Here is a 144,179-nt window from a genome sequence, read left to right as displayed (position 1 = left end):
CAGGACTGGAAAAGGTCAGTTTTCATTCCAATCCCAAAGAAAGGCAATGCCAAAGAATGCTCAAACTACTGCACAATTGCACTCATCTCACATGCCAGTAAAGTAATGCTCAAAATTCTCCAAGCCAGGCTTCAGCAATATGTGAACTGTGAACTTCCTGATGTTCAAGCTGGTTTTAGAAAAGGCAGAGGAACCAGAGATCAAATTGCCAACATATACTGGATCATCAAAAAAAGCAAGAGAGTTCCAGAAAAACATCTATTTCTGCTTTATTGACTATGCCAAAGCCTTTGACTGTGTGGATCACAATAAACTGGGAAATTCTTCGAGAGATGGGAATACCAGACCACCTGATCTGCCTCTTGAGAAATTTGTATGCAGGTCAGGAAGCAACAGTTAGAACTGGACATGGAACAACAGACTGGTTCCAAATAGGAAAAGGAGTTGGTCAAGGCTGTATATTGTCACCCTGTTTATTTAACTTCTATGCAGAGTACATCATGAGAAACGCTGGACTGGAAGAAACACAAGCGGGAATCAAGATTGCCGGGAGAAATATCAATAACCTCAGATATGCAGATGACACCACCCTTATGGCAGAAAGTGAAGAGGAACTCAAAAGCCTCTTGATGAAAGCGAAAGTGGAGAGTGAAAAAGTTGGCTTAAAGCTCAACATTCAGAAAACGAAGATCATGGCATCCGGTCCCACCACTTCATGGGAAATAGATGGGGAAACAGTGGGAACAGTGTCAGACTTTATTTTTCTGGGCTCTAAAATCACTACAGATGGTGGCCGCAGCCATGAAATTAAAAGACTCTTACTCCTTGGAAGGAAAGTTATGACCAACCTAGATAGCATGTTCAAAAGCAGAGACATTACTTTGCCAACAAAGGTTCGTCTAGTCAAGGCTATGGTTTTTCCTGTGGTCATGTATGGATGTGAGAGTTGGACTGTGAAGAAGGCTGAGTGCCGAAGAATTGATGCTTTTGAACTGTGGTGTTGGAGAAGACTCTTGAGAGTCCCTTGGACTGCAAGGAGATCCAACCAGTCCATTCTGAAGGAGATCAGCCCTGGGGTTTCTTTGGAAGGACTGATGCTAAAGCTGAAACTCCAGTACTTTGGCCACCTCATGCGAAGAGTTGACTTACTGGAAAAGACTCTGATGCTGGGAGGGATTGGGGGCAGGAGGAGAAGGGCACGACAGAGGATGAGATGGCTGGATGGCATCACTGACTCAATGGACGTGAGTCTGGGTGAACTCCGGGAGTTGGTGATGGACAGGGAGGCCTGGCGTGCTGCGATTCATGGGGTCGCAAAGAGTCGGACACGACTGAGTGACTGATCTGATCTGATCTGATCTCGTCAGTGCATGTGTGCTATGTGCTAAGTCACTTCAACTGTGTCCAGTTCTTTGCAACCCTTATGGACCACAACCCACCAGGCTCCTCTGTCCAAGGGATTGTCCAGGCATTAATAGGTTGCCCCACCCTCCTGCATGGGGTCTTCTGGATTCAGAGATGGAACCCACATATCTCACATCTCCTGCATTGTCCAGCGGGTTCTTTACCACTAGTGCCACCTAGAAAGCCCACTCAAGTCAGTACTGGGGATAAAATGGTCATGTTTCCTCTCTGCAATTACTTAAAGACTAGGGAGGATTTGAAGCAATTAAACAAGCAGTTAGAATTCAATGTAAAATCTTTTTGTTTTAAATTGAAATACAGTTAACACTATTAGTTTCAGGTGTATAACATAGTGATTCAATATTTCTGTAAACAGTACTCCATATAGTATAAAGTGTTGACTATACTCCCTGTGCTGTACATTACATGCTTATATTTTATTTATTTTATACTCATAGTTTGTAATTCTTCATCCTTTTCACCTATCTTGTCCCTCTCCTGTCTCCCTTCCCACTGATAACTAGTTTATTCTCTGTATCTGTAAGTTGTTTTATTTGATTTTTGTTTGCTTTATATCTTAGATTGCACAAATTAGTTAAAAAATTCAGTATTTGTCTTTCTCTGACTTACTTCACTGAACATAATATCCTCCAGGTCCATCCACATTGTTGCAAATGGTAATATTCCTTTTATGGCTGCTTCTGCTGCTGCTAAGTCGCTTCAGTAGTGTCTGACTCTGTGCGACCCCAGAGACGGCAGCCCACCAGGCTCCCCTGTCTCTGAGATTCTCCAGGCAAGAACACTGGAGTGGGTTGCCATTTCCTTCTCCAATGCATGAAAGTGAAAAGTGAAAGGGAAGTCGCTCAGTCGTGTCTGACTCTTAGCGGCCCCATGGACTGCAGCCTACCAGGCTCCTCTATATATTAATTAAAAATAGAACAACCATATGATTCACAGAATATCTTTTTCTATTGCCTCTCTTTCAATCTATGTTTTTAGCTGAGTCTCTTGTGCGCAACATTTAGATCTGTCTTGTTTTCTTATCGAACCACCTACCCTATGTCTTTTGTTTGGGAAGTTTAGTTCTTTGACGTGTAAAGTGATTATTGATCATTACATACTCACTGACATTTTGTTACTTGTTTTGTGCGTATTTTTGTAGTCTTTTTTTTGTTTGTTTGTTTGTCTCTTGTTATGGTTAGATGATTTTCTTTAGTTTTATGTTTGGATTCCTTTCTTTCCAATTTTTGTGTATCTCTTGTAGATTTTGGATTTGTGGTACCATGAAGTTCATATTTGTTTATCTATATCTATGTGTTTTAAACTGATAGTCATTTAAGTTCAAACACATTCTAAAAGGTTTACATTTTTAACTCATCTCTCCCCCATGTTTTTTTGGGTTTGATGCCATACTTTACATCTTCATGTCTGTCTCTTAACTGTTAATTGTAGATACAGCTGACTTTACAATTTTTAACATTTATCCTCCATGCTAGCTTATTTAAGTGATTGATCCACTGCCTTTACTATATATTTTCTCTATACATAATCATATGTCTTCTCACCTCCTACTAGACTTCATTTGATTCTTTCTTTACAGTCTTATTTATAGAAGAGTGCTTCTGCTAGTTCAGGTGATTCTCAGTGAGAGTTTCTCAGTATTTAGTTGTAGTTTTGATGTGTTCAAAGGAGAATATGAGCTCAGAGTCTTCCTAGTCTACCATCTTGACTCTGCCTCCTCTCAAAAGAATCACATTTTTAAGCTCGTTATTTTTTCAGCACTATTGCATGTACTAGAAAAAGCTATACGTCAGAGAAGGAAGCAGCCAAAACCTTTGCCTTACCCTTCTATGAAAGAGAAGAGGAGGAAGAGAGAGAGATTGATGGAGATAAAGAGAAGTAAAATATAAATGAATACATATTCATAAATAATTCATGTGCTACCACAAAATGATAAATGCATGAAAAGAATAAATTTGGACAAAGAGAACAGAGTACCTAGACCTGAACAACAAACTTGGCTCTTTTGGAAGTCCTTTCTGAGGTGATGAATTGGAACAAAGAAGCAAATGGAAAAGAGATAAGCCATAGAAGGATCTGAGAGACCATTCTAGTCAGAGGATACCGCAAATGCCATGACCACAAGATGCAAAGGGTTTGACAGTAAGATAAACACCAGAACCAGTATCATGGGAATGGAGCAAAAGACGGGGAGAGAGATGAATAGAAGATGAGGTGTGAAGAAACCAGGTCAGATTAAGAAAGTATTATAGGTCATGGAAGGAGTTTTGATTTCTTTCTGTGTGTGTTGGGAAACCATTTCAAAATAGTGTGCTGCTGCTGCTGCTGCTGTCACTTCAGTCGTGTCCAACTCTATGCAACCCCATAGATGGCAGCCCACCAGGCTCCCCCATCCCTGGGATTCTCCAGGCAAGAACACTGGGGTGGGTTGCCATTTCCTTCTCCAATGCATGAAAGTGAAAAGTCAAAGTGAAGTCACCCAGTCGTGTCCGACTCTTTGCAACCCCATGGACTGCAGCCTACCAGGCTCCTCCATCCATGGGATATTCCAGGCAAGAGTACTGGAGTGGGGTGCCATCGCCTCCTCCACAAAATAGTGTAATGTAGATCAAAAGAGTGAAAACAATGGAACCAGTTAGAAGACTACGGCAGGAGGCTAGAGGTAGAGAAGTTACAGAGGGTAGTATAGGTATTGATGTCAAGAAAAGACTGGATAAATATACATTAGTAGTAAAGCATATTTGCCAATGAATTGACTGGATGTTGAATATGGAGAAACAGGAAAAATCATGGTGAATCCTGGATGTTTGCTTTTGAAGGAATATCAAACTCAGCTGTGGATAATAAGTAAACATTTCTGAAGAAAGTAATATTCTGCCAGTTTTATTAGGTCAGATTATGCATATATTCCCCAAATACACAACTAAGTATTCCCCAAATACATTAACTAAAAAGATCATTGCTGAACCTAATCTTCAATAAGAATTAAAATAAAAGGCTTATAAGTTCTTTCCTTTTTATTAATAATTGGAGAACCTTGGGCGAATAATTGCTAACCTTGGGAGAAATGTGATCATTTTTGAAGACTGATAAATGTTTCTATGAGATCTTTTAAATTTCATGTGCCATCATGAACATAGTGGGCATACAAAGAGAAAGCAGTATGTGTAGATTATGTTTTACTGAAACAGATTAAGCCAGCATAATTCAGTAGAAAGGAAGGTACAGATTTGTAGGGAAAATAAAATCAATATAAGGATAAAATATTCAAGTTGAAAAGAACTTAGAAGTCATCTTATTCATCCACATTATTTTCCAGATGGGAAATTAAGTATCAGAAATATTAGGTAACTCAAAATAATTTCGCAAAAATCCCTGTCTTTCTTGTTTCCATGAGAGTATGTATCATTTAGCGTTCTTCTAGCTCCCTCTTGATTTCTTCATATATGTGATTTTAAATTGAACAAGCTGTCTATTCTTACAATATGATAAACTAAGCTCATATTGTTTACTTCCTTCCCTCCAAAACTCCACTCAAATAATAGTAAACACATAATAAATGCATAAACCTGATGAAACTACCTGGAGGAGAAACTTCAGAGTACAGGAGATTCCAACACATTTCTGGAAAAGGCTAAAGGGATTTAAAAAAAAATTTACTGAAAGGTGAAGTAAAAACGAGGAAGTCATTGCCTAAAATACACACAGAAATGGCTGTAGAGGAGTGTCCAGATGATCTTCATCTCATCAATAGAAAATATTTCAAAGTAATGATTCAAAAAAGAGTGATCTAACTATAGTGTTTAGAAACTGGGAGGTATTAAGAAGATCTGCTGCTGCTGCTAAGTCGCTTCAGTCGTGTCCGACTCTGTGCGACCCCGTAGACGGAAGCCCACCAGGCTCCCCGGTCCCTGGGATTCTCCAGGCAAGAACACTGGAGTGGGTTGCCATTTCCTTCTCCAATGCATGAAGGTGAAAAGTGAAAGTGAAGTTGCTCAGTTGTGTCCGACTCCTAGCAACCCCATGGACTGCAGCCCACCAGGCCCCTCCGTCCATGGGACTTTCCAGGCAAGAGTACTGGAGTGGGGTGCCATTATATTACATGGCAAATACTATTCTAAAATATTTTAATGTATTACAATCTATAAAGTTGATACTTCCATCTCTATTTTACAGAGTTACAAAAGGTTAATAAGCCAAAGGTCATTAAGCTAATAAGAAGTGAAGCCGGGATTTGAACGCAGACTCCACACTTTAGCCACCTCATTATGCTAAGTGCACATACATTTGTGGAAGAACTATAAGAACTAAAAATAGAAAAGGCAAAAGAAATGGGACAGAGATTGTACTTTTTCTTTTTGGAGGTTCTGTATTTTTAAAATTTTGCAAATATTACTAATAAGTAAACAAACAAAATTGTTTAAAAAAAAATAAGCAAAACCAGTTGTGCTAAAAGCATGAAATGATATTGAGTAATGTGAATATCTTCAGATTGGCCTAACACAGAGTGCATACAGAGCTTTCTTTGTTTTTCAGTTTCCATGCTAGGATCCTAAGATTAACAACAACTTTGTATGTTAAGAGACTCACATTTTCAAACTTCAAACAGTTCTATGACCATCCTGTAATATTTAAAAGTGTACAAGGAAGGAAAATCCTAAGCCTAAAGAACGATACCTTTAAAATCACAGACTTGATATAATCCAAATCCTCTGTAAGATTTATTTCTTTTCCCATATGAACTTAGATTCTAAGAATGAAATTGAGAAAGAAGTCCATTTCATAAATAACCAGCACCAGAAACTGATGATCTTACTGTTTGAAGGCCACCGAGTTCTAGAAAAAGAGACTATAGTTATATAATAATAAGAATTAGTTAATTGAGATTTATATTATTTTCTTAGGCCCTAGGCTATCATCTTAACATGTATCTCATGAGTATGAGTGAAGCAAGAAAATATTATCAAAATAGAACTTTGAAAGTGATGGTTTAAGACAAAGAGAAACAATTAACTCTAATAGTTTTCAACCTAATAGAATAAGAATCAGCTAAGGAGTTTGCTGGAAGTTCAGATGACTAGACTAATGCTTGGAAATTCTGTTTACTTGGGTAAATGGACAGCAGAGATACTAAAAAAAAAAAAGTGTCCACAGTCAGATTTTAAAAGCCCTGAGCTACATAATAGAATACGTATGTTTAGGACAGATTATTTCCATTTTAAATAATCTTGTGATTCAGCCGGAAACAATGTATCCTAAATATAGAAAAAATGGATTACCCAGACAAAAAAGCTAAGGATAATCAGGGCCATGAATTCCCTTATTTTTGTTGTTCCCGTCACTTCTAAGAGAAATAAAGCACCAAGAGGACAAATGTATAAGCATTAAAGAGTGTCTTTGGAATATTTCCTCAAACAGAACAAAAATATGTAGTTAACGTGGTCTTTTTCTATCATACATGATAGGCCTATTTTGTAAAAACTATATGGAGGACGATGGAATACCATAGACTCAACAAAGTGACTCCATTTACAGCTGTAACGTAGATGTGTTATTTTCACTCAAACACGTCAACACAACATAAAACACAGAGATCTACTGATCTCTCAAACATATGTTTGCCATCCCTACAAATAAATATAATTTTAAAAATAAGTCTGCCTTTACATGGCAATCAAAAAGCATTCACATTCATGGTCCAAGGCTTTGTTAACTGCTTGCTCTCTGTCATAATATAGTATACAGGATGCTTCATATTCTGCACACTGTCACTCTGGTTCTATGTAGAGAGAATTTGAAATACAAATTGGAACCAATAAGTATAAAGCACAAGTACTCTGGATGGCCTCACCAGACACTTTTAAACTAGAGGGTGGAAGATAAACCTCCCAACATTTATAGGCCAGATCATCAGAGAGGGTCTTAAGAGCCAGTGATTTTTAGGATATCCCAGTTAAGGTAAAGAGCAGGTTATTATATCTGGTATATGCTGCCGCTAAGAAAGGAGTGCAACAGTTTGGTTAGTCTGTTTCAATTTTGGAAGCAGCATATGTGACACTTGAGAATACTGCTGCAACAAACTTATCAGGTGACTCAGAAGACGGGCAGCATTGAGTCTAGGACTTAAGAGAACTCTGGAGAATGTCCAGGCTAACAGCTGAGAAATCTGCTAAGAGGATGCAGACTAAAGACTTACACAGAGGCAAAACTATGATTTCAAACCAATAAAAAGAGTAGAGGCAAAAAATAATTCCAATTTCATAATTTATATAATAATACATTGTGTTCTCTATATTAGATTGGTGCAAAAGCAGTTGTAGTTTTGCATTGTTGAACTTCACCATTTGATACTGACATACATTCTTAAATAAATGCGGTATGTTATTCATCAATTTAAGGCACATTTCTTGCCTTTTTTTTTTTTGCTAATGATTTATTATATGCTGTTTATTTTATATTTCTCATTCAAGTTAAAAATGGATCATAAGCCAGTGGAGACAACTCAGAACATCAACAACACATTTGGCCCAGGAACTGCTAATGAATGTACAGTGCAGTGATGATTCAAGAAGTTTTGCAAAGGAGACGAAAGCCTTGAAGATGAGGAGTGAAATGGTTGGTCATTGAAAGTTGACAACCAATTGAGAGCAATCATCAAAACTGACCCTCTTAAAATTACATGAGAAGTTGCCGAACAACTCAACATCAACCATTCTACAGTCATTCAGCATTTGGAGCAAACTGGAAAGATGAAAACCTCAATGAGAGGGTGCTTCATGAGCTCATCGAAATAAAAAAAAAAAAAAATCATTGCTTTAAAGTGACGTATTCTCTTATTCTACTCAAAAACAGCAAATCACTTCTTGAATGGATTGTGACATGCAACAAAAAGTGGATTTTATAAAACCACCAGCAATGGCCAGCTCAATGGTTGGACTGAGAAGAAGCTCCAAAGAACTTGTCCAAACTAAACTTGCACCAAAAAGAAGTCATGGTCCTGTCTAGGTGGTCTGCTACCCATTTGATCCACTACAGTTTTCTGAATCCTGGCAAAACCATTACATTTGAGAAGTATGCTCAGCAAATTGATAGATGCACCAAAAACTGCAATGCCTACAGCCAGCATTGGTCAACAGAAAGGCCCCAATTCTTCTGCAGGACAATGCCTGACTGCACATCGCACAACCAGTGCTTCAAAAGTGGAATGATTGAGTTTTGCCTCATCCGTCATATTCATCTTACCTCTTGTCAACTGACTATCACCAGTTCAAGCATCTCAACAACTTTTTGCAGTGAAAATGCTTGCACAACAGCAGGAGGTAGAAAATGCTTTCCAAGAGTGTGTTGAATCCTGATGCTCAGATTTTTACACTACAGAAATAAACAACAAACATTTCTTACTGGCAAAAATTTGTTGATTTTAATGGTTCCTATTTTGATTAATAAAAGATGTGTTTGAGCCTAGTTATAATGATTTAAAATTCAACGTCCAAAACTGCAATTATGTTTGCACCAACCTAATAATTTTCTGTTTTGTGCTTGTATAGATGTAGGTAATGAATACCACTAGGAATCAGATTTCTGTTTTACTGAGCAAGAGAGCAAGTAATAATATAGTTTACTGTGAACACACAGTTAGGTCGTTTCATTGGTGCACTTGATCATTTTTGTATATTATATTAAAAACAAGATAATGATCCCACTGGGATAGCATTTTCTTTATTCTGTGCATGTGTATGTGACTGCATACAAAAGTGAAGAGATTGTTAAGCATTTTATTAGCAAATTATACTTTGGTTCATGAAAAAGAGTCTGTAGAAACATACAATCCACAGATTGGGAGATAATATTTGCAAATGATATGACCGACAAGGAATCAGTCTCCAAAATTTACAAACAGTTCTTGAAGCTTAATATCATCACAACAAACAACACAGTTAAAAAATGGGCAGAAAACCCAAATAGACATTTCTCCAAAGACATACAGATGGCCAAGAGGCACACGAAAAGATGTAGAACATCGCTAATTATGAGAGAAATGTAAATCAAAACTACAATGAAATATCATTTCATACCAGTCAAAAAATCTATCATTGAAAAATCCATCCACAAATGATAAATCCTGGAGAGGGTGTGGAGAGTAGGAAACCCTCCTACACCCATGTTGGGAATGTAAATTGGTACAACCACCATGGAGAGCAGCATGGAAGTTCCTTAAAAATCTAAAAATAGAGCTGCCGTATGACTCTATAATCCACTCCTGGGCATACATCTGGAGAAAAACATGCTCTGAAAGTATACATGCACCCCAAAGGATACATGACATCCCTTATATGTGGAATCTAAGAAGAAATAATACAAACAAACTTATTTGCAAATCATAAAAAGACTCAGAGACTTAGAGAATGAACTTGTTGTTGCCAAGGGGAAGGATAGGGAAAGGGATAGTCAGGGAGGTTGGAGTGGATAAACACACTGCTATTTTTTAAATGAATAACCAGTAAGGACCTACTGTATAGCACATGGAACTCTGCTCACTGTTATGTGGCAGCCTGGATGAGAGGGGAATCTGGGGGAAACGGGTACATGTATATGTATAGCTGGGTCCCTTTGCTGTTCACCTACAACTATCACAGCATTGTTAATTGGCTATACCTCAATACAAAATTAAAAGTTTTAAAAAATTTTAACATGTTAACTATGACTATCATTACTGTTTTTATCTTATATATACATATAAATACATGTTTTATATACCATCATATTTGCATACATATGACATATAAATGTATACATACCTCCATTATCTCTTTACATATAGTTGTAATAAACACCGAAACCTTTTTATATTACAACCATTATGTAACACAGATAACAGTCTGAATGCTACCTCCAAGTCCACCAAGTGCCACATTCAAAGGAATATACTCCAGTAATTCAAATAAATAAAGCTATATCTTCAACTGCATCTCCCAAAACATCAAGGTAGATCCAATCCATAATTCCCAGGACTGAGGTGCCATTCCTTAATAACTCATTGCCCTTCCTGTTTTTGTGCTTTAACTCTTCTTCCTTACACCAAAATTCTCCCTGAATTCCAGATTACATAGACCATTCTTCAATTATTTATCTTATATTATACACATCCGGAGAAGGCAATGGCACCCCACTCCAGTACTGTTGCCTGGAAAATCCCATGGATGGAGGAGCCTGGTAGGCTGCAGTCCATGGGGTTGCTAAGAGACAGGCACGACTGAGCGACTTCACTTTCACTTTTCACCTTCATGCATTGGAGAAGGAAATGGCAACCCACTCCAGTGTTCTTGCCTGGAGAATCCCAGGGACGGCGGAGCCTGGTGGGCCGCCGTCTATGGGGTCGCACAGAGTCGGACACGACTGAAGCGACTTAGCAGCAGCAGCATACACATCAGTTATTAGGGAAGTAATTTGAAACAAGCCAAAGCCCCACAAGGACTATATAGATACTTAACAATGCATTCTGAAGAGACACATATGCTCTTAAGGTTCCCAGGTTGTCTTGAAACCAAACATGGTCATGAGATAACCAAAGAAGATGCTCCATATAAAACTCATGACTGATTCTAGAAACATTTTTTTCATTGAAGTTTTTCCAAATATTATCATATTTATCCATTTATTGGTAACAGTATATACTTGATAATAATTATATCAACAATTCTAATATTAGCATCTTTAGCTCAAAATGCTGCCACTAAAATGTGATATACCATCATAAATTTATATGAAGAGTTTACCAGAATTCAACTAAGAATCTGAATTAACTGACAATATATGTTATGAACAGAGGAGGACACAGCAACCTACTCCAGGATTCTTGCCTGGAAAATCCCGTGGACAGAGGAGCTTGGCGAGCTACAGTCTATGGGGTCACACTGAGTTGGATATGACTGAAGCAACTTAGCATGCATGCATGCATCCATGTATTACGAACATCAAATGTTCACATTACTTCTGTATTACCAAGATACTCTCTGGGCTTCCCTGGTGGCTCAGTAGTAAAGAATCCACCCACCAATGTGTGAGAAGTGAGTTAGTCCCTGCTTTGCGAAGGTCCCCTGGAGAAGGAAATGGCAACCCACTCCAGTATTCTTTCCTGGAAAATACCATAGACTGAGGAGCCTGGCAGGCTACAGTCCATGGGACTGAAAAAAACTTGGAGTCAATGTAACAACTAAATAACAATAGCTAATATACAGCAAAGGTGAGATTTACCCCTAAATCATATCTGACTTCTAAGTTCATTCCTGCTACACAAAATGTTTTCACAGAAGAAGGGAATATTAATATTATGAAATAATATTATGAATATAAGAAGTCACAATAATATTATGAAAATAAGAAGTCAACTTATATAACATGGTGAATGAGAATAACATATAAAGAAATCTATCTAACAGCACACATATGCTAGTAAGGTTATGCTCAAAAAGCTAGGCTTCAGCAGTATATGAACTGAGAACTTCCAGATGTACAAGCTGGATTTAGAAAAGACAGAGGAGCCAGAGATTAAATTGCTAACATTCATTGGGTCATAGAAAATATAGAAAAAATCTGCTTCACTGACTACACTAAAGCCTATGATTGTGTGGATCACAACAAACAATGGAAAATTCTTAAAGAGATGGGAATACCAGACCACCTTACCTGTGGTGGGTCTGATAAACCTGTTAGTGAGTCAAGAAGCAACAGTTAGAACCAGACATGGAAAACATGACTGTTTCAAAAGTTGGAAAGGAGTATGACAAGGCTGTACATTGTCACCCTGCTTATTTTACTTATATGCAGAGTTCACAATGCAAAATATCAGGATGGATGAATCACAAGCTGGAATCAAGAATGCTGGGAGAAATATCAACAACTTCAGATATGCAGATGATACCACTCTAATGGCAGAAAGTGAAGAGGAACATGAAGAGGAAATAAAGAGCCTCTTGATGAGGGTCAAAGAGGAGAGTGAAAAAGTTGGGTTAAAATTAAGCATTAAAAAAAGAAAGAAAGAAAACTAAGATCATGGCATCCAGTCTCATAACTTTATGGCAAATAGAACAGGAAAAAGTGGAAGCACTGATAGATTTTCTTTTCTTGGGCTCCAAGATCACTGCAGACAGTGACTGAGACCATGAAGTTAAAAGAAGTCTTCCTTCCTTGGAAGGAGAGCCATGACAAGCCTAGACAGTGTATTAAAAAGCAGAGACTTCACTTTGCTGACAAAGGTCTATATAGTCAAAGCTATGGTTTTTCCAGTAGTCATGTATAAATGTGAGAGTTGGACCATAAAGAGGGCTGAGTGCCAAAGAATTGATGCTTCTGAACTGTGGTGCTGGAGAAAACTTTTAAGAGTTTTGAGAGTCTCCCTTGGAGAGCAAGGAGATCAAACAAGTCAGTCCTAAAGGAAATCAACCCTGAATATTCATTGGAAGGACTGATGCTGAAGCTGAAGCTTCAGTACTTTGGCTACTTGATGCAAAGAACTGACTCATTGGAAAAGAAACTGATGCTGGGAAAGACTAAATTCAGAAGAAGAAGGGAAGCAGAGGATAAGATACTTAGATAGTATCACTGACTCAATGGACATGAATTTGAGCAAACTGGGAGATAATGAAGTACAGGGGAACCTGGCATGCTGCAAGCCATGGGGTCCCAAAGAGTTGGACAGGACTTAGCCACTGAGCAAAAACCACAACAGCATATACAAAAATAAAATCAAAGTGGATTAAAGACCTAAAGGTAAGACTGGACACTATACAACTCAGAGGAAAACATAGGAAAAACACTCTTTGACATAAACCAAAGCAAGATTTTTTCTCATCTACCTCCTAGAATAATGAAAATAAAAACAAAATAAACAGAATTTAATATTACAAGCTTTTGCACTGCAAAGGGAAACAGAAGGAAGACAAAATGACAACCCTCTGAATGGCAAAAAATATTTGCAAATGAAGCAATGGGAAAAGGATGAATCTCCCAAATATATGAACAGCTTATGGAGCTCACAAAGCTTAATAACCTGGATAACCATGATGGTATGGGCACTTACCTATAGAGACATCCTGGAGTGTGAATTCAACTGGGCTTTTGGAAGCATTACTACAAACAAAGCTAGGGGAAGTGACGGAATTCCATCTGAGCTATTTAAAATCCTAAAAGATGATGCTGTTAAAGTGCTGTACTCAGTATGTCAGCAAGTTTGGAAAACTCAGCAGTGGCCACAGTACTGGAAAAGATTAGTTTTCATTTCAATCCGAAAGAAGGAAATGCCAAAGAATGTTCAAACTACCACCCAATCATGCTCTTTTCACATGCTAGTAGAATGTCAGTCACTCAGTGTGAGTCAGCTCTTTGTGACCCCACGGACTACAGCCCATGCAGCTCCTCTATCTGTGTAACTCTCCAGGGAAGAATACTGGAGCGGGTATCCATTCCCTTCTCCAGGGGATCTTCCCAACCCAGGGATCAAACCCAGGTCTCTGGCACTGAATGAAGGTTCTTTACCATCTGATCCACCAGGGAAGCCACATGCTTGTAAGGTTATGCTCAAAATCCTTCAAGTTAGGCTACAGCAGTATGTGAACCCACAGATTCCAGATGCACAAGCTGGGTTTTAGATAAGGCAAAGGAACCAGAGATCAAATTCCCAACATCTGTGGGATCATGGAGAAAGCAAGGGAATTTCAGAAAAATATCTATTTGTGCTTCACTGACTATGCTAAAGCCTTTGACTGTGTGGATCACAATTGGAAAAATACTTAAAGAGATGGGAGTACCAGACCACCATACCTGTCTCCTGAGAAACCTGTATGTGGGTCAAGAAACAACATTTAGAACCAGACATGGAACTATAAACTGGTTCAAAATTGAAAAGGGGGTATGAGAAAGCTATATATTGCCACTTTGCTTATTTAACTTATATGCAGAGTACATCTTTGAAATGTTGGGCTTGATGAATTCAAGTTGGAATCAAGACTTCCAGGAGAAATAACAACCTCAGATATGCAAATGATACCACTGTAATGGCAGAAAGTGAAGAGGAACTAAAGAACCTCTGGATGATGGATCATGATGGACCAAACTCTGGATGGTCAAAGAGAGTGAAAAAGCTGTCTTGAAACTCAACATGCTAAAACTAAGATCATGGCATCTGGTCCCATCACTTCATGGGAAATAGAAAGGAAAAAAGTGGAAGCACTGACAGATTTTATTTTCTTGGGCTCCAAAATCACTGCAGAGGGTGACCACAGCCATGAAATTAAATGACACTTGCTCCTTGGAAGGAAAGCTATTAAAAAAAAAAAACAAACAAATGAACAAACAAACAAAAAAACCCTAAACAGCATATTAAAAAAGCAGAGACACTTTGCTGACAAAAGTCTATTTGGTCAAAGCTATGGTTTAACCAGTAGTCATGTACAGATGTGAGAGTTGGACCATAAAAAGGCTGCACACCAAGGAATTGATGCTTTTGAATTGTGGTGCTGGAGAAGACTCTTTAGAGTCCCTTTGACTGCAAAGAAATCAAATCAGTCAATCCTAAAGGAAATCAACCCTGAATATTCATTGGAAGGACTGATGTTGAAGCTGAAACTCCAATACTTTGGCCACTTGATGTAAAGCACTGACTTATTGAGACCCTGATGCTGGGAAAGGTTGAAGACAGAAGGAGAAGGAGGTAGCAGAGGATTTGATAGATAGCATCACCGATTCAATGGACATGAATTTTAGCAAACTCCAAGAGACAGTAAGGACAGGGAAACCTGGTGTGTTACAGTCCATGAGATCCGAAAGAGTTGAACAGGACTTAGCAACTGAACAACAACACGGAGCTCAATATCAAAAAAACAAATAACCCACACCAAAAATTGGTGGAAGACTTCAACAGACATCTCTCCAAAGTAGACATGCAGGTGCCCAACAGGCACATGAAAAAAATGCTCAACATCACTAATTATTAGAGAAATGCAAGTCAAAACTACAATGAGGTATCACCTCACATTGGTCAGAATGGCCATTGTCAAAAAATCTACAGACAACAAATGCTGGAGATAGTGTAGAGATAGGGAACCCCTCTTGCACTGTTGGTAGGAATACAAATTGATACAGCCACTGTGGAGAACAATATGGAGTTTCCTTACAAAATGAAAAACAGAACTACCATGACCCGCCAATCCCTCTCCTGTGTGTGTGTGTGTGTGTTTGTGTGTGTGTGTATTAGTCTCTCAGTTGTGTCCAACTCTTTGTGATCCCATATACAGTAGCCTGCCAAGCTCCTCTGTCCTTGGAATCCTCCAAGCAAGAACACTGGAGTGGGTTGCTATGCCCATCTCCAGGAGATCTTCCTGACCCAGGGACTGAATCCGGGTCTCCTTATTGCAGGTGAATTATTTACCACCTAAGCTACTGGTGAAACAATTATACTTAAAAAAAAAAAAAAGTATAGACATTTATACACTGAAGGTACTTATTACTTTAGCAAAGTAAGAAAAAAAAGAAGGAGGCAATGTAAGAGAAATAAAAATCAGTATGTTTGTATTTGGTAGGACAATTATGGTTTTTACATGGGAAAAAATTCTAGAGTAATCATAATTCAGACAAGTTTATTCTCTCATTTTTGCAGTGGCAGGGATCCAGGCTACTTCTATCTCATTATTGTTTGGTTTGTTCCGGTCTCATGATGCAAACCATAAATCTTTCAGCATTCCAGCTGAAGCTTCAGCCATGGCCCCTCCTTCCATCTATCAGGGTGAAGGGGTGGAAGAGGAGCACGAGTTTATTCCTTAATGACATTTCTTGGAAATGGAACTTAGCATTTCACCTACTTCTTACTGGTCAGAATTTTGTCACATTTCAGTACCCATTTGCAAAAGAAGCTGGAAACTATTGTTTATTCTGGTTACAACCAGAATTGTTTACAACAAGGTAACCAGATAAAACTGGAAGAAAACTGTAGAAGAGAACAGGCATGGCAGCCAGAGTTTCTGCTTCAGCATCCAAACCAAACTCATTATCATTCGCCATGGTTAGTTTTTCCTCTTGTCATTTTTAATAGCATAATCCCTTTCTCCTTCACTAAAACTCAAATTCTCCTTGTAAATGCATTTTAGGGAGGCAGTGTAGAAAAATGAGAGCCTGTAGAATCAAACTACAGGTCTGGACTTCCAAGATAGTCTTCTACTTACAAATTCTTTTTATCCATAAAAGTGTTCTAATTTCTTTCTGCCTCAACTTCTTCTTTTTAAGAATAGGAAAACCAATGGCATTTGACTTTGAAAGTCACATGAAAAATAACTTAACTATTTAGCATTGTGTTTGACACAGAGTAAGTTTTCACTGAATACTAGCTTATTATTATTATCCCTTTTCATTTTCCCTCCTCCTTCCCTTCATGATCCACACAGTCAGTTGCCATATCTTTGAAAGTTAACTAAAATTGTATTGGCAGATGTGCTCCTTGTCGTTTGCTCAGCTTTATTCCATTAGCACTCATGTAGCTGTCATACCTAGTCCACTAAACTGACCTCCATGATTTCATTCTATCTTCCCTGAAATCCATTCAACCCAGCATGCTAGGAATTCTTTCTAAACAGCACCTCTGAAGAGGGGAAAAAAAAAAAAACAAACAAAAAAAACACACCTATTATCTATAGAAAAACTTCAGAACATCTTATATGAGATAATACAGATGCAAACACACAACATAATGCATTATACACAAAAAAGTGTCCTTCTAGCCCCATCATCTCTTTACATAGATGTGTTCTTGAGCTTGATGTTCATATGATCCAGACATGTTATATGACAATCTTGGTTTCTCTTTTGTCTCCTATCCTCTTATGCCTTGTCCTAAGCCATCTCTGAATGCCTTCACTCCAGAGCCTTCCTTTACTGTTTCTTTTAAATGAAATATCTATCTTGACTTTCCAACATCAAACTAATTTTTAAAAGCAAATATGGCAAAATGTTAATAATAGTTGAATCTACAGGATTGGGTATTTAGGTTTTATTATGCTATTCTTTCTTAATTCCATATTTTTGAAATTTTGATAATAAATACTGAAAATTTGTTAAAGAAATCTAGCTTGTTCCTTAATGGTAAAACAATTCCTCAAGATGGAAATATTATTTCTTTTTATTTTCTTCTTTATATGGCAGATGGGATGTGACTCTCATGCTGTCTCTTAATTTTCAGCTTCTATCACAGCAGCTGGTGTATGTATTGCAATTTCTGCTCCAGATTGTAAGCTCCATGTGGGCCTAGTGCACACCTTACTCATCTGTACATACAACATAAACAACTCAAAAAAGAACATTCAGATGATAAACTCTAATATCTTAGTTGATAATTCTATAAAAAATACCATAAACTGAGTGGATAAAACAACAGTTATTTCTCATGGTTCTGGGAGGCTGGAAGTCAAGACCAGCATGGTTGGGCTCTTGGTGAAGACTCCCTTCCTGTTTATAGAAGCTCCCTTCTTACAGAGAAACAAGCTCTGGTTCCTCTACCTTCTTATAAGTGTATTAATCCCATCTTGGGGCTCTGCCCAGATGACCTCTTCTAAACCTAATTACCCCATTGCTAAATACCATCACAGTGGGAATTAATGCTTCAACATATTGAATTTGGGGAGGACACATTCCATCCATAGCACCTAATATCTGGCATACTTTAATTGACTTAAGAGAGATACCCATCTAGTACATGTATGTGGTGAGTAGAATTGGCTTCCTAAAATTTAGTGAAGAAAAATAAAATAAATAGACAACAACAAAAGCAAACAGAAAGCATTGTATTTTCAACATGATAAACTAGTGAAAAATTTGGAAAAGAAAATTAAAATTCCCCATAAATTATTGACAATGTTGTAGATGTTTGAAAGAATTCTGATTATTAGGATCATTCCCTACCAGATCATTTTTTATGTCCAAGAGGTATCTATTAAGACTTGAACCTGAGTTTCACCTGAGTAAAACCAATATTTATCTATCCTCACACTCCATATCCACACATATGACACATTTAAACTTGTGTATGTCATAAGATGCTGAGTCATAAGAAAAGAATTAAAGGTCATAACATATGATAAACTGAGCAAAATAGGAAATGTTTATTATAGATGTGGAAATTGGCTAAATAGAAGAGACACTGATTCATCAGAAAATGAGTGAATTACTAAGTGTATAAGAATATATTTAGTCTCATAGACAAATGTTATCATTGAGAGATAAGCATTTGAAAGTTGTTAGAAAGTTTCAGTTTCTCAGTATGCATGTAAAGCATTCCTAAGTTAGTTCTCAAATATCTTAATTCACACTAAATGTTTGGTCATTGTCAATAGATAATGTGACTGTCAGTTATTCTCAAGTTAGATATGCTGCGTAAGCTACTTTCATTTACGATTTATGGCGCAGAGATAGTAAAAGCAAGAAAAACAGAATCCTTACTTTATTATGGAGCAGTGTGAATTTCTGAAAGTGTTATAAATTATAAATATAAGCTCTATGTCCTGATAAATTACTTAGCATCATTAAAGCATAAACCCATAAGTAACCATTTTAGAGTACTATCTCGAGAAACGTCTTTATCAGTAGCCTCAATTTCCACAGAAACTCTGCAGGAGACATTAAAATTGATTTATTCTTGCTGGAAAAACTTGTTATTACGAAGAGTTACTTCTGGGTCATTAGGATGAAGGCTATCACAGAGACAGGAACAGTAGCGGAAGCTCTGCCTATATTCCTGACTGAAAGGCAGGAAGTCAAAGGGTGACTTTTCCTCTTGATTTTTATCCCAGTAATAACATGTTTATAAGACACTAATTAAAGAAGCACAACAGGCTTCTGACCTACATAAGCAGGTGTATGTATAATAGCAAAGGTGAAAATGAAATCTCGAGGTAGTTTTTCTCCCAATTTCTTCCTGATTTATGCATTTTGCCTAAAACATCTATTTCTTTCCATCTGGTTTTACTTTTACAGAGCTCATGTAATACATTAAGAAGTGAAATGAAATTCTTTTATGTCAGCCACAGTGGGGGAAGGAGAGAGTGGTATGAATGGATAAAAAAGCATCAACATATATACACTATCATGTGTAAAACAGATGGCTGGTGAGAAGTCACTATATAATACAGGGAGCCAAGCCTGTCACTCTGTGATGACCTAGAGGGGAGGGATGGAGGGGAGAGGAAGGCTTAGGAGAGAAGGGATATAATTATGGCTGATTTGCATTGTTGTACAGCAGAAACCAACAACATTATAAAGCAGTTTTCCTCCAATTAAAAAATAAATTGAAAAAAAAAAAAAGAAGTGAAATGAAATTCTTTTCTGCCACCCCTGCCCCCCACCTTTTTTTTTACAGAGAGAAAAGATTTCCTCCCTCAACAGCAAACACATTGTTTGATTCTAGCGCCATGTTCACCAAAAAAATGCACTGGTGTTTCACTTTTTCAACACAAATTCACACAGTCGCTTAAGAGAGCCTCTCTTAACCATTTAAGAGCCATTTGAAGTACTTCTGCTGCTGATGCTGCTGCAGCTAAGTCACTTCAGTGTGTCTGACTCTGTGCGACCCCATAGACGGCAGCCCACCAGGCTCCCCTGTCCCTGGAATTCTCCAGGCAAGAACACTGGAGTGGGTTGCCATTTCCTTCTCCGATTGAAGTACTTCTAGCCAGCCTTAAAAACTGCAAACTGAAATTAAGAAAGTCTCTTGGGACTTAATTAAATTGACAGGTGGTGTGCCACGCCTACTGACTACTGAGACGCTGCAGGGGAAAAACTTTCTAATTTGCACTAGGAAAGATTGGATGGCTTTACTTTAAACCAGAGTAAACTTCCCCCTCTTAGCATGGAGATGAAAGATGGAACCATAGAGAGAATGGGTAGGAGAGCCAGAAAGCAACAAACCTAAGACAATAATAGGACTTGCAACAAGGAGTAGCAGCCAGGAAAGGCAAAATGGAATGAAAGATCCCATACATAGAGCATAATTCAGGCAAGTGCTTCTTCTGTCAGCACGATAGTCATCCTATAACTGCACATGTGTGCTAAGGCCCAGCCTTCCCTCATTCATATCCTATACAGTGGAAGACTCCGTGTCGGGTGCGGAACACTGGATCGCTTCAGGAGAGGCAGCTTACAAACTTGGACTTTGGAGTTCCAGACTGACTTCTCTACTTCCTTCATAAAATTGGGTCAGTTAGTTACATAAACTCCAAAATTTCAATTTTCTCAACATTTAAGTATTGACTTTATGCGACAATTCCTTTGTTGTTTAGTCACTAAGTCGTGTCTGACTCTTTGCAAGCCCATGGACTGTAGCCCACCAGGCTCCTCTGTCTATGAAATTTCCCAGGCAAGAATACTGGAGTGAGTTGCCTTTTCCTTCTCCAGGACATCTTCCCAAGCCAGGGATTGAATCCATGTCTCCTGCACTGACAGGCAGATTTTTTTTATAACTGAGCCACCTGGGAAGCCCTTAACACGAGCTATTTTACTCCAACTTTGAGTTATAAGTCCTCTGAACAGTTTTGGATTACTATTTGGCCCTTTGGCTCCAAGTTAAAAACAGTTGACCTCCACTTGGTAAAAATACATGCCAAATTGCTCTTTGGAGTAAACTTGATTAAAATTTACAAGTTAAGGCAGCCATCTGGAAGCTGATTATCATTGGGGAAATGGAGGAGGATATCATTCCCATCATACAATGGAGACGAAAAGTGTTTATTTCCTCTCCTGCTGGCTTAATTTTAAAGGGAAAGGTTAAAATGGAGAATATGAAAAACAGAACTTTGTTCCCATATATTCTCATTGCCTTCTCATGTAAATCTGAAGGCATTGTATGAAAACTGGAAGCTCCTAAGACCACCAATAGCAGGAACTGAAACAATCTAAAATTAGATATTAATGGCGAAAGTCTCTGGGGATGTTCAAAAATGTTCTTTTGTTTGTTTTCTTTTGTGTCATTAAGTAAATGTTGTAAATCATAGGTCAAAGTTTCTGGAATGCTTCCAAAAAGCCAACTCCCTTTTGCACTGAGTACAAATACCAAAAGAATTACATTAAACTAATAGGAATTCACTATGAAAAACATTCATAATATAAAAATAAAGTTAAGCAAAAGGCGTGACTATTAATTAAAGAAAAACATGAGTTCTCAAACTATGGTAAGGAGTAGATAGTAATAAACAACAGGTGCAAAAGTAATGAAAAAATACTTATGTGCCATTTTGAGGAAGCACGATCTAGAGAGAGAGAGAACCAAGATTCCCAGTCAGTCCTTGCCTATGGAGAAAATCCCTTCAATCAAACTCAACCCTGACTCGTCATCAGTTTAATGAACCCATTCCTGAAACTACTCCCCAGACCCAGGAGAAATAATAAACCCACCCACAGCAGTCCCATTGCATAGAAGATACAGCTGTATTTCATATTTATATCATTATGCTTATACTATAGGAAAGTGTACACATGCCATTCACTATTAATATTACAAATATGTATTGACCATATTCAATTTACCAGAAAAATTTACCAGAGTCTTAGTAAATTCTGGTGAGTGATCCTGCCACTGGGGATTTTACTGGCTACTGAGGGAGACAGATAACAAACAACGAAGTAAATCTATAGAGAAATGGCTGAGAAACATAATTTGACAGATTCAGCATTTTAGGTAGCTGCTGTTGCTAAGTCGCGTCAGTCGTGTCCGACTCTGTGCGACCCCATAGATGGCAGCCCACCAGGCTCCCCCATCCCTGGGATTCTCCAGGCAACAACACTGGAGTGGGTTGCCATTTCCTGCTCCAATGCATGAAAGTGAAAAGTAAAAGTGAAGTCACTCAGTCGTGTCCGACTCTTAGTGACCCCATGGACTGCAGCCTACCAGGCTCCTCCGCCCATGGGATTTTCCAGGCAAGAGTACTGGAGTAGGGTGCCATTGTAGAGCAGACACAAATACACACGTGACTGAGAGTGAAGCGGGTAGAATGAACACCACACCAAAGCCACGACCTGATACAAAAAGCCTCAAACGCCAGGCTGAGAAGTTTAGACTTGATTTTTATGTCTAGTATTTCAACTGGTAGGGGATTCAAAAATACACATTTTAACAAGCTTCCAGGATGATTCTGACTAAATCATCCAGTTTAATCAGATTAAAGTAACCTTTTTGCCATTATCAGAGATCATCAACATAGTTGATACATTATTTTTCCAGCATTACATACAATTACTATTTTTTCATAGTCTTAGAATGATACATTTTTAAATTTATATCAGTGATTTTTCAGTGGAAACATGGAGTTGCTGTTTTTATAGGTGAAAGATGTTCCAATGTCAGTAGTTACATATAATCCAATTCATTTACCTAAAGTTCATGAGTACTTAAGAAAATAATATCAAATATTTTAGGGCTTCTATATTTGGACCTTATTATTAACACAGAAGCTTAGAAACAAAGAAGCTTCAAAAACTGTCTTAATAAATCAATGTATCCAGTACACACTCATGTATCCCACAAATATTAGTTGAAAGCCTAATATGGACCAGCATTGTTTTTGACCCTAGGGACACCACAATGAAGGCAAAATTCTTTGTTCTCAGAGTTTATATTATGAATAATTTTTGTTTATATTTATATTACTTATTTAAATAAATATAAACTTAATATATATAAATAATATAAATATATAATATACATTCTTTATTTAAATAATATAAATATAAACATTATTTAATAAAGAATGTGTATTATATATTTATATTATTTATATATATATATATTTTTTAAGTTTATATTATTGTTGCAGGAAGGGGGACCCCTTCCAGGGCCCGTAACTGGGCTCTTGTCTAACACTTGGAAATGCATTTTCCGAGGAGACACATGTGCTGACAAAGCAAGAGATTTTACTGGGAAAGGACACCCGGGTGGAGAGCAGTAGGGTAAGGGAACCCAGGAAAACTGCTCTGCCACGTGGCTCGCAGTCTCGGGTTTTATGGTGATGGGATTAGTTTCTGGGTGGTCTTTGGCCAATCATTCTAATTCAGAGTCTTTCCTTGTGGCGCACACATCGCTCAGCCAAGATGGATGCTAGCGAGAGGGATTCTGGGAAGTAGATGGACACGCGGTGTCTCCTTTCGACCTTTCCTGAACTCTTCCAGTTGATGGTAGCTTATTAGTTCCATATTCCTTATCAGGATCTCCTGTCGTAAAACAACTCATGAAAATGGTTACTATGGTGCCTGGCCAAGGTGGGCGGTTTCAATCAGTGTTATCGATGTTGGTAACAGTGTAACTCTAGATATGGGAAGAAGCAACAAGAGGGAATATTTTCCTGGACCAAGAGGCTAGTAAGACAGGTGGTCCAGAGAATTTTGGATACTGTTTTATGGCCTAGTCCAGTAACAATGCACATTAAGTGGCCTGTCAACAAAATCTTCGCCAAACCTGAGAATGGACTTTCTCAGCACCATGGGATAAAATGGTCATGAAATGCCCCCCTCAAAATCATGGTCAAGTTTATAAGCAAAAAGGGGCTCTGCCAACTGAAGACTGACACTTGCCATCTATATCTACAAAGATTAAATCATGGCTGCTGCAACTGCTGACTTTCAATGCCCCTGAAAGATGTTCAGGGTGAAAATCAAGAATGAGGCACTCTGTGCTCTAGGAAAAACTGGCAGAACAGGCCTTCAGATAGTTAGATCTTTTCAGGAGAAGATTTTATGAGTCCCAATTCTTGCATCTTCTCATGCCTAGAGAAACACTGACGTTGTTAATGGTGAAATCTGCTTTGGCTATTAAGGAAAAGTTTACAATTAAAAGTCAAAAAGAGTAGCTATGGTTCAGATATCCTGGGAAATAACTAGGTGATCTATGGGAGTACTTTCAGATTAGACCTTGTATTGCTAAACACTTGAGTTTTCTGAGTCGTGTCAGGCTTGGATGCCACCATTCTCAAAACAATGTGTGCTGGAAGCTAGTAATTGCAACCTTACTTTTTATAAAACTAGACAACAGGCTACCTGGCTACAAGTCTCCCTGAAGTGCCAGGTCCAGACTGGGTTTCAGGCCTATTCTTCTAAAAAGAAATGAGATTTATTTTGTCTACTAAATTCCAGTTATCATTCCCCCAACTTCTAAGTGGGTCTGTTACACCAAAATGGCAGACCAAGGGATTGAGATTTTAATCATGCAAGACTCAGATCTAGAACTTGGAACTCAGAAACACTTCCAATTCAGTGTCTATACTCCAAGCTGAGGCAGTCCTATGCTCCATTTTGACAGGGAGTTATCACAGTCATAGCTGCCTGCTGCTACTGCTGCTAAGTCACTTCAGTCATGTCCGACTCTGTGCGACCCCAGAGATGGCAGCCCACCAGGCTCCCCCGTCCCTGGATTCTCCAGGCAAGAACACTGGAGTGGATTGCCATTTCCTTCTCCAATGCAGCAAAGTGAAAAGTGAAAGGGAAGTCGCTCAGTCGTGTCCGACTCTTAGCGACCCCATGGACTGCAGCCTACCAGGCTCCTCTGTCCATGGGATTTTACAGGCAAGAGTACTGGAGTGGAGTGCCATGGCCCTCTCCACATAGCTGCCTAGTTCCCTAAATTAAAACTGAGTAGAACTCTGTGGGGCTCTGGAGTATAGATCAGTTCTGTGTTCTCCATTGTCTGTAGGATATAGGCTTCATTCAGCCTCCTTGACCTTCCCTAAGTTCCAAAGGGTGGATTCAAACAATTGCTAATCGGGGAAGGGAGGGGATATAGAAACAGGAGAAACAATCAAAGGTTGGTACAGCCTCCAGACAGAGTCCTGGTTCCTACTCAAAGAAATATGGATAACGACGTCTTTGAGCCCCCACCCAGGTGGAGGATGGTAACTTCAGACCGAACACAAGATTCCTGGAGCACAGCTCTGTTGCCTCACCACCAACCGATCAAAAAGGGTCACAAACCCTGCAACCCTCACCCCAAATGTTGCCTTCGGTTTCCGGGGACCAGAGATGACCATCCTGTTAGGTCCCCTGTTTGGCCCTTGTCTATTTCATCTCTGAGAGGGGCCAACAGTTTCAAACTAAATTGCTGTTACTACAAGGGTGGAAGCTGGTTTCAGATGTGGAACACCCCAACTTAGATCAGGTAGAGAGAGACTTCTGCTCTGCTAGGCAGGCCTACGCCCATGCACAGCAGGAAGAAGTTACAGAAGAAAGAGACCACTGCCCCAATTCCCAAGAAGTATCTTGAGTATGAAGTCTCTCAGGGGGGAGTTGTTAGGGGAAGCACACTGATTGAAACCACCCACCCTGGCCAGGAACCATAGTAACCATTTGCATGAGTTGTTTCATGACAGGAGATCCTGATGAGGAATATGGAACTAATAAGTCACCACCAACCGGAAGACTTCAGGATAGGTCGAAAGGAGACACCGCGTGTCCGTCCACTTCCCAGAATCCCTTTCGCTAGCATCCATCTTGGCTGAGTGATGTGTGTGCCACAAGGAAAGACTCTGAATTAGAATGATTGGCCAAAGACCACCCAGAAACTAATCCCATCACCATAAAACCCGAGACTGCGCCACGTGGCAGAGCAGTTTTCCTGGGTTCCCTTACCCTACTGCTCTCCACCCGGGTGTCCTTTCCCAGTAAAATCTCTTGCTTTGTCAGCACATGTGTCTCCTCGGACAATGCATTTCTAAGTGTTAGACAAGAGCCCAGTTTCGGGCCCTGAAAGGGGCCCCCCTTCCTGCAACATTATGAATAAATTTTTAAGACTTCATCTAGAAAAACCGGAGTTTAATTTTGTCCTGGCCCTGAACTGGCTGAATTTCTTTGAGAAAAATATCCAGGTCTCTAATTCATGACAGAAAACAAATTTAATATATAATCTGTACACATCACTTGCCATTAAATTTCAAGTTTCTGTTTTCACCCAGATTTCATAAACTCCCAAGCTTTTCTCAGATTTTTATGTCAACAATTTATTAATATCCTACTTCATAATACTCTTTAGTTTGATTTTGCTGTCTTTATAGTAAGAGTTCCATTTTTAATTACTTTTTTCACTTTTTTATTATTGTACTTCTGACAGGTATATTTTCACTTCTTTAATTTCTTATCAGAGTCATAGAACTGATATGAGACATCAGGCAAAATAAAGTGCTTGCCCAATTGTCATTAAGGCCAACATATTCTTGACGTTACTTCTTGAAAGCCTTATAGGAAAGGATAAAGAACCATAGGAAAGCAGACTATATTCCCTCTGAGATATACCTCCTTTACTTGAACAAACTGTGCTTTCTTCGGGCTTGATGATTCCAAAATACAAAGAAAAGGAGAGAAAACAAGAAAAAGATAACAACGTTGTTTCAAATATTTATAAAGGCATACTAGTTTTATGTTTTGTTTTCTTTTTAAATTTGCAGCCTTTAAAATAACAAGTAGGCTATAAATCAAAACACTGTTAAGAATTATTTTAAAATGTAAACTATAATGAAGAATAAGCTAATTACAGTGACCTCTTAAAATAACTTGGAAGAATAGGGGTGGGGAGGCAAGGTACAAAAGTATCTATATTAATAACTATGATTATTTGCTGCTACTTCTTTCAAGTATGTAGACATTTAATCAGAAAAGAAGTCAGAAAATCAATAAATAAGTTTTAAGGGTCTTTTAAGACTCAGGGACAATAGGAGAGACAAAAATAAAAAAGATAAATAAAATATGTTCCTCGCTCAGAAAGATCTTCCGGCTTGTTCTTCAGGAAATTGAAAAGGAAGCAGTGAATTTCTGGTGTCTGGGGAGACAGGAGGAGCAGTAGCAGGGGAGTTATTGATGAGGATTAGAGCCTCAGGACAACATAAAGTTTCCAAATATTTAAAATCCCCTAATTTTTTTTTAAATCCACTAAATCCTCCATATTTTTATAGATGAGACTATTAACTAAAAAGAAACAAGAATACATTTGTTCATGGAAATACTTTCTCAGGAGTGCAGAAAAAGCTGACTGAGCCTTTTCACTCTGTAGGTTGTGCCTAGAAATTCCTTTTGGCTGGTTGTCAAGATGAGTCAATAGGTAGAAAGCCTTAAAACCAGGCTATAGGCAAATTGCAGATGTAATCAAGGAGATAAATTCTTTTAGAGATTCTTATTAGTCTTGTGACACCTAGACTTCTCCTCTGCACTTAAATTACCTCCAAGAGAGTAAAACGAAAGAAAATTTCTTTCTAGGAGTATTTTAAAGAATATAAATAAACATGTAGAATTTCTTTGCCAAACTTTCTAAACTCCTTATATTACTAGCAAAGGGGCTTCCCAGGTGGTGCTAGTGGTAAAGAACTTGCCTACTAATGAGGAGACTCAGGTTCGATCCCTGGGTTGGGAAGATCCCCTGGAAGAGGGCATGGCAACTAACTCCAATATTCTTGCCTGGAGAATCCCAAGAATTGTGAAGCCTGGTGAGCTACAGTCCATGGGGTCACAAAGAGTCGGATGCAACTGAAATGCTTTGACATGCACACTCAGCATAACATACAAATGACAGCAAAAATGGAAATGTCGTCACTTTTATTTATCCATGACAAGTCATGTAATAACGAGAGAATAACTGACTGAAGGTAAATTTGTGTTAGGCTTTGGATTCTTTTGATGTCCTAGATCTGAATTCCAAACATTTAATATTCTTTCCTGGGATTCCTTTGTGTTTCTCTCAGATAGGCCTGATACTAGTCTGCATAGGAAGGAATTTTTAGTTTTAATACCAGTTTTCATAAAAATGCTTTTTTTTTATCCTTTTGAAGAAAGACTAAAAAGTATGTTTATGAGTATTCTGTGTTTACAAAGACAATCTCATCCTTGTTTAAGACCCCCAAGGTTGATTAGCCCAGTATAATTAATACTACATAAAGTCATACTTGGACTTCCCTAGTGGCTCAGACAGTAAAGCGTCTGTCTACAATGCAGGAGACCTGGGTTTGGTTCCTGGGTCAAGAAGATTCCCTGGAGAAGGAAATGGCAACCCACTCTAGTACTCTTGCCTAGAAAATCCCATGGACTGAGGAGCCTGGTGTCCAAGGGGTAGCAAAGAATCGGACACTACTGAGCGACTTCACTCACTTCTAAAGTCATATTTAAGAAACAAAATAGAGGCAGACACAAATTAAATAACATAAAAAATTCCAGGTGCATTCAGTGGAAATGTCATGAGATTCTCAGGCTACTATGATTCTCTTCAAAATGAAGCACAAAATTAACCTTATAATAATAAACAGTATTCCATACATAGTGCAGTTAATCTCAATGAGATACTGTCTATTCCAATCATTACCTATGCAGATGATGCCACATTTATGGCAGAAAGCAAAGAAGAACTAAAAAGCCTCTTGATGAAAGTGAAAGACAAGAGTGAAAAAGTTGGCTTAAAGTTCAACATTCAGAAAATGAAGATCATGGCATCTGGACCCATCACTTCATGGCAAATAGATAGGGAAACAGTGGAAACAGTGACAGACTTTATTTTGGGGGGCTCCAAAATCACTGCAGATGGTGACTGCAGCCATGAAATTAAAAGATGCTTGCTCCTTGGAAGAAAAGTTATGATCTACCTAGACAGCATATTAAAAAGCACAGATATTACTTTGCCAACAACAGTCCATCTAGTCAAAGCTATAGTTTTTCCAGTAGTCATGTATGGATGTGAGATTTGAACCATAAAGAAAGCTGATAACCAAAGAATTGATGCTTTTGAACTGTGGTGTTAGAGAAAACTCTTGAGAATCCCTTGGACTACAAGGAGATCCAGCCAGTCTATCCCAAAGGAAATCAGTCCTGAATATTCATTAGAAGGACTGATGTTGAAGCTGAAACTCCAATATTTGGCCACCTTATGTGAAGAACTGACTTATTTGAAAGACCCTGATGCTGGGAAAGATTGAAGGCAGGAGGAGAAGGGGACGATAGAGGATGAGATGGTTGGCTGTCATTACCAACTCAATAGACACGAGTTTGAATATACTCCGAGAGTTGGTGATGGACAGGGAGGCCTGGCGTGCTGCAGTCCATGGGGTCACAAAAAGTTGGACATGACTGAGTGACTGAACTGAACTAAATAGAGGGAATGATATATGGTTTGCTTGATGAAAGTGGACAGCAGATTGCTGCTGCTAAGTCACTTCAGTCGTGTCCGACTCTGTGTGACCCCATAGACGGCAGCCTATCAGGCTCCCCCATCCCTGGGATTCTCCAGGTAAAAACACTGGAGTGGGTTGCCATTTCCTTCGCCAATGCATCAAAGTGAAGTCATTCAGTCATGCCCGACTCTTAGCGACCCCATGGACTGCAGCCTACCAGGCTCCTCCATCCATGGGATTTTCCAGGCAAGAGATTGGAGTGGGGTGCCATTGCCTTCTCTGGGACAGCAGATTACATGTCTTTAATGGTTGGTACATTGTGACTTAATAAAAGCTCCTTCGGAAACATGTTTTTTAAAAGATGAAGTCATTTAGAATACATTTCCTTCCAAACACATTTGTATCATGCCTGCCTGTAGTATTTATCTACCTACAAACAGTATCAAGTAAAGTTTGATGCACAAAAACAAATAAACAAATAAAAGAATAAAAAAAAAAGTGAACTCATTTGTTAAGCACATTGTGTCTTTCACGGCAGGATACTTGACCCACACTTGAGTATTTTAAGTGATCTGCTTACTGGAAAATCAACTTTAAATCTACTTTAAAACTACTCTAAAGAATAGACTTTCTAGTCTTTTATTCCAGAAATCTCTTCAATAATTGAATAATGTTTTGACGTACATCCATCAATTCATTTATTCACTCATTATTCTAATGAGATTAATTGAAGGTCTAGGTACCTCAGGTACCATTGAAATTAAAAGGAAAAATGGAATCACTCTCCTCAGGAGGTCCTCAAGCCAAGGACATATAATTAAATAAGCAAGACTGGAATAAAACAGAATTTGGTGGCTTCCAAATACGTTGAAATACTTTCAACTTAGAGAAAGTATTGGAAGATTTTGAAATAAGTGAAATAAAAATTAAGAAATATATATATTTACACATTTTTATATATTTTATATGTTATATATAAATTTATATATAAATTATATATATAAATTCATTTATATATATTATATATAATATATATAAATTCATTTATATATATTTATATATAATATATTTACATATTTTCCTTCACAGAAGAAAAAGTGTATTCCTAACTCATGGAGACAAATAGTTTTCCTTAACCCTTTATGATCTCCTCTTAGTAATTCTTATAGAACAAGAAAGGAAATCATTGCTTTGAGCTGTGCTGATCACATCTGGCCTGTGAATGAAGTCTCTTTCTTACCTTCCTTATTATTTACATTTCTAAAATAACTCACCATTTAAGATTGCCTTTAAAACACCAAGAAATAAAATGTGAAAACAAGAAACGACAGAGAGAAGAGTTAACACACCAGTTTAAGTTGACATTATTTATGAACCAGAATAGCTACTCTTCAAAAGCCTGGCCAGTGTGGGAATGTGTGACACTGGACATGATTGGTGGGGGAATTTGAAACCACTCAAGTTAGATCATACATATATCAATATATCTAGTCAACATTTGGGCAGAGTCGGTCCTTTCTTGAAAATATTGCCTACAGAAGGAAGTGATAAGCTAGAAGAAATTGGGCGACAGTAGGAGGTGATATATATTATCATTTAACAAAGTGCCATAGTCTGTTCTCTCAGTAGCAAAAGACATAAAATATAAAATTCTTAAAGTAAGACATTCTATCTGTGGGAAATAAGCTAGAGAATGCTAGCACCTCATTAGGAAAAAAAAAAAATTCCCCAAACAACTGGAAAAATTACTAAAAACCAAGTATTTCAAAGAAATCATAAACATAATAAGGTTTTGGAAGTTGATTAGAACTAATCTAAATCATAAAATCTGGAAAAATATAGCAACATGCAAACAAGTTACAAATTGTCATTAAGGTCTTTTGTGAGAAGTTTTTCATCCTTGCTAATCCATGTATCTAATGGAAATACCCTTCCATGTGTATTTATTCTGGAATATTATTGGAAAACTTTAAAGAAACTAATTACTTTTTTAGAGAAAAATAGTGATATTCAAATTAAAAATGCCTCACTTTTATAAGAAAATTTAGTGAATTGGCTAGCTTGGATATTTAAATATTATGACTCAAATATAAACTTTATTTTTCCTCACATAGGTATGCATAAATGCAGTAGAAACTGGTACAATAGAAATAATTATTTTCATGTATAAAGCTTAAATGCAAAAAATTTTCTTCTTTATTTTACTGTAGAATAATTCCACTGGTCTATGCCCCGACCAGTAATGCTGAAGAAGCTGAACAGTTCTATGAAGACCTATAAGACTTTCTAGGATGTCCAAAAAAGATGTCCTTTCCATTATAGCGGACTGGAATGCAAAAGTAGAAAGTCCAGACACACCTGGAATAACAGGCAAATTTGGCCTTGGAGTACAGAATGAAGCAGGGCAAAGGGTAATAGAGTTCTGCCAAGAGAACACACTGGTCATAGCAAACACTCTCTTCTAACAATACAAGAGAAGACTCTACACATGGACATCACCAGATGGTCAACACCAAAATCAGATTGATGATATTCTTTGCAGCCAAAGATGGAGAAGCTCTATACAGTCAGCAAAAACAAGACCGGGAGCAGACTGTGGCTCAGATCATGAACCCCTTACTGCCAAATTCAGACCGAAATTGAAGAAAGTAGGGGAAACCACTAGACCATTCAGGTATGACCTAAACCAAATCCCTTATGATTATACAATGGAAGTGAGAAATAGATTTAAGAGAGTAGATCTGATAGACAGAGTGCCTGATGAACTTTGGACCAAGGTTCGTGACATTGTACAGGAGACAGGGATCAAGACCATCCCCATGCAAAAGAAATGCAAAAAAGCAAAATGGCAGTCTGGGGAGGCCTTACAAATAGCTGTGAAAAGAAAAGTGAAAAGCAAAGGAGAAAAGGAAAGATATACCCATTTGAATGCAGAGTTCCAAAGAATAGCAAAGAGAGATAAGAAAGCCTTCCTCAGCGATCAATGCAAAGATAGAAGAAAACAACAGAATGGGAAAGACTAGAGGCCTCAAGAAAATAGAGATACCAAGGGAACATTTCATGCAAAGATGGGCTCAATAAAGGACAGAAATGGTATGGACCCAACAGAAGGAGAGATATTAAGAAGCGGTGGCAAGAATACAGAGAAGGACTATACAAAAAAGATCTTCACGACCCAGATAATCACTATGGTGTGATCACTGACCTAGAGCCAGACATCCTGGAATGTGAAGTCAAGTGGACCTTAGAAAGCATCACTACACACAAAGCTAGTTGAGGTGATGGAATTCCAGTTGAGCTATTCCAAATCCTGAAAGATGATGCTGTGAGAGTGCTGCAGTCAATATGCCAGCAAATTTGGAAAACTCAGCAGTGGCCACAGGACTGGAAAAGGTCAGTTTTCATTCCAATCCCAAAGAAAGGCAATGGCAAAGAATACTCAAACTACCACACAATTGCACTCATCTCACACGTTAGTAAAGTAATGCTCAAAATTCTCCAAGCCAGACTTTAGCAATACATGAACTGTGAACTTCCAGATGTTCAAGCTGGTTTTAGAAAAGGCAGAGGAACCAGAGACCAACACACACTGGATCATCAAAAAAGTGAGAGAGTTCCAGAAAAACATCTATTTCTGCTTTATTGACTATACCAAAGCCTTTGACTGTGTGGATTACAATAAAATGCAAAATTCTTCAAGAGATGGGCATAGCAGACCACTTGACCTGCCTCTTGAGAAACCTATATGCAGGTCAGGAAGCAGCAGTTAGAACTGGACATGAAACAACAGACTGATTCCAAATAGGAAAAGGAGTATGTCAAGGCTGTATATTGTCACCCTGTTTATTTAACTTCTATGCAGAGTACATCAGGAGAAACGCTGGGCTGGAGGAAGCACAAGCTGGAATCAAGATTGCCAGGAGAAATATCAATAACCTCAGATATGCAGATGACACCACCCTTATGGTAGAAAGCGAAGAAGAATTAAAGAGCCTCCTGATGAAAGTGAAAGAGGAGAGTGAAAAAGTTGGCTTAAAGCTCAACATTCAGAAAACTAAGATCATGGCATCTGGTCCCATCACTTCATGGCAAATAGATGGGGAAACAGTGATTGACTTTATTTTTCTGGGTTCCCAAATCACAGCAGATGGTGAATGCAGCTTTGAAATTAAAAGATGCTTACTCCTTGGAAGGAAACTTATGACCAACCTAGGCAGCATATTATAAAGCAGAGACATTACTTTGTCAACAAAGGTCTATCTAGTCAAGGCTATGATTTTTCCAGTAGTCATGTATAGGTGTGAGAGTTGGACTATAAAGAAAGCTGAGCAGTGAAGAATTGATGCTTTTGAACTGTGGTGTTGGAAAAACTCTTGAGAGTCCCTTGGATTGCCAGGAGATCCAACCAGTCCATCTTAAAGGAGATCATTCCTGGATGTTCATTGGTAGGACTGATGTTGAAGCTGAAATTCCAGTACTTTGGCCACCTGATGCGAAGAGCTGACTCATTTGAAAAGACCCTGATGCTGGGAAAGATTGAGGGCAGGAGGAGAAAGGGACGACAGAGGATGAGATGGTTGGATGGCATCACCAACTCAATGGACATGGATTTGGGTGGACTCCGGGAGTTGGTGATGGACAGGGAGGCCTGGACAGGGAGAACTGGCCTGCAGTTCATGGGGTCGCAAAGAATCAGACAGAACTGAGTGACTGAACTGAACTGAATTCCACTGTACTCTATGCTCAGAATTCTGGTTTACTCATTCCATGAATACCATCCCCATGTTTTTTCTCTCATGTAGTATAAACACTATATGAAATTATTGTTATTCCAAGTTTCTGAGATCTTGGCATTGTTTGTTCATGCAACATATCTTGTTCTAGTTTGATTAATGCTGAGACTTAATATTATATCAATACCTGTAAGAGAAAAAAATTTCCCACCAAATATCCATAGCTTAGAACTATGCCTAACCACATTCAGAACAATTTGATTCTATCAAGTTAGCCAAAAGAATGGTCATTCTAACACAGAAATCACTCATTCTGTCAACAAATTTTGAATGCCTACCACCAATAGGTAGTATGTCAAGATCTGAGACTAGAACAGTTAAATAATACTTATCATCTCCCCTAGTTATTTTGGAACTGCATTTGAGGAATTAAAAATGGAATGATTAAGTTTCATGTGTTGCAGAATACTATGAGCTAGAGAAGCCAAGAGTGGCAGGAAGAATACCTAGCCTCATATACTGGAATAGAAGGTATTTGGTTTTCACTTTTAAGAGGATAAGATATTAAATTTAACACTTGAAGGATTAAAGGAGCTATCCAAATTGGAGAAGTTTAAAGTAGTAAGAAAATTCAAGACAGAGGAATACATTTGTGCAAAATCTCTGAAATCCAGAGAAAGAAGGTCACATCAGTGGAGGTTAAGATGCTTAGTATGACGAGGGGTGTGGTGTGGTAACAAGAAAAGTGCCTGGAGTTCAAGGAGACGCTGCATCTTGAAGTGTCCTGTACACTGCAGAAGACTGACTGCTGCATGTTGAACTGAGTAGCCAAGTCAAGCAGGCTGTTTATCTGGCAGCCTAAGTGAATGAGTGAGTGAGTGAGTGTGTGTGTTCATGTTCCCTACGGAAACATATGTTGTACCTATTACAGTTAATTTATTTCCCACCTATGATTTTCTTAGAATAATTATTATGCCAGGAAAAATCATGTATTTATTGTTCTCAAAGAATACTCAGAATGTTACAGGTGAAGGCAGATGATAAAAAGAGTGATAATAAGGTCAAGTATGCTCAGGAACAGACAAACTTAGGAAGTCCACTCCTCACTAAACTGGAAATTTACTGTTGTCTTTTGGGCTTCGAGTTTATTTATTCTGTCCAATTTCTCCCATTTGCTGTCATCCTTTCCAGACCCATCCTACACATCCAAGTCCTCATGACCTTCTACCCTAATTCGTAGCAAGATCTGGTTTAAGGAACAATCTTCAGCTCATTCCCTGCAAAGCGAAAGAGTAATACCAACCTAAATAACTTTGGTTTATGGTAATATAATCATCCTTCAAAAAAGCTAAAGTCATTTAGAAGTTTTATATTTCTGGATAATTTTATTTTGTGAAAGACCCTTTGAACAAACAATCTAAGAATCTTCTGTCTTCATATAAGTCACAAGTGTGTCCTTGTGGGACCTCGGGAAATTTATGGAATATTAAATTCATGGAATATTAAAACTCTGCACATGGATCTATACTAATACATTTAAAATGCACTGAAGAAGAATATGAGAAAAATATGGCACCAATTACTGTGCTATTACAATAAGTCAGAGAAGAGATAAGAAACAAAAGCAGAGGAAATATGAATGAAAAGGAGTCACAAGTCTGTGAGAGATTTCAGTTAAAAATGCAGACTCAACTTTCAATTTCTGGTTCTAATGTAGGGAGCTTGGAAGTCACCACTGAATCCTAACAAGTAAAAAGCTAAGCAAACTGTAAAATCAACACTCTTTTTAGAACCCTAATAGAAGGAAGGTCACAGAGAAAATTGCTATCTCATCCCCAAATTGTAGAGACATAAAGACAAATACAGAGAATCACAACTTACCAGAGCAAAAACCTCTGTGGGAACCAGAGCCAGGGTAGAAATCCTGAACTGTAATTGACAAATTACCAGAGGCTCAATGTGGACAAGTCTGAGTGTTTAAAATTCCAAGGGGACTTGATCAGAGGTGGGCTCCCATACTTTAACAACTTTTGTCTCCTGGAGTTCAAGCAGGTTCTCACAGTGAAGATAAGCAAAAAATTTGCTCATGCTTCTGGCAGAGGGAAGGGAAAAGGAACTATTTTGAAACATGCCAGAGTACTCTATTGTTCTTAACAGGGTCTGCCCTCAGCAGAAACCCTTTTTTTTTTTTTTTTTTGCTGTGCACAACTTATGGGGGTCCCCTGACCAGTAATGGAGCCCTTGCCCATGCAGTGGAAGCCCAGAATCTTAACCAGAGGACCGCCAGGAAAGTCCTTACCAGAAACCATTTAACCACAGCCTAATCTGCTAGGAATATATCAGAGCCTAACTAAAGTGGGAGAAGAGAAAATACCCAACTCCAGCCCACTAGAGACATCCTGTTCCAACCTGGTGGAGGAGAGAGGACTGAGAAGCACTTGTGAAGTTCAGTCCAGAAGCACAGACTCACTAAACTGGGACCTACCTGCAGGAATGTAGAATGCTTCTCTTCCCCCAACACATCTTATCATCACATTAGTAAAAGCCCATTACAGCAGTTCCTTTTACTTGGTAAAATTACAAGGCATACTTAGAGGTAAAAAGCCCAGTTTGAAGAGATAGAGCAAGCACCAGAAACCAGACTCAAGTATAGCAAGAATGTTATCCTACTGGGAACTGAAAGCAGCCATGATTAAGATCCTGAGGTAATGAAGTAGAAAGCATGCAAAAACAGATGGGTAACACATACAGAGATATATAAATTCTAAGAAAGAACCAAAAAGAAGTGCCAGAGGACAAAAATACTGTAACAGAAATGAACAGTGTCTTTGATGACTTAGTAGACTATACAGAGCTGAGGAAAACATTTCTGAGCTTGAAGATATAGAAACAGAAATCTTAAAAAACTGAAAAAGGAGAAAAACAATGAATAAAAGCAGAAAAGAACATTCCAGAACTGTGGGACAAGTACAAAAGGCATAATATGTGTGTGGTGGAGTGCCAGAAAGAGAAGAAAGGAACAGAAGCAATATTTGAGAAAATAATGACTGAGAATTTCCCCCAGTCAATGTCTGAAGCCAAGCCACAGATCCAGAAAGCTTGGAGACTACCAGGCAGGATAAATACAAATAGAACAAAACAAATCAAAGCAAAACAAACCTAAAAATACTGTATTCAAAGTCCAGAAAATCAGAGATAAAGGATAGATCCTGAAAAAAAGCCAGAAGTGAATAACTCTTTACATACTAAGAGAAAAAAAAAAAAAAAAAAACACACCAACCTAGAATTCTGTTCTCAGAGAAATTATTAAAAATTGAAGGAAATTATTAAAAATTGAAGGAAATTATTAAAAATTGAAGGAAATTATTAAAAATTGAAGGAAATTATTAAAAATTGAAGGAAAAATAATAATAAAGAGACATTACATGATGATAAAGACATCAGCTCTCCCCAAAGACAATAATCCTTAAGTGGCATTTACTCAACAGTGAAATGGCGGGGCTGGGGGACTGATAAAACTCTAAGAACAAATAGATGAATCCACTATCATAGTTGGAGACTTCAATACCTCTCTATAAAAAATAGATGGAGCAGGCAGAAAATCAATAAGGATGTAGTTGAACCAATACCACCCATCAACTGGCTGTAATAGATATCTATAGGCTACTTCATCCAACAATAGCAGAATGCACAATCTTCTCATGTCGACATGGAATATTTGCCAAAATAGGCCACATTCTGTGCCATAAAACATCCCTTCATGAATATAAAAGAGTAGAAATCACACAGTATCTTCTCTCAGACCCCAATGGAATTAAAATAGAAATCAATAACAAAATGATAGTGGAAATTAGGCCAAATACTTGTTTATTAAATAGCATACTTGTAAGTAACACATGGGTAATAGAGGAAAACTCAAGAGAAATTTTAAAAAATATTTTAACTAAATAAACATGAAGACACAGCTTATCAAAATGTGTGGAATGCAGTGGAAGTAGTGCTCAGAGGACAATTTGTAGCATTGAATGCATGTGTTAGAAAAAAGATATAAAATCAGTCATCTAAACTTCCACCCTGGGAAACCAGAAAAAGAAGAGAAAAATAAGTACAAATAAGCAGTAGGAAATAAATTATAAAAATCATAGCATAAATCAATGCTATTGAAAATAAGAAATCAAATAGAGAAAAATCAAAAGAACTGTAAGCTGGTTCTTTCTTTAAAAACATCAGTAAAATCAATAGGCCTCTAGATAGGCTAACTAAGAAAAAAGTATATACAAATTACTAACGTTAGAAATAAAAAAAGAACATCATTACAGTTCCCCCATTGATATTAGAAGGAATAGCTCTGTGACCACGAATGTGATAACTTAGATAAAACTGAGAATCTAGACCTAATTCAAAATGATACATGCATCCTAATGTTCCTTGGAGCACTGTTTATAATTCCAAGACATGGAAGCAACCTAAACGCCTATCAACAGAGGAATGGATAAAGAAATGCATACATATACAATGGAATATTACTAATACACAAAAAAGAACAAAATAGTGCCATTTACAGCAAAATGGATGGACCTAGAGATTGTAATAATGAGTGAGGTAAGTCAGATAGAGAAGGACAAATACTGTAAGACATTGCTTATAAGTGGAATTTTTTAAAGTGGCACCAATGAACTTATTTACAAAACAGAAATAGAGTTATAGATACAGAACTCAATCCTATGATTACTGGGGCAGGGAGAAGGGATAAACTGGAGACTGATATTGACATATCAGTTCAGTTCAGTCGCTCAGTCGTGTCCAGTTCTTTGCGACCCCATGAATCACAGCACACCAGGCCTCCCTGTCCATCACCAACTCCCGGAGTTCACTCAGACTCACGTCCATCGAGTCAGTGATGCCATCCAGCCATCTCATCCTCTGTCGTCCCCTTCTCCTGCCCCCAATCCCTCCCAGCATCAGAGTCTTTTCCAATGAGTCAACTCTTCTCATGAGGCAGCCAAAGTAGTGGAGTTTCAGCTTTAGCATCAGTCCTTCCAAAGAAATCCCAGGGCTGATCTCCTTCAGAATGGACTGGTTGGATCTCCTTGCAGTCCAAGGGACTCTCAAGAGTCTTCTCCAACACCACAGTTCAAAAGTATCAATTCTTCGGCACTCAGCCTTCTTCACAGTCCAACTCTCACATCCATACATGACCACAGGAAAAACCATAGCCTTGACTAGACGAACCTTTGTTGACAAAGTAATGTCTCTGCTTTTAAATATGCTATCTAGGTTGGTCATAACTTTTCTTCCAAGGAGTAAGCGTCTTTTAATTTCATGGCTGCAGTCACCATCTGCAGTGATTTTGGAGCCCCAAAAAATAAAGTCTGACACTGTTTCCACTGTTTCCCCATCTATTTCCCATGAAGTGATGGGACCAGATGCCATGATCTTAGTTTTTTGAATGACATATATACACTACCATATATAAAACAGGTAACTAATAAGTACCTACTATATAACACAGGGATCTCTACTCAATACTATGTATTGACCTATATGGGAAAAAAATCTAAAGAAGAGTGGATATACTTATATACATGTAATTGATTTACCGTGCTATACAGAAGAAAGTAACACAACACTGTAAATCAACTATATTCTAGTTTATGAAAGGATATACAGATGGCTTCCCTTGTGGCTCAGCTGGTAAAGAATCTGCCCTCAGTGCAGGAGACCTGGGTTCAATCCCTGGGTTGGGAAGATCCCCTGGAGAAGGGTAAGGCTACCTGCTCCAGTATTCTGACCTGGAGAATTTCAGGGACTGTATAGTTCATGGGATCACAAAGAGTTGGACACAACTGAGCAACTTTCACTTTCTTTCTCTACAGATGGTAAACAAGTATATGAAAAGATGCTCTACATAACATGTCATCTGGCAAAGGCAAATTAAAACAATGAGATTCCATTACACACATATGAGAACAATCACAAAATCCGGAACTGACAAAACCAGATGCTAGCAAGGATATGGAGCGACAGCAACTCTCCTCCATTGGTGGTGGGAATGAAAAATGGTACAGCCATTTTGGAAGACATTTTGCTGATTTCTAAAAAACTAAACATACTCATACCATATAAACCAGCAGTCATGTTCCTTGGTATTTATTCAAAGGAGTTCACAATATATGTCCACATAAAAACCAGGCATAAATGTTTATTGCAGCTTTATTTATAATTGCCACAATTTGAAAGCAACCAAGATGTCCTTCAGTGAGTGACAGAAAAGGAAACTGTGGTATATCCAGACAATGAGATATTTTTCAGTGCTAAAAAGCAATGCACTATTAGGCCATAAAAAACATGGAAGAAGCTTAAATATATATTGCTAAGTAAAACAAGCCAGTCTACAAAGGCTACATACTATATGATTTCAACTATACAATATTCTGGAAAAAGCAAAACTGTGGAGATAGTAAAAAGCTCAGTTGTTGCCAAGGGTTAGTGGGGAGGAAGGGATGTATAGGTGGAACACAGGATTTTCAGGGCAGTGAAACTACTCTAATATCATCAAAGTATGATGGGATACACGTCCTTATACAATTGTCCAACACCAACAATGACCCTAATGTGAACAATGGACTTTGGGTAACAGTGGTGTGTCAATCTAGGTTCACCAAACTATAACAAATCCTCCACTCTGGTGGGGCATGCTGATGATAATGGGTGTGGGGAGGAGGGGATAAGGAAAACATCTGTACCTTCTGTTCAATTTTGCTGCAAACCCTGAAACTTCTCTAAAAATAAAGTATATGTTTAAAAAATGAAGTGTCCGTGTTTCCTTGGATGTAGGAATAAAGTGAAATGAGTGATAACAATGCCTTCCTTGATGAAACTGAAATGGTGCTATTGTGCACACAAACTACAGTATGAATGACAGATCTGCTGGAAGGTGGGGTCGTGGTGATAGCCTGTTTTATCTTGGAAAATATTATTTGGTGTGTTTCCCTGGGAGCTAACTCTGAAACAGACTATTGTAAAGAAAGCTCATTAGGGAGTGCTCCCAAGATCAACACTGGTGAGGGAAGTGAAAATAGCAGAATTAGGCAGAGAGAGAAGTTGGACTGCAGTAAATTAATAATAAGGCCTCAGATAACCCTAAAGGGATCCCGGGAAAGAACAAGGTCCTTTGGATTTGTGCTGATTTGAGGCACCAGTCATTGAATTCAGATCAGTTCTCTTGGAGCATGTGGACTTACCTGTTGTTGTTATTCAGTCGCTCAGTTGTGTCCAACTCTTTGTGACCTCATGGACTGAAGCACACCGGGCTTCCCTGTCCATCACCATCTCTAGGAGCTTGGTCAAACTCATGTCCATTGAGTTGGTGATGCCATCCAACCATTTCATGCTCTGTTGTCCTCTTCTCCTCTTACCCATCAGGGTCTTTTCCAATGAGTCAGCTCTTTGAATTAGGTGGCCAAAATATTGGAGCTTCAGCTTTTTCAGCATCAATCTTTCCAATGAATATTCAGGACTGATTTCCTTTAGGATTAACTGGTTTGATGTCCTAGCAGTCCAAGAGGCTCTCAAGAGTCTTCTCCAATACTGCAGTTCAAAAACATCAATTCTTCAGCACTCAGCCTTCTTTATGGTCCTACTCTCATATCCATATACGATGACTACTGGAAAAGCCATAGCTTTGACTATATGAACCTTTGTCAGCAAAGTGATGCCTCTGCTTTTTAATACACTGTCGAGGTTTGTCATAACTTTACATCCAAGGAGCAAGTGTTTTTTAATTTCATGACTGCAGTCACCATCTGCAGTGATTTTTAGAGCCCAAGAAAATAAAGTCTGTCACTGTTTGCATTGTTTCCCCATCTATTTGTCATGAAGTGATGAGACCAGATGCCATGATCTTAGTTTTTTGAATGGTAAGTTTTAAGCCAGCTTTTTCACTCGCCTCTTTCACTTTCACCAAGAGACTCTTTAGTTCCTTTTCGCTTTCTGCCATCAGGGTGGTGTCACCTGCATATCTGAGATTATCAATATTTCTCCCTGCAATCCTGATTCCAGCGCGTGCTTCATCCAGCCCAGTGTTTCTCATGATGTACTCTGCATATAAGTTAAATAACCAGGGTGACAATACACTGCCTTGATGTACTCCTTTCCCAATTTGGAACCAGTCTGTTGTTCCATTCCGGTTCTAACTGTTGCTTCTTGACCTGAATATAGGTTTCACAGGAGGCAGGTAATGTGGTGTGGTACTCCCATCTCTTGAAGACTCTCCATAGTTTGTTGTGAGCCACACAGTCAAAGGCTTTTGTGTAGTCAATATAGCAGAAGTAGATGTTTTTCTGGAATCCTCTTGCTTTTTCTATGATCCAATGGATGTTGGCAATTTGATCTCTGATTCCTCTGCCTTTTCTAAATCCAGTTTGAACATCTGAAAGTTCTCGGTTCGTATACTGTTGAAGCCTAGCTTGGAGAATTTCAAGCATTACTTTGCTAGTGTGTAAAATGAATGCAATTGTGCGGTATCTTGAACATTGTTCGGCATTGCCTTTCTTACCTGAGGTAGGTATTTTCAGCTGAGGGAAATTTTTGGAGAACTGAGAGCACTCAGTTATCAGGCAGCAATGTTCTAGTAAGTGGGAATCAGTCTGAAGGAGGGTGTAGGCGGCACCCACAGAGAATCCACAGGAGTATCTGTTACAGCCCTAGCAAACATGACCATTAGGCTGCCCACAGGATAAAAAATTATGCTAGAGATATTATCATTACTGGTTACTTAGGTGAATGCTATCACAACACCACTTTTTGGCTCAGGACCTAGAAAAATATAATTTTTTAACTGTCATATGCAAGGCACTGTTGTAATATTCTCTCATGTGTTCTTAGTTCATTCACTTGTGACAACAGATTTTAATGTCTTCATTTTTAGATAAGAAGATTTAAGCTCATTGAGTTGCTCAACTCTCTGTTTCCCTGCACTGCTTACTAAGATAGCTTTCACAACTTGCTCTTCAGAGGATAGAATAGGCCTGAATTACGATATTTTCTTTACTGGGTGGTTTTGAAGGAAATGTGACATTCGAAAAATGGGAAGTGCTGGGCAGCCTCTGAGCTTTAAAGGAAGAATGTACCAAAAGACAGAAGAAGAGAAAACTCTGAGGGGAGGTAGGATGGTGCAAATAATGTTTTCACTCACTTCAAACTAAGGCAACTCTCTTTAAAAGGACTGGCCTCAGATCAAATAAAAATAAGTTAATGATTATTCAGTAATGTCAGCTGCCCATTCTAGGTTAATACTATGGTGAGTTTAAAAAGCCTTTTCTATACTCTGTCATGGAGAAAGCAATGTCACCCCACTCCAGTACTCTTGCCTGGAAAATCCCATGGACAGAGGAGCCTGGTAGGCTGCAGTCCATGGGGTTGCCAAGAGTCGGACACGACTGAGTGACTTCACTTTGACTTTTCACTTTCATTCATTGGAGGAGGAAATGGCAACCTACTCCAGTGTTCTTGCCTGGAGAATCCCATGGACAGAGGAGCCTGGTGGGCTGCCGTCTATGGGGTCGCACAGAGTCGGACACGACTGAAGCGACTTAGCAGCAGCAGCATACTCTGTCAATTATCCATTGCTGCCCTTAATGGGAAATGTTTGGATCTGCATTATTTTTAAAGCTAAGAAAAAGGAAGGACAGCATGATTCTCACTTATTTTCACCTGACCCAAACTGTTTGAGTCAGCACATAGCAATATAAGTCCAATACCCTAACAACTAGATCTACACGCACCTTTAAGAAATTTTCTAATTTACACAGACCATATTTTGTGTTTTAAAATGAGTACAACTTTGATATCCTGGACATGTATGGGATTCATGATAACATTTCGCATAGAGAAATCTTTAGTGCACAGAGAGATAGAGCAACGAGTTTGTTGTGAGGAAGGCTGAAAAGTCCTGGGAGACTTTACCTTGAACAACAAAGCACTTATGGCAAGGTGGTAAGAGCTGAGACTAACTGGTTACAATGGACCCGCACAGCAGAGAGTAAAAACGTCAAGTCCCCCAAATCAGGGGAGATTTTCAAAGTGGGTTTAGGAGAATATATTTAACCATATTGTGGAAACTAGGAGAGGCAAGAGCACAGACTAGGAAAACTTTTCATGCTCATGCTCAATCACTAAGTCATGTCCAAGAATTTTATGACCCCATGGACTTTTAGCCCACCAGGCTCCTCTGTCCATGGGATTTCCCAAGCAAAAATATAAAAGTGGGTAGCCATTTCCTCAGAGAAGGTAATGCCACCCTACTCCAGTACTCTTGCCTAGAAAATCCCATGGACAGAGCGCCTGGTAGGCTGTGGTCCATGGGGTCACTAAGAGTCAGACATGACCGAGCGACTTCACTTTCACTTTTCACTTTCATGCATTGGAGAAGGAAATGGCAACCCACTCCAGTGTTCTTGCCTGGAGAATCCCAGGAACGGGGGAGCCTGGTGGGCTGCCATCTATCGGGTCGCACAGAGTCGGACACGACTGAAGCGACTTAGCAGCAGCAGCAGCAGCAGCAGCAGCCATTTCCTTCCTCAGAGGATCTTCGTGACCCAGGGACTGAACCCATGTCTCCTGCATTGGCAGGCAGATTCTTTACCAGTGAGCCACTGGAGAAGCCTATTACTACAGTCTAAATAAGATTTCATCATGATCTGAACTCAGGAATGGACAACTGTATGTTCAAAAACCTCACAAGATGGTGTCATATCAGGCCTAGATTTCTTTTCCATACTTCTAAAATATCCTCCATTTTCAAAATAAAGTCTCTTTCTTGAGTACTAATCATGAATTTTCAAATGCCTATTATATGTTCTCTAAAGGAAACCTGATTTTGGAGCAAATTAGACAAATAAAATATTAGTCTTCTTATTTTCTACTGAAAATATGTTGTCCTTTTTTGTAAATATGTTGTTCTTATTTTCTATGTCAAATCCTGTTTATACATTCTATCATAATCTCAATTCATAATTTAAAATGCTTTAGTCTCCCATCACACTAAAACTGCACAGCAAAATCACTGGTATCATTATTCTTATTTTACAGATGGACTAACTGAGGCTCAGGAAGATTGGGTATATGATTAAATTCACAAAAAGAGTGAAGGCAGGATTTTGAGCCTGACTCTGACTCCAAAAAAGGTGTTCGTTTCACTGCATCAAATTTTCATTTTTTGTTCCTCTTTTCATCAAGCACCTATTACTTTTTTCTAGGTCCTAGTTCTTGTGTTTGTACATTATTTTAAAAATTACTTTTCTACATTTAATACCCTAATTCTCATCCTTATTTTCTAATATTTTAAGTACTATAATAGACTGATTTGATAATTTATTTCTATTTCCTTTTCTTCCAAGCCAGCTGACATCATCCTACTGGGTTTCTATTCTTAAGACGTCACCTCTACTTGGCTACTCCCTTACTCAAAAATATTTGTTGGCCCCTTCCTATCTATATAGTAAGCTGTCTACCTTGAAATACAACGCCCTTCACAATCTTGTTTCAATCTATTTTTCTAAATATATCTCCCATTGTTCCTAAATACACACAATCCTTGAGCCAAACTGATCTGTTGGTGTTAACTCACCACACTGTATCTTAAACTTTCCTGTGTCTACAGAGATTCCTGCTTTTGGCTCTCAGGATATGCAGTTTCCTTCATCTGGAAAAGCCATAAAGCTAGTTTGTATTGAATTTCTCTGATCCTCCAGGAACGATGCTAGGAGTTTTACAGGTAGTATTTCTAAACTTAAAAAAAACAAAAACAAATTGAGAACAAACAAACAAAAAAAAGAGAAACAACCCAAATGAAAAATAGGCCAAAGATTAAAAAAAAAAAAAAAAAACTCCAAAGAAGAAATATAGATGGCCAATAGGCATATGAAAAATGCTCAACATTGCTAATAATTAGAGAAAGGCAACTAAAAATCTCCATGAGGTACCACCTCACACCAGTCAGAATGGCCATCATCAAAGAATCTGCAAGTAGCAAATGCTAGAGAGGGTGTGGAGAAAGGGGAACCCTCCTACAACTGTTGGTGGAAAGGCAAGTTGATGCAGCCATTGTGGGCGACAGTGTTCCTCATAAAACTGTGGGAGGTTCCTCATAAAACTAAAAGACGAATTACCATATGATCCAGCAATCCCACTCCAGGGCATATCTCCAGACAAAACTACAATTCAAAAAGATGAATGCACCTGCAACCCTATGTTCACAGCAGCACCATTCACAATAGCCCAAACCTGAAAACGACTTAAATGTCCATCAACAGATGAATGGATAAACAAGTGGTACATACGTACAATGGAATACTAGTGCAAGTTGCTCAGTCATGTCTGACTCTTTGTGATCCCATGGACTGTGACCTGCCAGGCCCCTCTGTCCATGGAATTCACCAGGCAATAATACTGGAGTGGGTTGCCATGCCCTCCTCCAGGAGATCTTCTCAACCCAGGGATAGAACCCAGGTCTCCCACATTGCAGGCAGATTCTTTACTGTCTGAGCCACTAGGGAAGCCCAAGAATACTGGAGTGGATAGCATATCTCTTCTCCAGGGTATCTTCCTGACCCAGGAATTGAACCAGGGTATCCTACATTGCAGGTGGCTTCTTTACCAGCTGAGCTACCAGGGGAGTCCAATTGAATACTACTCAGTCATAAAAAAGAATGAAATAATGCCACTTACAGCAATGTGAATGCAACTACAGATGATCATACCAAGTTATGTCAGAAAGAGAAAGACAAATACCATGTGGAATCTAAAATATGGCACAAATAAACCTACCTATGAAACAGTCTCACGAACACAGAGAACAGACTGGTGGTTTCCAAGGAGGAGGGAGTCGGAAGAGGGATGTGAGTGGGAGGTTGGGGGTAGCAGATTTAAGCTTTTATATAGGAAATGAATTAACGAGGCCCCACTGTATTCAATATCCTATGATAAATCATAATAGAAAGAATATTAAAGAATGTATATATATGTATAACTGAATCTTTTACAGAAGAAATTAATACAACATTGTAAATCAACTATACTTCAATTAAAATATTAAAACTGAAAAAAGAAAGTTGTAAATCTCTTAGTCCTTTAATATTCAGAAGTTTGTACAAGATGACACAACTACCAAGAGAATGGCATGACTGCCTACAAATTACATGTACTTTCATTTTTCTACACTGTGTTCTGATGTCTTTTATTTAAAATCTTATCTATAACTGAATGGACAACTAAAATCATAACTTTTTCATATCACATTTCTTATATATAAAAGCATGTAAAAGCCATAGTTCTCTCCTCTGAGCTCCTTAAATCCTGTGTGTGGGGGTGTGTGTGCACACACGCAATTCTTTTGAAATTAACCATAAACCTTGTGTCCCATAGTGCTTTTTTTGTATACTTGTAGTATTGCCCTAACTATATTTTACATTCTTCAAGAGTATCCTTTTCCAGTTCAGAACTTTGCTAGAAATTTAAGTAGGGTTGAATAGGCAGAGAAATCATTTAACAACTTGGCAGGGAAAGGATAATTCAGGGAAGATGCGAAATGGTTCTTTAGCTAGCACAATGAAAGGTGAGAAGAATGCACAGTCACTGAAATGAATTCATTTCTCTTCCTGTTCCCCTCAAGCAGTCAGTCATGTCCCTCTAACCCACTTGTATGTAGAAACCAGAAACGGCAACAAACAAGTGCGACAATAAAGGAACAGGGGTTAACGTTGGGAAAGTAATGACTCTGTGACTGTTTTCAGCTTTTACGTGCTTTGGGTGGTACGGGGGAAGGAGGAAATAGCCAGATTAAGATTCATGTTGCGTGAGTCATAGAAAGGGGGCCAAAGTTGATACACACAGTGAAGTTCTACCATGGCTCGGTGAGGACTGAATCTGGAAGCAGCATTTACGCAAGATGGTTGAGATGGGTTGAGATGAACGCATTCTGAAGAAGGAGATGACCCAGGAAATTTTAGTGTTCATAGGTAGACCAAATGTGTAATATCAAAAAGCCACTTGTGGTAATTTAGATAAAAGTGATTAAAATTTAAAGTGTAGTTCCTCGGTTGTATTAAGACTAGCCATATTTTAAGTGCTCACTGGCCATATGCAGCTAGGAGAGGCTGAATAGGGCTGTGCAGATTCAGAGCATTTCCATTCACTAGGGAAGTGTTCTGACTAAAATACCGAAAACACACAGTATTCTTCCAGCTTTGTCTCCAAAGCCTATAGAGTGTCAGTTAGCATGTGTAGTAAGCTGGATATATAATTTAAATTAATTGCAATAAGTTCAATTAGTATTTTAAATGTGGCCAGAGTAAAATTTTCTATTTTTCAGAGAATATTACTTTCAAGTTACTCCAAGGATGGAGTTGAAAGTACTCAATATAGTGACATTTGAATTGGGCATTAACAAGTTTTCTAAGTTGAAAAGGACACTGTGGCAACAAGAATAGCCCAAGGTTAGAGATGAAAGACATGAAGTCTCACAAAATGTGTGGGAAATGGTAAATCATTTTGATTGCGATTTAGAATAAATATAGGAGAGAAATGTAAAATTTAGGAAAAATATAAAATTTAGAAATTGAGATCAACTAATGTAGGCTTAAAAGTTTGTCTTAAACAATGGATCTTACAAGTTGCCATTTGCTCCTTGGGAAGATAAATCTTCAGCCCCATGATGCCAGATTGAATAAATGTGCAATTAAAGAAAAGAGGAAGTGAGCTTCTTTAAGAGATTGCCCTAATAATCAGGAAGAGAGAGGAAATTATGTGCTTGGATAAGGGAGTTGGCAAAGGAAGCCTAAAGGGAGGAAAGGATTTGAAAACACTTTTGCATGCTATTAAATATATAAATACAGGGAGAAAGGAAGAATCAGAAAAGGCTCAGATTTCAAGTGAGGGATAAATACAATTATGCTGTTGCTCAAAGATAGTTGAGCGTTCATGAGGAGCTATCTTGAGTTCAGTTTCAAACACTGTCACTTTGAAGTGCTGTGGGACTTGCCACAGGCTTCCCGGGTGGCTCAGTGGTAAAGAATCCATCTGCCAGTGTAGGAGATACAGGTTTGATCCCTGGGTAATCCCCTGGAGAAGGAAATGGCAACCCACTCCAGTATTCTTGCCTGGGAAATCCCACTACAGAGGAGCCTGGTGGGGCTACAGTCCACAGGGTTGCAAAGAGTTTCACACAACTTAGCTACTGAGCAACAACAAGACTCGCCACAAATTGAAGAGGATGGGGTGGTTCAGGTGGATGTAAACATTTGGGTTTACAGGGTTCATCTCCTGATCACTGAACCCTAAAAAGAAAACTAGATTGCCTGGAGTAGAAGCAGGGAATTTAAAAGACAGAAACATAAAACAATCTGGCTTAAAAAAAGAGTAACAGAGAAAGAATTTAGTGAAGACAAGGTGTGAAGTCAGAAAAGGATAATAGTCACAGTGTGAAAGCCACAGTGAGAGAGGCTTCAGAGGAATGAGTGGTTAGCAATTTCCAAATTTGCAAAGAATTTAAGGACAACTCCTAAAAGCTTTCTGGTAATCTGGAGCACATGAATGGCTACTGAGACATCTTTAATAGAGGTGGAGGGTGGCATTGCATGACTGATATAAGGGGTTATTTAGATAAGAGCTGTTAAGTAGGTCACTTCTATTTTATTCTTTTTTTCTCATATCTCCAACACATGTTCCACTCTTGATTGCTATTTCTCTGAGAAATAGAAGCAACCAGAAGATACATTTAAACTCTATCACCATCACACCTAACCTCAATCTGCTTCTATATTTACTTGCTTTTCCTTCTCTCTCGTTCCTGTGAATGAACTGTCTGTTTAATAGAAAGCAACCATCCACCCCATTTCTCTCTACCGACTCAAGGATATCATTTCAACAGTACTGTCCCTTTTCTATTATGCACTATCAAATTTTACCATTGTTCTCCACTGTATTCTTCTCATCAGTACATACAAAAGCATTCTCTTTTGATCAGCTTCCCCTACCAATTACGATGCTAGTCCTCTCCTCTCCTTTATAAAAAGACACCAAGCAGATTATATGGCATTAAAAGATTTCCTAAAAACACTGCTTATTTATACTAAACAAAATGTTGAAGGCAATCCTTTCACTCACTGTTAAATATATATTAAACAATATAGTTTAGTATATATTTTTGAGCAGCAGGAGGACATCAGAGCAGAAACTGAGCTTCTGGTGAAAAGATTTTCAAAAAGTCAGTAGAATATTATTTCAAAGTCTTTTATTTATAGTTGAACTACATCAATACAAGCTATTAATTGTATGATATTATACCAAATAAATGGAGAAGGAAATGGCAACCCACTCCAATATTCTTGCCTGGAAAATCCCATGGTTGGAGGAGCCTGATGGGTTACAGTCCATGGGGTCATAAAGAGTCGGACACGACTAAGTGACTTACTTTTACCTTCATGCCAAATAAAAGTTGCTTTTAGGGGGAAAAAAAGGAAAGTAATGTCCAGTACAGTTTCTAATTTCTCTTCCCAACCACACATTCCCCCCACCGCCGCCACTCTTAACACTGCTTTGAAATCAATATTATCAAGATCAATATTTCTAAATCTTGTACCACCTCCAGATTCAGCCAACAGGGGACTCTTCCCTGGACCCCATGACTTGGAAATTCTTGCTCTGGCCCTTCATATTCTGAGCTTCTCCCCAGTGGAGCAAGGAGTTGAGGAGGCCAAGGGGAAATGCCCACTTGGCGTCTATGCTCTTCATCCAGCCCATACTCCAGGGAACCAGCACTGTGTAACTTCCTTTTAGTATCACTTAAACCCACTTCAGGATCTGCACGGGCCTCTTCTGTGAGTCTGATGACTCAAGAGTAGATCACACCACTGAATTTACTTATCCCTAGGTCAGAGAGATTGCCAAAAGTCAGCTGTTTGTCAGATGTTGCAAGAGTTCTCACACAGCAGAGCACTGAGTGGATAGTGGGAAAAGAAGGGGGCTAGGATTCTTACACTTCCACATTTCCATATTTAAAAGAAAGCAAATTGTGCTAAATTTGGACACATCTTTTTGTATCACTACAAAGTTACTTTTTTTTTTAATGTAAGAGGGAAGAATTTTTCTTGTAAGTTTGTAAGCTTGATTTATAACATAAATATTTAGATGTGTAGCATGTATGCTTTGAATGATACTCTGGCCATGGAAGTGTTAGCTGTAGGTCTGACTGGATTCAGTGATTAATTCTCAGTACATTTTTTTTTACTTGACCAGTCAGTAGCATGTGACAGAGTAAATCATTCCATTCTCTTAAGACCCTTTCTTTTCTTGGCTTCTAGGAAGACAGTGTATTCTCCAGATTCTCCTCTTTCCATGTTAGCAGCAACTTCTCAGATTTCTTTAAATGAGCTTAGACAGTCCCTGAACCTCTTTTCTCTCTTTCCATATCCCCCTCATTATTTCATCTACTTTTATAACTTTAAATGTCATTATCTGCTGATGACTCTCAAATTATATTCTAGCCTGTGTTACATGTGGAATCTGGAAAAAAAAAAAAAAAGATACAAATGAACTTATTTACAAAACAGAAAAACATTCACAGATAGAAAACAAACTTATGGTTAACAAAGGGGATAGCAGTGGAGGGTCAGGGAAGGAGATAAATTAGGAGTTTGGGACTAACATAAACACACTGCTGTATGTAAAATAAGAAAACAGAAAGGACCTATGTATACCACAGGAAACGAAGCCCAGTATCTTCTAATAGCCTATAATGGGAAAGAATCTGAACAAGAGTATCTATGTATGTATAACTGAATCACATTGCTATACACTTGAAACTAATACATTATGTATTAACTATGCTGCTGCTAAGTCACTTCAGTCGTGTCCGACTCTGTGTGACCCCATAGACAGCAGCCCACCAGGCTCTGCTGTCCCTGGGATTCTCCAGGCAAGAACACCAGAGTGAGTTGCCATTTCCTTCTCCAATGCATGAACGTGAAAAGTGAAAGTGAAGTTGCTCAGTCGTGTCCGACTCCTAGCGGCCCCATGGACTGCAGCCTACCAGGCTCCTCCGTCCATGGGATTTTCCAGGCAAGAGTACTGGAGTGGGGTGCCACTGCCTTCTCCGATATATTAACTATACATCAATTTAAATAAAAGACAGAAACAACATTCTAGCCAGAATTCTGACATTGAAACTCATATTGATAGCCTGCTTGAACACTTGATTTGGCTAATAATTTTTCAAGTATATGATATTCAATTGAGCTCCTGATCTTTCTCCCCTAACTCTCCTTACTCCACAGTATTTCTCATCTCAGCATGTAGAAACTCCGTTCCTACAACTACTCAATTTCTTTCTTTCTCTTAAGTACTGCATCTCAATCCCTGCCAGTTCTAACTGTAAAATGTATCCAAAAATCTGTCCACGTGTTACCATAGCAACAATCCAGCCTAAATCATGTTGCCTTTCACCTGGATTATTGCAAAATTTTCCTCATTTCTTGAAAATGTTATCCAGAATTCTCAGTTAACATGTTGGTTCCATCAATTTATTTCACTGCTTAAATCCCTGTATTGTTGTCCAGTCTCTCACAGGGCTGAGTCCTGAGCTGATTCAGGAGTCCCTCATTCAGCTGAAGGAGCACCCCCATGCTCACCCAGTCTGCCCTCTACTACTCCTTTCCCTGCACTCACTCGACTCCAGCCACGCTGGTTTCCTGTGATTCTTCAATCACACTAGGCAAGTGACTGCCTCAAAACCTTCACAATTACTATTCCCTTTGCTCAGATTTATCTTTCTCTAGATGTCTGTTTTTCTTTCCTCATTTCTTTGATGTCTTTGCCCAAATGTTACTGAAGTGAACATTCTGCTGTACCATTAAGATCTCCTTTCATGCCTGATTCACTCATTCTTTCAGCTCTTGGCTGTGTTGGCAGATGAGTGCCTCTGCAGGGCAGGGTCCTTGACCAAAAGGACCTGCCTTGTCCAAGGTTGTAACTCCCCCCTGAAGGCAGCCCTCATGCAATGACTGGGCAACTTGGGAGTATAAAGGTTAATCTCCTTTCTCAAGACAACTTTGAAGAATCAGTCCAGTTACAGACCTCCAAAGGATCATCTGTGACCCCTATTACAACAGCATTGTGGCTCACCCTTGCCTATGGCCAAGTTCTGCCTCCCTCCTTCCATCTAGATTTATCTGCCAAAGGTGTTCCTCGCTCCTTTTTAAGCAGATCTGCCTCAGATTCTGTTTCCAGGGAAACAATCTGAGCGAGTTGATATCAAGAGTGGTCCCAAGAAGCAGACTCTAAATGGGATATTGGGACTAGATTACCAATCCCCAACCTTCAACCTTCAGCCAGCTAAGCAAATAGGGCCCAATTATTGCTGTTAGTTTTATGACCCATTGCATTCGGCTTGCAAAAGCAGGTACGTTTTTAAAATTTTCACTGGTAGTAATCTGAAATTGGATATCAGTGAAATATAATATACATGTAAGAAAAATCTCAGTATTCAGAAGAGTTAAATTTAGCAAGGAAAAATTATAAGGACTACAGCAATATGGCTGTTGCTGGGAGTTATCAATTCACTGAAGAAAAGACAATGGAAGGCCAAGGGTGATTAATTACAAATTTAATGCAAAGCACAAAATTCAAAGGATAGCCTATATAGATGAAGGTGAAGAAAGTGATAATCAGGCAGAGGACTTAGTTATAAGGTACAAGAGTTCAACAGAAGATTGAATATTCAACCATGACAAGACTGTTACACCAAAGTCAAGGTCTTCATGGAAAGAAATGGGACCTAGAGAATTAAAATAGTAATGCCTGGGTTGATGCATCAAAAAATCTTGAATCCTTAGACTCTACTTGGGTCCTCTGGGCTGGCAAAAGTGTTACATTCTTCCTTTTTAAAAAGTAGCACCCCCTCTTACATGAAGACAATGCAGAATCCTTTGTCTTGTAAGATAGCTTTCAGTCTAATGCGAATCTATACCTACTGCTTCAGGAAACACAGTAACTATAGTCGACTTATGACATAACCTGACCAAGGAAGTTCTGGACCTGTAAGCAGAAGAAAGAGCCCACATAACAAAAGAGCTCCAGAAGCTAACCAACATGTACTTGCAGGAGCTATAAGTGTGTGTGTGTACACACACAAATATATTTAGATTTTAAGGGTGCTAGATCAAAGGAAAGTGGAACATAAAACTGGATAAAGGAGAGGTATCATACAGAAGCCCTCTCCTATGATACAGGATGCCAATACCCTAGGAGACAGTATTAATATGTTTCACAGGATGGCTCTTGGAAGCCTGGATAAAGTTCTGTCCCATGGCAAATGGTAGAGGAAGGCAACAAAAGGCTCAGAGAATTTTGCAACCTATATGGGAAAAATAATCAGACTTTAGGAAATGATCAAATAGATTTCCATGTATTGAAATAGTAAGGAATGCACTAGTGGAGGGAACGATTTCAGCATTATTGAGACAGTTCTTTATAGGCAGGGGTTGATGACAGAAAATACAATTGTAGACCTGGGCTTCCTCAAAGCAATGGAAATTATAAGACCCCAAAATAAAGAGACCAGGTGCGAGCATTTAATTATGAAAGTCAACACAGCTGTAATATTATAAAGAGAGTAAAGGTCAGAGTAGCAGCTGGGGGAGCCAGATATGTATAGACCTATGGAAATAATTAATAGATCAGACCATCCTTAAAACCAAAGTAAATGAACAGGCCTTCTGAGTACTGCTGAATTTAAACAACCCAAAGAGTCAAGGATAATCATTAGAAGGATAATGTCATGATCCCTTATCCTATTTCTAGAACTGAGCTATTTCTCAGAGCCTGATTCTAATTACTTAGAGATCCTCATGAAGGAGAAGTCTGCAACATCATGACAAGTATGTAGAATGAAGAGTCACTAAGCAGATTCTAGTTGCTTGGGCTTTTCTCTAGTTGTGGAGAGCAGGGGCTACTTTTTAGTTGTAGTGTGCGGGAGTCTCATTGAGGGAGCTTTTCTCATTGCGGAGCATGGGCTGTAGGGAGCACAGGCTCAGTAGTTGTGGCTCCTTGTGGGTTGTAAAGCACAGGCTCCAAGTTGTGGCGCACAGGCTCCAAGTTGTGGCATACAGTCTCAGTTGCTTTGCATCACGTGGAACCAGGGATAGAATGCATGTCCTCTGTATTGCTAGGTGGATCCCTATCCACTATACCACCAGCAAAGTCCTTTTTTTTTTTAACACTTGTCACCATCTATAATTCTGTATACTCAAAATATTTAGTGTGTTTATTGTCTGTGTGAATCCCTCTACACCCTCAGACACTAGAATTTAAGCTCTGTGAGAAAGGCATCTAATTTGATTTACTGCTGAATCGCTCATGCCTGGTACACACGTAACAATTGTTAAATATATCAATTGCTGAATAAATGAATTCCTGCAATTCTAGAGGTAATATTTCACATTTGCAATCACTTGGGAAAAGGAGAATCATGCATGTTCATGATGGAACAGGACCCTTCAAACACTGTATATCTACTGATCACTCACTATTCTCTAGTGTTTTCAATAAACAAGGTTTTTTTCTATGTACTCTGTTGAGAGCCTGCAAACAGAAGAGAAGAACCGGAGGGCATGGTCACTGCAAAATATCCCCACCTAGTTAAAGAGGATGGACCAATTGATTGGCTGCAGATTCCTCTTAGGAATTTCAAAAGTAATTAAGCATCTAACAGGAGGTAGTAGATATGAATCATAACGGAGAATGTACAGATGAGGTTCACTCTTAAAGGATGAGAACTATGAGGAAAAGTTAGCTATGGAAGAGCAAGAAAATCCTAGTGAGGCAAAAAAGCCTGAGTGAAAGCTAAGTTGGGGTACTAGCATAAAATTTTGTGAAAGTTGAACAAAATCTGTACTTTAATAATCCTATAGATACATTTGTTTTTTTAAAGACAGACTTTGGGACAGGAAGAGGCCCCTTAGGAAATAATTATCTCCTTTGTCATTTAGGCTTGTAATATTTTTGTTTCCAATAATCATCACATATAATTATATCCTAATCCATAGAAAAGTAAAAGATAGAAATTAGAAAAATAAAGATAGACATTAACTTCAATGTTTGCATTACCTCTAAAGACATAAGAGCTGCCTAATGCTGGTAGTGTAAACTTATTGCACCATCTGAATGTGCTAACTTGAAACAGCAACTTTTGCCCTACTCCCTCAAGATGGAAAGACTGCTCTCAAGGAGTCCCCAAAGACATGAACTCTCAAAAGGCAATACCATGCACAGGGCTCCCAGAAGTACACATTTGAGTACCATTAATAAAGAAGGGATAGTTTGTCTCAAATTTCATGGGAATATACAAAGATAAAGGTCATTGCTAAGGGAGCTAAGACTCAAAACACTCAGGGATCCAAAGCCTAAAGTCAACACCTCCTATAAGATATGGAAACAAATTAAAGAATAATACAGATGGCAGCTGTTTTGACAATTTCCAGAAGGGGCTGAGCCACTGAAGCCACTTATGGAAGTCAGCCATGGGTCACAGTGTCAGGGGATATCCAGCTTGATGACTCTACGTGTGCTGCATGCTAAGCTGCTTCAGTCGTATCTGACACTTTATCACCCCATGCACTGTAGCCCACCAGGCTCCTCTGTCCATGGGATTCTCCAGGCAAGAATACTGGAATGGGTTGCCATTTCCCCTTCCAGGGGATCGTCCCAACCCAGGGTTTGAACACCTATCTTTTATGTCCCCTGCATTGGCAGGAAAGTTCTTTACCTCTAGCACCACCTGTAAAAACCCAACTGTATAAGACTCAGTAATACTGGCAAAAGAGACCTCTCCAGAAATGTAGGTTGGAATCTCAATATTAAAAGCAAATGGGAAATAATCCCAGGATATCTCAAGCTACATGTTAAACATAAATTTAAAACAGCAATGTAAATCTAATATGCCAGTCTGAAGATTCAACAGAGAACTTGACCAAAAAGCAAGAAGAAAAATCACCACATCACTCAAGCTTGTGGTCTGTCAATGACTTTTAAAGCTGAGGACTCATTCTCTGTATTTTACACCTCCTCAGTTTTCTTTATTGCACAGCCTGTTCCCACAGAAGATATTCCTGATCAGGTTGATACTGTGATTTTTTTAAAAAGGCAACAATGTCCTTAGAAGTTATTTTGCAATGATTATTTGAAAAGACCAGGATTCTCCAATACAATGTCTCTTTCTTTCTCTCTGTGTGTGGGTTGTGCACACAATGTATGTATATCTGTGTGTGTGTATATGTATATGTACAGCAATCTACCTTTTTTAGTTGGTCACTATATAAAACTCTAATATGATAGGATACTTTGGCCACCTGATGAGAAGAGCTGACTCATTTGCAAAGACCCTGGTGCTGGCATGCTGCAGTTCATGGGGTCGCAAAGAGTCAGACAGGACTGAGCGACTGAACTGAACTGGACAGCTTTATGTTTCTTCTTTTAAAGAAGAAACAAAATTTATGGCCACATAGTTCCTTAAACAAAAACATCTAATTTAGTTACCTTTTCCTGTTGTCATCTTTTATCAATTTTCCCTTACTACAGAGCAAAGCTCTGTAGAAAGGGAGTATGCTGGTGTTATTTTTAAGGCTGATTAAAAAAAAAAAGATGTACTTATGGGGCTAACAGTTGTAATCATAGAAATGAACACTATTTTAGACTAAAACTGGGCTTCACAGGTGGCACTAGTGGTAAAGAACCCGCCTGCCAATGCAGATAGACGTAAGAGACATGGGTTCCATCCTGGGGTTGGGATGATCCCCTGGAGGAGGGCATGGTGACCCACTCCAGCGTTCTTGCCTGGAGAATCCCAGGGACAGAGGAGCCTGACAGGCTGCAGTCCATAGGGTTGCACAGAGTCGGACATGGCTGACACGACATAGTACACATACACAGACTAAAATTGGTCTTTTTGTTGATTTTTTGAGTCACTTTAAAATTTCAAGGATGTTGAGACAGATCCATCATGACACTGAACCTTGGAAATATTCAACCATGCTGTCACCTCAACAGAGCACACACAAAAAAGGTCCCAGGTCTCTATCAATGCACTAACAAAAAATAATTTTTGAATATTTCTAATAGCACTATGTCAAATAAAATGGAGGATACCTAAGCTAATAAAATACTGTATTCACTCTAACAAAATTTACTATTTTATTTCCATAATTTTCTTAGGTCCAGAAAAGAATAGTGAGTGATAAGTGAAGCAACCTGGATTAATAGCTATATTAACAACCACAGCTCATTAGTGAAGCTGAGTTTCAGGCACCCAAGGGAGAGGAATGAGAAGCCTTTCTCTTCTCTCTGGCTATCCCCAGCTTCCCTCCCCTAAATATAGATATACCTTGAATTTAATGTCAAGATTATTTTAGCGACTAATGAAAAAAATCACATAACAATCTTATAAAGTTGAAGTTGCTGCTGAGTCACGCAGCAAAGTAGAATTTTCTAATTGTATACAGTGCAGAAAATATACAATTACTTCCTGGAAGAGCTTTTCATCAGTAGCCCACTTAGAAGTCTTAGTTAATTGCATACCCTTTCAAAGCCACGGAACATCCCCAACAAAAAAAATAGGGAGTATATTTACTTGAATGCTGTTATAGGAAGTACCTTATCTATTCATAATTGCTATGGAACACATAAGAGTCTTCTATATTCAAGGTACTCTATATTCAATTTTGTAAAATTGAATATAAAACAAAATGTAAAAACAAAAAGGAAAAGATTTTAATGTTTGTGTTCTTTTGCATTGCTGTTAGTGTGGATGGACTCTGTGTTCATGAGTGAGTATAAATAAACCAGCTGGTGCAAATCTTGTTCCTTTGGGGCAGGCCCTTTGCATTTTAAAAGCAACATCACATGCTTTGCATACCTACCTTTCCACATCTTTATACTATCATAACATGGCTTGAGCAGATGAAATCCAGAAAGTTTTGACTATGCTTATGTATTGACAGTCTAATATTCTATGTGAAAAAAGTAAACACAGCAGGACTATGTATTGAATTTGGCAGCCTATTTCCTTGTTCCATGAATATGCAAAAATACACCTGTTCAGAGTTTGTCCACGATCCCACAAGAACAGCACTAACATGCTGATGGACTGACTGTATTCTAATATTTCCCTGTTAGGCACGTCCACAAATCCCAAAATGTGTACTGAGAGATTTGCCTGCTGCCACAGGTAGCCAACTCTGCTTAAAAGGAAAACATCACTTGACTATCTAAGTGCTTTATGCTTCATATAAACAAACAAGCGAAAAAATTGTATAACAAAATCTCTGTCCCCAAACTTGCAGATTGTCGAGAAGGACATGATGTCTGTTGGGGTAGTCGAAAGGCATGGAACATATTTAGGTATATTTACTATTCTTACCTTGCAGGAAAAACCAAATGACCTACTGTTACAAAGAATATTGCTTTTTATTCCCTCAGTACCAAATCAATAAAAGTCCTTCCAGCACAACAGCTGTTCCTTAATGGCCCCAAAGAGTTAATGCCCTGCCTGAATCAAACACATTCCAGTGTCTCCACCAAGCAGACCCTCAATTAATGGTGATGAATTAACTTTCTCACAAGTAGTAAAAGCTCAATTTATAGAAATTGATCCTATGAGACAAAAATAAATAATTTAAGAGCACTCTGTGTTGAATTATATGTTTGGCAGCATAGCAATGTGTATAGATTTAAGAACTATGTATATATATATTTTTTAATGAAAAGGTTTTCTAGTTATCTGACAGATACTAAGAGTGTCTCAATCATTTTGAGTCATAATCTAAGCATAGCAGAACTATAAATCTGGGTGATTCAATATAAATATTCTGATAGTGATATCACAGTGATTATGAAGAATCTGAAGACTCACGTACCTAAAGATAAGACACACGTTTGTTCGTTAATAATTATAACTTTAAATCTTGCAATAAAGATTGCCTATTAGTGATAAACACTATTTGAATTGCCCATTTCAGATCTTTAGTGTACAGATTTTCATAACTTTCTACATTATTGTATGCTATTCTTTAAGGAAGATGAACAGGTTTGAAGGAGTGCCAGAAGTAACCACTTAATTTGAAAGTATAATGAATTTTCTCTTTAGCTGCCATAGAACTGTGTGGTTTTACCCTTTGTCAGGTGACAGCATCTCTTTAGTCAAAGCAGAGTCTTCGAAAATGAGGGAATGGGCTGTTGGGTACTTCAGCAGAGCATTGCTCTTACATCCTATGTCCAAACCAGAGCACCAGCTGCGCTCTACATTCCAAAAAGTTTGAGCAAATAAACTGACAAGCATCTAACACTACAAGATGGGAATTGGAATTAGTTCAGAGAGCAAGGAGTCAGCCAAAAGATCAAAAGAATTGGAGAAAAAGCTTCAGGAAGATGCTGAGCGAGATGCAAGAACTGTCAAGTTGCTGTTGTTAGGTAATATCCTTTTTTCCTTTTGCCTTTAAAACCCTGCTATTTTTTCAACTGTGATGTATTTACTTTTCTCAAACTTTAATTTCAAGGGTATTACCATATGGGAGATTTATTACGAAAATGTGTTTCAAAATTGATTGTATGTGTACTCTGTAAATATTTACTTTTTTGCTTAGGATTTTATTGCATGTCTTTTATTAACCAGAGAGACAAATATTTACTAGATGACTCAATTTCTCTATGTCAGTAATCTTTTATTATTAAAAAAACTCATGGACATTTATTATTTTATTGTAATCGTCATTTTCTGAATATCAACTTTTTAATATGGAAGAAATCCTTTAATTACATGTTACAAAGATTTATGTCATTTTGTTTGGAAATATTTTGTTTGGTATCAACACTAATATGTTATTTAATTACTTATACTGTTAAAACAAATTAGTCAAGTTATTTAGAGAGTAATGATAAAGTACTTTAAAAGATACTGATATTATTCAGGCTTCTGAATACTGTCTATATAATTGAAAAATACTCCATTTAAATCCTTTTAGGATATTTAAATATTCATTGAGGTCAGGAATTACATCTCTTCTATTTTTTATTCCCTCAAAATTCAGCACACTATTTAACCACAGCTATGAATTTAATAAATGTTCAATGAACTGAAAGAATGAATATAATTCATACATCATGCATTTTTCTAAACATGTCACAGTGCCTAGAAGATAAATATGATTTTGAAACAAAATAAAGACCTATGAAAAGAATATAAAACAAGAACTTCAATTTAATCGTAGTTATATGTTCCTCCTGCTCTTCATTATATACAAAAGCAGTCCATTTTATTTCAGAATTGTGACTCTTTCACACAACAAAATATTCTCATTCGTGTCTATGTGTGCTTTTACCATGTCTGATTTGCTCCCAGTGGCAGGAGTATCTCAGAAGCCAGCTAGAAGATTCCCACCACTTGCTCTTCCAAGGAAGGAAATGTTTTCTCTCTTTATGCCCAATTCCTGAGGTCTCACACCCACAGCACTTACAAGTAACTACCAAGAGAGGTTGGTAAGTTAGAAAGATGTAGGGGTCAGCTCTTATGAAACCACCAAATGCAACTTCCCTAATGCTCCAGAGTTTTCTGAGACTTTGATCAAGAGGGAAAGTAATAAGTGGACATAGAGAAAACAAATAAAAGATGAGAGGGAACACCAAACATTCCAGCAAGTACGTTCTGTGTCCCTGTTGTACTAAGAACCATGGCACAGGACTAGTAACACAATACACAGAGAATCCCTACGTTTGAATAAAATTTCAAAAGAATAGATATTTTCAATATACAAATTATTTTTAGATTAAAGTGACTGGCTACATAAAGAGGAAAGGGTAACGTCATAGAAGATATACAAAGAACTTTAGTGGTACTACTACAGCTTTTAATATCCTAAGACAATCACAATTGCATAAACTCATCTCCAGTGTTATCATACATTTGGATTCATTTGGTTCCAACAATATGTCACTGAACTTCTCTATCACATCTTATTTACACAGATGAATAAAATTCTCTGTAGCTTTCCCTGTTCAGTGATATTTCAAACCCTTGACTCAGTTTCCCCCTCTGGACTCTATATAAGTTCTATCTGGTAGTTTAGTCACTAAGCTGTGTCTGACTCTTGTGACCCCATGGACTATAGCCCACCAAGTTCCTCTGTCCATCGGATTTTCCAGGCAATAATACTGGAGTGGAATCTTGCAGAAACAGGGATTGAACCTGGGTCTCCTGCACTGCAGGAGCTCACTGAGCTAACAAGAAAGTCATATGAGTTTTATATCTAATGATGAAGTTGTCAAAGTTCAAAACAATAAAATCTTGTAATAACTCTGCTTCAATTCTCATGTTTTGAACTGAAATTATCTAACCTATTATCTTTATATTCAATTTGGCCTCATTAATATATAAAAGCATTCAGTAGAACCAAAGTAAACCTTCCCACCCTCAAATCTCCTCACTAATGAGATCCAATTTCTCCCATCATTGAAACAATGATTCTCATTCATCAGTCTTGTCTGAACAACTGTTTTTAAGCAATGAGTGTATGTCCTGTGGGACCAACCAGGAGAGCCTTGGTAGAAATCAGAACTTGAGTCTGGCTCTACTTTTATAAAAACAGAAATCTTAAATTTATAGAAATCTGAAAAAAAAATTTTTTTCAACAGAATTCATTATTTATGTTGATCCTCTTGTTATTCAGTGAATTTTTTAAACACAGCACAACTTTCCAAGTTAACATGTGCTGTGGAGTAGATGTACTATTCCGTATCACTGGACGTAAGATTTCACTGAATTTGAAGAGCTATCTATATCACAGTGCACTTTATAACTAAAGGATCACCTTGAAGACAGACTCCCTTTTATTCTACCTTTCAGACATTCAGTAAAATTATACAAGAGATGCCAAATCTGCTTCTATAACAAAAAGCAGCCTTCTAATAAACACTGGAGATGACATACATTTCCGGCTTATTTGATAAAACTGCTATCAAGACAATAATGCCATGGAATGTATTGTTTTTATAATTAGCCTGTAAAGGTGCCCCAGAAAGAGTGCATTTTAGTAAGAAAAAACAAATGCTAATGTATAAGCTGTTCTTTTTTGTAGATTTCCTATGTTACTTTATTTTTTAATTTTATTTAAATTAGAAAAAAAAAATCTTAATTTATAGATGTTTGATTACACTTCAATTCCATTCAAAAGAAATACCTGTCTTTTCATTGTGAGATCATTGTGGTTGATGTTTCTGTTTTTCCTATATCTCCTTTCTTTATATTTATTATTTCAAATTTTAGTTCAAATTTATTTATTTAACACATTACTTCTTTTTTTTACTTGTACAAATTTTCATCACATGAGCTAGATAGATTCAGAGCTCCAAAGTATAGGGGAAAAAATAGCTTTATTTTTTCATCATATCTGAAACCTTGCCTCATTCATTCTATAATGTTCAGTTATGATATTGTAATGAGCTTTTAGCCAGTGATTTCCAGCACTGTCATGGACTACTCAATACTGGTGCTCTACTCCTTTAATTCTAAACCATTTATTCTTTATTTTTCTATGTGCTATCTTGTAAACATCACAGTATCATTTTTAATGTATATGTGTATATACATTAATTTTATGTAATTATCAAGTAATGCAATGTACATACACATATGTATATCCTTTTATGTATATCAAGAGGAAAGAGGACATAAGACTCATGCTATGTCAAAGTTCTTACTTGTATTCTGTTTAAATAGGTCTTTTTATTTTTAAAAGCATTTCTATATATGAGTGGGAAAGGATGCAGAAAACTGGAGGTGTTCCTCAGTCACTGGCTAGAGTATAAATTCATCAAGTGTAGAAGCTCTATTTTATGTTTCTAATACACCAGTATAGTCAATGCTTGTCTGTGGATGTGATCACTTACACAGGTCCCCTGGAATAATTATGTTACAATTAAAACTTGCAAAGCATAATTAGAAAAAAAAAAACTTCTTTCGGATAACCAGTGATATGAATCTTGTGAACAACATGTAGAAGCAATTCCTGAGTAATGTTTCCAATTTTTTTAAATTAAAATCATTCTTTGTTATATTAATATATTTTGTTTAAAAATATTTTACAATATTTTATTTTTATAAAGATATCAATCTTTTGGGTGTACAATATTTTTACTATTTGTACAATATTTTTACTATTTGTACTATTTGTACAAATGTTTAAAATTGTTTTTCAGTAAAGTGGAAAGAAACAGTCTACTTGGAGAGTTTCAAATTGTCTCCAAAGCAACTATTTGCACCATAGCAATCTGAAGCCTTCAGAGGAAAAGTCAAATATTTACAGTTATATTTTTTATAACTAATGGCATTTGGCAGCATCAAATAGCTCTCTACAGTGTCCCTTTTCTCTAACCGGCAAAAAGCACTTAGACAAACATTTTGCACTGATTTGTTTGTTTTAGATTAATATATATCTAATAATCAGGACACATTAACAGACTCATAAGTCCCTCACATGAAATATATAAACCATTCATTAAGGCATTCCATATTTAGCCAACTTATGGTATTTGTTAATGAGATTAAATATCCTGTCTTGCTGAAAATAACTCTCATTAACTGTAATAGAACATCTCATGTTATATCACAGAGCATTTTTATATTCATTTTATATATTCAAACCTTAATTATTGATTTAAGAGCAATGCTGTACTTTTAAAAATATTCAGATAAGCAACATGAGTTAACACAATTTATTTACCCCTCCATTAATTAAAAAGGAAAGAGGGTAGTGAAACATTTGATGGTGTAAAGTCTCTGTGATAAATTTTACATAAATTTTACATAAACACAATTTATTTACCCCTCCATTAATTAAAAAGGAAAGAGGGTAGTGAAACATATGATGGTATAAAGTCTCTGTGATGAATTTTACATAAAATATACTTCCAGTTAAGATTTACACTCAAATTCAGAATCCATCTCCTTATTTAACTTTCCTACAAATATATCAATGTAGAATTTGCCTCTAATGAAGTGGGATTCAAGCTGAAATTGAAGGTAATACTCATCAAGATATAAAAATATTGATTTTGTGTATTAGACTCCAATCCTAATAAACTAGAGTCAGTTCAGTGACTTAGTCATGTCTGACTGTTTGAGACCCCATGGACTACAGCACGCCAGGCTTCCCTGTGCATTACTGACTTGTGGAGCTTACTCAAACTCATGTCTATCGAGTCAGAGATGCCATCCAACCATCTCATCCTCTGTTGTCCTGTTCTCCTCCTGACTTCAATCTTTCCCAGCATCAGGGTCTTTTCCAATAAGTCATTTTTCACATCAGGTGGCCAAAGTATTGGAGTTTCAGATTCAGCATCAGTCCTTCCAGTGAATATTTAGGACTGATTTCCTTTAGGATGGACTGGTTAGATGTCCTGGCAATCCAAGGGACTCTCAAGAGTCTTCTCCAACACCACAGTTCAAAAAAACCCAATTCTTTGGCACTCAGATTTTTTTGTAGTCCAACTCTCACATCCATACATGACTACTGGAAAAACCACAGCCTGACTAGACAGACCTTTGTTTGCAAAGTAACGTCTCTACTTTTTAGTATACTATCTAGGTTGGTCATAGCTTTTCTTCCAAGGAGCAAGCGTCTTTTAATTTCATGGCTGCAGTCACCATCTGCAGTGATTTTGAAGCTCAAGAAAAGAAAGTCTATTACTGTGTCCATTATTGCCCCCTCTGTGTGCCATGAAGTGATGGGACCAGATGCCATGATCTTATTTTTTTGAATGTTGAGTTCTAAGCCAGATTTTTCACTCTCTTCTTTCACTTTCATTAAGAGGCTCTTTAGTTCTTCTTTGCTTTCTGCCATAAGGGTGGTGTCATCTTGCATATCTGATGTTATTGATATTTTTCCCAGAAATCTTGATTCCAGCTTGTGCTTCATCCAGCCTGGCGTTTCACATGACATACTCTGCACATAAGCTAATTAAACAGGGTGACAACATACAGTCTTGACCTACTCTTTTCCCAACTTGGAACCAGTCTGTTGTTCCATGTCCAATTCTAATTGTTGCTTCTTGACTTGCATACAGATTTCTCAGGAGGCAGGTCAGGTGCTCTGTTATTCCCATCTCTTTAAGACTTGTCAACCGTTTGATGTGACCCACTCAGTCAAAGTCTTTGGCATAGACAATAGAGCAGAAGTAGATGTTTTTCTGGAACTCTCTTGCGTTCTCAATGATGTTGGCAATTTGATCTCTGGTTCCTCTACCTTTTCTAAATCCAGCTTGAACATCTGGAATATTTCACAGTTCACATACTGTAGAAGCCTGGCATGGGGAATTTTGAGCCTTGCTTTGCTAAGTGTGTGAGATGAGTGCAATTGTTCAGTAGTTTGAACATTCTTTGACACTGCCTTTCTTTGGGATTGGAATGAAAACTGACCTTTTGCAGTCCTGTGGCCACTGCTGAGTTTTCCAAATTTGCAGGCATATTGAGTGCAGCACTTTCACAGCATCATCTTTTAGGATTTGAAATATCTCAACTGGAATTCCATCACCTCCACTAGCTTTGCTCGTAGTGATGCTTCTTAAGGCTCACTTGATTTCGCATTCTGGAATGTCAGGCTCTAGGTGACTGATCACACCATCATGGTTATCTGGGTCATGAAGATCTTTTTTGTATAGTTCTTCTGTGTGTTCTTGCCACCACGTCTTAATATCTTCTGCTTCTGTTAGGTCCCTACCATTTCTGTCCTTTATTGTGCCCATCTTTGCATAAAATGTTCCCTTGGTATAGAGATTTTCTTGAGGAGATCTCTAGTCTTTTCTATTCTATTGTTTTCCTCTATTTCTTTGCACTGATCACTGAAGAAGGCTTTCTTATCTCTCCTTGCTATTCTTTGGAACTCTCCATTCAGATGGGTGTATCTTTCCTTTTCTCCTTTGTCTTTAGCTTCTCTTCTTTTCACAGCTATTTGAAAGGGCTCCTCAGACAACTATTTTGCCTTTTTTGCATTTCTTTTTCTTGGGAATGGTCCTGATCACTGCCTCCTGTACAGTGTCACAAGCCTTTGTCAGTAGTTCTTTATGCACTGTTCTTTATGTCAGTAGTTCTTTATGCCTATCAGATCTAATCTCTTAAATATATTTGTCATTTCCTCAGTATAATCATAAGGGGTTTGATTTAGGTCACACCTGAATGATCTAGTGGTTTCCCCTAATTTCTTCAAGTTAAGCCTGAATTTGGCAATAAGGAGTTCATGATCTGAGCCACAGTCAGCTCCTGGTCTTGTGTTTGCTGACTGTATAGAGCTTCTCCATCTTTGGCTGCAAAGAATATAATCTATGAGCCATTCCATGTAGTACCACCCAAGACAGATGGGTCATGGTGGAGAGTTCTGACAAAATGTATTCCACTGAAGAAGGAAATGGCAAACCACTTCAGGATTCTTGCCTTAAAAACCCCATGAACAGTATAAAAAGGCAAAATTATACAACACTGAAAGATGAACTCCCCAGGTTAGTAGGTGCCCAGTATGCTACTAGAGAACAGTGGAGAAATAATTCCAGAAAGAATGAAGAGATGGAGCCAAAGCAAAAACAACACCCAGTTGTGGATGTGACTGTTGATGGAAGTAAAGTCTGATGGTGTAAAGAGTTATGTTGCATAGAAACCTGGAATGTTAGGTCCATGAATCAAGGCAAATTGGAAGTGGTCAAACAGGAGATGGCAAGAGTGAACATCGACATTTTAGGAATCAGCAAACTCAAATGGACTGGAATGGGTGAATTTAACACAGATGACCATTATATCTACTACTGTGGGCAAGAATCCCTTAGAAGAAATGGAGTAGCCCTCACAGTCAACACAAAGTCCAAAGTTCAGTACTTGGATGCAATCTCAAAAACGACAGAATGATCTCTGTTCGTTTCCAAGGCAAACCATTCAATATCACAGTAATCCAAGTCTTTGCCCCAACCAGTAATGCTGAAGAAGCTGGTTGAATGGTTTTATGAAGCCCCACAAGACTTTCTAGAACTAACACTCCAAAGAGATGTCCTTATCATTTTAGAGGACTGGAATGCAAAAGTAGGAAGTCAAGAGATACCTGGAGTAACAGGCTAATTTGGCCTTGGAAATGAAGGCCAAAATGAAGCAGGCAAAGGCTAACAGTTTTGCCAAAAGAACACACTGGTCATAGCAAACACACTCTTCCAACAACAAAAGAGAAGAATCTACACATGGACATCACCAGATGGTCAATAAACTAGAACTCAAAGGTTTAATTCCTGCCTCAATATTTTATATTCAAATATAATTTGCTACTTAAAATTGTTTTCTTTTAAGATATCTAGAAATGTCACTCCCTGACCAGCATATGATTCTTTACCATCTCATACTTGTTCATACTTACTGGATTCTATCTTTGATTTCATATTGCTTCCTTTCAACGTTGACCATTTTACCTGTGTCCCTCTTAAAGTCTAAAATATTCTTTACCCTAATCCTCTATCTTAGTTGACATTCACAACTTCAAACCTGGAAAACTCCTCAAAGTTTCCACTTATTATTGTTCTAATAACACTACTCCCAACTGATTTATTCCAAAGTAACATTATTTAACATCTTTTCAACCTTTAGTGCTGATCCTGGTCCCATGTAAATACCTAATTTCCTTCGTTCCCAGGTGCTGTAGAATAAAATGATGTATCATTCTGTTTCCTGGTTGACAATTTCCTGTTTTTAACTTTCAATCAGTCGTGTCTGACTCTTTGTGACCCCATGGACTGCAGCACGCCAGGCCTCCCTGTCCATCAACAACTCTTGGTGTTTACTCAAACTCATGTCTATTGAGTCGGTGATGCCATCCAACCACCTCATCCTCTGTCGTCCCCTTCTCCTGCCTTCAATCTTTGCCAGCATCAGGGTCTTTTCAAATGAGTCAGTTTTCTCATCAGGTGGCCAAAGTATTGGAGTTTCAGCTTCAGCATCAGTCCTTCCAGTGAATATTCAGGACTGATTTCCTTTAGGATGGACTGGTTGGATCTCCTTGCAGTCCAAGGGACTCTCAAGAGTCTTCTCCAAAACCACAGTTCAAAAGCATAAATTCTTCAGTGCTAAGTTTTCTTTATAGTCCAAATTTTACATCCATACATGATTACTGGAAAAACCATAGCTTTGACTAGATGGACCATTGTTGGCAAAGTAATGTCTCTGCTTTTTAATATGCTGTCTAGGTTGGTCATAATTTTTCTTCCAAGGAGCAAGTGCCTTTTAATTTCATGGCTGCACTCACCATCTTCAGTGATTTTGGAACCCCCCAAAATAAAGTCTGTCACTGTTTCCACTGTTTCCCCATCTATTTGCCATGAAGTGATGGGACCAGACACCATGATCTTATTTTTTTGCATGTTGAACTTTAAGCTAACATTTTCACTTTCCTCTTTCACTTTTATCAAGAGGCTCTTTAGTTCTTCACTTTCTGCCATAAGGGTATTGTCATCTGCATATCTGATGTTATTGATATTTCTTCCAGCAATCTTGATTCCAGCTTGTGCTTCATCCTGCCTGGCAGTTTGCATGATGTACTCTGCTGCTGCTGCTAAGTCGCTTCAATCGTGTCCAACTCTGTGCAACCCCATAGAAGGCAGCCCACCAGGCTCCCCTGTCCCTGGGATTCTCTAAGCAAGAACACTGGAGTGGGTTGCCATTTCTTTCTCCAATGCATGAAAGTGAAAAAATAAAGTGAAGTTGCTCAGTCGTATCCGACTCCTAGCGACCCCATAGACTGCAGCCTACCAGGCTCCTCCATCCATGGAATTTTCCAGGCAAGAGTACTGGAGTGGGGTGCCATTGCCTTCTCCGGATGTACTCTGCATATAAGTTAAATAAGCAGGGTGACAATATACAGCCTTGATGTACTCCTTTCCTGATTTGGAACCAGTCTGTTGTTCCAGGTCCAGTTCTGACTGTTGCTTCTTGACCTGCCTACAGAGTCTCAGGAGGCAGGTCAGGTACTCTGGTATTTCCATCTGTTGAAGTATTTTCCACATTTGTGATAGACGCAGTCAAAGGCTTTGGCATAGTCAATAGAGCAGAGGTAGATGATTTTCTAGAACTCATTTGCTTTTTCGATGATCCAACAGATGTTGGCAATTTGATCTCTGGTTCTTCTGCCTTTTCTAAATCCAGTTTAAACATCTGGAATTTCACAGTTCACAGACTGTTGAAGCCTGGCTTAGAGAAGTTTGAGTCTTCTTTGCTAGCCTGTGAGATGCGTGCAATTGTTTGGTAGCTTGAGCATTCTTTGGCATTACCTTTCTTTGGTATTGGAATGAAAACTGACCTCTTCCAGTCCTGTGGGCACTGCTGAATTTTCCAAATTAGCTGGCATATTGACTGGAGCACTCTCACAGCATCATCTTTTACGACTTGAAAGAGCTCAACTGGAATTCCATCACCTCCACTAGCTTCGTTCATAGTGTTGCTTCCTAAGGCCCACTTGACCTCGGATGTCTGGCTCTAGGTGAGAGATCACACCACACTGTGTTCTTGTCACCTCTTCTTACTATCTTCTGCTTCTGTTTGGTCCATATCATTTCTGTCCTTTATTGTGCCCATATTCGCATGAAATGTTCCCCTGGTGTCTCTAATTTTCTTGAAGAAATCTCTAGCGTTTCTCATTCTATTGTTTTCCTGTATTTCTTTGCACGGATCACTGAGGAAGGCTGTCTTATCTCTCCTTGCAATTCTTTGAACTCTGCATTCAAATGGGAGTTTTTAACCTTATCCAGGCTAATAATTATTTTACTTATTTGTAGTTTATTACTAAAATATTCCAAAAGGCAGCTATTTCTACATTTCCAACATCACTTTCAACTACAGTCTCCTCTCCTTCCACCTCACCCTAGATGACCACTGCTCATAAGACCGTCATCAAACATCATCTCCAAAGCTTTCTCCAAAGCATCTCTTCACTAAGCTTTCCTTCATTCTCTTCCACTTTAACTAGTTTTAAGGAGTTTGTGGTATTCCATTCTCATTTAAGGGTAACTTCAGCCTTTGTGCTATAAATTGTATCCCCTTCTATATTTTAAGAATTTTGCTTTATGAATTATCCCATTTGTCACTTTCAAACTTCTTCTCTGCTAGCTCCTTCCTCTTGGCAGATAATGATATTTCTTCCCAGTCACCTAGAGATTTTTCTTTGATTCCATAAAGCTCATTTGATTCACCGTATATAGTTATCTTTTAAAATGTGTTTATACTAAAATACTTCTCCAACTAGTCTATGGTCACTTCTTCTATTGCTATACTGTTTCCATTCTCTTCAGTTAATTGAGATCTCATTTGTATATTCATTCTCTTTACCAAAAATGATCTCTCACAGATCCCTGATAATCTGCAATTCACAAAGCTGAGACCTCAATAACTGAATTTTTCTTAACTCCTGTTACACCGCAATACTTTCTAATTTTTTATATCCCTCTACTCCTCACTTCATTCAAGCTTGCTTCTTTTTTTTCCATTTATAAGTAGTTTCATTCACCAAAATTTGTCCTTGAGCCTTTGTGTTTTTCAGTCTGTACTGTATCAGGGACCTCATATCAGGACGTAGCTATCACTTGTAGAAGAATGACTCTAACATCCTTTCTTTTGCCCGATTTCTGGATCCATATTTGTGTCAACTACAAATTAGCAGTTGCCGTGGTTACTTGCCATCTATCACTGCAAGGATTAAATCATGTGCTGCTATAGCTGCTGATCTTCAACATCCCCTTAAAGAAGTTGAAGGTAGAAAACAGAAATGAGGCACTCTGTCCTTTAGGAAAAACTGACAGAACAGGTCTTCAGATAGATGTTTTGGGGAGCCAATTTTATAAGTTCAATTCTTTTATTTCCTTATATCTAGAAAAGCACTAAAATCACTAACATCTACTCCTTATGACTAGGTGTAACCTTCGTGACACTAGAAGAAACTTTTTACAAAAAATGTGTGCTTGATTGCATGTACTCCCCCTTCTCCAAAATTACATATATAATGATCCTCCCCCTACCTCTTTGGAGCAGTTTCTCAATGCTATTTGAAATGTTATCTTCTGGGTTATAGTCTTCATTTTGCCCCCAAATAACACTTAACTCAAACTCTCATCGTATGTTTTTTTTTAAGTCAACAATTGTTATTTATCAATAATCTGATTATACTTTGGGGCACCTAGCAATCATCCTCCAAGTTTATCTTGCTGTCCATTCATCCTCAAACTTCATCTTTTTAATGAGGCCCTTCATTATATTCTTTTCCATTATATTCACTCTAGTATTTCAATCTTCTTTAATTCCTTTCTTTGTAATCATTCTCTATTCATTGTCCAAAGATTGATCTTTGTTACAAAGCTTAGTTCTAGCCTTATCTCTGCTAGAATGGGTCTCATGTTTCTCTTTTATTCCACTACTCTGTTATGGTTTTCAATCTACAAGGAAATGCTATGAAATAGTATTTTCATTATATAGAGAAGAAAATGAGAATTTACTGAGGTAATTCAATTTTTAAGATCACACATTAGTTTACAGGAGAACAAAGGCTTTAATGTTTATTTCTGTCATTTTTAACTTAGCATCCACATTCTAAGTTCTATAAAAACAGTGGATATGTCTGCTTTTGTCTTCACTGATATCCTAGCACAGAAAAGCATGCCTGCATAATGCATGGAAGAATGATGGAGCTGGGAACATAAAACATTTCTGTAGGCTGGTTACGGTGACTAAAGCATAGATATACACTTGGCACTTGCAAAGAACTGGGGGAAAAAAAACATGTATGTCATATAATAAGGTATTTTTTTTAAGTCAATGAAGATTTTGATAGATTTTTAGAAATGTAAACGAGAATAATAATACTTGGATTTTTTTGTCTAAGACTATCCAAGCTATGCTATAAGATAAAGACTTTATGCAGGTGCTTGAGGTAGGTAGGCCAACTAGGAAATTGTTACTACTCTGCAAACACTTGATGAGATTGTAAATTAAGGCAGAAATTATAAGTTTGAAAGTGAGATTTGAGGGATCTTATGAGACAAAATAATAGAACTTGGTGACTTGACTGCCTGTGGCTGTTAAGTCAGAGGAATGATTAAGGGCAGAATAAGGAATAGTGATTATTTGATTCATCAGTATGTGAAATACAGGACACAGTTTAGGTTGGGGACAAAACAAAAAGAGCAGTCGTTTGAGACATTCAAATTTGTGTTGTTTGGAGAACAACCAAGTGGAGATATCTATTGAACAGGTAAACATATGGGTCTGGAAATAAGGAGGGGTAACTCAAGTGAGAGCTGTTAATTTGATGTATTTAATTCCTGTTCTCTTTTTCCCAGATATACAGTATATAAAGGCCAACTGTATAATTAACCAAGGTCTTAGTTTGAAGAATTCATACAAAATGCATAACTGTTCCCCAACTAAGGAACACTTAGATAAATTCTATCAATCCATCCTTCTATCATCTACATTGCTATCTAAAGCAAGCTTGTGTGGGAAATAGCACATAATTATATATTTCATTGGTCTACCCACTTTTTAGCCTAAGAAGTACATTAAAAAGATAAGAAAAGAAAGAAAGAAAGTGAAGTCGCTCAGTCATGTCCGACTCTTTGCGACCCCATGGACTGTGGCCTACCAGTTTCCTCCGTCCATGGGATTTTCCAGGCAAGAATACTGGAGTGGGTGCCATTTCCTTCTCCAGGAGATCTTCCCTACTCAGGGATTGAACCCCGGTTTCCCACATTGTAGGCAGACGCTTTACTGTCTGAGCCACCAGAAGGACACCATCTGAGCCACCAAAAGGATTTTGAAGTTAAAATACTTCAAAATCCTAGAAGGCATATATATATATATATATATATATATATATATATATAATGTTTTAAATATTATCAACTATTTTAAAATAAGTATAAAACTGGAAGTATTTAAATAAATTTTCATTAGGAAGGAAAGAGTACATAGCCACAACATTCTCACAAATGAAATATGCTTGTTTGGCTGATGACTTTTTACAGTTTCAGAATGCTCATCATTACTACATCATAGAAATAGGTACTTGATGTTACACTAGTAATTGAAATATATCTGACACCATATGACTACTAATGTGATTCACTACAAAAAGCCCCACAAAATTACTTATATTTATGCTAAGATATTTACACCACACTGGATCTAATCACCACACAAATACAGAATATTGGACATTGTATAATAAACTGTCCTAGACTTTGGAAAAATGCCAGTTATGAAAACATAATAACAACAGCAGTATAACATGGGAAACAGTCTAAATTAAGAGTTTAAATAGCATAACATACAAAGGAAATGTGTAAGACTTGATTGGATCCTGGGTCCAAGAAATAGAAAAGGTCTGAAAAACAATTTGGAACAATCAAATAAATATGAATATGGAGTATATTTTATATAACATTTTGAATTTGTATAGATATTCTTAAGCATGAAAATAGTGTTATGATTTTCTGGAACAATGACCTATTCTTAGAATGCACCTTAGAAGGTGCATTCTGAATTATATACGGGTGAAGTGTGTGATTGCTTTCAAGAGGTTCAGCAAAACAAAGCATAAATATAAAGACAGATATACATGTATATATGTATGTATACACATGTATATATATGTGTGTATATGAATTTATATATATGAAAAAATGCAAAGGACAAAGTGCTAATAATTGGTAAGGTGAAGGAATAAAATATAGGTATCTAATGTACTATTTTCTCAAAATTCCATAGTTTATGAGATTATTAAAATTAAAAGTTTGAGGAAAATAAGTGTAAATTGGGATATTATTTTTCTGATAAAAGAAAATAGGCGAATATATCTGCAAATTCATCCATATTATTTTGCAAATGGATTCTTTGAAATACTTCATGAGCAGATCACTTTAAAATCATAAAAACTTTTAAAGGAAATCCTTCTCAATAGATTATTTGATAAACTTAACAATAAAATTTGACAAAAACAGGCCAACTCCTTCATGAATGCAGATCCAAACACCAAACCAAAATATCACCAAACTGATTTCAACAACGTAAAAATGTATATTAAAAGAAAAAAGCCAGAGGTAAGAGAGAACTCAAGAATGACCTGTTGAAATACTATTGGAACATTAATATTATTCACATTATCAGAGGAGAAAGAACATCATGATTATGACAGGAGATGCACACACATGTGCATGAACACACACATACACACTAAACAAACTTTTACACATTCTTGATAAAAACTTTTATCACACTAGAAATAAAGAGTAGGTACAAAAACCTGTAGTAATGGTCATACTTAATGGGGAATATTTAGCATCATTAACTACAGGTTGTGAACAAGGACTTACGATGATGAATGGACTGACAGTTTCCTGTCTTTGACCTTCTCCTTTTCAATGTTCTCATCAGGGATTTGAGTGAAAGTGGATAAGGCAAAATTTCCCACTTGAGTAAGATTCAGAATTTGGAAGAATACAGTTTAAGGTAAAGTCAGTATTCCAAGTGATCTAAACTAGCAGAAATGCTTGGCCCAAATGCACAGAATTTAGCAGATATCTTTAATTGAAGTTCAAAATCAGCTATACACATGTAGTATACCCATACAGTATGTAGGAAAATCAGTTTGCTAAGTGATGATGTAAAAAAGTAGAAACAGATTAACTGCTAAAAGTTCAATATAGGTTAAAAAAATACAGCTACCAAAAAAAAAAAAAAAAAATAGAAGAAGAGGTAAACTAATCATAATGTCTATTAAGAAAAGTGTTCTATTTAGAAATAAGTACTAGGATTGAGGCAGATCTATTTTGTACCCCTATCTTACTAAATCAGAAAATCAGTACCCTTAATAAAATCACCTATATCTATGGCAAAATTTTAAGTCAGACAGTGTTTCAGAAGGACATTGGCTCTCACATGGAGTGTGATTCAGCGGGTAAGGAATCTAAAAATCATGTTCCAGAAGAAAGGATGAAAGGAGTCAAACATATTATAATTGAAATATCTCTTCGAAAAGAGGTGGAGAATGTTTCAAATAATACAGAATGTTGAGAACTCATTGTAAGTTAGACTCTGTACCAACTATTTCAATCTACCCAAACCCTAGGAGATAGATATCAGTAAGTCAATTTTATAAAGGAGGAAACTCTCAGAGATTAACTTCCATCAAGACACCCACATTCAGCAATGAGTACAACCTTACATTTATTCCAAAACATGAGTTTGCTTATTACATTTCACTACCCACTATCTAGGCTATATGATGGGTTGTAACATGGAATAGACAGAGAAGTTTGTTGTTGCTCAATGAGAAAGAATAGTGAATGAAATAGAATTGCTTCTAAACAAGAAACAAAGCTAAAAATCTTTTATGTCAATAGTCTACCAAAAGATTACAACCATAAACTCATAAACTGCATACCCATATGTCTATAAAAGTTCACATCTTCCATATTGATTTTAAAAAAGTGATTTTAAATTTATGTCTTGACATCATATTGGTATTGACATTACCAGTTAATAATTTAAAATAAGGCATCATTATAAGATTAGTATTAGGCTGTATATTGTCACCCTGCTTATTTAACTTATATCTTGTGAAATGTTGGGCTGGATGAAGCATAAGCTGGAATCAAGAGTGCTGGGGAAAATATCAATAACCTCAGATATACAAATACCACTACCCTTATGGCAGAAAGTGAAGAACTAAAGAGCCTCTTGATGAAAGTAAAAGAGGAGAATGAAAAAGCTGGCTTAAAACTCAAGATTCAAAAAACTAAGATCATGGCACGCAGTCCCATCACTTCATGGCAAATAGATGGGGAAACAATGCAGTGACAGAGTTGATTTTTTGGGGCTCCAAAATCACTGCAAAATCACTGAAATTAAAAGACACTGGCTCCTTGGAAGAAAAGCTATGATCAACCTAGACAACATATTAAAAAGCAGAGACATTATTTTGCCAAGCAAGGTCCATCTAGGCAAAGCTATGATTTTTCCAGTAGTCATGTATGGATATGAGAGTTGGACTATAAAGAAGGTTGAGTGCTGAGGAATTGATGCTTTTGAATTGTGGTGTTGGAGAAGACTCTTGAGAGTCCCTTGGACTGCAAGGAGATCCAACCAGTCCATTCTGAAGGAGATCAGCCCTGGATGTTCACTGGAAGGACTGATGCTGAAGCTGAAACTCCAATACTTTGGGCACCTGATGCAAAAAACTGATTTATTGGAAAAGACCCTTATGCTGAGAAAGATTGAAGGCAGGAGGAGAAGGGGGCAACAGAAGATGAGATGGTTTGATGGCATCGCCAACTCAATGGACATGAGTTTGAGCAAGCTCTGGGAGTTGTTGATGGACAGGGAGGCCTGGTGTGCTGCAGTCCACGGGGTCACAAACCGTTAGACACAACTGTGGGAGTGAAATGGCAACCCACTCCAGTGTTCTTGCCTGGAGAATCCCAGGGACGGGGGGAGCCTGGAGGGCTGCTGTCTATGGGGTCGCACAGAGTCAGACATGACTGAAGAGACTTAGCAGCAGCAGTAGCAGCAGGAGCTTAATTTCATTGTTTTAAGTTAGGTCTAGGACTTTAGATGAGTATCATAATTTCTACTAGATTCAGTATTCTCATGTATAGAAAGAAGATGCATGCACAGCTGGTTGGCTTCTAAGGTTTCAGTGTTCTGCACAGTTATGTGATTTTAAGAGTACCTACAAAAGAGCTTCTGCAGGATTATAAATCAGGGTTTATTTTCATTTTGCCTATTTTAACAAGTTATGAAATGAGTGAGCAGGATTTGAAAGTGTTTAGGTGAAATTTAGTTACTGGTATAGATCTATAATGGCTTCTCTGGTGGCTCAGACAGTAAAGAACTCACCTGCAAAGCAGGAGACCTGGGTTCGATCCCTGGGTGTGGAAGATACCCTGGAGAAGGGAATGGCAACACACTCCAGTATTCTTGCCTGGAGAATTCCATGGACAGGAGCCTGGTGAGTTATGGGGTCCTGGTGACTCATGGGGTCTCAAAGAGTAGGACACGTCTGTGTCACTAACACTTTTCACTTCACACTTCATAGACTTCATAGACATCGTGTAGCCTTAAAAATTTTTGAATATATTTGCAAAGAAAAATGTGGAATAAAACCTCTAATTTATACTTATTAAGAATAAAACAATTTATGAGCATTAAAGTATGAATTAAGTATAAACTTAAATATTTAATTATTTGAAACATTTTCTTCTTCGAAGAAATAAATAGCTTGTTAAAATTCCCTCATTACACTTTGACCCAGATAATAATATTAGTCACCATCACAATTAGGAAGGAACAGATTATTCCAGGATGCCCTTGGGTTGTGTAAACACACTATTTTGATGTCTATATTTGGCCGTGTAGCATGATCTAATCTTACAGGAATGGAATGATTATTGTGAACTAAGACCTAGAAACCTTGTGAGCATGGGACTCAATAATTTATTCCTAAAAAAACTTTGCAGCAGGGCAACTAATAAATTAGATTTTAGATAGATGGGCTTTTCTTCAGGAATTTTCATCTTATTCCTATAGTTGCCTATACTGGGCCTTCATATAGAAGCCTGAAGTCACCACATAGAGTAGGAGATTATTCAGGTAGCTATTTTAAAATCTTTCAAAGGAAAATAGTTTTCATACAGAATTTCATTAAAGAGTAATGCTGTTTTTTCAAAAGTGATTATTCTGCCTATCTGACACATCTGAATGATCGGTTATCAACAATCCTTGTATAATAACATACCCTTTGGCATCAGAAATAGTTCTGGAAACTTGCCAGATCTTAATGAAATATAGTTGTGATTATTTAAAAAATTTTTATGTGTTCAACAGTGGTTCAAATGTATATCTGTCCATGATACATATGCTGATACAATTCTGGAAAAGTCCTTACACAGATTATTATTCTCAAGATAGATAACTGAAATTAAATGAAAATTATCTAAATTATTTTCACTTCATTGTAGAAATTATAGATATTATACCATTATGTAACTGATAGTTAAAAATGAGACATTCTCAATCTCTCAAATTTTCTCGAAAATTTTTTCATTCAGTGCTTCCACTCTAGTTGAAGAAAATGCAACATAAACTATTTCTGAATGGATAAGTCCTGGGGTTTCTATGGGGCCAATTGGTTTTCCTCCCATATCCCCAGAACCCTGCAATTTTCCATCTAGCAAAACTGAAAACATATTTAGAGAAGTAAGATATACTACAAATCTTTTAGTTGTGTAGGATGATGCTGCGATTTCTAATGTCTACGTCTACTGTTGGAGTTTTTTCAAAAACTACCAAGAACAGTTTTATAATCTTATTGAATAACTTTTCTTTCAAAGTGATGCAGTCTGGAGCAAAATAGCAAATTACATAAAGCCAGTAAACCAAGATACTGTGCAAAGCTCATTGATTTACTCCTGCCATCCTCACAAACATAACACTTAGCCATGGAAAATAATATAGCCAGTTGTCTTCTAAAAACAAGTGAGGTGATATTTTATTGTGATTTTCACTATCTCAAATTTCTCATTCTTACACATGGAAGCCTCTATTAAATGATTGTGCCCCATCTGTGAATTTTGTTTGATTAGATTTAAAATCTATGAAAAAAGATTAGCAAATTTGCTGAGGCTGATTTTGTATTTATCAACTTCGTTGTATAATTTCACAATGAGTGGTGTGGAAAAGACTAGCATTAAACCATAAAGCAAAGTATGCTGGAGGTTTATCCAAGAGGAATAATCTATAAATCATCACCAGCAATAAAATTATTTACCATAGCATTACTACTTTGATTCCTCAGTATCCTGTAAGGTGGGCAGTTCTTTCAGATGGCTACAGATACGTAATTTTCTTAGAAAAACATAAGAAAATTTCCTCTGAGTAAGAAAAAACCAATTTTCTGTGAAGTAGAATTAAACTGAGGTGTAGTTGTATTTGCTCATCAGAGTTTAAGAAAACATTGAGTCAGGGAGAAATTCAATGTGAAGAAGCATATGAAACACAAGGACAAAATGCTACTTGTGAAGTACTGTCTGAGTTTAAATAATGCATTTGTTTCATTGAGATTCTACTATGAAGCACTCGTCTATGTGCTTTCAATATGTAAGTGAACAAAACAGACTAATTCCCTTGCCCTTGTGGAATTTACTCTGTAGTGCTTGCAGACAGACAGGAAAATTTAAAAACTATATGTGAATAATGTGTTACTTTCTAGAATGAGGTAAGTGCTAGGGAAAAAAGTGAGGCAAGGAAAGGACAATAGTGGGCAACAGTGGGTTTAGAAATTTAGATAGTGTAGTCAAGATCTTCTGATTCAATATAGATTTTCATATAATTTGAATAAAATTCTTAGATTCAGGGTTGCCAGAAGTCATGACTTTTGTTCCATAAAATTATACTAGTTTAGGTAAAACAAGGCAGTTGATTACCATGCTGGTAAGGGATATGTTTACATCTATTAATCAAGTTTCCTAACTTTGGGTTTTTCCTGGATATTTAAATTGTCTTAGTAGTGCTGCTTTGAAATTTGTCCAGAGTTAACAAGCACACAGACTTTAAAGATGTCCTATGACTCAATTTCATAATAACATATCAAAGCCTTTGCTTCTCTTAAGGATATAGAAATTAGTGTAAGGTTAAATATTCACTCATTGATCTTTTTTTATAGGCCCTTCATCAATATTATATTTCAATGTCACATTTTTATTGATAAATGTTAATTATAACCTGAGGAACATTGAGTTTTCCTCAATTTATTAAAGTTTAGTGATTCTATATAAAAACTTTATGAACAGATTTGTATTATTCAGGTTTTGTCAACTCTTGATGACCCCCTGCTTTTCTCCCATGTATAAACCCAGAATTACCAAATTTCAAGAAGTTGCCTGATATCACTAAAATGTCTGCAAGTCACAAATGCTGGAGAGGATATGTGGAGAAGAGGGAACCCTCCTGCAGTGTTGGTGGTGACATAAGTTGGTGCAAGCACTATGGAAAATAGTACAGAAGTTCCTCAGAAAGCTAAAAATGGAACTGCCATACGATCCAGCAATCCCACTCTTGGGCATATATCCAGACAAAACTATAATTTGAAAAGATACACCCACCCTAATGTCCATAGCAGCACTACTCACAATAACCAAGACATAGAAACAACCTAAGTGTCCACCAACAGATGAAAGGATAAAGAAGATGTGGTGCATATACACAATGGAATACTACTCAGCCATTAAAAATGAAATAATGGCATTTGCAGCAACAGAAAAGCAACCAGAGATTATCATAAGTGAAGTTAGTCAGAAAGAGAAGGACAAACACCATATGATATCACTTATATGTGGAATCTAAAATATGACACAAACGAACCTATCTATGAAACAGAAAGAGATCAGGGACATAGAAAATAGATTGGTGGTTGCCAGGGGAGGGAGGGGCAGGAGAAGGGTGAATTGGGAGTTTTGGATAAGCAGATATAAACTGGTATATATAGAAGGGTAAACAACAAAGTTCTTCTGTATAGCACAGAAAATTATATTTTTTTCATTAAAAGTTTATGTTTTAAAATTTTTAAATCATGTGAATTTTGTAGCTTTTTACATGTTTGCCAACAATACCAAAATACAGTTGTATATTGTATATCATCAACTAAATAGATGCCCCCAGATAAATGCAATTGGTTCTCTATGGTATTACTGCCACTCCTTTCCCCTCTCTCTGGAATGTGTAATCCATTGTGAGACGTTCATTCCTTTGTTATTGTTATCCCGACGGCTCTTTAGGTTTGCTTAGTATTATAGGCAGCTTTCTATTTTAAACGTAAAATTTCTATGTAACAAGATAAACATGATGATGAAAACAAAAGCTCATCCTTCAATCAGAATAGTCTTTGAATAGTTCTGGAAATAAATTATTGTCTTTTTTTCCTTGCTATTTAATCACATAGGATATAGGAAGACACATTCTGGAGTGATCTAGAGACTAGTAGCTCAGACAGTAAAGCATCCTGCTGCAATGCCGGAGACCCGAGTTCGATCCCTGGGTTGGGAAGATCCCCTGGAGAAGGAAATGGCAACCCACTCCAGTGTCCTTGCCTGGAAAATCCCATGGACAGAAGAGCCGGCAGGCTGTACAGTCCACGGGGTCACAAAGAGTTGGACACGACTGAACGACTAACACACACAGAGAAACTATAAAGTTGGAACCATTTGAGGGGAGAGTTGAAAACTTAGGAGAGAAAAGCTTTTGTAAAGTCATGTTTAAATGCAATAATATATAGATATGTCATCACCAACTCAATGGACATGAGTTTGCGTAAACTCCGGGAGCTGGTGATGGACAGGTAAGCCTAGTGTGCTGCAGTCCATGGGGTTGCAAAGAGCTGGACATGACTGAGTGACTGAACTGAACTGATGTTTTCCTGATGGTATACACTTCATGGTTTACAAAACACATTCTACCTTGGAGCCAGAACTATATCTGACTCTAGTATCAAAATAGAGGGGTTGCTACTATCTTAGAAAGTAGACAGCCAATAATACCTTTCAAGTCCTGATTGATTACTCTCCTTCTTTACATAAGAGGTGATATGTAAAAGATTAACCCACAAGAGAGTCACAGGTTTTAATGTCTATGAGAACTTGGTATATCAGTTGATAACACTCCCATATTTCTATTGCAGGAGCAGGAGAATCTGGAAAAAGTACCATTGTGAAACAAATGAAGTAGGTGCCCACTATTTTAAACATTTATTGTTTAATGTCTCCATGTGGGCTTCCCCTGTGGCTCAGCTGGTAAAGAATCCACCTGCAACACGAGAGACCATGTATTTGACTATGACTTAAATAATACTTTCGGAAAAACTAATTGATAGCCTCTAAACCACAGATAGTGGCAGAGCTGTCACATTTCCTGTGCAAATATTCCTCCAATCCTTTATCTGTAAGCATAACAGATGAGTAATATTATAATTTCCATTTTTCTTTCAAATTTTGCCTCTCAGCAAGATGACTACTAAAAGCAATTATGTTTTAAATATATTAATATAGGTATGATTCAGGGTCTTAATATCATGAACATAAGCCATAAACATTTCAAAATATGTCAGTGATCCATTTGAAATTAGGAGGGAACAATATTTTTAATTTAATTGGCATTCCTCATGCATGGGAATGAAATGAATATTTAAAGTTTTTATCATCACGGATTTCAATTTATTTGTGTATTTTTTCTCTATGTTTTTTTCTCTTTACAATAAAATAAATAGACCTGAATTCTGAATAAGGATATTATGAGCACAAAAATGCTATAATTTAAGAATGCAATATCTAAATGAGTAAATGAAATACTAAGGGGAGATGAAAACATGAAATCTCATGACTATGTCACTGCTGGAGAATTTTAAAGGACCATCATTGCTATAGGAGAAGAAGATAATCATTTTTTTGAACTTATTTTTTACTATGCTTGAGGATCTTTTTCTTTGGAATGTATCCTGGTGATGGAATGATCCCAACTAATGATGAAATTATCTATTTGTAGTCTGATGTTGTTTGGTCACTATATCCAACTCTTGTGACCCCATGGACTGTAGCCCACCAGGCTCCTCTGTCCATGGGATTTTCCAGGCAAGAATACTGGAGTGGGTTGCCATGCCCTTCTCCAGGGGATATTCCCAACCCAGGGATCAAACCTGGGTTCCCCGCATTGGCAGGTGGCTTCTTTACCTCTGAGCCACCAGGGAAGCCCACACTTCGAGCTAGGGAAGCATATAATATCTGCCTCTATATTCTACGGATAGGTCTAAATCAGAATAAACAACACTAAACTTATCTTCCCATGTGCCCTTTTGTCCCCTGCAATGAGTTATAGCAACAGCAGCCTCTACAGAAATAAATCTATGTGTAGTTACAGTGACCCCTCACTCTCTCAACCACGTTACGCAACATCTACACAAGTTATGTCTCCAAACACGTCACCTAACTCTACTGTCACTGCCTCAGTTCAGAACCTTGGCATTGCTAACCTGGATTACAGTGGTATCACGCTATGTCGTTTCTCCTTCTCCTCTTCTTTCCACTGTTAGCCACACTGCCACCAGCTATCTCTGCAGAAACTATTTTATCTCTTTCATGAATTGAACTCTTCACCTGTATTAACAAGATCAAACTCCTAGAACTCTTAAACACTTCAGAATTCAACTCTTGCCTATCTCTTCATCCTAATACCCCGTAGTCCCTCCCCCTCCTCCTTTCTCCTCAGAAATGCTGAACTTACACAGTGCTATGGACTAGCATACCATGGGTGGCAATATAGCCTAGTGGCTAAGATCACAGGCTCTGAAATCAGGCTGTGTGTGTTGACCAGCTGTACCATCCATTAATGGAATAAGTCAGGGACAGCGTCTTTATGTATTAATGCCTTTGTTTCTACCTTTAAATGTAGGTGATAACTTTTATAGATACCTACTTTTAAGTCAGGACTTATTGCAAGAAACAAGATGACACATAAGCACTTAAAACAACGTTTGGCACATACTGAAAGCTTGATAATTGTAAGCATCTATTTGGTCACACTGATTCTCCTGCTCAAAGTGTTCTTTTTCCTTTTGACTCTCTGGAAATAACCATTTATCCCTGAAAAATTAACTGATCATCACTGCTGATGATCCTCCCTGATCCCTTACCACCTCTCCCGGTTGGGTTGATCACTTTTTCTAGTTCATTCCACCTGCCAGTATTTTTGCTATACATTATCATACTGTACAAAAATAGGATTTCATGCCCTACCTTCCTGTAATCTAGTACTCTCCAATAGCACATTCTGTGATGACAGGAATATTATTACATCTGTACTCTCCATATGTGGCTAATGTGATTGAGGAGCTAACTTTTAAATTTTATTTAATTTTAATTAACATGTCGTGTGGCTACTGTATGGGACGATAGAGCACTGGTCTATGTTTTTAGGGAAGAAGGACATTTATACTTTATTCATTCTCTTCAGTGTTTGAAATACGTTGCCAAAAATGCCTAGTAAACGCTTATTAATTTGAGCAGATCTAGGAATGAACTTGCAGACGGAGAGTTCTATCTCACAGTAATTGCAGTAATCGCAGCCCCTAGAAAAGCAGTGTTGCTCACGTCCCACTACAGCCGATTTTGTTAACTTTGCTGTTAATTTGCTTGGTGACAGGTAGTTCTCATTCCATGGAAAAAGGACAGAGATAAGAACTTGTTCCAGGAAGAAAACCTAAATGCCCCCAGGTTTATTTATAATTGCCATTTAAATTTAATAATTAAAGTAATATTCTAATTTTAATTTTTGACAGAGAACTGGGATTTCTTTCCTGAACTTATTCTTAATGTATCCATAAAAACATTTTACTGTTTTTTCACTATAGTCTTTAATTGACTATCTTATTCACCTAGTTAATTGTTTAATACAGTAGGACAAATATGGCCATTTGAAGTATTGAATATAAATACAGCCAGTATTGGCAATCAAATATTAAAAACAATAAATAATAGATATAGGTACTGCCTTTACTCTTTTCACTAAGAGTATTTGCATTTGGAGGTTTTAATGTCTTTGGAGGCATTTGTGTTCTTTTTACTCCCTATACTAAAGCCTCTGTGTGTATGGATGCAACACAAATCCCTAGTAATCTCTCATCTAAATGATGCCTAATGAACACACAGTTCATTTTAAAAGCAATTAAAAAAAAAAACAAGAATATATTATGCAATAGAAATGTAATAAAGTGATTAGCATACACAAAGAACCTTTTAATAGGTGTGTATTCCAAAACTAGTAATAAAATTGAGTTCTGATTGAATGAGTGGAAGGGAAAGAAGAGTTCAGCCAAGTTAAATGTCTAGGCATTTCAGCTTTGAGAACTCAGTGGCACGTACACACACGGAACAGTGACAAGGGATTTAACAGAAGGTGGTTACCACCATTTAAAAGGATGCCTTTGTTACTGTTATAAATAGAAAGCAGGCACTCCTATTCTTCCTGTGTGTCTTAAGTGATAGGAAAAGATGTGGATGCTATAGTAAATTACTTCATTTCCTCTAGACATCATGTTACAAACACTAAAAAACGTTTCAGAACTCTGTGTATATCTTTGTCCTGGGAATCTGGACAATCTTTCTCTCAGAAAGAAATAATCTTGCTCAGTAAAAAGCTCATGATTTACCCATTTTAAATTGTAGTTTATCTAGAGCAAATCATTAAGTCCTCTTTGTATTTAGCTTAGGAGCTCAGAAAGAAAGTACTACATTAAATCCCAATGAAAATAAAAATTCAAACCCATAAAATGGTCTTCTGTTTTTAACAAAAATGTATACTATAATTTTATGCAAATGATTATTGATGTGTTTAATAGTAGAAAAAATCAACTATTCAACTGACAAAAGCTTTTCATGTTTAAATTATAGGATCATCCATAAGAACGGTTACAGTGAGCAAGAATGCATGGAGTTCAAAGCAGTAATTTACAGTAATACATTGCAATCCATCCTAGCTATTGTGAAAGCCATGGCAACCCTGGAGATTGATTATGTAAATCCTAGAAGTGCAGTAAGTATGCAAATAATGACAGCTGTATTGGAGTCTGAACCATAAACAGTGGGACCTAATAGATCTGTAGTATTAATCTACACCAAAATATAAGAATATAAAACATGAATTTGAAAGTATGAATTCTGTTTAGTGTAAGATTTCCTATTTTCCTTTAAATGGAACTTTCCTTTTGACTGTGCGCTCTCATCTTACTCAACAATAACTGTTTTCCTAGGACTCAATCGGCCACCAGGGAAGCCCAGTATCAAATAATACACTATATCAAATATAAATACTTATATTTGCTAAATACAAGAGTCTAGTCCATAAAATCAAACTGTAATATCTCTATATTAAGTTTAATTATGAGGCATTTCATGGAGAGTTTATTTTTAAGAACAATACTACAACTATCAATAACGTTCAATGATAATTACAAAAAATATGTGACACAAAGAAGTGATTATTTTATAATGTTAATTTTTTAAAAAAAATTCAAAATTGTATGAGAAAATGTTTGCATAATAAATATACTCAGTCATTATTTGTTTACAAGGTAGCAGATAGTTTTGTCTTTTTTTTATAATATATAAGATTTTATGTTAAAATGTATAAAAATTTTACCTACTTGAAAACAATTTATGTGCCAACATATAAAACTATTTTAGTTAGCAAATGAAATCTATAGTATTATGCAAAGAGCGGTATAGTTAATCATAGCTTGAAACAGATTGTGTACAATCTATAGGAAGAACTCACCCATTTCCCTTTATTCTCTCTGGGAGCAGCTGATTGCCTCTGGATAATGTCAACTAAACTGTTCCCAGTGTAATTTTTAGGTACCTTGTTATACTAAAAAGTGGATCAGCTAGTAAAGAATCCGCCTGTAATGTGGGAGACCCAGGTTCGATCCCTGGGTTGGGAAAATCCCCTGGAGAAGGGAAAGGCTACTCAGCCCAGTATTCTGGCCTGGAAAATTCCATGGACTGTATAGTCCATGGGGTCACAAAGAGTCAGATACAACTGAACGAATTTCACTTTCACATACTAACAATGAATATAGAGAGGAATGATATAGTAGGTATAGAGAAGACAATGATACTTGTGCTCTCCCCTCCTCTTGAGAAGTTAAAGGTTAAACCATGTAAATGACTCTTGGCACTCATTAGGATGAAGAGAAAAATACCTTTCATGTCCCTAAATCCCCTTTGGTTCTGCCACTTTCCAGCAGAGAGCACAGAAATGCTCCGCGTGTCCTTGGGGCAGATTGTAAAGCAGAGTCAGGATTTCTGCTGGGTGTGCCTTCCATTTTTAGCTTCCCCACAACTTGGCTCCACTAAGTTAAAGATAATATTTCTCTAGGTTACCGTTTCCCTCACATGTGAAGGGCGAACTTGAAGGAGCTGAATGCTAATATCCTTTTGGTCTTTATTATTCTATGATTTAGTGTTCATTTATAGTTCAGACCCTGGCTTTTCTAAGAACCTAGGATTTTAAACTGACCAATAAGAGACAACTTGAAATAATCCCTTATTTAAAAAAATAATAATAACAAGGGGCAAAGAGGATTAGCAATTTGGCCTGAATTAAATAACTAGAGTTTAGGGCAAAACTCAATTCTCCTGGCTTCTGTTATAGAGCTTTTCCCTATGCAAGGAGTTTTGTAAAAATATTTTTAAGAATTAGGACTATTTCTTTTCTTTTATTTCTTTTAAACAATAACAGTTCTTAGAACAGGTGTTCCTTCAACATTCCTCTGAGAACGATTTAGCAAGTTTGCATGTGTAATATTCCATATATTTGTGTCACAACCTTGCCTACTGATACTTAGTTAAATATATTTTTTGCTTCATGAAGCCCAATGTTTGCAAATCAGATAGCAGTCATCACTAAAGACCTGGAATGTGTTGGTTAAAACTCGTAATGATCTAGCATGAAGGTGGAGTGAAAACAGACTCTGTATATTGCTGCCATTATGCAAACTACAAAATAAAAAGAAAGGTCATTTATTCAAACCGTACATTAAATGGGGTAAATAGAGTAACTTAAGCACCACTAAACAACTGACATAACTTCTTAGGAGGACCTATGTCCTCAAGTATCAAGCATCACAGTTGTCAGGTACTACATGGCTCATACTTTTATTTCAATTAGTGTAGATTATAGCAATTTCAATCACATTCTTCTTCAGTATTTGATTTTGAGATTAATATACTCCCTACCTGACTCAGGCTATTTGTTTGACAGATTAATTGTTAAGCACTTAAGTGTGGCTTTCACAGTTCTGGTGTCCTGTGACTCTCAATAACTTAGATACACAGTATATATATTTTTACATAACCATTTATACCTAACCACACAGATTGCCATTCAAAAAGAAAACGATTTCTAACAGAAAACATACATGAGCTTTACTGGTCACTGGTTCTGCAAGTTTGGACAAGATACTTAAATTTCAGGTTTTTCATCCACAAAGTGTTAGCTTTCATCATTAAATTACAATGATTATTACAAGAGGAAGCAAGAATAATAAATCCATACAAACACTAATTATGAAAGAATATAAGCTCCCAGTATTAGATATTATTACTTTCTAATAATCTCAGTGAATATAGGCTCATTGACATTTATGTATTGAAGTATACATCCAATATCATTTGAAAAGTTGTTATTCTAAACTAAACTATTATTTATTTGTGCTTCCCTTGTGGCTCAGCTGGTAAAGAATCCGCCTGCAACATGGGAGACCTGGGTTCGATCCCTGGGTTGGGAAGATCCCCTGGAGAAGGGAAAGGCTACCCACTCCAGTATTCTGGCTTGGAGAATTCCAGGGACTGTATAGTCCATGGGGTCGCAAAGAGTCAGACATGACTGCGTGACTTTAGGGGCTTCCCTAGACAACTAACTGGATACTAGGAATACACTGAAGAATCAGCCATAAATGAGATGGAAATAGTATTTGCCCTCTAGAGAAGAAAAATGGTGTTGACCAAGTAGTTATAAAGCATCAGCTATTTCAAAAGCTTTTAAAGACGGTAAAGTTGAAGAAACAAAACAGGGAAATAATAAAGGCATTTACTAATTCTCTCTCAATATTATTATATTCTATTTTAGAAATCTAAAACAAGTCATTAGACTGACTAAAAGAATGCTGAAAAGTGCAACACACATTATAGGTGTTGCGACCATCTTTGACAAACCACCCTATGAAGTGAATCCTATAATTTGAAGTAAAGAACACTGATTACTCAAGATGTTCTATGACAAAAGTTCTATAATCAAATAAGTTTGGGATACATATGCACTGTAACAATTTTTAGGAAATTCACAAACAATATTTATAAGCAAAGCTTCTGAAAATCCTGTAATTAAAACTTGGCATTTCAAACCTGACATTTCTGCAAATTATTAGGCTATGATATCTTTTCCTTCCTTGATGTATTTTTTTCCATAATCTTTCAAAATATGATTCTAGGGTTCAGAATGAGTTACACAAGGTTCTAGGTTCATCTGAGGTTCCTAATATTGATGAAGAAAGTCTGGAAAACTTATTGAGGAAACATATGCCACATAGTTCTAGAGCTAACCAACGTAAAGAAAATGAGTTATTCTAGAACCACCATAATTCCCAAACTTTTCCAAATATATGATAGGTAAATAAAATTTATTTAGGATGCCATTCAAACCTGCAGTGAATTAATATTTGGAAAATGATTAAACATCCCTTAAATTTATCTAGGATAAATTTAGGATATGACAGTTTCCTGTCATATCCAACTATTCTGGAGGAAGGATTTTAAAGTTCATCTTGTGTTGACACAATAAAATGACAGGTCAAAGCCTTTGATTTGGGCCAGTTAAAATTTGTGGCCTAACAGTCATCTAATCAGTTTGGCTTAGCAGTAAAATTGGATTGTGAAGAAAGATAAAATGGACTTTTTAGTCTTAACAGAGCCTTTCTTTAACAGTGTTACAGACACCCTTCATTTTTTATACAAAGAGCAGATTTTTAGAAAATGGTGGCACAAGCCTATCATCAATTTCAAGTAATAAATTGAGTTGTATCAGAAAGGCATCAGGATCTTGTTGGACATACTTCACTGGTAGCCACCTAATTTTGCAGAAAATATGTTTAGGCTTGATTCTTTTTCTGATACTTACATCTTTATTGATTTGGCAAATTTACCTCCAAGTTTTAGTTTCCTCATTTGTAAGATAGAGAAAATATAGTGTCTTGTTGAAAGGATTGTGTGAGATATCACATGTGCTAAATGTCATGTGAGTTGTTATGAAAATATGCATGAAAAATAGTCAGCAAAAAGAATATGGGCTTTGGAATCTGACAACTAAGATTTGAGCCTAGATTTCTTCATTTGCCTGGTCTAGCATCATGGCCAATAATTGAATTATTCTGAAACCCACATTCTTAATGAAATTTTTTTAGTCATGAAGCAGTTTGGATCATTAGTTTAAGTAAACTGTGGTCTATGTTATTTATTCAAACTTCCTTTTGCCCTTGTCACCTCCAAATATCCCATCAGGAATAACACAATACTTGGTTTTCTTTTCTCCTTTTCCTCTTTTTTTATTTCCTTTACTTTCTTCCCTTCTTTTCTTTTCCTAATGAAATCTCACCTCTGCCCTATTAATTTGCCCTAAAATCATGCTCATGACAATACCTACAGTGATGTTCAAAAACTTTATGTGGATCAAAATGTTTACCACTGGTAATTTTTATGATTACAAAGAGGTATGTGATGGTAAATAATGACAATATATTTCTAAACTATAATTTTAGAGTATTGAGTTTTAATTTCCATTTGTACTCTAATTCTTACTTGGTATTTTTATTTCCTGGAAAATATATGGCCATGATCAAAGGAATACAATGTGCTCGATTAGATTAGATTTGTTGCTCTTTGATACTAGCATTCTGGTCCTCTAGAAGCTCAGTGGCCTTACACCAAAATACTGTTATCCCTTTTTCCATCATTTAGAAGTCAGTGATAAATACCAAATACCTTAATTTCTTCATGTAATATTTCACAGTTTTTGCAATGAAGGACTTTTGTGGACATAAGCCAGAAGTTGCATTATAAGATACTTGTGTTCTATTAACCTAAAGATACAGTGGGCTTCCCTTGTGGCTCAGCTGGTAAAGAATCTGCCTGCAATGCTGGAGACCTGGGTTTGATCCCTGGGTTGGGAGAATCCCCTGGAGAAGGAAAGGGCTATCCACTACAGTATTCCATCCTGGAGAATTCCATGGACTGTACTAGTCCATGGGTCGCAAAGAATCCAACATGACTGAGCTACTTTCACTTTACTGCATAGTGAATAGATTTTCAATGAAATTGTTACTAAAGTAAAAATCATCAAATTGAAATGATCTTTTGGAAAACAGAAGAATATGTGAGTTTAAGTAACAATACATTTTTATCCTGACAAAAACAATGCCACAGGAAGACCAACAACAGCTTTGTGCGATGGCAAATACCCTGGAAGATGGCAGCATGACACCGGAATTGGCTGAGATAATAAAACGACTGTGGAGAGATCCAGGAGTTCAGGCCTGCTTTGAAAGGGCATCTGAATACCAGCTCAACGACTCAGCAGCATAGTAAGTAAATGCATTTTAAAAGGAACTGTAGTTGAAACATTTACATTTAAAAACTGCAACTCTGTATACTCTGCATTTGTAATCACAAATGACAAAAGTAAATAGGTTTACATTTTTATCATGCTAAATAACAAGTAAATGAAAGGAAAGAAAAAAGAGCAAGATTATATAAATAAGATGTAAAAGACATAACCATGGAAGCATTATAAATAACTAATTTTGAAACTATTAATATATGTCTGAAAAGATATATATGTTGTAAATATTTTCTCCCAATTAAAAAGATTTAATCATTATATGGGCTTCTCAGGTGGCTCAGTGATAAAGAATCTGCCTGCTAAGCAGGAAATGCGGGTTTGATATTTGGGTCAGGAATGTCCCCTGGAGGAGGAAATGGCAACCCCCTCCAGGATTCTTGCCTGGAAAATCCTATGGACAGGAGCCTGGCTAAAGTCCATGAGGTTGCAAAGGGTCAGACATGACTTAGTAACTGAGCATACATGTGCACCCATGCACAAACACACACATAATCATTATGCACCAAGCTCAGTTCAGTTCAGTCCAGTCACTCAGTTGTGTCTGGCTCTTTGCAACCCCATGAACTGCAAGCACGCCAGGCCTCCCTGTCCATCAACAACTCCTAGAGTTTACTCAAACTCATGTCCATTGAGTCGGTGATGCCATCATACTACCTCATGCTCTGTCGTTCCCTTCTCTCACCTTCAATCTTTCCCAGCATCAGGGTTTTTCAAATAAGTCAGCTTATTTGCATCAGGTAGCCAAAGTATTGGAGTTTCAGTTTCAGCATCAGTCCTTCCGATGAATATTCAGGACTGATTTACTTTAGGATGGACTGGTTGGATCTCGTTGCAGTCCAAGGGACTCTCAAGAGTCTTCTCCAACACCACAGCTCAAAAGCATCAATTCTTCAGCACTCAGCTTCCTTTATATTCCAACTCTCAAATCCATACATGACTACTGGAAAAACCATAGCCTTGACTAGACAGACCTTTGTTGACAAAGTAATGTCTCTGCTTTTTAATATGCTATCTAGGTTGGTCATAATTTTTCTTCCAAGGAGCAAGCATCTTTTAATTTCATGGCTGCAATCACCATCTGCAGTGATTTTGGAGCCCAAAAAAATAAAGTCTACCACTTTTTCCCCATCTATTTGCCATGAAGTGATGGGACCAGATGCCATGATCTTAGTTTTTTGAATATTGAGTTTTAAGCCAACTTCTTCACTCTCCTCTTTCATTAAGAGGCTCTTTAGTTCTTCTTCACTTTCTGCCATAAGGGTGGTGTCATCTGCATATCTGAGGTTATTGATATTTCTCCCGGCAATCTTGATTCCAGCTTGTGTTTTATCCAGCCCAGCGTTTCTCATGATGTATTCTGCATATAAGTTAAATAAGCATGGTGACAATATACAGCCTTGACGTACTCCTTTTCCTATTTGGAACTAGTCTGTTGTTCCATGTCCAGTTCTAACTGTTGCTTCCTGACCTGCATACAGATTTCTCAAGAGGCAGGTCAGGTGGTCTGGTATTCCCAAAAGGCTTTGGCATAGTCAATAAAGCAGAAATATATGTTTTTCTGGAACTCTCTTACTTTTTTGATTATCCAATAAATGTTGGCAATTTGATCTCTGGTTCCTCTGCCTTTTCTAAAACCAGCTTGAACATCTGGAAGTTCATGGTTCACATATTGTTGAAGTCTGGCTTGGAGAATTTTGAACATTACTTTACTAGCATGTGAGATGAGTGCAATTGTGCGGTAGTTTGAGCATTCTTTGGCATTGCCTTTCTTTGGGATTGGAATGAAAACTGACCTTTTCCAGTCCTGTGGCCACTGCTGAGTTTTCCAAATTTGCTGGCATACTGAGTGCAGCACTTTCACAGTGTCATCTTTTAGGATTTGAAATAGCTCAACTGGAATTCCATCACCTCCACTAGCTTTGTTCGTAGTGATGCTTCCTAAGGCCCACTTGACTTCACATTCCAGGATGTCTGGCTCTAGGTGAGTGATCACACCATTGTGATTATCTGGGTCATGAAGATCTTTTTTGTATAGTTCTTTTGAGTAATTCTTGCCACCAGGCTCTAGATGAACACAAACTGGTGACATGCATGTTGAGGTGTGGACTATTCACTTCATTTCTAATCAAGTTACCAAAATCATCTTCTAAAATAATCTTATTAATGACATGTGCTTTGGCTCCCCTGGTTTGATAGGCATGATATAGAATTTCAGAAGAAAGTAATGTATTGATTTGAGGAATGTTTATATATAGTGGGATTCTTTTGGAATCTCAAGCAAGATTATCTAATTTTCACAATAATATCAACCAGTTAGAAATTTTTAGCCATAAGCAATAGGAGGTTGTAACAGTATTTATAACTTCATTATTAAAATGATTTGAAATATCCATTTTAGTAAATGGTTCCTGACCTGTCCCACAGTCACATGTCCGTAAGCATGTGTGCACACGCATACAAATATAATGTAAGTACTTATTCTATATTTCTGTCCCTGCAAATGACTGTGTGAATGGGTATATATGCAGTTCTTCTGATGGACTCCCAACAGAACATACTAGATGTACTTAAAAAATAAAACAGTAAAGATTAAACAAATGAAAAATTATTTCAGGACAGAATTAAAAAAAAACTTGCATGATACTTCAGATTTTAAGCATAATAAGAAGAAGGATTATGGAGAGAAAACAAACCATATAAATTCTAGGAAAACATAACAGAAACAAAAGTCCTCTGTGATTGCTCATTCATGTCAATTTAAAATTCCAAAATCCAATGGACATATTGCCCTTGGAGGAAAGTCCTGTTCTTATCTCTCTGATGATGTAGAGAATGGGTATCACCCTTTGATTACATAAACAATGGTTTAATATTACTTTATGGTATAGAAAACATTGCTTTTGATATGAATCATTGAAAAAGGCAGTCACAATTAATCAGAAATTGAATTGTGGGATATTCCTATAAAATGTTGCTTAGCAAAGTTCTGGAGAAGGAGGAAGAGAAAGATATGTCGATACTTGTAATTTCAATATATTTCATTTTAGATACACATTATTGGTTAGACATTTCCCTTAAAATAATGTAAGAAATATGTTTGCAATTATATTATGTTTACCAAATTCTTTGCTCTTTGATATCAAAAATAATTATGTACTGCATACCACAAATGGGCAAAAAAATGACATTTTACTGTTTTTCTTAGACTTCCCTTCTAGTTTTTTTCCTTTGTTTTGACAAAATATATTTTATAGTGAGACTATCACATTTCAGATTCATATTAAAAATATTTGTCCGTTCTTCAAGTTAAACAAATCTATAAATCTCTGCACCAATTTTGTGAATGTTGCCAGTAATGCAGTGATTTTTAACTACCCAGATCAATTTGCAAAGAGCAGTAGAAAATAAGAAGAAAGTTGACTTCCTCCCTTTGTGTCTAAGAAAGTTTTCTTACAACATTTTTTAAAAACAATGTAAATGTTAACTTTTTTGCCATTATGGATTCTTAAAGTGAAAATTAAGTGACACCTTACTAAATTAGCTGAACCTCCATTGCTTTCTTCCAATATTTAACAGGTTTTTTTTAAAAAAAAATACTTAATTACATTAACATTTTAAACTAAAATTAATGTCAGATTGATACCACATCCAGTTTACTTCATATACATTCTGTAATGCAATGGTGGAGAAGGCAATGGCACCCAACTCCAGTACTCTTGCCTGGAAAATCCCATGGACAGAGGAGCCTGGTAGGCTGCAGTCCATGGGGTCGCTAAGAGTCAGGCACAACTGAACGACTTCATTTTCACTTTTCACTTTCATGCATTGGAGAAGGAAATGGCAACCCACTCCAGTGTTCTTGCCTGGAGAATCCCAGGGACGGCAGAGCCTGGTGGGCTGCCGTCTATGGGGTCGCACAGAGTCGGACACGACTGAAGCGACTTAGCAGCAGCAGCAGCAGCAGCAGTGCAATGGTATTTCTTTTCATTCTTCTCTCTTTCTCTTTCTTCCCCCTCTCTCTTCCTTTCCTTCCTTCATTCCATCTATCCATTTATGTACCTGTCTATTAATCTATTCATCCAATTTTTCTGGAAATGAGATATTTGATTTTCTCTCAAACCTAAAGACTCTTTAAGTTGAGGTCAATAAAGAGATGAGTCCTAATCAGGGAATGTTGGGACCTCACCCTCCACAATCAGTACTAGCAAACTTACAGAAAAGCATCACGAGAGCAGGCAAGATTTTTATCAATATTTTTCAGTTTGCTGATTGGGGCTGTCTAGTTTGCAACAAACTCCACATACTTTAAGATTCAACATGGACTTCACTGAAAAAGATACTATTTTTACATAATTAGAAAAAGAATAATATTTTTTAAGTGATTTGAACTATAGGTATTTTAGGCCTCTGGCTTGTTTTAAGTTTTAGACCACAGGCTTGAGCACCAAAATTCTATATTTGTTTATTAAAATGAGTATTTTAGATGCAAATTTGTCACTCTGCCAATGCTTCTGCTTTGTTTGACATCATTTATTTATGCAAATAAAAAGTACATTAAAGCGTGTCTTTACCAAAGCATTCATTTACCCATAACGAAAATGGATTTAATCTCTGTCACAGCAGGTATGTTTCTGTTTGGATTGCTTTTGGATTTGCTCCTGCATGAACCAACTGACCAACAGTATACTACCACATATGCAGCCTGAGTTAAGAAATTCACCAAAGACCTTGCTTCAGAAATAGAAAATAGATAAAACAAAATATCTTCTAACATTTTCTTCTGATGTATTAATACCCTGATTTGTCTTTTTATCATAAAATTAAACTATTATAAAAAACATGGTGATCAATTTTCACATTATACACATATGTTTTTCTGAAGACTGACTATCTATTTGTCCTTGACCAAAATCCCTTTGGGACACTTGACCATTCTTAGTTTATTTCAGCTTAAAATCAGAAATACCCTTCAAGAATAATTATCTACATTGCTACTGAATTTATTTTCAAAAACAAACAGCATTAACTTTTAAAGCATTGTGCTAGACTTTGAGGTATAACAGCTCTTCAACTTAGTCTCTGAAAAATTGAACTGTTGAACAATAACTAATACTCAGTTATATTCTACCTCTCAAATTCTGTCTAGATGAATGCATGTCCATTATAATCTTTTTATTTAGGTTATAAGTATAAACTTGGTTCAATATAAAGGCCAATTTGAGCATAAAAACTTTACTAGTCTATTGGTATCTCTATTTAATATTTTTATAGAAATAGCCATATTGCTAAGCTCCTAAAACCTTAGTATCAAAAGTATAGAACAGGTGATTTTCAACTGTTTTTAAAGCAATAAAGCACTTTGTTTTACTCCAGCGACATGATCTGGCTTGAAGGATGAAGCTAAAAGCGGTTTATTTCCTCTAATCTAATAGACTCTTCCAGAGCACACAGCTTAATCATGCTCATTCCAGCCTCCCACCACCCCTAGATCCTGTGGGCAGAAAGAGGACAGTACTCTGGCTGATGATAGTAGGCTTTTTAAACGTGGCCTCTGGAGAAGAGCAGAGGACATGCTGAGGCACTCTTGGAAGAGAAGAGGAGGCAGGAAAGTATACAGTGTATAAATTCAGCTTTCTGTCCTCAGGAGCACTGACTCAGGAGTGGGTCAGCAACGTAACTAAGTAGTTCCAGCATGAACCAGAAAGAAAGTGAAAAGCTTCTTCTATTACTGACCTAACTGGATAAAATCATGGCACTTAATAAAGACAGTTCCAATTCCTAAACTAGATGATCCAGGAGAAACAACACAAAACCGACAGACCACAATACTAAAACAAGTCACTCTCTTAAAATTCCAACTGCCTAAATACAAACTACAGCATTTTGAGACTAGTCTAGTGACCATCATTACAAGAAAGCATTTTTGGCGGAGGGATGATCTAAGTCCTGTAAGGAGAGCTTTCCTCTCAAATGCCTATTCAGACACCAGTGAATCCATCATATCAGCCTTGTAAAATAAAGCTAAGGCAGCATTCACCCAGCTGCCTTTACAAAAGGACCCGCAGGTCAGTTGTGCGTCACACCCAGCACTCTGCTACATCCTAGCCACTGAGCTCTTATAATTTTGAGAAGCAGAGTTTGAAAAGCATCAGTCTGGAGGTTAATCAGTTTAATGGACTCTAAACGAAAAATTCATTTGTACTGAATCCTGGTATCTTCTAACACAAAATTAAAACTATATATTCTTTTTTTTATTATTATTATTAGCTACCTTAATGATTTGGACAGAATAGCAGCGCCTGGCTATGTCCCGAATGAACAAGATGTTCTACATTCTCGCGTGAAAACAACTGGAATCATTGAAACTCAATTCTCCTTTAAAGACTTGCATTTCAGGTATGAGCAAATGTCTTTTTAAACTCTCAACAGAAATATGCATCAAGCACACATTCTTTATGGAGAAGAGCTCTAACCCATGATCAAGTACAATGAGTCCTTGGGCATGTTCATGAGGCCTTGTTTACTTCAGTTCCATGATCTTTCACTGCCCTCCTGTAGCTCTCAATGCCAATCCTGATCCTGAGCCTCATCCTCCTCTTCAAGAAAAAAATACCTCTTCTTGAGCAGGTGGGAGCTAGATTTTAGTTTCCTCATACTTGAAACTGATATCCTACTTTGAAAAAAACAAAAGGAAATACATTTAAATAACACTGAAGCAACAGGTGCCAAGGATCTTATTTCTGTACCTTCCTACTCTCCCATTTGCTTGAAATGTTATTTTGTTTCCTTAATTTAAAAATGCAAATAATTTAGAAGAGAATTATTTGAATGTGATGCTATCTACTGGAATAACAAGACCTATTTCATAAGCATAATTTGGGTATGAGTTGATTATTTTCATTGCTGTTGCATTATCAAGACCCTCCTAGCAATTCTGTTGTAAAATTACCCATTTACTATACCAAGAAATAGAAATCCATACTATAGTGTTAGAAAATGTCCCTTGACACTTAAGTACCTCTCCCTACGATTGTGGATGAGATAGAATGCTGCTGCTGCTGCTGCTGCTAAGTCATGTCAGTCGTGTGCAACTCTGTGCAACCCCATAGACGGCAGCACACCAGACTTCCCCGTCCCTGGGATTCTCCAGGCAACAATACTGGAGTGGGTTGCCATTTCCTTCTCCAATGCATGAAACTGAAAAGTGAAAGTGAAGTCACTCGGTCATGTACGACTCTTTGTGACCTCGTGAACTGCAGCCTACCAGGCTCCTCCACCCTTGGGATTTTCCAGGCAAGAGTACTGGAGTGGGCCGCCATTGCCTTCTCCCTGAGATAGAATATTAGACATTAAAACCATGTTCTAGATGTACCCTTAAAGCATAATTAAGGGTATATAACATAAACATAATTATTTAATTAATAAAAACATAATTAAATCATTCATGCATTCAATAATGGGAATCTTTTAAAAGTAGAAAAAAATGGGAAAAGGTGACATGAATTGTTTGTATCCATTGAGGAAAGATTGTTTCAGTGGGATCAAAGTTTAATTGCTTTAAAACTATTGTAATTACTGACATATAGTATTTAATTAGAATATTATTACGCAGATGGCCAAGATACTTTCAATTAATATGGAAGAAAGCCCTGAAAACTGCCCATTAATGTCAAGCACACAAATAATTAATTTTCTGAAAGATGAATGAAAGCCCAAACAGGATAAGGAACTGCAAAGGTTGGGATCAACATCTCTTGGCAAACATAAGCAGCTCGTCTTCAGGCCTGTCATCACTGTGGTACAGTTCCTCTTTGGCAACTACTTTCTCCAGACTCCTGATCATTGATCCAGTTTTCAGGTTGTACTTTGAGAGCCCAAATCCAATTGCTCCTCTGTTCTACCCCTCCTAAGCCTCTCAAAGCAATTTTGGCACACTCACATTTCTTTGACTCTTTCTCCTCTCCAAATTTCTCCCTGAAACAGGCTAGAAGCTGACTACAGGCCTTGGGGCTAATCCTACCAAGGTTCCAATCAGAGTCTCCATTAATTAGCAGTAACTGTTGAGAAATAAAATTATCTCTTCTTTGCTTGTCTAATGTGGCTGTTGTAAAAAATTAGTTGAAGTCCCAGCAGAGAATTATAACTTGGTGTTAGCTTATCTTACATAAAGCTAATGGAATTTTCTGGATCCTAGACTGTCTTATTATTAAAACTGGCTGATAAGCCAGTTTTAAAAATTAATGTCACATCTTGAACATCTAGAAACTTCCAAGCCTGGTCTTTCTTTACCCCATCAAACAATCAAGTATCTTGTCAGAAACGCTCACTAGCATAAATTATCTTTTTTATATCTCTGTTCCTTGAACGTCTAAGTCTGAGTCTTTGCACTTACTGTTCTTCTTAACTAAAATGCTCTGACACTAGATCTCTGCAAGAACTGGCCCCTTCTTATTAAGTTTCCCAATCAAACACTGTCCCCTCATAGAGTCTTGACCACCTTACCTATTAACCATCCCTAAATGTCCCTGTTATAACTATATCCTGCAGAGTGTGGGTAAATATGTAACAACAAGCCCCCAGAGATGGAGGGGGGTCAGACTGATTTTTGGCCCTTGAGGATTTCTTGAGTGTCAATACCCTAACAATAGCCATTTTCAACTTACAAACATGATGACACTAAATGTACAACTGGGAAGATATACAAACAGTTCTTTCCAGCCACACCAACGCGAGCCAGTATCATTACACAATTGATGTTACAGCATTTTTCTCTTTTTGAACTTACCACTACTTGAAACTGCCTTGTTTCTTTATCAGTTTGCTCCTTTTGTTTCATGTGATCTGAGGTCCAGAAGGCCAGGGGCCACGTTTGCTTACAGCTCTATCTCCTGTGATCACCACAGTGACTAACTCCGAGCAGGCACTCAATCAGCCCTAATCCTGCCTGGAGCAGTGAATGTACTGTGCCAAGCAGCTATGAACACGGTCTTTACACCCTTACTGTGATATGATGAATGGGTGTTGCTATCCTTACGTAAGACAAAGAGTCAAAAGTGAAGGCTGAAAACAGGTAGAAGCTTTCTGCAAGATCACACACAGAAATGCTAGAATTGTGATTAAAATGGCTATCTTTCTAACTTCGAAAACCACACTTCTTACACTGCTCAACCCTGATGGGCCATAAGGTAAATTGGGCTGGAAACCACTCTTGTCCTGTAGAGTAAGTGCTTCTTCCAATGTTGTTGGTCATCCATAATTCCCTTCAGAGAGAAGAGGGAAGAGGGATAAAAAGACAGCCTACTGGGGAGATAAAGTCCTGTTGTTAGGGCTCTTTGGCACCTCACAAGTCTGTGCTCCTAAAAGGAGGGTATGTGTAAAACTGCCAACAAACACACAAAAGCTCAGGAAATCATCATCATTTCCTGAAACATCAAGTTCACTCAGTAGTGAACTTGATATCATTATCCATAATTTTGTAATATCATTATCCATACATTTTAAAAAACCAAGTAGAATACAGCATTTGCACTAGGACACTAGACTCATTGGTGCATCATCATTTTCTTTTCCTTTTCTAATTCTGTGGTTAGTTCTGTAAAGCATTTTAAGCTGTATAAGTAATCTTTCGTGTATATATACATATGTACATATATGAAAATATACTTTCTTATATTGTTGGCTCATATGAAGGAATGAGAAAGATCTTGCTAATTCTTTATACAATAGCAATGCTAAAATGTAAGATAATTGTGAATTGGACTGAAGCTCAGTTAAGACTCATTTTGACATAACATTTTCTATAGTATGTAACCACTACCTCTTTCCCACCCACTAAAACTAGGTTTCGAGCTCTTTTGTTTTCTTAACTTTAAAAAACTAGCTTTTGCTTTCTCTCTGGCTCAAGAGGGTGTGTAATTAAGAACATCATTTATGAGGAAGAGCATGTAGGAAATTCCTCTAGAAACAATATTTAAGCAATGAAATTTTGAAAATACTCAATTTTTACTATAAAGTGTAAAAAACACAGTTATACATGCTTGTAAGGAACTATTTCAAATCATTAAAAAAAAATTTCAAATCATTTAAATAGTCACAGCAATTGAGATAATTAATCCCTTAATAAATTCTCACAGCTAAATCACTTTTTTTTTTGAAGTACTAAATAGGATTATTCAAAAGTACACTGGCATTCACAGTGTAAAATTTCATAGTATTTAAAATAGGAAGTATAAAAATAAGGTACCTTCCAACTTCATTTCAGTAAGTGCCGAGGTACTTACATTAGTACTGATTTGTATTCACATAGCATAAATCATCCTAAAACTTTTAAAGATAAAGTCAATTTACATATTAAATTCAAGACTGTAGAATTTTAAACAGGAACATCAAAATGAAAAAATTCTGTCGATGCACTGTATCATCTTCATGTATCACCTGCTGCTGCTGCTGCTAAGTCCCTTCAGTCGTGTCCGACTTTAATGCAAATTACCTTGGAGTTTCTTTTATCATACCAGAACCTTCAACTGTCAAACTGGTAAAATTATTTCTCTTTACAGAAGTTACTATGTAAATAGAAAATGCAATGCAAATGTTAACCCTTTTATTATTATAAAATAATTCCTCAGGGCAAACAACTTACAGATCATAAGAGTTATCAGTTATAGAGAAGTCCTTTCTTCCTAGAGCTCTATGATTAAAATAATTGAAAGGAGATAAAACTATATGGAAGCTAGGGAAAAGAGGTCAGCAACTATTACAATGTAGAGCTTTAGATTTTGTAATTGTAATGTAACTATTTTCAACAGTATCATAGATTTACCCAATCTATGATACAAAATAAATTATAATTGTTTTGAATTTGAAGTTAAATCATGCCCACTATGTTCATTTCTGTTGGAACATGAGACAGCTTAGGAGTGTCTGGTTCTTATTCTCTATTAGATCTCACAGAGCAATAAATCATGTATAACTATACTTTTGTTACAGGTATGTTCATGGTTAATGTTTTCAAAATTATAAGTTATATAACATGATATCTGGGCTATACAGTCCATGGGGTCGCTGAGAGTTGGACATGACTGAGTGACTTCCCTTTCACTTTTCACTCTTATGCATTGGAGAAGGAAATGGCAACCCACTCCAGTGTTCTTGCCTTGAGAATCCCAGGGACAGGGGAGCCTGGTGGACTGCCATCTATGGGGTCGCACAGAGTCGGACACTACTGAAGCAACTTAGCAGCAGCAGCAGCATAACATGATATCTAATTTATTCTCATGATAGAATTTACTTTAATGACTTTAAGGATTATATTATTCAATAATCAAAGAACTCTTCTGTAGGCATTTTAAGTTACACACAAATTTAGTAGAAAATATATAATGATATTAACAATTACAGGAGTTTAGCAACCCCAGGCTACCTTATGATGGTTAATCCTTTTGATTCTGTTTTTTAATAACAAACAGTCAAGGGATTTAGAATGACCTCGGTGCATATTCTTTCTATCTGCAGCATCTGCCCTAATTTATTTTCAGAACTGGGCACAGGGAAAGACTTAGTGAAGCTACTTTGCTAAGACTGTGCAGTGGTAACACAGATACACACGTTGGCCCTGACACAGGCAGCCACCTTAGGACCTTATACCTAGCTTTTTTTGTGGGGATCAATTTACAACATATATAAATGTCAAATCACTAGGTGGTAAATTGCAATAATATAATTTTGTATGTCAACTATATGTCAATAAAAAGATAAAATTTTAAAAAGTTATACCAATTCTGATATAGTCAAATATGTTGAATACATCCCATTCAACACAAGAGCTTAAAATAAATTTCTACTCAGATTAGATCTTATTTTTCTGTGGTCAAATACATAAAGGATGTCAGAAATTGTTATTTTTCCAAGACAGTCACATGCTTATAGGATGAGCAAAGACATCTTACAAAAAATTAGCTGCAATAGCACTATTTTTAGCTATCCTAGACTATGCAACAACTTTGAAAGTATATAAAGGGCCTATTATTTCATAATAACCTATTCTAATATGAAGTATGAATAATCTTATGTGGTTAAATATTTGTGTGTCCAAGTCCCTTCAGTCACGTCCAACTCTTCGCAATACTATGGACTGTAGCCCACCTCTATCCATGGGATTCTCCACGCAAGAACACTGGAGTGGGTTGCCATGCTCTCCTCCATATTTAGCCAATTGTTTAACATAAATTAGTAAAATTTAATACCTTTTCCAACTGTTTAAAATGGACTATAAAACTCAACTGCTTAGTCAACTGTTTAACATAAAGCCATAAAACTTTGATGGCTTGCCCTATATTAATACCATGGGCAGTTTAACAAATAATTGATGTTCAATTGTTGCTTAAAAGCCTGACCTGTGAATTTTTAGTTACATCATACCTGTCAGGCATTTAAACACATTTTAATATTTAAGAATCCTTTCTTAAATACCACTGTTAAGGAAACATGCATTAAGTCAATCAAGCAATCAAAAAAGAAAAAAGAAAAAAAACTTTTCAAAATGAGAACTGAAAGTTCCATTTAATGTCATTAAAGCTCTAATTATCTTAACTATTCAGGCAATTAAGGATATTCAAGCCACATCGCATATCAATTCACCTCATTAATTGTTCCAGTATATTTAACCAATCCAGATATTCAGTCAGCAAAAAACAGGTTGTCCTCTGATTTCTATTATTGTTTTTCTCAGAAAAGTGATGATGAAGTGTGTATGTATATTTCTTACATGTTCCACTTTGGGAATCTCCACATTTTTTCAATGATTATAATGCTTTAGTGTTATCTGCTCAGTCATGTTTGACTCTTTGCAGCCCCATGTAGTATAGCCCACCAGGCTCCTCTGTCCATGAAATTCTCCAGGCCAAGAACATTGGAATGGGTAGCCATTCCCTTCTCTAAAGTAAGCCCCAATTAAAATTTAGAGGAGATAAACATGAAAAGACATGTAAAAAATAAATTACTACAACAGCAGCAAAATAAAATGTAATATCCAAGAGAATCAATATAAAAGCAAAACTGCAGCCACTGATCTGCTTTGCCAATGAGCATTTCAGTTCAGTAATAGCTGATGGCATTAGAAAAAAGGTCAATGCTCCCCGGACCTGTGTCTTGAACATCACTCTGCATAGGGGAAAAAAAAAAAAAAAAAACTGTTTATCAAGTGAGTCATAAAATGAGAGGATTATTAGCATGCAATCTAAGATTTTTCAGAAGCCATTTTATCAACATGAATAAAACCTTAAGACTAAGTAATCTTTGTCCTCCCTTCCCTGGGAGGCTGTAAGATATTGTGAGAGAGAGAACAGTGGGCTAAGGATCACTTACATAACTTATACCTCTTATCAGAAAAGGAAAGATATAAACATCTGAATGCAGAGTTCCAAAGAATAGCAAGAAGAGATAAGAAGGCCTTTTTCAATGATCAGCGCAAAGAAATAGAGGAAAACAACAGAATGGGAAAGACTAGAGATCTCTTCAAGAAAATTAGAGATACCAAGGTAACATTTCATGCAAAGATGGGCTCAATGAAGGACAGAAATGGTATGGACCTAATAGAAGCAGTAGATATTAAGAAGAGGTGGCAGGAATACACAAAACACCTGTACAAAAAAGATCTTCACGACTAAGATAATCACGATGGTGTGATCACAAACCTAGAGCCAGATATCCTGGAATGTGAAGTCAAGTGAGCCTTAGAAAGCATCATACGAACAAAGCTAGTGGAGGTGATGGAATTCCAGTTTAGCTATTTCAAATCCTGAAAGATGCTGTGAAAGTGCTGCACTCAGTATGCCAGCAAATTTGGAAAACTCAGCAGTGGCCACAGGACTGGAAAAGGTCAGTTTTCATTCCAATCCCAAAGAAAGGCAATGCCAAAGAATGCTCAAACTACTGCACAATTGCACTCATCTCACACGCTAGTAAAGTAATGTTCAAAATTCTCCAAGCCAGGCTTTCAGCAATACGTGAACCATGTACTTCCAGATGTTCCAGCTGGGTTTAGAAAAGGCAGAGGAACCAGAGATCAAATTGCCAACATCCGCTGGATCATGGAAAAAGCAAGAGAGTTCCAGAAAAACATCTATTTCTGCTTTATTGACTATGCCAAAGCCTTTGACTGTGTGTATCACAATAAACTGTGGAAAATTTTGAAAGAGATGGGAATAGCAGACCACCTGACCTGTCTCTTGAGAAATCTGTATGCAGGTCAGGAAGCAACAGTTAGAACTGGACATGGAATAACAGACTGGTTCCAAATAAGAAAAGGAGTATGTCAAGGCTGTATCTTGTCACCCTGCTTATTTAACTTATAGGCAGAGTATACATCATAAAAAACGCTGGGCTGGAAGAAGCACAAGCTGGAATCAAGATTGCTGGGAGAAATATCAATAACCTCAGATATGCAGATGACACCACCCTTATGGCAGAAAGTGAAGAGGAACTCAAAAGCCTCTTGATTGATGAGAGTAAAAGAGGAGAGTGAAAAAGTTGGCTTAAAGCTCAACATTCAGAAAACGAAGATCATGGCATCTGGTCCCATCACTTCATGGGAAATAGATGGGGAAACAGTGTCAGACTTTATCTTTTTGGGCTCCAAAATCACTGCAGATGGTGACTGCAGCCATGAAATTAAAAGACGCTTACTCCTTGGAAGGAAAGTTATGACCAACCTAGATAGCATATTCAAGCAGAGACATGACTTTGCCAACAAAGGTTCGTCTAGTCAAGGCTGTGGTTTTTCCAGTGGTCATGTATTGATGTGAGAGTTGGACTGTGAAGAAAGCTGAGCACCGAAGAATTGATGCTTTTGAACTGTGGTGTTGGAGAAGACTCTTGAGAGTCCCTTGGACTGCAAGGACATCCAACCAGTCCATTCTGAAGGAGATCAGCCCTGGGATTTCTTTGGAAGGACTGATGCTAAAGCTGAAACTCCAGTACTTTGGCCACCTCATGCGAAGAGTTGACTCATTGGAAAAGACTCTGATGCTGGGAGGGATTGGGGGCAGGAGGAGAAGGAGACAACAGAGGACGAGATGGCTGGATGACATCACTGACTCGATGGACATCTGAGTAAACTCCGAGAGTTGGTGATGGACAGGGAGGCCTGGCGTGCTGCGATTCATGGGGTCACAAAGAGTCGGACACGACTGAGCGACTGAACTGAACTGAACTGAACGTCTTATCAACTAAATATTTGACTAAAAAGGAGAATAGTTACTCTTCACACATATGTGTTAATATCAATAGCAGAGGTCAGAGAAGATAAGTGATCAAAGTCAGGAGATAACCACATGGCCCATTAAAAGAATGCAACACAACCCTTGGGAAGGGGAAAGTTTTAAAGTTTTACACAGTTATCTGTTTGACAACACAAAAAGCTATTTTCTGACCTGGGGAATGAAGGCTCCACAACAAATATGCTTCTACTCTACTTGGTGAGGATTTGACAACTAACAGTAGATAGATGTACTTGTTAGGACCTGTAGTCTAAGGAAGCAGACCTAATGAACTTTGCAACAAAGCTTAACACTCACAACATAGCTGTCATACATAAAGAACCTAACATGGCACCTGCTACACAGCAGCCTCAAGTATCAACTGGATTAATGAGCCTTGTTTAGAGAGATAATTGTATCTATCTTATACCTTTATGGTGGAGTTTAAATAACTGTTGACTAAAAGTTTTAAAGTCTGAATGCATATTTATCATCCTTTCTTCCATAAGGATGTTTACTAAATTATAAAAATTAAATTTGTTGGCTAATTTTTACATATTATAACCTTTAAGTCAAAACTGTCCTCTTCCTCCATTTATATTGCAAGTCTGAAACTGTAGAGGGTTTGGTAATTAGCAGCACTTACAATAGTCTTTGAAAGTGAAACTGAAAGTCCCTCAGTCATGTCCAACTCTTTGCGACCCCATGGACTGTATAGTCCATGGAATTCTCCAGGCCAGAATACTAGAGTGGGTAGCTGTTCCCTTCTCCAGGGGATTTCCCAACCCAGGAATTGAATCAGGGTCTCCTGCATTGCAGGTGGATTCTTTACCAACTGAGCTACCAGGGAACCCCATAATAGTCTTTATTGACACCAAATTTAAATTTCTAAACCACGCAACTATCGAACTCCTAAACATCGTCTTCAATAATATGAGCAACTTCTCTTTCAATATACTACTAAATGGAGTGATTTTGCATTGGTACACATATTTGAGGAATTTTAGTTCTATACGTCTGTTCTTTACTGGATTAATATGTGAAATATTAAGCACTAGAGAAGTACAATGTGTGGTACTTCTGATTATCTTCAATAAGTCTGCTGACTGATATTTAATACTCCAATATTGTTATTACCTTTGAAATATCTGTACAGGTTGGGTGTTCCTTGGTATTGAATATTTAATATTTTGGGATCAAGCTATTATGAAAGCCCTGTAATTTTTCCTTTGCCTCTAATCTCTTCCTCATCAAATCTGTCTTCAGATTTGAACTCAGATCAAAGTGACCTAACAATAAGCACACAAGCAAATGTTAATACCCCAGTTCAAAATCACCTATGGATTGCCATTGACCACGATATAAAAACTGGTCTTCTCATGTAATAGAAAAGACAGAAAATCTATTTCTGGTCTAACACCTCAGGCTTACTCTTGGGTGCTCAAATCCTTTGTTCTTGCTTTTGCTCTTATTGCCTCTATCTGGAACATTCTTTTTACACACTGTCTTCTCTGCAGTTTCTGATGCACACACAGACCACACACACAACTACCACCACTACAACCAGATCAGAAGATTCTCAAGACTGAAACTCTGACACTTAGAATGTAATAAATGCTCAATAAATATTTGCTGACTCAGGCCATAAATTTCAATATTTTACCGTAATCTTTACATTCTCCAAAATATAACTATTTGTCCCAAGCATGCCGTGTTCTCTCATTCCTTGATGACTTTGGGTAAAAATCCTCCCTCCATTTCATTAACATGGAAACTATTCATTTATTTGCAAGTATTTACTGCATGTTTATTATGTTATAGGCACAGTGCCTGGCACGGGGAATATAACCATCTCCAGTGTAGATAAGGTCCCTGCCCTCATGAGACCACTATTCTATTAGGGAGATGATAACTACTAAACATATGAAAAAAACACAGTTATTGATTGTGACAATTACTATAAAAGAAATGGAGTGATACAACAGAAAATAAATGGGCAGCAGAAAGAGTTAACAGTTTACAAAGGATGCTCTAGGTGGCTATCTGCAAAGTCTCGATATTGATATTAAAACCTGAACATTGAGGGAAAAAACAGTCTTATGGAAGGAAGAACTGAACCATGTTGCCTGGAAGGGAGATGCACTGTGCAAAAGTCCTAAAATAGCAAAAAGTTAGATTTATATTAAAGGAACTGAATGAATAGCATTGTGATTGGATTGCATTGAAAAGAAGAATGGTAGGAAAATGGCATCTGGTCCCATCATTTCATGGGAAATAGATGGGGAAACAGTGGAAACAGTGTCAGACTTTATTTTTTGGGGCTCCAAAATCACTGCAGATGGTGACTGCAGCCATGAAATTAAAAGACACTTATTCCTTGGAAGGAAAGTTATGACCACCTATTCAAGCATATTCAAGAGCAGAGACATTACTTTGCCAACAAAGGTCCGTCTAGTCAAGGCTATGGTTTTTCCAGTGGTCATGAATGGATGTGGGAGTTGGACTGTGAAGAAGGCTGAGCGCCAAAGAACTGATGCTTTTGAACTGTGGTGTTGGAGAAAACTCTTGAGAGTCCCTTGGACTGCAAGGAAATCCAACCAATCCATTCTGAAGGAGATCAGCCCTGGGATTTCTTTGGAAGGACTGATGCTAAAGCTGAAACTCCAGTACTTTGGCCACCTCATGCGAAGAGTTGACTCATTGGAAAAGACTCTGATGCTGGGAGGGGTTGGGGGCAGGAGGAGAAGGGGACGACAGAGGATGAGATGGCTGGATGGCATCACTGACTCGATGGACGTGAGTTTGGGTGAACTGCGGGAGTTGGTGATGGACACCGAGGCCTGGCGTGCTGCAACTCATGGGGTCGCAAAGAGTCGGACATGACTGAGTGAACTGAACTGAACTGAACTGAAGCTTGCAAAGGTAGGAATGAACAAAAACAACTAGAACCTTAGAGGTCATCAAAAAAAAAAAATTTGTGTTTGATTCTAAGGGCTTCCCTGGTGGCTCAGTAGTAAAGAATTTGCCTGTAATGCAGGAAATCCAGGAGACTTGGATTCAATCCCTGGGTCAGAAGATTCTCTGGTAGAGGGCATGGCAACCCACTTTAGTATTCTTGTCAAGAAAGTCCTATGGACAGAAGAGTCTGGTGAGTTACAATCCATAGGGTCACAAAGAGTCAGACATGACTGAAGTGACTGAGCATACATTAACGGGAAAAGAAGCCTTTGAAAAATTGTAAGCAGGAAAGTGGTATAATAAGATTTACTTTAGGATAAAATTCTGAGTGCTGTGAGAATTTGTTTTTAGAGCTTTTAGAAACAGGGAGACCAATTAGAACATTTCTATAGTGTCCCTGGTGAGAAACTGTAGTGGCTTGTACAAGAGAGGAGTTTCAAAGGAGTGGATGAATTAGAAACTGCATTTCACATGTGCACTATATGTAAGATAAGGGAAAGAGAGGGATTACAAAGGATTCCTAGCTTCTTTATTGAGTTTCTCTGTCCACATTGGTGCTTTTTACCAAAATACAAAACCAGAGGGAGGGCCAAATTTTCAAACATCTCATTTAAGTTTCATGATCACTCAGGGTGATTTCTTAAATCTCCCTCTGGGCTCATATTTTACCTTCTATGTTAGAATATATATAGACATGAATCTGAGCAAACTCCGAGACAGTGAAGGACTGGGGAGCCTGGCATGCTGCAGTCTGCGGGGTCACAAAGAGTCAGACGTGACTTAGAGACTGGATAACAACAACAAATTAGAATATTTATTACAAAATATTATAATAATTTATTTTTCTCTTTACAAGACAGCAAGCTCATTGAAGACAGTGACTATATCTTTTTATCTTTGTGTCAGTAGGTTTAGCACAGTGTCGAGTACATAGTAGGCAGATGATAATTGTTCAAATGAATGAATGAATGAATGAATGTAGGAGGAGCTCAGTGAACAAGCAAGACTTGTAGCATCAGAATTATGACAACTTTCAATCTTCCCTGGGCTCTAGTAATTTAAGAATACAGATAGTCTTTGATCAAAATCTCTAAGGCCAACAGGTATCTTACTAACACTTCAAACTACTGTAAATTTCCCAGTTGCTCAAAGTCAGTATGTGAATTATTTTACTCTACCCCGTGTAAATACATGCTAAGTTGCCTCAGTCTGACTCTCTGTGACCCTATGGACTGTAGAGGCTCCTCTGTCCAAGGGGATTCTCCAGGCAAGAATGCTGGAATGGGTTGTCATTCCCTCCTCCAGGGGATTTTTCCAACCCGGGGGTCAAACCCACGCCTCTTACATCTCCAGCATTGTCAGGTGGGTTCTTTACCACTAGCGCCACCTGGGACACCTGCATGAAAACCAAAAAATAAATAAAAGTTCTCTTTTTCTTGTCCTTGAGCTGCAAGTTGCCCAAATAAGTCTTACTTCATAATCAGTAAAAATTAAAAGACTACCTTTAAACAAGCATTCATTTATAATTCCAAATGTTTGTCTTAATGTAAATTTTGGTGGATATTTGTAAGATTCATTTTTCTGTTATCTTTACTTTTTTAAAGGATGTTTGATGTAGGTGGACAGAGATCTGAAAGAAAGAAATGGATTCACTGCTTTGAAGGAGTTACATGCATTATATTTTGTGCTGCACTCAGTGCCTATGACATGGTTCTGGTGGAAGATGAAGAAGTGGTAAGTCTAAAAGGAAGACAAGATAGAGGTAAAAAATAAGCTTTTGTGATTTCCAATATGACTACCCCATTCCCCAACTCAATTAAGAACTTCCAAAGACAGATGCTATTTCTAGATCCTTGTTCATAGTCCCCACCATTAATATCTTGCAAACAACAATCCTACACATTTTCATCTTTTATATCTAACAGAACAGAATGCATGAAAGCCTTCACCTGTTCAACAGTATCTGTAATCACAAGTACTTTGCAACCACCTCCATTGTCCTGTTTCTCAATAAAAAAGATCTCTTTCAAGAAAAAGTTACCAAAGTGCATCTTAGTATCTGCTTTCCAGAGTATACTGGTAAGATTCTTTTCCTTTAATTCCAAAGTAGTAAATTCTTGTATAGAGATACACTTTTCTATCTGGACCTTGATGTATAATATTTAGGAGGTTTGAGGCTATGATACTTTTTGAGTCATGTGTATGGTTCACATTGGAAAGAATTTTACAAATTAAAGAGGAAACCCTCTCTACACTGCCTGCAATAAAGCAAAGCTCTAATGAATAAAGGGGATGTGGTTAGACCAAACAGGGCTGAGACTCCATATAATGTATCAAATGGCATTGCAAACTATATTATCTTAAAAATTATGATAAGTATACATTTTATTTCAAATTGGCATTTTTTAGATATTTCCCAATGAAACCTTGTAACGCTGTACTAGATCTTAATGACTCTTCAAAGTCAGAATTAACTTTTCAGAGGAAGATCTTTAATCAATTTGAGAATAGTGTCAGCTTTTTTCCAGTTTTCCTACCTCCTAGAGTTTTAGTAGGAGAAGGCAATGGCAACCCACTCAAGTACTCTTGCCTGGAAAATCCCATGGACTGTGGAGCCTGGTAGGCTGCATTCCATGGTGTCGCTAAGAGTTGGACAGGACTGAGTGACTTCACTTTCACTTTTCACTTTCATGCATTGGAGAAGGCAATGGCAACCCACTCCAGTGTTCTTGCTGGAAAGTCCCAGGGACGGGGGAGCCTGGTGGGCTGCCGTCTATGGGGTCGCACAGAGTCAGACACGACTAAAGTGACTTAGTAGCAGCAGCAGCAGAGTTTTAGTACTGACGCTGTTTGCTATTGACTATAAATGTCAGGTTCTCTAGAAGAGTTGTATTTCTTTTGGAGACTGTTGTTTTTTGTAAATAGTTACATGCTCTGTTGTTAATGAAACTGTGTTAGATGGAGATATTTATGGTTTAAACATAAATATGGACTTCCCTGGTGGCTCAGTTGGTAAAGAATCTGCCTGCAATGCAGGAGACCTGAGTTTGATCCCTGGGTTGGGAAGATCCCTTGGAGGAAGACATGGCAACCCATTCAGTATTCTTGCCCGGAGAATCCCCAAGGACAGAGGAACCTGATGGGTTACAGTCCATGGGGTTGCAAAGAATTGGACACAACTGAGCAACTTAGCTCAAGCATAAATATAAACCTAGTTTACCACTTAGATATGTGGGTAGCCCAAATGTGCTAGGGTTGTGGCACTTTGTCAAAATAGCTACTTAGGCTAATCTATAATGACTGCTTATAGCTTTTTTATTTATAAATATTAATTATATGCTTATACATTTGTCATGTAATTAAGTATAGTTACATGAATGTTGTATTGAATGTTACAAATTAAATATAGAATCATAATTAAGCACCTTATGTGTTCCAATAGGTTATAATCTTTATTTCTTAAAGCAATTTTTAGTTGGTATAAAAAGTGAACAGAAAATAGAGAGTTTTCATATATTTTCTCTCTGGTCAGTTCCCACCATTTGCCCTATTATTAACATCTTGACTTGGTGTCATTAATTTATTTTGTTACAACTGATGAGCAGATATTGATACATTATTAACCAAAGTCCATGATGATATTTTACATCAGAATAAACTCTGTGTTACACAGTCTGATGGGTAATACCAAACGCACGTCAGGTACCCAGCTTTCTAGTGTTACACAGAATAGTGTCACTACACTAAAACTCCCTGTGATCTACCTATTCATGTCTTTTGCCTCACCTCCAACCCTTACAACCACTGTTCTTTTTACTATTACTACACTTTTGCCCTCCCCAGAATGTCATATAGCTGGAATCTTACAGTACATGCCTATCACTTTTTAGCTTTCCTTCACACAGATTTTTTTCTCTCTCCTACCTACCCTCAAAGTCCAGCTCAAACACTACCTCATTATGTATTCCACTCATCTTCAATTTCCATTCTTTTCTTTTAGTTCATGTTAACACACATGCACACAAGCATGCACATATTTACAAGCATAGTCTTTGACATACATCCAGGCTTTCTTACTCACTCTGTTGTATAAATACATTAGTTGTTGCTGTTGTTTAGTCACTATGTTATGTCTGACACTTTTGCAACCACAGGAACTATAGCCTGCCGATCTCCTCTGTCCTTGGGAATTCCCAGGCAAGAATTCTGGAGTGGGTTGCCATTTCCTTCTCTAGAGGATCTTCTCGACTCAGGGATCAAAGCCATGTCTTCTGTATTGGTGGGTGGGCTCTTTTTCACTGAGCCATCAGGGGAGCCCCAAATATGTTAGTAGTTCTACTATATTTTGATGTTTTCATGCAGAGATTACATTTTAACCACTTGAAATCCCCAGTAGGGTAAGCATAGTTTCCAACACAAAGTAGATGTTATATAAATCCCTGATAATTAACTATTGCCATTTTGATTTTTTAATCCTGAGCACATCAAACAGCACACAAAGTAAAATTCTAAAGATTATTTATAATTGTATGCTTTTTAAATGCAATTACGGTTTACTTCTTTAACTTTTTTTTTAACAAGGTCCAAATACATTTGAAGATGCAGGGAATTACATCAAGAACCAGTTTCTAGACCTGAATTTAAAAAAAGAAGATAAGGAAATTTATTCCCACATGACCTGTGCCACAGATACTCAAAATGTCAAGTTCGTGTTTGATGCAGTTACAGATATAATAATCAAAGAGAATCTGAAAGACTGTGGGCTTTTCTAACTGATGCTTTTTTTCTTCCACTCTTGCTCATGTATACTTTTCAAGATATAAAAGGTCCTGTGTGATGTATTCAGTTTTAATAGATACTAACTTGTATAACTAGTGTTGTAAGGCAAAATTTTTCACACAAACATTTTAATGTATTATCACCTTTCTTTGGTAAGCTTTGATTTATTTGAATTAGCAAGGATTGGGGTGTCTTATGTCTTCAGTTCTGAAAACTGATACATTTTGGTAGTGCTCTTGCTGTACATATCAGTGACACTGAATTTTCTTGGAAGTAAATTCTGCATTGTGGCCTATTTTAAAATCATAGAACAATGGGGAAAAAAACAATGTATTCTATATTATTTCCATTGGCCAGAATTTGAGAGGCATTCATTTTTGCTGATAATATATCTGTGCTTATACCATAGAAACATTCAAAGATGATACATGTGGCATTTTATTGGTCAATTACTCCTTTTCAGCCAGTGCAAATGAAATGTTCACTATACATGTGCCTGTTGATGGAAATTACACATGCCAAAGAAATGCATACAATTTTATCTGCTACTTTTCCATAGGAAGAAAAAAGTATTAATGCTGAATTTACCTTTAGAATTGAGGATTTCAATAATGTATTTTTGTACCAATCCAACTGAAAACTGGGGACCATGTGTGATCAAGACAGTGTAAGACTGCTCAGGCTGAAGAGTCATCCTCAATGGAGTACTCCTTTCCCCCATTTTATTTCGGAGCAGCGTGGAACATTATTACAATTAATGGTTTGAGGACAATACATCGTGACCACAAGAGAAAAAAAAATAATTAAATATCTTAGCACTAGTGTGTTTTAGCTTTGTGAATAAGAAGTAGGAAGTAAGAGTAAATAATTAGGAGATTTTTTTAGAAGAGAAACATTGAGCTTCTTGTTTGTAGCATATGCTCCTTTCTAATGTTATATGGTATGCTAATGGTCAAAGCCTACTCTTTAAAAGATTATTTGGTGCATTACCAACACAATCATTATTTATGAACAGAAAAGATGACTTTTTTTCCTTTTTTAAAGTGTGCATCACTTACAACATATATTTTTAAAACATGTCTGATATCATTTAACTTATCCACTTGTCGAAGGTGATATATAGGTCAGAATAGGAGATCAGTGCATAAGATCTATAATTACTCTGAAAAGAGAGCTAATTAGATTAGATAATTAGATGAGATGAAAGGAATATAAATTAAGCAATTTGCCAATCGGTAGCTCTGGTGGATTTAGGTAGCCCTGTCTCAGTGTCACGGCTTCACTGTTCTGTAATACATTTCCAGCCTAAGCACGTAAGAATGATCCCCATTCAGTGAGTAACCTTGACAAGAGCATTTCTGGCTTTATTTTCAAAAACACAAGGAGTTATCAATAAATACGATCGAATAAAAATGTTATATTAAGAGCAATTAATTTGAAATTTCTTTGCAAAATACAAGTTATTAAGGAGCCTAAGATAACAAAGACAAACGATGCACAAGAAATCATTCAGTTCAGGCGCTCAATACATTTTTCTGGCTGAAAACCATTATCTATTAAACAAGTCCACATTTTACTAGGAGCTATATAATGCTTTGAGATTTTAAATTAAGATTACAAATACTATCATTTTATCCATTACTTTGTCTTTTTGTTCTCCTATTCTACTTTAATCTATTTTTCTCTATCAGTGTGAAGAGAATGTTCCAGAAAGTAATTTTTTGAAATAGTATTACTATTATAATTTATATTTTGACTCTGATTTATGCTTAGAGTTCCTATTTTAGATAACATAGGTAGAAAGGGTAAGGTCAGAAATGGTCTTTTAAAAATATATAACTCATTTTGATCTTAGCAAAAAATTAATAGACATCATTTATTTATGAAATCTTGTTCTGAGAACTTTAAAAATATATGTTAAACTACCAAACTAAAATTAAAGGTCAGTTGGGATTATCTTTTTAAAAACTGTTCGATTCCTTCCAATTCTGTAATTAAATTTTAAAAAAACTTTTCTTCACAATCAAGAACAATTACTATGCTAAACAATTTTAATTAAGAGAAATTTTTAGTAGGGAAATATAAATGTTTGTATTATTTCTTCAATGATTGTACACATTAAAACTGAATTTATGATTTTACTTTTTAAATTTTTCAATTAAAAAAAAGGTTGGAGTGGATACAAAGAATTTGAGATTAAACAAAGTAACAGAATGGGAAACATAGGAAGTTATACTTCAGCTAGAAGAAACTCACCTTGAGACTAGAAATGTTACAACTGATAAGACTCAAAACTTCTATTTCAACTGAAAATTCAATCTTTTAGTAATATTTGTCATTCAAAAATTCAAAAGTGATTATAATGATATTTTCCTTTTCTGTTATTTGAGGCTTTTCTTCCTGACTCAGAATGTTTTATAACCCTCTTGTCTTAGATTTTTAATATCCCCAACTCATAACTGTCTAACATATGTCCAATTGTAGACACACTGCGCTGCCTCAGAAATCTGGTGTGGGCTTACATCTAACAGGGTCACTAATAACCAGTTCTTGCAGAGTTCTTCCAGAAGCATGAGCTGAGCAACAAATAAGTTTTGCCTCTTGGAACTAGTGACTGGAGAGTTAAATGAAGAAGAGTATTAATTGGGTAATATCTTTGTGTCAAAATGCAAAAGTTGACAACTTTATGAAGAAGGTCTATGGAAAGGGGGTTTCAAATTCTGTTGAATCTACAACATAACTTATAGATATCCAATATCCTACTGATTAACAACATTTATAAATAATTAACAATTTTCATGTATATCACAAAAATAGGCTCACTACTTTTATAGGCCGTGAGCCTGTCCTAATACACATTTTCTTACTCAATCCAATATCCTATTTTAAACACAAAAGGTATTTTTAAATACTTGACAGAGAATTACTCAGACTTAAAATAATCAAACACTATGTATACGAGGGAAAAAAATATTTTCTGTTGTCTTAATATGTTTTCACAGTGCTACACCACATGTAGAAAGGTGATTAATGTGTATCTACTAAAAACAAAATAGTTGTAAAAACTATAGGAGAATTATACATTCTCTAACTTGGAATAACTTTACAAATAGGAGAGATAACAATCTGCCTAAGTGGAGGGTTATAACCATCACTCCTCTGCCTAAGGTGGAGCCAGGATTTACTGGAGAATATAACCAGCTAAGGCCCTCATTCAAAACATTTAGGTATTTTTCTATATTTTTACAAACTAGCCTATAGCCACTTGGGGGCACACTTATATCATGTGTTTTTCTACTCAAATATTGCAAACATAATAAATTTGGATTATTGGTAACGTTAATGACACAGATAATAAAATCCTATTAGGAATCACGGATCATTTTGTGTTTCCAGCTCAGTAGTACATCATAATTTTCTGATAATCATAATATGCACGATCTTAATCAAATTTTTGAGTAATGGCTATTAAAACAGCTTGAAATTTGTTTGATATTATACAGATATTTAGTTTCTTTGCATGCTTTTATTTTCTGCAATTTTCAAACTATTATTAAATCTAAGTAAACATTAATTTTGCAAAGTGTATTTTTCCATTAATTTGAATTGTTTCTAAAATCTTGATTAGCTTATAGTGAAAGAATAATTTGAAGCCTAACAATTATGTTTTGTGAATAGTTATTAATTAGATGCTTATTAGTGTGTTATCTTTTCAATAAATCAAAGTAAAATTCCACTCTTCTAATAATATTAGCCATTCCATTATTCTTTTTATTACAACTTTTTCTGTAACCACCACTGCACTAAATCAAGAGGAAAATGAGTGCTCTGTGACATTTTTCTATCAACAACACTGCCACTAACAGCACATTTTTCACTAGTAATAGTACAATTGTTATTTTAAACCACATTTGTCACACTAATTAAGAAATAAATAGAGTCACAAGAAAGAAAAAGGAAGAAAAAGACCCTAATTTACTTCACAAGGACAGTAATAATCCTCTAATTATTATACCTTTCAGGTAAAGAATAATATGTGACACACAAATATAGTGATTGTTTGAAAGACATTCACATTTTCTAAATTGGTCAGATTAAAACAAACAGCACACATATGGAATGGAAAATCTTTTTTTCAATGCATATTGCTGTGAGTTTCCTGAAAAACAAAAGTGGTCAAATATGAAATGCCAGTATAATATCAAAACCAATGCAAACTGTCTTTTAACATATTAAAAGTCTTACATTGGAGAAAATTCTGGATGACTGTACATATAGTTAGCACATGAAAGTTCAACACGAAAAGCACCCCATGTAAAACACCAAAGAAAAAGATGATCTATGCTGTAACGATCTTACTCAGTTAAAATCTGAATATTTAATGACATTTTTGAAATACTGATGGACAAGTGTACATTTGGGGCTTCCCTGGTAGCTCAGCTGGTAAAGAATCTGCCTGCAGTGTAGGAGACGTGGGTTCAATCTCTGGGTTGGGAAGATCCCCTGGAGAAGGGAAAGGCACCCACTCCAGTATTCTGGCCTGGAGAATTCCATGGACTGTATAGTCCATGGGGTCACAAAGAGTCTGACACAAATGAGCGACTTTCAGTTTCTTTCAAGTGTACATTTATATACAGCACAAATTAGGGAAGACAATTCACCAACAAATGAAGTGCTTTGATTTCCCTTGGAGTTAAAGTCAAGTCATTCATCACAGTGAGTCCACTAGTGTTTACTTTCTAGCATATCTGAGAAAGAACAACAAAGAGTAACTTCGTGTTGTTACTCACACATACCATGTGCTCCCCTATAATACCTCCATAATCATCTGTACCTTTTGAACCAAAAGGTAGAAAATTTCATAAAAAACATACAAACCACACGGATTACATCTAAAACAGACAAAAGTGCATGTTCATTTTGATAATTCTGTTTTTTTGGTAAATATAAAAAGAAGCATTGCTTCATCATCTAAAGCAGCAGCCACACTGTTTTGCTCGAAAGCAGGAGAGGAAGTATCTGGGCAGTTATATTCTAGACCACCACACATGAAGGCTCATTAAACTTAGATTTCATGAGCAAGTTACTCATCAGGCATTTTATCCTGAATCTGAGGCAAGAAGTCCTCTTGAACTACATTTTTCCCTCAAGGACAGGTGATATGGTCACGGTAGGAAACTCTTGGCTGTGCTTGAGAATTGGCATTTAAATCTCAGTTTTGTCACCAATCATGCCCCTGTGAGACATTGAACACAGTCTTTTTCCACGTGGCTGCTTTTCTTATCTACAGATGAACAGAATACATTAAACAATCACCACAAACCAATACACTCTGAGCTCCTGAATCAGCAACATCTTTGAACACTGATACCAGAGTAAGACTGTCTTAATTGTGTATTGAAAGAAAACAACAGCAGGAAGAGGAATGATATGTAAAGAGTCTTTAATTAGCACTTAAAATGTGACTTAATAAAATATGTGACTTTCTCCTCTTTTCACTGCTCAATTGAGCACTAGACGTGTTATTTCTTCCTGGAAAGAATAGTCTAGCACCTGGCATTGCCCCTAGTTAAGACTTCACCAGGAGGACAACTCATAGTTCAGCCAGGTATAATAGAGCATCCATTACCATCCAAAGAAGTAAAACTGCACTGATTCATGTTTTAAAAAAAATGTTAAAGACCAATGTAACAACTTATGTTGCCAAACACTCAATTATATGCTTAAAATGAATGAACATATAAGTTATACCTCAAAACAATAATAATGATAACTTAAAAAGAATAATATGGCACCCGTTCTCCCCCATAATATCTCATATATGTAATGGCATTAATACGTTTTTAACAAATTAATAAACAATAAGGTCATATCCCCCATAATGACCTCTCTAACTGAAACAGATGAGTACTAAACTCCAATATCTCTGTCTACCCTAGGATATAGGTCTGCCCTCCCCACAAACTGGGTTGCCCAAGAGTAATAAATCAGTTCTACTTTTTTAAAATTCCTGAAAGCTTAGATCACTCTCATGCTAAAATATAGTTTCAGGTTAAATCTAGTAGTCAGGGCACAGGCCCTGGTCCTTCACACAGTAGGTCCTTAGCTCTTGCTGTTTTATTGTCAGGACTGCCCGCTCCCACTCCAGGCCTTATGGGCTCCTGCTTATTCTTCAGATTTTAAATCAGTGTTGACATCTTGAGACGGCGGTTCCCAGACCTCACAGATACAAGTTCACCTGCTTCATACTTTTATAGCTTTTTATAACAAATTTACTCTTTATACCTTGCTAACATTTACAATGAAATATTTATGTGTAGGTTTGATATTTGTACACAGATATCGATGCATATTTGTTTCTCCACTTTACTGTTAGTTTCCTGAGGGTGGAGCCAATATGTGGGTTTTCCGCAGTTGCGTTTGAGGCAAGCAGTAGTTGTTCAGTCGTGTCCAATTCTGCGCGACCCCATGGATTGTAGCCTGCCGGTCTCCTCTGTCCATGAAATTTTCCAGGCAAGAATGCTGGAGTGGGTTGCCATTTCCTCCTCCAGAGGGTCTTCCCAAGGCACAGATCAAACCCGGGTATCCTGCATTGCAGGCAGAGTCTTTACCATCTGAGCCACTGTCTTAAAGAATATTTGTGAATTACTCAACCAAAAACCAATGATTGTTCACCAGTTCTCCTTGAAAGCTGCTTTTCATTTAGCTTCCAGAATGCCACACTTTCCTGAATTTTCTCCTGTCTCTCTGCTTCTTTCTCAAACTCCTGACTATCCTGTAAATGTTACTATTACTGAAAATACTTACCTAGACTGGGTTTTCCGCAGTTGTGTTTGATGCAAATGGTAGCTGTTCAGTCGTGTCCAACTCTGCGTGACCCCGTGGATTGTAGCCTGCCGGTCTCCTCTGTCCATGAAGACAGACAAATTTATTATAAAAAGCTATAAAAGTATGAAGCAGGTGAACTTGTATCTGTAAGATCTGGGAACCCCTGTCTCGAGATGTCAACACTGATTTAAAATCTGAAGAATAAGCAGGAGCCCATAAGGCCTGGAGTGGGAGCGGGCAGTCCTGACAATAAAACAGCAAGAGCTATTCTTATCTAGAAACCAGAAGTACTTAAACCTTTATTTTTCTTTAACTAAGATCAGTTTCCTGATCCTTGGATGTATATTTTAACTGCCTTTGGGGACATGATCAGACAAGTAAAATGCAACACTTAAAAAATTAAACTCAGGATTTAGTAAGTTTAATTAATCTCAAAAATCTATCCCTCCTCCTGTGATCTCTCAGTTGATTATTCCAGACCTCAGGTTCTACCCTACTTTCTCTCATCTGTTACCTATCTTAAATTATTCAACAAGTTCTATTATTGCTCTACACCTTAAATATTTCTTTATTTGCTTTTTTTCTATCATCACCACCCCTGTCTAGTTCAAGTCTCTCTCTTGCAGAGATTCCTGGCACAGTTCCTTAAACTCTCTGCCCAACATCCATTCTTGCCACTCCCTGTCTATTCTCCACCCAGCTGACAGGATGGACTTTCTGAAGTGCAGAACAATTACATTACAGGGCTTCAGATGCTTCCATGGCTCTCCATTGTCATAAAGTCCAGCTGCCATAACATCTAGATAGTCTCCCTGACCTGGTACCTTTTTTCCTCTCTAGCCTATCTTTTGCCATTCTTCAGTCTAAATCCACTTGCAAATGTGTTCCCTCCTAAAACACTGTCCTTCTCATCCATTGATTAATTAACGCAACCTGTAGGTTTTGACTTTTTTCAGTTCTCTCCTCACCTGCCAGGTCTTGGCTAACTACCGTTCTATGTGCTTGTTCACCCTGTATCTCCTTCTCTGTGAGCCTTATCGTGATAAGGAAGGCAAGTAAATTCATGCTCTATTACTCTGTGTGTGTATTTTACAGTTTTTAACTCTATCTTAATGTTCCTGGTGGGGCAGAAAGAAATAAAAATGTCTAAAGAAAATGATGTATCATAGTAAAAGAACATCATTTGTTTCTCCTCAATTCAGACTTACAAAAAGTCTTGAATGCATTTGGCAAAATTTCCAATTGGTAAATCAATATACCAATTTAATATTCTAAACAAGTTTACATAAATATGTCAGTAATCTGTTTCCCAAAGCCATTTACCACATCCTATTGGTATCAGTAGGAAGAGACAAGTTTATAGAGAAGTCAAACACATTACTGTTGAGAGAAGTTTTAGCTAATCCTATACTAAAGACAACTGAAAGAAAACAATACCAGTCTTGCTTTTCCTGCCAGTCTGACACCTCTATAAACAGAGATACATCTAAACGTCCCAGAGATTTGAAATGAGATTTTTGATCCAGAGAAGCCATATAAGACATATAGATTTTTTTTCTTTTTGAAGTTTTGGGTAATGAATAGCTGAACATTACAAAATCCTTAATAATTAGTCCATTTATATAAAAAAATAAGCTTTAAAGTGTGAGCATTGCCTTAATTGTTCACAAAGGGAGAATTACATCACATAAAGCACAATCTTAGAACAGCAAAGTCTGTATTAGTTGTTCAGTCATGTCCAACTCTTTCGACCCCTTGGACTGTAGCCCACTAGGTTCCTCTGTCCATGGGATTCTCCAGGCAAGCATACTGGAGTGGGTTGCCATTCCCTTCTCCAAGGGATCTTCCCAACCCAGGGATTGAACCTGGGTCTCCTGCATTGCAGGCAGATTCTTTACCGACTGAGTCACCAGGGAAGTCTAAAAATAGCAAAACCCAACAATAAAAGAATTAATGTTTAGAATTTTTAAACATTTGTTTAATAACTTTTTATGATATTTTTTATATAATTAGAAGATTTAAATTTACTGCTAATATTTTTCTATTCTTTTTGTTTTTGTTGTTAAGTCTCCTCAAGTCTTTCAAAAGCAACTTTTATCTCCTTAGCAGGACTGAACTTGCTCTGTACACAACCACCTTACAAACAAATTGTATTTTCATCAAAGTATCAGTCCCTTTTAAAGTTAGTTCTCTCTATACTATAAATAACCCTTACCTGGAACATTCCAGAAGATTATCAAACATACTTGATCAAAGTTCTATTACAGCTTTTCAGAAAATGCTTACACTTCAAAACTTGCAATGTAACTTGGAGAATTTATAAACAGATCAATGACCCTTTAATATCTATAAATATAAGTAGATAATCTCTGTTAGTCATCAGTCGTGTCCAACTCTTTGCAACACCTTGGAATGTAGCCTACCAGGCTCCTCTGTCCATGGAATTCTCCAGGCAAGAATACTGGAGTGGATTGCCATTCCCTTCTTCCAGGGATCTTCCTGACCCAGGGATTGAACCTGGGTCTCCTGCTTTGATTCTTTACCAACTGAGCCACCAGGGAAACCAATAAGTAGATAATAGTGGAACTCTTATTAGTGTGTTTTCCATAACTTGAATCTATTATTTTCCTTAAAATTTCTCACATTTAAAAATATTACATAAAAGATACTTCCTTCACTGAGATGCATAAGAATGTTGGTGATAGATTTCAATGGGAAGTCAATAAAAACTTAATCTTGATGAGGTTAGTAACTGTGAGCTTTAGGTTTAGGTGTTTGGTAATTTCCATTAATCATATGAGTGTGTATGTGTGTATGTTTAACAGGAAGAAAGACCATAGGCCTCTCATGGAGTAATAATTGATTTAACTTACGGGGGAAAAAAAAGACTTTCAAAGTGAAAATATTACTTTTTAGATTTCTTCTAATGTCCTTTCTTAAATTTTTAAATCTATCAAATCTAGTAAATCTTAATATTTTTTTTTTGCTGTAAATTAATAGAGCCAAGTTGCTAAATACAATTGCCTTCATCACCTCATGCTTCATGAAGACCTAACATACCTTTGCTAAACATTGTTTTTAAAATGTGTTTTAAACTATTGAAACCTACCTGTCCTTCTTGAACTCATTATTTAAGCCAACCAGTTGGGAATTTTAAATTTTTCCGATATAATTCATGAGACTTTTTAAATGATTACATAGAAAAAAAGCTTAAAGAATCGATAAATTTCTACTGTCTATGGACTGTGCTATCTCTCAGTTGTATTTCAATTCTAAAAATGTAACCTTTGAAATTTAAAGAGATTTGAAAAAGCAAATTCTCCTTCATGCATGATCAGACAAAATGACAAGCAGCTTGCCATCTATTAAACTCACACAATGTGGATGGTGAGTGCAGGCAATTTGACTTTCTGATGATCAGGTAGCAGTGTAAAAAATGTGTTGTGATATTTACCTTCTGAAAGTAATATTTTCACTTTGAAAGTCTTTTTTTTCCCCCGTAAGTTAAATCAAGGCCTCCATGAGAGGCCTATCTTCAAACCCCATCTCAGCAGAGGCCCATCAGATTATTTATATTACATTTGTGAGCTCGGGCCACAAAAAGCCCAGCTGAGCCCACAGCATTTTACAAGTGTTCTAAACCCAGGAGGCAGGCATATCAAACATCCACATACTAATTGTGACATTAATCTCTAGCCATCAGCTGACTAAGGATATTAGAGCTGTAATAAAAACATGCTGCAGTTTTAAATCACTTCACCGAGTAACCCATGTGGTGCCATATCTTATTTCCATACCAACAAGGAGTGGCAAGAAGCAGGAATAGTATAGCTGAGCACAAATTTTGAAAGAGAATCTTATGTTTAGATGTGTAAGTTGTATAAGCAGGGTATGAAAAACTGCCAATCTAGAGTTCAAACAGCGTTTAATTTTGATCACCTGTCTGTACAGGAAACTTCCTACTAAACATGATATTTTCAGATCAGTAGAGGATTTGCTCCTTTCAAATTCTGGTATCTTAAACCATAACGAATAATTCAACTATATTATAAATTATTCTGTCTTCTGAGATTGAATATATTCAATATATTTTACCCTTTCCTTAAAGTTCCATAATTAACATGATACATAATTACTATATTGTACTGCAATAATACTCAGTTACAATTTCGGCATGTGGATTTCTTTTTATTCATTGTCACAGGGACTCATATGTGTGAGAAGATGCTATGAGTCACCAAGAGAAAAGGCGCTTGCTTTTAAAGGCAAACACCCAAGCGAAACCTGCTCTCTAGTGTGGACAGAATATAATAGACAATAATAGTGCCTGAGGGTTCTTTGTCATCTGGGCTGATAACTTAGTTTTGTCCCTGATGACTTGCATAGTCTGGAATAAGGTTCTTAACTACTCAGTATCCACATTCACACAATGAGGGAAATAATAACAGTTATAGGTCAGAGCCCAGGAATAAATGAGATAATACCTGTGAAGTGCTTAGAAGAGATGATTGTTTATTAGTAGAAGGGGTAGAAAGCTTAACATGGAGTTGTGAAGTTGCATAGTGATCTATAAAGATGACTCATGGCATAACAGAGCCCTTGGCTGAGAGGGAGGAAGGGATTTGAGGGAGGTGGAAGTTTAGAAAATATTTAGAAGTGTATCCTGTGAAATGAAAATATCTCCTGCCATATCGATAAGCAAGAAATGTCATAGTCATCAGCAGTTTCTGCCCCTCAAATGTGAACAAGGGCTCCGGAAACTGTAGCACAGCAGATGCTGCCACCTCCACGAGGTGACTGCTGAAAAGCTAGGGGAATGTGAGTAGCAACCATCTGCCACTCCTTAAGGTCAACAAGGAAACAGGATTTGGCCCCAGATGGCTGAGCGAAGGGAAAGTCACTCAGTCCTGTCTGACTCTTTGCAACCCCATGGATTATACAGGCCGTGGAATTCTCCAGGCCAGAATACTGGAATGGGTAACCTTTTCCTTCTCCAAGGGATCTTCCTAACCCAGGAATTGAACTCAAGTCTCTGACATTGCAGGCTGATTCTTTACCACCTGAGCCACAAGGGAAGCCCAAGAATAATGGAGTGGGTAGCCTATTCCTTCTCCAGGGAATCTTCCTAACCCAGGAATCACCCCAGGGTCTCCTGCATTGCAGATGCATTCTTTACCAACTGAGCTATGAGGGAGATAGCTCAGATAGCTGAGATGCATATGAAAAGAATGAATTCAGTGAGGCCAGAGGCTTGCACCTTCCTATATATACAATGCTAAATTCCTTAATTTGAAACCTGATCTTTGATGTTCAGACTTCCTGCTCCCTTTGCTGCAAACTTGTGTATAGCCTGACTACCCCTCCTGCTTCCCTGGAGCCGTTTTCTCAGAGCTACAGAGATGCTGTCCCCTGGGCCCTGAGTCCTAAATATTCTGTCAACTACGAACTGGCACTTGCCAAGAGCACTGCCAAAGACTGAACGAAAAGGACATTTGCCATCTGCCTCTGAGGAGATTGAACCCTGTGCTGTTGCAGCTGCTGACATTCAACACCCCTTGAGGGAGTTCAGGGTGGAGCGAGGCACTCTGTGCTCCAGGCAATCTGGTGAGACAGTTCTTTAGATAGTTAGATGTTTTTAGGAACTGATTTTATGATCTCAACCCCCTGTATCTCCTCATATCTAGAAAAGCACTAAATCCCTTCATGGTGACATCAGATCCTCAGAACTAGCAGAAAACCTTTTGTAAAATGAATGCTTAATGGTATTGAACTTCCTCCTTTCACCAAAATCTTGTATATTGACCTTCCCCTGCTTCCTCTCTGGAGCAGTGTCTCAGAGCTCTCTGGGGTGCTGCCTCCTGGGCTGCAGTCCTCATTTTACCCCAAATAAAATTTAACTCACACCTGTCAAGTTGTATATCTTTTTTTAGTTGACACCACCCAATAAAATAACTCTCTATTTTCAGGTTGTGACTCTATTTTTTAGTCGACACGATTAAAAGGATGATATTAGGATTTTTTCTTTATCTTTTGCAAATGTTTTCTTTATCTTTTGCAAATGTTTTCTTTATCTTTTGCAAATATTTTCTTTATCTTTTGCAAAGATAGTAACTTCCCTGGTGGCTCAGAGGTAAAGCATCTGCCTGCAATGTGGGAGACCCGGGTTTGAACACTGGGTTGGGAAGATTCCCTGGAGAAGGAAATGGCAATCCACTCCAGTACTCTTGCTTGGAAAATTCCATGGATGGAGGAGCCTGGTTAGGTGATAGTCCATGGGGCCACAAAGAGTCGGACACGACTGAGTGGCTTCACTCTCACTCTCTCTTTGCAAGTATTGGTTCATCTGACTGATATCACCTGACATGTCATCTTAAATTTAACTATAATAATTATATCCATTGTGTTAGACCTAAGAATTATTGTTACTTCTTTGCTTGTTCATTCTTCCATCTATACATCCATCCCTACACTAAACTATGCATTCAGTTTTTCAACAAGGAACCATCATGAAAAGGTACTTTGAAAGTTACTGTGAAATCCTTAAAGTTCAATTTGAGGTCTCTGTCATCAAGACACTTTCAAATTAACAGAACAGAATTTCCTACATTAAACAGCTTCAAAAATAAGTGTTGAGGGATTAGCTTTGTCAAACACACTTTTGTGTTAACAAAAAGAACAGTGTCATTCACCATCCAGTTACACAAGGGTTAAGTGGTAACCACTGCAGCTGCCCACCCTGAGAAGGACTAAGGATGAAGAAAACTGAGATCCTCCAGTTATCTTTTTTATATATAGTAGTGTATATATGTTAATCCCAATATCCCAGTTCATAACCTACTGTTTAGCACAGAAAACTACTCAATGTCTGTGGTAAAAATGAGGGGTTTTATATACACGTATAACTGATTCACTTTATTGTACAGCAGAAACTAGCTCAGCTGGTAAAGAATCCACCTGCAACGCAGGAGACCCAGTTTGATTCCTGGGTTGGAAAGTTCCCCTGGAGAAGAGATAGGCTACCCACTCCAGTATTCTTGGGCTTCCCCAATGGCTTAGATGATAAAGAATCCACCTGCAATGTGGGAGACCTGGGTTCGATCCCTGGATAGGGAAGATCCCCTGGAAGACAGTATGGCAACCCACTCTAGTATTCTTGGCTGGAGAATCCCCTTGGACAGAGGAGCCTGGTGGGCTACAGTCCATGTGGTTGCAAAGCATCCAGTACAACTGAGTGACTAAGCACAGCCTAAATTAACAACATTGTAAAGCAACTAAACTCCAATTTTAAAAAAGAAAACCAGGATTAAAGGGCCCTCCAGATAGCTAAGATGCATGTCTCCAGAACTATTTCAATGAACCCAGATTCATGCATCTTCCCATACATCACAGAAAAACACTAAAATCATTAAGTTGAGATCTCTGGTCTTTGTGCTTGGCAGTAATATATTTAACCAAGATGTATGCTTGACTACATGTATTTCCTAGTCAAAAATTTAACTAGGTATTGGTTCCTCTCTTATCTCTTCAGAGCAGTTCCTCAGAGCTGTCTGAGAGGCTGTTTTCCCAGCTATGGTCCTTAGTAAGATCCCTGAATAAAACTGAAACTCAAAACACGACTCTGACATTGTGTATTTTCCTTTCAGTTGACAAGTTAAATAAAGTTAAAAGTTTCTTTAACACTGTGTATCTTTGAGAAGGAGACACAGTGTAAGAAGTCTTTTTTGGAACCATTATTTTTACAGCTAATATTTTGGGAAATACTGTGTGTGTGTTAATCATTCAGTCGTGTCCAATTCTTTATGACCCCATGGATTGCAGTCCACCAGGCTCCTCTGTTCATGGAATTCTCCAGGCAAGAATACTAGAGTGGGTTGCCATCTCCTTCTCCAGGGAATCTTCCGGACCCAGGGATCGAACCTGGGTCTCCTGCATTGCAGATGGATGATTTACCGTCTGAACTACCAGAGAAGCCCCTTGGGAAATATTAGGTAATAAATATAGCAATAGCTTTATCGCAAAGACTTTGTGATAGGTCCTTGGGACAAAAGTCTTCTCTACTTACTTTCTAGTTTTCAATTCTGTTCAGCATATCATGCTGTGTTCACACAGTTTCAATGAAATAAGGGTGCTGTTTGTATTCCTTTAGATCATGGACACAGGGAACAGACTCCAGTACCATAAAGGGCAGTTTTAATAACTGACAGTGTGAAGATTGCAGGAGAGAGAGCAATGAACCGAGCCTGGTGAGGCCATATTGTGGATGATGGTTTTATGCCAGGAGCCAGTGCTGCTGCTTTTTTTCTGAATGAGACTATTTGGTACAGTAGTTTGCTTTTTATTTTTATTTTTTTTTAAAAAGGGCCTGAATAAAGAGAAGTCCTGGGAGTTCTCCAGATATCTGGCTTTCATCCTGAGTATCTGAAGTGAATTGAATACCATTTTTAAGTTATGAAATTGTAATGCCGAAACACAAATCCTACCCTGACAGAAATCTTAATTGTTCCAAAACTGGAACCATCAGAATGTCATTTATCTGATTTCTCATCATTGTAAAATGCTGAACCAAACACAAGATTCTCTGTTTCTCTAAGAAATCATTTGTTCCTTTGCATAAAATCAATATGAGGTCACTCATCTGCATACAAATCTTCCTTGAAACTAATTTTTCATGAAAACGCTGTTGAAATAATCTCAATGTGGCTTTCTCAGCCTAGCTATTTTCCAGATGATTTAACCTTCAGAGTTGAACCTAGAAAAATGTTATTGCTCAGGTTGAGACTTCCCAAAAAACAGGCAATAAAATGTATGAGACATCATTAGGATATAATACACATCATTAGGTACAAACACACATTCAGCATCTAATTTTAACTAGTGAATCACTGACCTCAAGTCACAAGTAACAATTTCTTTATCACACAGTACAAAGGTGTTTCTGCCCTTAGCAAAAATTGGTCAGATGAAATCCAAAGTGTACTTATGAATCAGGGGACGAGAAAGGCAAGATTTGTAAGTCTACTGTAAATAAACTTGACTCTGATTTTGGGCTATATCAATATTAACACATGGATGAAGAAAGAAGGAAAGTAAGAAGACTGTAAGAAAGATTTATTTTTTCCTTAGACATGTGTGCATGATGTCATTGGTTTTTCCTTATCACTATATCTATTGTAAATATAGACATATCACTGCAGATGGTGATTGCAACCATGAAATTAAAAGACGCTTACTCCTTGGAAGGAAAGTTATGACCAACCTAGATAGCATTTTTTTTTTCTAGATAGCATATTAAAAAGCAGATATTACTTTGCCAACAAAGGTCCGTCTAGTCAAGGCTATGGTTTTTCCAGTCGTCATGTATGGATGTGAGAGTTGGACTGTGAAGAAAGCTGAGCGCCGAAGAATTGATGCTTTTGAACTGTGGTGTTGGAGAAGACTCTTGAGAGTCCCTTGGACTGCAAGGAGATCCAACCAATCCATTCTAAAGGAGATCAGTCCTGGGTGTTCATTGGAAGGACTGAGGCTGAGGCTGAAACTCCAATACTTTGGCCACCTCATGCTAAGAGTTGACTCACTGGAAAAGACTCTGATGCTGGGAGGGATTAGGGGCAGGAGGAGAAGGGGACGACAGAGGATGAGATGGCTTGATGGTATTACTGACTCAATGCACATGAGTTTGGATGAACTCCAGGAGTTGGTGATGCCTGGCGTGCTGCAATTCATGGGGTCACAAAGAGTCAGACACAACTGAGTGACTGAACTGAACTGAACTGCATTAAATTGATGTTTCATAAACTTTTCTTGCTAACACCAATGGCAATTGTTTAAAAACATAGATTAACGGATTCCTATTCCAATTCTGTTGGTTTGAAGAACACCAAAGAATTTCTGATATCTATGAGTAGGCAGTAGGAGAAACATGGCTTAAAACACCAAAACTAAAACACTGATTTGAATTAAGTTTTATTTTCACTTGTATTTTTTTCAGTTTCAATGTTAATGAAGCTTACTTACTATATATTAGTTATTATATTCCAACTTAGACAGTTGAGAAAATTGTGAGTGGGTAAGATTAGTGTCCACGTTCAAAACAGACTATTCTAGTAAGGTAGATAAGCTATGTATATCCAAAAGAATTATATAACAAAGGTAGGATTGCCAATCTTAAATTTATTAAACCATTCACTTATTAATTTACTTAGTAAACGTATATATATCATCCACCTATTAACGAATGGCATTCTATCAAATTAGACAGCTCCAATGATGAGCAAAAACAAGCACAAGTCCTGTCTTCTTGGAACTTCTAGTTTAGGAGGGGGAAATTCGCTACACAAATTAATAACATTGCAAGTATAAAATGCAGCATATGTTATGAAAACAGTGAATAAGACACAATTAGCCAATAGCATGCCAATAGTGATCTAGTCAGAGGGGCTAAGAAGTTTTTTCTTAGTAAATAAACTTGAACTGAGGATGAGGAATCAGTAACAAGATGAAGGGAGGAAAGGAATGCTTCCAGGCCACAGTAAGTGCATGAACCAAGGCCCTGAGGTAAAAGAAATTCTGTGCATGTAAAAGGCTCTGGTGGCTAGAGCTCTAAGAGGAAGAGGGGGAAAGGCTAAAAAGATCAGATCGCATAGGGTCTTTTAAGATTTCTGTCTATATTTTAAAAACAAGTGTTCAAAAATAGAATGGTATAAGATTTGCAATTTGAAAAGATGACCTTGGGTGTGGTATGGAAAAATGACTAGAGGAAGGAAGGCTAGGTTAGTACAATAGGTGGGCAGCTACTCAAAATATTCCAAAAGGAGATTAACAACAACCTAAACTAGGACAATGGAAATGGAGAATAAAAGGGCAGACAGACTTCTAATGTAGTCCGGAGGCCAAACCAAAGAACTTGGTGATGAAGTCACTGCTGGCAGATAACGGTAGGGCCTAGTGGGCAGTCAGGGGGAGGAAATTTCAGGGGTGGTGGAGACATACTGAGGTAGGAGATGGTAGAAGAAGAACAGATCTGAGGCAGGAAGAGGGAATAGATGAAAATGATTTTAAAATAAAATGAATTTGAGATGTTTTGTATATATCCCCTTTGAACTGAGTAGGTAATTAGAAATTCTTACCCAGAGGTTAGAGAAGTATCAACTGCAGACAGACATTTGTGAAGCATCAGGAAAAATAGAAAATATAGGTTCAAGCAAGATTAAGGACATACAGTAGAAAGAAAAAAGAGCTTGGGATACAGCCTATAAGAACTGTAGAAGTTGTTTTTTTTTTTTTTTTTTTTTGGCCAGGAAGAGAAGATTGCAAAGTACACTGAAAAGGAAAGGAAAATAAAAGAAGTAGGATTCAGACCAGGGAGTGTGCAAGAGCAAGATAACGTGGGAGAAGTTTTCAAAAATGGAGAAAAAGTATCAATACTTTTACATGTTGTTGTTTAGTCACTAAGTCACATCCAACCCTTTTGTGACCTCATGGAGGAGACTAGACTCCTCTGTCCATGGGATTTTCCAGGCAAGAATACTGGACCAGGTTGCCATGCCTTCCTCTGGGGGGTTCTTCCCAACCCAGGGATCAAACCTGTATTTCCTTCTTTGGCAGGTGGGTTCTTTACCACTGAGTCACTAGGGAAGTCTCAGTTTTAATGTATACCAAAAAAAAGTAATCTGGGAAGGAATGTCTGAAACATGAAGAATGATTAAATAAATGATAAACATGGGTAAATCTAAATTATTTTAAAAATTAGTTTTATGTATATATCCATTGGATTTAGGGACACTGGTGTCACTGACAACATTTTGGCAAAGTGACATTTGACAAAGTCAGATAGTCATGACTCAAGGAATGAAAGGATAATGGTGACAGTAAGTAATGAATTGTTTTTTTTTTTTTTTTTTTTAGAAGTCTGACCATAAAGAGGACAGGTAAGGTAGCATTGATTTCAGTTTTTCCTAATAAAAACATCATCTTTATTTTATTACTCACCCTTTTAATATCCTTTCATATTTCTCTTCTATGAAATATGCCACTGAAGCATGTAAGTCTGTTCTAACACACACCATCTAACAAGCCTTCAGTGGTCATGTCTCATTCTTCTGTAAGTTTAAAAGACCTCTAGTACCCTGAACTCTTTTCCCTCTACTCGAATGAACATGTGGCTTAATTTCATGAGCAGATCCACCCTAGTTCTATTATTTAGCTAACCTAAGCTTCAGTAAATGATATAACATTTTTAGAACTTAGTTTGCTTGACTAAAAGGGCAGAATCATCTGCATATCATGGTGTCCATGAAAGTAGAATGAGATAGTGAGTCCAAATTGCTTATTACATTTTCCGGTCTCTGTAGATCTCAGTGATTACCAGTTGAATTTGAATTTGATTCATCTGTGCATGATGTCTTTTATTCAGTACTAAAAAGATGAGAACAAGCTTAAAATGGAGTCACTTATGTTAAAGTCCCATTTCACCAAACTGAGACTTGACTTAGTTACAGTTTTGGCTTTCTCAGAAATGGAAACTGAAACCAGTCAAACAGTAATCACCTGGTAAGCACTGGTGAGGTCATTTGTCTGATAGACCCTCAGCATCCTCTAAAGGAAAGAAACCTTGCTATAGGCAACCTGCTTTTTTGCCTAGTACAACTTACTTGTTCCTGCTCCTTTCTTCCTGTAAAGGTCCTTCAAAGCTCCTCAGGGCCCCTTTCTCTCTGCTAGAATGAATACCGCCTGATTCATGAATCATTGAATAAAGCCAATAAGATCTTTAAAATTTACTCAGTTGAATTTTGTTTGTAACATGATTTTCACTCGTGTTTCACACGAGTTTTCACACGAGTTTCCAGTAACTACATGTAAAAATGAACAAGAATCATATAAAATGTTGTTGAGAAAATTAACATTTAAATAGCAATTCAGATTAGGTTGACTCATGAAGACACACTCCTCTAAAGTTTATTATTATCACATTACTTTAAAATAGTTTCTTAATGTGCTATGCTGCTGCTGCTGCAGCTGCTAAGTCACTTCAGTTGTGTCCAACTCTGTGCGACCCCCTAGACGGCAGCCCACCAGGCTCCCCTGTCCTTGGGATTCTCCAGGCAAGAATACTGGAGTGGGTTGCCATTTCCTTCTCCAGTGCATGAAAGTGAAAAGTCAAAGTGAAGTCGCTCAGTCTACTTGGATCCAAGTATTTAAAAAAACTATAAAGTGAAGGTAGGTTAGTTCAAGTCATGAGCAAGAACATTCATATCATTCCTCCTTACTCTCTCAGGCCGCAGCCTTTCAAGGGAATGATGCCATGTGACTGTAGTCTAATGCTTAGAACAGTAAGAACTCAAGTTCAAATGTAAGATTCAGACTCTGAGTTCAAACCCCAGCTTTGCTATGTGAGTTCAACTATGGTCTTCAGATTCTCTGTCCTTAATGTCTATTCAGGTTGCTATAAGAGAATACCACAGATCAAGTGGCTTATAAGAAACAGAATTTTATTTCTCATGGTTGTGGAGGCTAGGACATCCAGGATCAAGGTGCCAGCAAATCTGATGTCTCATGAGAACAAATTCCTAGTTCATAGAAGCTTGTCTCCTCACAAGTTCTCACACAGCAAAAGGAAGGAAGGGCACTAATCTGATTCTTCAGTGCTCCACCCTCATATAATCACCTACCAAACACTTCACCACCTAATACCATCACACTGAGGGTTAAGATTTCAACATGTGGATTTACGGGGGCACAAGCATTCAGTCTGTAACAGTGGTGATGATAATGGTTTCCTAATTCAATGAGTTAATGTAAGAAGTAAGTAATGTGTATAAAGCACACAGCATAGTGTATGCGGAGTATTAAACAGATAAAGGCTAGCTGTTACTATTGTGATTGTAGCCTTCTAAGAAATACAGAAGTGACAAGATATAAATTTCACTTTGTTAAAATACAATATCTAAGTTTTATCAGAGGCTACGAGGACCTGTATCCACTTCAGCTAATTCACAAAGAAAATATAAAATTTTATCATATATCAATACACAAGCACAATGGACATGGCCTAGAGGATTTATACATAAAACTGCATTGATCAGTCTCTGAAATAGCACAGGAAGCCAGAAGGGATTCAGTATACATGCAGCACAATGAGAAATGACAGGAATTGATATGGGTAATAAGCTGGAGTCAATGGGATGCTACTAGAGAAAAAGCGAAAGAATGTGCCAGTTGGGGTGTAACAAAGGACAGTGGTGGGGAGTCGTGGGGATAGTAGGTGAGAAGATGAATATCATGAGCAAGTCATCTGGGCAAGAGTCAGGGAAGTCAGGGAGGCAAGGTGGAGAGGCCTGGGGTTGACGTTATGAGGAATTCTTTTTCCTCATTTTGCTAAAGATTTTACAATGTTGCTATTGCTCTTATAGTTTAAGTTGTACTTTAAAGTAATTATCTGGATTAGCATGTCTATAATCAATATGATTTTCAGTGAATGAAAATAGGTAGTTCTTTGGCAATTTTTATTCAACATCTTAAGACATTTCAAATTCATGTGAAAAAAAAAGGCAATTATCCTTAACATTCATGTAACTGGTTGAAATGCTTACGTGCTTATTTTTAAATTGTTTGCCCTCTACTTCATTTTAAACATTGATCTACTGACCCAAGTATTGTACCTATAGAATACATTATTTTATGTCTCTAAGTTAGCTCAGTGTAGTAGGTAGAAATATAAGATGACCCCAAGATTTCTCTCTCTGGTGTACACATCTTATAAAATGTGGGCATTTGAGTGTGGGCAGGGCTATGAATATGATGGGATATAACTCCTGTGATTAGACAGAGTTAATCAAAAGAGGCAGATCCTGTGTGGGCCTGTCCTAGTCAGGTGAGCCCTTTAAAAGATGATTGGCAGAGAGATGCTCTCCTGTGTTGTGAGAGGACCTATGTGTGGGTTGGGGACCTATGGTCTCTAGGAGCTGACAGCCAGCAAGAAATCAGGGGTCTCAGTCACACAACCATTAGCCTTACAGGAAATTGGACTCCTGATCCAGAGAAAATATAAGATAATAAATTTGTATTGTTTCAAGTCACTAAGTCTGTTGTTATTCATAGGAATAAAGAACTTATACAATGAGAAAAGTAAAATAAAAAAACTCTGTAATATTCAAAGATGTGAAGTGTAAATACATAAGGTATAATATGTCAAGATGGGTGAATGGATAAAAAAAGATGTGGTACAACTTATGCAATGGGATCTTAGCCATAAAAAAGAATAAAATAATGCCATTTTCAGCGACACGAATGGACACAGAGATTGTCATACTGAGCGAAGTCAGACAGAGACAGACAAATATCATATAATAATATCACTTATATGTGGATTCTAAAAAAATTGTACAAATGAACTGATTTACAAAACATAAGTAGTCACAGGGTTAGCAAACAAACTTTTTGTTACCAAGGGGGACAGGAGAGGGAAGGGATAAATTGGGAGATCAGGACTGGCATACACACACTACTATATGTAGAGTAGATAATAAGGGTCTACCCTTCAGCACAGGGAACACTGCTCAGTGCTCCGCAATGACCCATATGGGGAAAGAACCTAAAAACGAGTGAATATATATATAATTCACTTTGCTGTACTGCAGAAACTACGCAACACAGTAAGTCAACTATACTCCAATAAAAATTAATTAAAAAACCAAAAATAAGTTAAGAATTCTTATCAGCTGTTAATTCAACAACAATTAGAAATAACTTCTCATGCTTAATATGAGCATAGTAAAATGTGCTAGTATAAAGGCTGGAAGGCTGTATTTACGCATTTAGGAGATCTGGTAAGGTGCTTCAATTTCTACACCAGATGAAATCTCACTAATGTCATTATAGTATTAGTTATTTAATAAATAAAATGTTAAGGAATCAGTATTTTTGGAACCATCTGACATTTGATTCACATTTTGGGAAAAAGCAGGAAAATGGCAGACTGAATCTGGTGGCCTTGTGTTGAGATTTGACTAATTAAATGTACAAAGTTCCTACAAACTAGCTTAATAGTATAATCACTTACCAGCAATTCTACCTTTGAGCATTTACATTTTAGGTGAACAGCTGTTAAATCCCACTATCTGCTAACACTGCTAACACTGACATTGACATCAGTGGCTGCATATCACCTCCCTGCACATCTCTTGGCCTCCTCTCTTACTTCAGCCAGTGTTTCAACATCACCACACAAGTAAATTTCTGCAGAGCCTTGTCTGGTTCATGCAGCATCCTTTCCTTGAGCGGAGGCTCCTCCAATCCTATGGTGAAGGGAAACCCTCAGAAACCCACTGGGCATTCAGACAAGTGCAACCAGTAAGTAGGGGTAGTTAACACACCCATAGAGCCAAGTATCAAAGGAGATCAGAAGCTTATCGATAATGCTTTCTGATTTTGTCCTCTCTGGATAGATGAAACAGATGTAAAGTGTTTAGTCTGCAGTACATCTGATTTGATCACAGATATTTTAAAACTTAATTATGTTTTGAATTCTAAGTCACAATTTTGTGAGAGGGTATGTTTGAACAAAAGTAAATAAGTATAAATCAGATGAAAAGTGTTTATAATATTAAAAAGAATTCAGGATATAATTAAATTCCTATCAACTGGAAAGTTTGTGGTGCTATTTTCCTTCTACTTTTAGTAAAAATTTCACAGGTACTAACATATTTCAGTTTGTGACAGGTAAAGGCTGATCAAGTCTTTATGAATCATTTGTCTTCTCTAAGTCTGGATGAAGATTCTGATCCTCTTATCTAGGAGTCTTTCCCCTACCACATGTTGGTATAGCTGATCCTAGTAGAAGATGCCTTTCAATTAATATGATGGGGTCTTCCTTTGCAAGAGAAGAGAGTGAAAACAATTACAAAACTGGAGAAAAGAAAAATGTAGATACTGGCATGTAGGCTGCATGCAAATGTAACAAATCAATATGAAGGAAAGTGATCCTGGCCAGGGTCATGTCTAGAGATATGGGATTCATCGAATATGCACCACTCTATCAGCTTGAGAGAGAAGCATATGCTTTGTCTATTAGAACAAAGCAAGAAGAAATTTAACAGAAAAGGAAGTGAAAGGGTAAAGAAAAAACTAAGCTTTTTGCAATGGCTCTAACTAAAAACCTGAGAGAGGAGCAGAGGATTGATCTTAAGAAGAACAAATAAATGTCCATTGCACATGAGCCAATTGGAAGCCTCTAGACAACCAGACCATACCAAAATCCACATGAAGAATAAGAATTTTTTTTATAATAACATGGAAAGCAGCCACTTGATTCAGTATGAATAATATAAAGAGAATTTATGGCTGAACACAATGTCTGAGGTTATCAAACAAGAAGAACTTTATGAAGGGACAACAAACTATAAAGTAAATTAGGCTATGGGGAAGTAAGAGTCTTAAAAGGAGTACAGTGGTTTTGCTAATCTTTTATGGCCCCATGGACTGTAGCCCACCAGGCTCCTCTGCCCATGGAATTTTCCCGGCAAGAATACTGGAGTGGGTTGCCATTTCATCCTCTGGGAGTCATCCAACCCAGGGATTGAACCGGGTCTCCTGTGTCTCCTGCATTGGTCAGCAGATTCTTTACCACTGGCTCCACCTGGGAAGCCCGTTGATGAGGAAGTAAAATCTTAAAAGGGATAGAGTGGTTTAGTTAATCTCTTACATAAAGAGTGGACTAAATCTGAAGTAATACTACTTAAATAAAATGTACCCTTGCTCAGGGTTTTGCTGGGTCTTCACCCGAGCCTTGAAAATTCAAGTAGATCTAAATGCTACAGAGACTTTGCTTACATGTCTCTCATTTCTCACAAACCTATGTCTTTTCATAGGTTGTTGGGGGAGGACTATAAAATATTTTCACACTGTTAATATCTGGAGCTAACTCTGCCTGAGAAAATCTGAGGCTATGTAGTCTGACTAAAAATATGTCATGTTGCATGCATGTTAAGTCTTTTCAGTCATATCTGACTATTTGGGACCCTATGGATTGTAGCCTGCCAGGCTCCTCTGTCCATGGGATTCTCCAAGCAAGAATACTGGGGTGGGTTGCCATGCCCTCCTCCAAGGGATCTCCCAACCCATGGATCAAAGCCACCTCTCTTATGTCTCCTGCATTAGCAGGAGAGTTCTTTACCAATTGTACCACAAGCAAGTTCAATACTATCATGTTTGAAATTCCCCCAAAAGAAGGGACACAGGGAAAGGGGTTGCAAACAATCTAAATTAGGGGAGCTATCTCAGGAAGACATTTTGGGGTGGGGAAAGTCTTCAAATGATTAAATTAAAGCCAGATCTCTCTTCTCTCTTCTTCTCTTTTACTGAGAATCCCTCAAAGGCAGACAGTGGCTCTAAACATGTGATCCCATGTAAATGCCATGTTGTTTCATGTATCAATAGTTCACTCTTTTTGGCTGAGTGATATTCCATATTTTGTTTTTCTACTCACATAGTGAGGGCTATTGGAGTGGTTTTTCAAGTTTGAGGTTGTTACAAATAAAACTGATCTGAGCGTCTATGTACAAGTCCTGGTATCAGTTCTCCTGGGTAGATACATAGAGGTAGAATGGCTGGATCATACAGTTCAAACTCTAAAAAACTGCCAAGCTGCTTTTCCAATGTAGTTGTACCATTTTACATCCCTGGGCCAGAGTAAATAGTTGTAGTTTCTTACTCAAATAAGTCAGTTTTCTTCATGAGCTAAATAAATATGTATCAATACCTCAGTGAAGTTTTCATTTACTTTTATCATACTTTTACTAATCATTCATATAGTATCTACAACAGCATGATTCCATTCATATAAATTTAAGATTTTGTAAACAAATATCTATTAACCAAAAGTAGATTAATGGTTGCTGGGGGACAGGAATGGAGTAACAGATGTATTGCAAGGGAATAAAAATCAACTCCTGTTTTCTGTCTACCACTATTACTATTCTCAATATGTCACTTCTGACACCAGATATGTTTTTGCCACATCAAGCAATTCTCTGGTTCGCTGGATACCAACTGAGTGTCATATAACTTAATTCAATTCTGACAATACTTACCTAGAAAAAGCATCAGAGAGATGCCACAGGTTAAGGGCTCAGTTGGAGAAGGCAATGGCACCCCACCCTAGTACTCTTGCCTGGAAAATCCCATGGATGGAGGAGCCTGGTAGGTTTCAGTCCATAGGGTCGCTAAGAGTCAGACACGACTGAGCAACTTCACTTTCCCTTTTCACTTTCATGCATTGGAGAAGGAAATGGCAACCCACTCCAGTGTTCTTGCCTGGAGAATCCCAGGGATGGGGGAGCCTGGTGGGCTGCCATCTCTGGGGTCGCACAGAGTCGGACACGACTGAAGCAACTTAGCAAGGGCTCAGTCCCTTAAGACTGCCCTTGCTTCAGATGCCAACTGAAACTCAGGCTGTGACCTGGGCTTCTGACCAACCCAGCATAAATCAGAGATTCCTGATCCTCTTTCTCCAGTTCCATCAATTGTTAGAATGCCTCACATAGTTCAGGAAAACACTTATTGGATTATCAGGTTATCACAAAAGAATACAACTCAAGAATAGTCATATGGAAGAGATGCCTAGGGTGAGAGGTGTGGGAAGGCGTGCAGTCTCCAGACACACCACGGCCCCCATACCTCTCCCCATACATGTTCACAACCCCAGAATCTCTCTTGCTCTCATCCTTTTGGCTTTTTATAAAGGCTTTATTACATAGGAATAATTGACTGAATCATTGATCATTGGTGATTCATTCAACCTCTAGTCCCTCTCCTCAATCTGAAGGTAGGGACAGGGCTGAAAGTTTCAACCCTCTAATTACATGGTTGGTTCCCTTGATAACCAGCTTCTATCCTGTAGTTATCTAGAGGCTTTATAAAAAATCATTTTATTTATTTATTTTTGTCTGTGCTGAGTCTTTGCAGCTGTGTGGGCTTTTCTCTAGTGGCGGAGAACAGGGGCTACTCTATAACTGTGGTGCACAGGCATCTCTGGTGGCTTCTCTTATTGTGGAGCACGGGCTCTAGGATGTGTGGGCTTCAGTCGTCGTGGCTCCCAGGCTCTAGAGCACAGGTTTAATTGTTATGGAGCATGGGCTCAGTTGTTCCTTGGCGTGTGGAACCTTCTCAGAGCACATATCGACCCCTTGTCTCCTGCATTGGCAGGCAGACTCTTTACCACTGAGCCATCAGGGAAGCCCCATCTAGAGGCTTTTGAGAAAAATCACTCAGTGACAAATTCAAGTGACTGGAATGGCTTTTTATGAAACAACAAAAGACATCTTTATCACTCTTATTATTTAGTAAATTCCAAGGATTTTAGAAAAGGAAAGATATACCCAACTGAATGCAGAGTTTCAGAGACGAGCAAGGAGAGATAAGAAGGCCTTCTTCAATGAACAATGCAAAGAAATAGAGGAAACAATAGAGTGGGGAAAGCTAGAGATGTCTTCAAGAAAATTGGAGATATCAAGGGAACATTTCATGAAAGGATGGGCTTGATAAAGGACAGAAATGGCAGAAGAGATTAAGAAGAGGTGGCAAGAATACACAGAAGAATTATACTATAAACTCTTAAAGACCTGGATAATCATAATGGTGTGGTTTCTCACCTACAGCCAGACATCCTGGAGTGTGAAGTCAAGTGGGCCTTAGGAAGCATTACTATGAACAAAGATAGTGGAGGTGATGGAATTTCAGCTGAGCTATTTCAAATCCTAAAAGATGATGCTACTAAAGTGTGCACTCACAATGTCAGCAAATTTGGAAAACTCAGTGGCCGCAGGACTGGAAAAGGACAGTTTTCATACTAATTGCAAAGAAAGGAATGCCAAAGAATATTCAAGCTACAGACAAATGTGCTCATTTTCCATGCTAGTAAGGTTATGCTCAAGATCCTTCAAGCTAGGCTTCAGCAGTACATGAACCAAGAACTTCCAGATGTACAAACTGGGTTTAGAAAAGGCAGAGGAGAAAATTGTCAACATTCATCAGATCATAGCCAAAGCAAGGAAATTCCAGAGGAACATCTACTTCTGCTTCATTGACTACGAGAAAGCCTTTGATTGTGTGGCTCACAACAAACTGGAAAATTCTTAAAGAGACAGAAATACCAAACCACATTACCTGCCTCCAGAGAAACCTGTATGTGGATCAAGAAGTAACAGTTAGAAACTGTTGACTGGTTCCAAATGGAATCAAAATTGAAACAAATGACTGGTTCAAAATTGGGAAAGGAGTACAACAAGACTGTACATTGTCACCCTGCTTATTTAACTTATATGCAGAGTACATCATGTGAAATGCCGGACTGGATGAAACACAAGCTGGAATCAAGATTGCTGGGAGAAATATCAACAACCTTAGATATGCAGATGATACCACTCTAATGGCAGAAAGTGAAGAAGAACTAAAGAGCCTCTTGATGAAAGAGGAGAGGGAAAAAGTTGGCTTAAAACTCAACATTCAAAAAACTAAGATCATGGCATCCAGTCCCTTCATTTCATGGCAAATAGATAGGGAAAATGTGGTAACAGTGACAGATTTTATTTTCTGGGGCTCCAAAATCACTGCTGATGGTGAATGCAGCCATGAAATTAGAAGACACTTGCTCCTTGGAAGGGAAGCTATG

General features: G+C 37.4%; 1 protein-coding gene across 1 annotated transcript; it reads left to right on the top strand.

Moving 5' to 3' along the window:
* The first annotated feature begins 60,639 nt into the window (after positions 1-60,639).
* GNAT3 (G protein subunit alpha transducin 3) lies at positions 60,640-117,391 on the top strand. Its single transcript, XM_027540341.1, has 8 exons — positions 60,640-60,835; positions 83,155-83,197; positions 86,915-87,056; positions 92,501-92,658; positions 98,964-99,092; positions 112,513-112,642; positions 112,834-112,987; positions 115,490-117,391. Exons 1-8 carry the CDS (start codon positions 60,718-60,720, stop codon positions 115,678-115,680), a joined length of 1,065 nt encoding a protein of 354 aa, XP_027396142.1. The 5' UTR covers positions 60,640-60,717; the 3' UTR covers positions 115,681-117,391.
* Positions 117,392-144,179: the final 26,788 nt, after the last annotated feature.

This window comes from Bos indicus x Bos taurus, chromosome 4, assembly GCF_003369695.1.
Source record: "Bos indicus x Bos taurus breed Angus x Brahman F1 hybrid chromosome 4, Bos_hybrid_MaternalHap_v2.0, whole genome shotgun sequence".
Classification (NCBI taxonomy): Eukaryota; Metazoa; Chordata; class Mammalia; order Artiodactyla; family Bovidae; genus Bos; species Bos indicus x Bos taurus.
The sequence above is the reverse complement of the archived record's forward strand: the minus strand, read 5'-3'. Positions and strand labels throughout refer to the sequence as shown.

Coding starts and splice junctions, on each gene's coding strand:
- GNAT3 (XM_027540341.1), top strand. CDS start 60,718: ATGGGAATTGGAATTAGTTCAGAGAGCAAGGAGTCAGCCAAAAGATCA. Junction 87,057..92,500: donor ATGTAAATCCTAGAAGTGCA/GTAAGTATGCAA, acceptor ACAATGCCACAG/GAAGACCAACAACAGCTTTG. Junction 92,659..98,963: donor CTCAACGACTCAGCAGCATA/GTAAGTAAATGC, acceptor TATTATTATTAG/CTACCTTAATGATTTGGACA.